The sequence below is a fragment of the Neofelis nebulosa genome, chromosome 5 (assembly GCF_028018385.1).
Source record: "Neofelis nebulosa isolate mNeoNeb1 chromosome 5, mNeoNeb1.pri, whole genome shotgun sequence".
NCBI classification, from domain to species: domain Eukaryota; kingdom Metazoa; phylum Chordata; class Mammalia; order Carnivora; family Felidae; genus Neofelis; species Neofelis nebulosa.
Window position 1 is genome coordinate 82135225 of NC_080786.1, and position 142708 is coordinate 82277932.

The window sequence follows — 142708 nt, forward strand, 5'->3', positions numbered from 1 at the left end:
TCCAGGGAGAGGAGGAAGAACCAGCCAAGGAGAAGGGTGCTAATGAGGAAGAACATAATAGAGTCAGAAGGAATTAATGCCCCAGTAACTAAATGAGGCAAAGAAAGAGTAATCAGCTGTGACAAATACTTTCAAGTAATTTGAGAACTGCAAAGTGGCCATTGGATTTAGCAATGGGGAAGTAATTAGTAACCTTGACGAGAGCAGTTTGAGTGGACTAGTAATAATTAAAACCTCACCAAAGTAGGATCAGGAGAGAAGAGATGGAAAAGAATTAGTGAAGGTTAAATCCTCTGAGAAGTTTTGTTGTAAAAGGTAGCAAAGAAATGGGATAGTAACTGGAGGAGGAGCTAGGGCCAAGAAAAGGTTTACTTGAGATGGGAGATAATTTGATCTAGTTCTGTGCTGCTGGCCATAGTCCAGTGGAGAAGGAGAAATTGATGAGACAGGGCAGGAATGGAAAACTGCAGAAGTGATATATTTGAGTGCTCAAGAGAGTTAGTATCTAGTGTCCCAATGGTTTATCCATATTAGTAGGAGGGAAAGCAAAGTATATTGCTACTAATATTTATAGAGGAATAGATGTGGTGTAGTAGAAGCCTGTAGAAAATCTTTTCTAATTGCTTTTTTTCTTCTCAGTGAAATAGAGAGCAATTTCATCAGCTGAAAGTATGGCTGGAAAGGAGGTGGCTATAGAGGTTAAAGGAGAGAGAAGATTTGAAAGAATCCTCTAAAGGAGTAGGAGAAAAGAAAATTTCCTAAATGAATTGTGGGTCAGGAGAAAATGTCTATTTGAGATTAGCAGGTATGTGTTTAAAAGCGATATCATTACATAAAGTACGTGTTTTTCTCCAGTATGATTGCAGGGTCAGTGTATGAGGAGCGCTTAATTTAATCAAATTTAATTTTGAAGATTAGTATGATGTGAGGGGCAGTATTATGCATGAATGGATTCTAAGCAAGGTAAAGATTTGCAGGGGCAGGTGGGGGTGGGTGGGTAGAAGTACAGTGAAAAGATGATAGGATCCAAAAAGTGTAGTTCCTAGAGTGCTGTCAGAGGCTGAATACAAGGAAGACTTAAATCTAGAGCTTGTGGGTATAAAGATGTTGTCATTGTTGGTATTTGATAAAGTCTAATTATTTCCCTCAAAGTGGGTGAGTAGTCAAAGCAGAATGGAAAACAAGACCATTTGGTGAGGAGGTAAAAAAAAAGTTAGGGTAAAATGATTAATTGCCCACATAAGAAGTAAGGACCACAGGCTCAATCTTAGAGTATGTGAAATGCTCTGAAATTTTTAAGAAGGAAAGTGGCATAATCATTGCTTTGAAACAGGTCCTCAGAAAGGAACTTGCAAAGTGAATGAAAGTAGGTGGAGATTGAAGTAAGGAGAAAAAAAAAAATTAGCAGTCTGCTGGTATAATTCAGAGCAAAAACCAAAACCAAAAATGAAACAAAAGAAGCAAAAACTTAGAAGTTGAGTTGTGCTCTATTCTCAATGTAAAGAAATATATGAACTGGATTCATTGTCCCAAGAATTTGGCAACTGGTAGACAGCCATATAAATAAACAAATCTGACCAGCTGTAATAAATGCGATACCAGAGGTATGCACAAACCAGAGAAGGATTAAGTAAGTCTGATGATTCAGCTATGTACAAAGATTAGGAACAAAGGAAAACTTTAAAGATGTAAACTATTAGCTGAAAGATGAGTGGTAAATTTCCAGGTAGACAGCATAGAACAGGATGCGCTAAGTAGAAGGTAGAGTGAGCTTAAAGTCTAAAAGTGTACAGGACATGATGTGTGGGGTATGAAACACTGTTTTGGATTAACTTAAACATGGATGCTAGAAGGGACAGGGTAGGAAATAAGGCTACACTTAGAAGTTAAAGCCAGTTATAAAGTATGTTGAGTGCTAAACTAAGGGACTTGGACTTTTTTCCTGTATATAATGAGAATTCACTGAAAGTTTTATGTGTATATTTGGAAAGGTTTTGTGTATGTATACAGCATATGCATATATGTCTGTTTAAGAGAGTGCATGATGTTTCTTTTTGTGAATAAGCCAGCACTTATTTGGTCACATTTTGATCTCCCACGAAATGAATGACAACATAGAGGGTGATTGTGGATACAATATTGGCCCATTAAAGAGAGTGAAACTAGTTTTTGTTTTTAGCAGTCCAATTAGAAACATTGGTCTCATCAGTGTTTCTAATGGGTAGCATGGAACATCACTGCCTGTTCTGGTTAGCATAATTTAGTTTATGTTCAGTTCTTACTGAATTTATTTCATTTGCATTCAGAGGAATAAACCAAAACTTTAAAACAAAGCCAGAAAGCTTTCCCTCTGTTTATACGCTGATGTAATTTTTGTGACAAAATGTTGTGACAAACCCATGGCTTGCAGTGGGAGCATGAGGTTTACGTGGTTTCATCTCAAACTGGAAGCAGATGTGAGGACTGGTGAGGTGACCAAATGCTGTGTTACAAAACCAAAACAAAACCACTGTTCAGTGTCTTCGCCTCTGCAGAGCACCAAAATGATGTGTTTCAAGGATCAACAAAGGTCTGAATGAAAGTTTTCTTCGTTGGGAATTAGGATTTAAGCCAAGACCTGCAAAGAATTAAATCGTCAAGGGATTTGAGTGAAGCATCTGCACTGTAGATTTCAGAGGAAACTGGTAACTGTTGATCAAACACACACAGCCTGATGACTAGCCACAGTGAGCTTTCTTCACCTTCTACAAATGCCATACTCAGATGCATTTTAATATTCTGCTGCTTTTGTAATCCCTGCAAGACCATTTCCTCTTTTGCCAATTCAGTTTCATTTCTGCCTATCACTAATGAGCCAGCTCATGTTCATTTATGAAATCACATTTGCCAGGAATACCTCACTCTTTCTTTACAGATTATCCAGCGATCATCTAACCCCTTATTTTATAAATATGGAAACTATGTCTCAGAAAGTTGTGATTATATAAAGAGTTGGTGGTCATACCATTTACTAGAGGTTTCTAATTCCTCTAAATTCCTATAGTTTTAATTATAGCACAAATAACATTTATCATAACTAGAGAAAGACACCTACCAGTTTATGAACATTCAGTTTGTAAACAACATAATCCCATATTGAACCTTTGAAAAGCTACCTATTAAAAATGCTAGCATGTGAGAAATGGTCCCTGGATGCCACAGTCTATTCTGTATATTGCTGCTTTCCTCATAGATCCAGAAATATGGGAGGGAACAGCATTACTTTCAGTGTCTTTAAATGGCTCCAATACCTGAAACTAGCACTTTAATTTGGTAGGTTCTTTACTATAGCACCATACATTATTTTTATTCTTGTGTTATTCAAATACCTTGAATTTTTTAACTCCTCCTTATCAATTATTCAATCAGAATAAAGTAGCAAGATGAATTTTATTGTTTCCTTAACATGAATGAAGATTTCAAAATAGGTAATGTCAAGTCACATAGAATCAAGTAGTGACCTAGGATAGAAAATAATCTAGTGGCCTACAATTTCCGTGTGTGTATGTGTGCGTGTGTGTGTATGTGTGCGTGTGTGTGTGTACGCGTTTATCTCATATATCATATAAACCAATTACTAAAATTCAGAAAAGTAAAGTAAAAAAGTCATAGTAGACCACCTGGCATATAGCCAAGGTCAAAAACCCAGCTTTTCCAGTCTAAAACCACTGTTGTCTCCTTTTCACCTGCAAGTGTGAATAGCATTGCCAAAAGTTGAAGTTTCCTAGGCCAAGACTCTACCATCTCTTCAGTACCCTTGCTACAGTGGTGACAAATTTCTTTTACGTTTGTGATTGGTAAAGAGTTCTGAAAAAAAAAGGACAAAATAATGGTTTCCTGTCCTGAAAAATACAAAGGCCTACGGGACATGGTGTGGAATTAAGACACCTAAGCAGCACCCAGATATCCCTCAATGAGTCAGCTTTCTTACTCACATCCCGGAAGCCATGTTGTCTTATATTCAGGATGTTGCTGAGTTCTCAAACACTCTCTAACCCAAACTCATAAATAGCTCCCAAGCGATGGTTTAGTCTCCTGACTTCCCCTAAGGGCAACAGCTTCAATGTGTAATCCTTCAATAAATGAGCAGATTTAAGTAAATACCAATGTTGGCTGTAGTTGGGATATTAAGATTTAAAGTAATAATATCACCAACACTAAGGAAATGTCACATAGGGGGCCTTTGGAAGCAGAGATTATTATTTCAGTAAATTGGCTTCTCATCCTTCTACAGTGATTTTTTTCATTCTCTGAATTTTTTATTTTAATAGGAACCATTATCACCATTTATATTCAGTATTATTCAACAAATATGGAATCAGACCTGGATCAACATCTTATAGTTTAAATAGAAAACTTGTATCAGTCACCTAACATATGCCAGGTACAATGCTAGGTAATAAGAATATAAAAATGAAAAGAAGTTATTTTCTTTGAGGGGATTGCATGATAGCAATTCCAGAATACTTAGCAGACTAGAGCATAGAATTACAACTTGCACTCATTAATCTATAAGCAAAGCAGCAAAAAAAAAAAAAAAAGTAAAACCTTACTTCCATAAGGCAAAATTTAGTTGCAATGATCAGATGCCCCCTGAATAAAGATTTGATATTAGTTTATTTATACAAAATTTTCAAATCATAGGAATAGCAAGTGAAGATACAAATGAAAACATATAAGTTATCATCCTTTCACATCACTAAAGAAATGAGAGGTATAATTTGTTCTTTAAAATATTGGTTCTATACGAAATTACCAATGGACAAATGAGGCATTTGTCCTTTAAACTTGATTCTAGTACAGCTTAAAACCTAGAAAAATAGATGTTTAAAAATATACAAACATTTCTTACCTATCTATGTTAAGGTATATATAGGTATTATGAATGTTTATACAAGAAAGTCTATAAACTTAAAATCTAATACTATAGAAGAAACAGGAAGTATATTCAAAGGCATATTCTGACCCAGAGCAACAATTATTTCCTATGTCCTGTAAACTCTTCAAAAGCATAAAATGTAGATGGAAAATTCTTCAATTTGTTATAAGAAACTAGACCCCAAAACCACCTACATGAACACATACAAACAGTAAACAAAGTCCCATTTATATACTTAGATTCAAAATCTCCTAGATAAGTATTTCATACATAATTTTATCTCTAGATAAAAACAGACAATAAACCAAAAAAGAAAAATATTCTGAAAAAATGAAAAATTTCCCTAAAATACAATAAGAATATCTTCTTTGTCTCATTTGATGTTTCTTTATTTTGTTAGAGTTTGTTACAAATTTATTAGAATTTGATATATTTCAACTTCATTTTTAACTTTTTAAAAGCTTAACTCTCCCTTCAGTGTAGTGTTAAACGGATATTTTGTTAGTTTTTTTTTTTTTTTATAATTTGTTAGTTTGATTTTACCCAATTTGAAACTGTCTATCTTTTAGAGGGAGAATTGCCTCTTTATATTTATTTTGATCCTTGTCTATTGGTCCTATTTGTTCCATCTTTTTTCCTCTAATTACATAGCAATTTTGGGAAGAGCATTGCAGATTTTGTTTTTTCTTTCCTGTATTTTGTGGAAGTTAGAATTTTATTTTCAACATTTGTACTTGTGCTGATTTAAAATTTATATATCCAGGGGCGCCTTTGGTGGCTCAGTCAGTTGAGCATCCGACTTCAGCTCAGGTCATGATCTCACAGCTCATGAGTTCTAGCCCCGTGTCGGGCTCTGTGCCGACAGCTTGGAGCCTGGAGCCTGCTTCAGATTCTGTGTCTCCCTCTCTCTCTACCCCTCCCCACTCACATTCTGTCTGTCTCCCTCTCAAAAATAAACATTAATTTTTTTAATAAAATTTATATATTCTGTTTTAATCTTTCAGTCATTTTAATCAAGTTTAAACTTATGTCCTATGGCCATAATTTACTTTTGGCCAAAGTTACACATTTACTTATTAAATGTATCTACTTGCTGAACAAAAGAAACCTTAGCCCAATTTTACTTTCCTTCCCCCTTCACTCCATCTCAGTTATCTCTCATTGCAGAGAATCTGGAAATTTAATTACAGATTTTTATTTATATCCTGATTTTTACGTTTTTTCATCAGCAATTCTATGAACTGTGGTTTTACTGTGTTCTTCACTAGTGTCTTGTATCCTACATCCTCCCTTTCTTGCATTCATTTTTTGTCATTAAATATCATTTCAGTTAAGTCTTTTAAAATGGTCTGAACTCTTGATTATCTTAAAATGTCTTTGTTTTGTGTTTCCTCTAGGATGCTAGTTGACTGTGAATAATTCCAGTTTCAGAAGCATTTCCTCTGTTAAAGAGAATATTGTATGTCCTCTTATCAAGGATAGTTGCAAGTAGGAAATCCAGTGCCAATCTTCTTCTATAGGTAACCTGTTGCTACTGTCATCACCATTATCACTATTATGTTTTTGCACACACATTGGGACTCCCTGAGCTTTGATGACAATTCCCCATTCTTGCTCTTGTGTTTCTTTATTAGGCTTAGCACTTGCCATCTGTGACATCAATGACATTGTTGTGTTTCTCTTTTTCTCACTAGTAATGATTTTCTCTCCTACATTATCTCTCTTCTCTCCTTTTAAAACTCCATTTGGCCGATGTTGAAATGTCAGAATGTATGCTCCATGTCTCCTAATTTTCTCTCATGCTTTTTGTGTCTTTGGCTTTTAAAGTTTCGTTGTTGTTTTTTTTTTAAGTTTATTTATTTATTTTGAGAAAGAGAATATGAGTGGAGGAGGGGAAGAGAGAGAGAGAGAGAGAGAGAGAGAGAATCCCAAGCAGGCTCCACACTGTCAATGTGGAGCCGGATGTGGCGAACCATGAGATCACTACCTGGGCTGAACTCAAGAGCCAAGTGCTCAGACCCTGCTACCCGGGTGCCCCTGGGTCTTTGGCTTTTAGTATGGATGGCCAATCTTTTGGTCACTGATTTTTTTTTCTTAATCTGTATGCATTCTGAAAATCAGCTTAGTTTTAAGATACTGATTTTTTTTTTAATGTCAATATACAAAGGTTCAGTGAAAATGAAAACTAACATGAATATTCCCACCAAACATTAAGTATTTTCTCATATTTTCTGGCAGTCATGTTTTACAAATAGACTCAAAGTCACTGCTACTCACCCCTTCCTAAGTTCTCTTCCTTCATTTACTGAGGCAACTAATATCGTTAGAAGTATACTCCTCAAGCTACTTTCATAAGCAATACATAGTTTGTGTTTGAAATTACACAACTATCACTCCACAATATATATTGTTTGCATCTTGCTTTTTTACTCAATATGCATTTTATATCTAGCTATTTTATATAGTCCAGTCATTTTAAATGCAATATGATATTCCACAACATAAATATAAATTATTTTATGAATACATTTTTCATGAATGGAGAACTAGGCTTTTCCAACAGATTTTGCTACTCTACAAAATACTTAAAGTATGCTTACAGAAAGTAGGGATATTGTTTTGTATTGCTTCCATTTTAGTAAGTGTACTTGGAAGTGATCACTCTATAAAACTTTTAAATTAAATCTCTAACTTACCAGAATGTACCCAACTTCCTACTGCCTCAAAACTAACCTCTTGTGTGTTTGGGGTTATGATTTTCTCAACTCTTATTTCAATTACATCTGTTTTCCTTCTTTTCATGATTCTTCAACTATTATATTTCTTTTATTGTATGTTTCCTATTTCTGGTGTTGTAATGGGATGTTTTAACCATGTAGAAACATATTGTGTATTTTTGCATATATCTTCACCTATTTTTCAGTCTAATCACTTCTGCCTTTTGCACATCCTGTAATCCCTTTCACTAGGACTTATACAATGACCTCCTAAGGTTTGTTCCCTCTTCTGCTTTTTCATCCTCTTTATCAATTTTCTACAACATTAGAATTACCTTTTAAAATTATAAGTGATCTCATATCACTACCCTGTATCCATAAAGCCCTCGATACTTTTCCATTTTATTTAAGCTAAAATATAAATCCTTACCTTCTTCTACAGGGCCCCTAATGATGCTGGCCCTGTATCCTATTCCTCCAATCTTCCTTCCTTCCAACTTGCCCTCACTTTCCCCATCCCAGCCATTGTAGATTCCTTTTTGTTCTCACATTCTCTGAACACTTGTCTTAGAGTCTTCACATATACCATGCCTTGTGCTTGGAAAGCCTTCCCTCTTTGCTATCATTTGCTAATTTCTTCTCATCATCGTGTCTCATCCAAGTTTTCTATTTGCAGATCTTAGGAAAAAAATTATTTTCCTCTTCTACACAGAGAAAAGGCATGTTGTGTTTCTGAGGACTGGGGCTCCCTTACTTCAGCAGGAAGGCAAATTGTTTTTATGAGGTATTAAGAGCCTCTCCTGATGACAGACAATAAGCTGAAAGCTCTCTTTTGTCCAGTAGGACATAAGTGAGAAGAGTGGACCTGGAAGAGATTTGGAAGAAAACATGTGTGAATAGTACTAGATCCCAAATTTAGACACCTGAGTCCCATCTAAAGAGCAGTTCAGAGATTAGCCAGTGACCTGCAAGCAGCAGGACAATGGGCTGGAAAAGTTAACAAGACCACATTCAATTGCCCAGGTCTTTCGGGTCTTTGGCAATGACTCCAGTATGAGGGCCCAGGAATGCCTCATCAAGGCAAGATAAAATTACAGTTACAATTCTGATTATCAAACTTAGTGTTTAATCTTAAGCACATCACTTTATCCTTATGTACATCATCAATCAAAGTGATAATTTTGAAGATTTTATAATTGTCCAGAACCTCTACAAAGCCCAAATTCTCAACAAAACTTCTTTCTTCAGAAGATGCTGCTTTTGTTAATCACTTACAGCAACAAGAACTGGAAATCCCGTTGGAAAGGGGACCAGTTTGTTTCACCGTATTGTCTAGGTTTGTTTTACCTTATAGATTTGTCCCATATTTGAGAAGCCAGACAAGCACCTGGTAGAGCACTCTTTCCTGTTCCCCCAAAGTCAGGTGACTTTGAAATGATTATACCATCCACAAATTACAGTTTCTGCATAAGCTTTCAAACAATAAAGCTGTAATTTTAGAAATAGCAGAGAAGTTATCCTGTTCTTGTCCTTCAATTAGCTAGAATGTTTCGGGCTGGCAATCTTTTTGGAACAATCCCTCATGCCTAGTTAGTCTTGCTTGTCAATTTATATGGTAGGTCTCTAGGTGCCGGAAGAACATGTCAACCCTGGAAAGTGATTTTATGAGGAAGCTCATTTAACTTTTATGTCTTCACCAGAGCAGTCATTATGTCTACTAGTAAAAGATCTCCAAATTGGCCTACAATGTCAAGCATCACATTTAGGGCACAAGTGTTTTGGTGGCCTGAATGATGAACAAAAGGGGTTAATAACAATCATGTGCATGCAGTTGTCCATTGAGTTGACTGGCTTGTGAGCATGGCATATTCTTGAATGCCAGCTCAACTTGTAAAAATAACTTGGACTCTTAAACACTTAGGTCTGTATAATAATTTATGGACATCAGATTAGAATCCCACAGAGTGCTTTGGAAATGTATTTAGGTAGATTTTATTCCAGGAAAATCTCATCATGTAAGTTTGATAGCTAAAACAGGCAATTGCCTGCTAACTTTGAATCTTGTACATTCAATATAAAATTATGCCCACTGAATTTTCAGGGCAAAAAAAATCAAATTTTATTTTATTTTTTTTTTCTTGCAATTCCACAGTATATTTATACTCTAAGCTCATAGGTCTAAAGAATGAAGAGCAGGAATGGATTCAGATACCATCTGACCCACTCTTTGTTTTTCGTATGAGAAAACTGAGGCCTTAAGAGGAAGTGGCAAATACGGTTATACAGAAATTTACTTCAGAGCTAAGAATAGAGCAAATATCTACCCCCAGTGTGTTTTCAACTGCACCTTAGATAGTACCAAATCTAACTATATGTAAGTGTCTATACATAAATGTATGGATGTCCAAGAATGTAGAGTTTCAACCTCTAGTTCTGGTATATCAAATCATAAATTGAGACAAATTCTTTTTTTTTTCACTCAAATAAGAGTAAGGTAAATAAATAAAGTTTGAAAGAAAAATGTAAACAAGTTCCAACATATATTTAATCATAAATATTCTCACTGGTTAAGAAAAAACAACCAACACGGGGCGCCTGGGTGGCGCAGTCGGTTAAGCGTCCGACTTCAGCCAGGTCACGATCTCGCGGTCCGTGAGTTCGAGCCCCGCGTCAGGCTCTGGGCTGATGGCTCGGAGCCTGGAGCCTGTTTCCGATTCTGTGTCTCCCTCTCTCTCTGCCCCTCCCCCGTTCATGCTCTGTCTCTCTCTGTCCCAAAAATAAATAAAAAACGTTGAAAAAAAAAAAAAAAAAAAAAAAAAAAAAAAAAAAAGAAAAAACAACCAACTCATCATCAACATTGTAATAAAATGAGAGGTCTACAATGATGGATTTCAAGTATAAAAGAAAAATAACTTATAATGGAAGGACTCAAGTAGTGTTCTAGGGATATTTATTCAAATATAAATAGGTGCCTTTTACATGCCCTGTCTATGTAGTTGGAACTAGAAATGATAGAAAAACTTGGAAGAAAATGGCTTCCTCATTGAGTTTCCTAGTTTATTAGATTATACTATTTTGCTTTATGGTTTAAAATGTCGTGCTGAATGATGTATGAGGGAAGGGGGACTTTTTTTGATATTTTATAGTTAAATAAATTGAATTATAGATTCACTCGATTATTTGACCACAAATCATCCACCTTGATTTGGATTCAAACTCACTCAAAGTCAACTCAATTTCTTCTATAGCAAGGACTTTGAGTGGGGAGCAAGACATTGTCATAAAAACCACAAAGGATGATACTTTTTACCTAGTTAGGGTAGAATCCGGTATTTTATTTGCTCTCTTTTGTAATTCACTAAAATAAATTACCAATTTGAAATGGTAAACAATTATTACAGATTTAATCTTTTCCTTTTTTTCGCCTTTACTTTTTGGACTTATGTTCACGCCATCTGTGTGGTTACATTTTAAAAGATAATGAGCCTGAAAAGTCTTTTTAAAACTTGAAACACAAGGTTCTGTGAGAATTTTCAGAAAAAAATGCCTTTTTAAGAAAATATTCCTTCAGAGTAGTGACTCCACAGAGAAAGGGGCTCCACAAAATAATCTCTTAAAGACAGTTAATAGGGACATAACTACCTTTATTGTGATATTTCGTAATGTATATAGTTATCAAATCACTATGTTGTGCACCTAAAACTAACATAATATTGTATGTCAACTGCACTCCAATTTAAAAATGAAGGTCAATTAAAGAGGATACCTTACATTTTTTCCACAGCACAAACAAAAAAGGCAATGAGTTTCTTACATGTCACTATGCTAAATTAGAATGAGGTGTGAATTCTGTAGCTCCATTTTCCACAATAGAGGATATTAAGGAGTAAAATAAAAATATATCCAAAGTTTTTCAAATTCCTTTATTTTATTAATTTTGAATTTTTCTAATTGGAAGCCATCCATATTCAGAATTACATAGCTTTATCTGACATATCAAATTACCTCTTTACAGAGAGAATCATACCTAAATTTTAAAATATTTGGGGGCACCTGGGTAGCTCAGTTGGTTGGCCTTCTAACTCTTGATCTTTGCTCAGGTCATGATCCCAGGGTCCACATCCATGCTGGGTGTGGAAACTTCTTAATATTTTCTCTCTTTCTCTCTCTGTCTCTCTCTGTCTCTGTCTCTCTTTCTTCTGCCCCTCTACCCTGCTCACATGCTCTCTATCTCTCTCAAATTATAAAAAAATTATATATTATTTACATATTAATTTATGAAGATCAGAAGACAAATTTCCTTTGTTCTTTGAATCTTTCCTCCTGCCCATGTAACTCATGTAGAACTTGGAACATTACTGTTACTGACATAAATATTTTGTTTTTGTTTTTAATAAATGAATTAATAAACACATATACTCAAGTTTAATCTTGGAGAAAATTTTTGTTGGAATTATCAGTAGTAGTTTCATTATTGTCTTCTCTAAGTTACTCTTTCAGTTTATCCCATACAATTAACTCTTGACCTAAATTTCTACAAAAAAAATAGAAAAGTCATGGAAACAGGTAGAACCAGGAAAAGACTAACATTGTAAAAAAATCTTCACCAGGGTCAGAGTGGATAACAACACAACAACCAGTGCCCTTTATGGCACATTTTCTTCTGCATCAAATTCTTTGTTAAAATCCTTCCATAGGTTATTTAATCATCAGAGCAACCTTAGTAAGTGAGTACTAGTAAGTATATGCAGAAGGAAATTGAGAGAACTTAAATAACTTGGAAAATGTTACAGAGCTGGCCAGAGGCATAGCTGGTAAGTAGCAAACCTGGGATTTAAACTTAAATAGTATGATTTTATTGCCTTAGGCTAGACTGTATCAGACTATTTTTTTTTTAGGTCAGAGGAACCAATCTATTTAGGTGCGGTGGCACAGGACATGGAGCTCAGGGTAAATGCCATTTACATAAAATGTTGAGTTCTCTTTTCTTGCATCGAGTTGAAAGTTGCAGAATATACCAAACTATATTCCAATGGGATTTAAAGAGAATTAGAAAGCAATAAGCAGTGTCTAGTTAAAACAGTAATTGTGTTCAACTTGACTTGATCATCAATTTATAATTTATGACTTTATAATCTGTTCTGTCTGACATTTTGATTTCCTTTCTGGTTCTCATAGTCTCTTCTCCAAACAGCAACAGACCGACCTTTCACAAAACACAAATCAAATCAAACTATTTCCAGGCTTAAAATCCTCTAGGGCTTTAGCCCCATTTAGACTGTGTCGTCCTCCTTGGTAGGCTCTGCAAGGCCCTCTATAAGCTAGCTCTTGCTCACGCATATGACAGCATCTTCCCCCATTTCCCTCCTTCTGACCTCACCCTCCACCTACTTGAATCACTGCTTCTCCTCAAATATGCCCAGCTCATGCTCTCCCTGAAAAGCTCTTCTCTCATTGTTAGGTGCTTCAATTCATCATTTCATTCCAGTCTCCATATATACCTCCTTAGAGAGGTCTTCCCTAACTAACTTATCTAAAAACCACCCCTAACCTCCTCACTCCATCCCCTTCTTGGTTTTCCCTGCCTGCTTATATTAAATCATAGTTTATTTATCTTTTATCTGCAAATTCCATGGGGACAGAGATTTAAGAGCAGCTGTGTTCACTGCTGAGGGTCTAGTGCCTGACGATGCCTGGCACTTAGTAAGCAGTCATTTAGCTATATATGGGAAAATACATCTTATAATCCTGTATTAGTTTAAAAATTCTATTTGTTGGTCTAGGCCAACACACTTATTCACTTTAAATCACACGGAAGCAATTTGGGAGTATAAAATTGTTCAGAGATAAAAATTAGTTTAAGAAAGCACCTATCGGTGCTTGATTCATCGGGTCAAAATTATCTTCTGATTTTTAGATCTAACTTCTAGCCTATGTTTTTGTTACAGTGTTTAAAGGAGTAAAGATGGATGGGTGGGTAGGTGGATGGATGGATGGTTGGATGGATGAACAGGTAGATTCTATTTCTCAATACTTATGTATCTCAAGGGTCACAAAATAGCTGAACTTCTGATTATTTCAAAGAGCCACAGATGTAGTAACAAGGATGGATGGCTTAGCAACCAAGACAGGGCTCTCTAGCCTTCTCTAGCCCTTGATTTGGAAAATCAAGGAATTGGATCTGATGGTTTCTGAGACCCATTCTAGTTTATTGTTCTACATATTTGATTATTGTTAGTTGAAAAAAAAAATCCTAACTCTGAAATATCAAAAATGAGAATACAATTTTACTAATTCAAGTTTTATAAATTATAACTATAAATGTCAATAACATGCAAGAATCCTTTATGCTTCAATCTCCTCACCTATAAAATGGAATAAATTGCAGAATACACCTTGTAAGGTAGTTGTTAAAATTAAATGAGCTGATATGTGATACACCATTAATGTAGTATATAGCATATTATAAATGCTAAATAATTGTCAGCTGGTAAACGTAAACACAGTTAATGAAATTATAAGAATAAGTTCAAGTGATATATGCTACCAAATCTTCCTAAAACTATTAATCAACCTCCACACACCTATTTTGAACAGAAGAAGGGATGGGGGGATAATTCAAAATGTAAATTTGAACATAGACCTGATTTAATTAATATAAATTCTGAATCCATTCAGTTCAGATAGAAGTATTATTATAATTATTTTACCTTCAATCATGTATGCAAATATATTAGCACTTTTTTTCATGCTAGGAATATGTTATAAGAAATATACAAAAAAAGAACTCAGCAACTATAACAAAAAGAAATGCATATGTCTCCTCTTTAATAAAACTAAGAAGTGATGATTATGCCAAACCACATATTAGAAAGAATACTTGCCAAATATTTTCAGTATCTGAACTGAACCAGAAGAAAAAAACAGAAGAGATACTCATTTTTGGAATTAAGCAATGTACAGATTTCACTGAAAGTTTGTGAGAAGCTCTTAAGTAACATAAGATTCCTTCGTTAGAATAATGAAAACAAAACAAAACAAAACAAAAAACAGTTATCAGTGGGTCTCAGAAGAAAAGAAATTTCCTAGGGGTTACTACTCACTATTTCCACTCAGTAGAGAGTTAGGGAAGGTGAAGCCATACAAGACACAACATAAATGTGCCACCTTCAGCTTAACTCCGCTATATCACTCAGAGCTAACATGACTGAGAAGATGCAAATAACCATTAAATAAACCAGAGAGGGGCACCTGGGTGGCTTAGTTGGTTGGGCTTCTGACTGTGGCTCGGGTCATGATCTCGCGGTTTGTGAGTTCAAGCCCCGTGTGGGGCTCTTTGCTGAATTCTCAGAGCCTGGAGCCTAAGATTCTGTCTCCCTGGCTCTCTGCCCCTCCCCCACTTGCACTCTTTGTGTGTGTGTGTCTCTCTCTCAATAATAAATAAACATTTAAAACTTAAAAAAAATTAAAATTAAAATAAACAAGAGAACTCTAGGGGCACTGGGGTGACTCAGTCAGTTAAGTGGCGGACTTCAGCACAGGTCATGATTTCATGGTCTGTGGGCCCGAGCCCCACATCAGGCTCTGTGCTAAGAACTTGGAGGCTGGAGCCTGCATCAGATTCTGTGTCTCCTTATCTCTCTCTAGGCACCTCTCTCTTTAGCACTCTGTCTCTTTCTCTCAAAAATAAACCTTAAAATTTTTAAAAAAAATAAATAAGAGAACTCTGATCTATGAAGCTTCACTTCATAATGACATTGACTAGCATAGCCTGTGTACCTAGGGAGGACTCCGATTACGCATACCCAGAGTAAAGTACACCACAAATTATATGAAAACATATTTTGAGATTGTGTACTAGCTATCACTGTATATTGTGCCCACCTCCACCCCTTTGCTACACCACTGAGCAAATAAGAAGTCTGGAAGTTACTACTAACACTGAGACATCAAAGTTAAGCAGGAAGTATACAACTTATATTACACTTATATTTTCAACAAAAGATAAAGCAATAATGAAACAAGTGAACAACATGAAATAGAGAACACCCCTGGGAAATGAAATTTTCTAAAATAAATTTCTAAGTTATAATAAAAGAGAATATAAATTATTTGCAAATAAATTTCAAAGAATAATACAAGAAATGGAAAAGAAAGATAGCAGACCATGAAAGGTAAACCGGAAGAGATCAGGAAGACCATTAAAAATCACAACAAAAAGCACTGAAAATCCATTAAGATTTGCAAGGCATATGAGAGATCCCTTTGGAACTGAAGCAATGAGGCAGAGGATAGATGTAAACATGTGACACCAAATGGAAGAGACAGTGACAAAAATACTGAAAGACAACAGCAATGGAAAGCAAATGAAAGAGATCCAATCTAGACGCAACTGATATTCCTGAAGAAGAGAAAAATACATACATGGAATGAAAAAAATGTATGTTAAGAAAGATGCTAGCCAAGTGGGCAATGCAGTAAATGAGCAACTCTGGTTCCATCTACCATATCCACACTGTAGATTAGAGAAAGGGGTGAGAAACTTTACAAATACCAAATGATAAAATAAAGAATGAAAAAGGATAGTGAATGCAGATATAACAAAGTTGTATGAAACATAGAAGATTTTGTAAATAAACGTAAATCTCAAATATAAATGTAAATTTGAGCATAAATCTGACAGTTAATGAAAACATTAAAGCAAAATATTCCTCATAATTTTATTATTTTGTATAAGATAGTAAAGGAATATCATCAATAATGTAATAAATAGGTTTCAGTGGAAATTTGCAAAATTTAAAAACCTCCATGGACAAAACAGAAAGCTACAAAATGGAAACATTGACACAAAAATATAAAACTTGACATATCCAACAATCATTTCAAAAACCTGAAATGGTGTAATTCCTAGGTGGCTCAGTTGGTTAAGCATCTGACTCTTGATTTTGACTCAGGTCACGATCTCATGGTCTGTGAGTTTGAGCCCCACATTGGGCTCCACATTGTCAGTGTGAAGCCTGCTTTGAATGCTTTCTCTCTCCGTCTCTCACTGCTCCTTTCCCCCCTCTCAAAAATAAATAAGCTTTAAAAAATATAAAAACTAAAATGGGAATCAAAGAACTATTCCTCCCTATCCTCCAAGAAACTCCCCAAAAGAAAACAGTTGTATGATTAATTTTCACAAACTTGCTTTAGCATATTGCTATGAAAAAAATAAAATAGAGGGAAAGCTCATGAGACCATATGAACCTAAGCCCCAAACTGTAATAAGGATAGCACAAAAATCATACGCATATTTCAAATATGAATATAGTTGCAAAAATCCTAAATAAAATGTCTGCTAATCAAACACAAAAGTGTCTTGAAAATAATATATTTTGTTCAGTAGATTTAACTCAGAAATTCAGATGATCTATTACAGTAGTGACGTAAAGGAAAAAAATCAAATGATCGATAGATACAGACAAAACATTTGATAAACATTAACAAGTATTTATATTTAGTTATAAAAGTTAAAGTTAGGAATAGACTGAAACTTTCTTAATTTGATCAAAAACTTATGGGAAATCTCACAATTCATGAAAAATCTTTAGACATATTTAAGATCAGAAATAAAATGAAAAGTCCCGGGCCTATGATTGAAAAAAAATCAATAGATGATGTAAGGATCAGAGACAAAGCTGTCATTATGCACAGATGATAGAATTAACTACATCGAAAAGTATAACGAAAAAAATTCGAATTAGAGAGTTCACCTGGGATTCTAAATACAGGAAGAACTTGCAAAATATGAACATTTGTTTATATTGGTAATATCCAACTGGGGTATATATTAGATACCATTTACAATTGGGAGAAAAAAGGTAAGAATTCACTTAACAAAGAATTTACCTCGCATAAGAAATTTATGAAGAAAAACTTTCAGTTACATTAAAGGACATAAAAGACAAAACCTGAGGCAAATACAGAGATTAATTTCATGTTCATGGGTGGAGTTTTTAACATTACAAAGATATCAGTGCTTCCCCAAATTAATCCATAAATTCAACACAAATTTATATCAAAATCCAAAAGAGTTTTTTGTTGTTGTTTTGAGGAACTAAGGAAAAGTACTTTAAAATTTACCTTGAAGAATAAAGTCCACATGTGATTATTCAATTTGGAAAGTGAAGAACAAAGACTCATCCTACCAGATATATTGCAAGACACATTAATAAAAATTATTGTGGCACTAATTCAGGAACAAATTACACCAAAAGAAAAAAAAATAGAAAAAGAAACAGAGAACTTAGTGTTGTAATACTCATGCACATAAGGAATAAAGATGAGTGGAATGGAGGGATTACAAGCATGGACACTGGAACCCCACTGCCTGCACCCAAAATTTGGTTCTGGTACTTAGATACATGTTCTCGGCCTAATTATTCCCTGCTCTATGCCTCAGTTTCTTCTTTTATAAGATAAGAAATAAAAACAATGCATTTATTTATTTATTCATTCATTTAATGAGAACATTTAAGTTCTACTGTCTTAGCAAATTTCAATTATATAATATGATGTTACCAGCCATAGTCACCATGTTGTACATTAGATCCTCAGACCTTATTCATCTTATAGATGAAACTTTACACCCTTTTACCGAACTCCCTAATTCCCCCTTCCCCAAGCCTCTGACAGTGACTTTTCTACTCTCTGTTTCTGTGAGCTTGACTTTTTTTTTTTTAATTTTAGAGTCCACAGATAAGTGATACTGTGCAGCACTTATTTTTCTTTGTCTGGTTTATTTCACTTAGCACAGCGCCCCTAAGGAAACAATGCAAGGTGGTGGATGTGTGTGGTGAGAGGTGGGAGGAATCCTTTCACAGTGTATATGCATGTCAGATCACCACAGTGTACATTTTACACATCTTACAATTTTACATGTCCATTATACCTCAATAAAACTGGAATTTAAAAAAAATATATTTAAACAAAATAAAGTACCTCCTTATAGGGTTGTTGTAAAGATTAGTTGAGTCAAGCACTTAGACACTGGTTGGCATTGGGTAAGTGCTCAGTAAAGATTAGTTATCAACACAAAGCAGAAAGGAAAACGTGCCCTTAGAAGGTGGGGTCATGGAGACTGTTTCACTCTCTGGTAAAAAAAAAAAAAAAAGGCTCCAAGAACTCCAAGAGAGTTTTTAAAAATTAAATATAAAAGATAAAATTATAAGCCAATTAAAAAGATTTTTTTTTCAGTTTTAAAATATAAATCAGGGGTGCCTGGGGAGCTCAGTAGATTGAGTGACTCTTGATTTCAGCTCAGGTCATGATCCCAAGATTGTGGGGTCCAGCCCTGAGCTGGGCTCCATTGCTGAGCATGGAGCCTGTTTAAGATTCTCTCTCTCTCCCTCTGCCCCTTTTCCCTGCTTGTGTGCATGCTCTCTCTCTCTCTAAATGGAAATAAAATAAAATATAGTATAAATTATAAGATAAGCAGTTGATAATGTTAATTACATTAAAATTCAGAATTTGTTTTTATGTAGACATGTGTTTATGATAGACAAAGTTAACGGAAAGGTTAAAGACAGCACAGAAATATTTGCAGCATCTAATACTAATAAATATCTTTAGACTATAAAAAGAACATGTAAAAGTTATTAATATCAAAACCCACCAAAATAAACAATGACCCAAAATAACTCTAAATGGCAGAAGTTATGCTATAAAAGAGAATTCTATGAACACTAAATCATTTTAAATATAACATTAAACCACTTTGAAATTATGGTTATTGAGGAGAATGTAAAGTTATAAATCTTTATACTGTAAAAATACCACACAATAAAAAATTGAAATGAGGGAAGCCAGCAGAGGAGGAAAGAAGACATATGTACACAAATTTCTCATTCTTTCAAGCAGGGAGACAATAGATAATGTGCAAAGCTTATAAATAGGGAAACACTGTTAGGTAAAGAAATGATTGCAATCATAACATAGCTCCTTAAATTACCAGACTATGAAAACAAAAGTGCATAAAACAAACCAAATGTAGACCAAAAGTAAAGGAATTCAAAAGAAACACTGAAGGGGCGCCTGGGTGGCTCAGTCGGTTAAGCGTCTGACTTCGGCTCAGGTCATGATCTCATGGTCTGTGAGTTCGAGCCCCGCATCGGGCTCTGTGCTGACAGCTCAGAGCCTGGAGCCTGCTTCGGATTCTGTGTCTCCCTCTCTCTCTGACCCTCCCCCGTTCATGCTCTGTCTCTCTCTGTCTCAAAAATAAACATTAAAAAAAAAAAAAGAAACACTGAAAATAAAATCAAATATAAAATTAGGAATCAGAAATATGGAACAAGTGCTAAATTTCCGAAGCCTGTCATCCACGTTTCTAATAGGCTCTGTGTTTCTTACCCATGACCAGCATCTTGAGATCTGGTTTGTGTTTGATTTATCTCTGTGTCCAGTTCCTTACACATAGTAGGCACTAAAAAATACAATTATAATGAATGTACATGTTTAGAAGCCTAGCTACAGGTTTTCAGTAGACTTCAAAAATATCATCTGAGGTTGATTAAATCCTATTCTGATGCCAAGATTTTGAGAATGTTCGAAGAACAATTAATCATATATTAACTTTTACTTGGGTTCAGTTTAGAGGCTCAGTAGAAAAAAGTGGCAACCTCAAAGTGACTAACTGGAAGGGAGTTTCAAAAATGGATTCTTGGCAAAGCTATGGGACTGATATAGGGAAACTATAAAAGCTAGCTCAGTACCCTCGGTGTAGTAACAGGGGAGCACTGCTGCCACCCTGACTCCTGCAGGAGTCAAGTAAGAGAGCCATTTTGAGTAGAGAGAGGATGGTCACCTGCCAGAAGCTAAGGCAAATAACAACCCCTGAGGAATACTGACCAGGGAAATGAAACCCTGACTTGACTTCCCTCTCACAGAATCTCCTGGAAGTGCCTTCTATTGGTGAAAAACAATTAAACGCTAGAAGACAAGGAGCCAGCTAGTGTAGCTTCCAAGATCATTCCCCTCAGGCAAAGTGCAGGTAGAGAAGGTAAGCAGAGGCTCTGGAGGGGCAAACAGAAGATAATCCAGCACAGAGACTCTATTTCCCAAAACTGTAAGAATACTGTTCATGTCAATTCTTTTCCATGGTAAGTAGATACATATTTTTTGTATTAATAAATGCCATGTGGTTGATTCTGAGCTTCTATTCAACCCATAATTACAATCTCTGTCTTCTGTGTATCTAATATCTGTTCAAATAAACTGGAAAATCTACATCTTGTTCACTCAAAGTTCTCAGCCACGGTCTTACTTTGTTTTCCCTGGGTTAGAAAATTGGGTCTATGATCTAGTTTCTGGTCAATAAAAAACAAGTCATGAGTGACAGATAGTTTTCTCTTCAGCCACAATTTTTTGACTGGGCAATTTTCAGTGCAGCAAAGATGGATTTATTTCTCTGCAAAGCAGATCCAAAGAAGCACCTAAAGAGTGTCTTCTTTGTTGGATTTTAGGATAGCCAATCCTTTGGTGCCAAATCTTACATGATCCTCTTTACCACATCATTAATAAAGACAGATGTTTTGAATTGAGGATCACACAAAAGCCAAAAGTGCTCTTGACCTTAAAAGACAGGACCAAACTTCCACTGTACTATAATGTTTTTTTTCATCCATAGACATTTATTTTAAGATGCATTCTTTTTGTTAGAAGATTCCTGTCAAATGAACTGAAATACTTTCATGGTCCTTTGTAGCTGGTTAAATTTGAGCTCTGAAGAAATTTTTTTAAACTTTTTTAAATCTTTATTTATTTTTGAGAGAGAGAGAGAGCAAGCACAGAAGGGATACAGAGAGAAGGAGACACAGAATCCAAAGCAGGCTCCAGTCTCTGAGCTGTTAGCACACAGCCCAACACGGGGCTCGAACTCACAAGCCACCGGATCATGACCTAAGACGAAGTCCAATGTCCAACTGACTGAGCCACCCAGGCAACCCCTGAAGAAACATTTTTAACTGCTCTCAAGACAGTCAGAGAATGTAAGAAAGAAAATATTCTCACCAACAAATTGATCTTTAGGTCTCATGTTAAAAAGCATGCCATGAGGGGAGCCTGGGTGGCTCAGTTGGTTAAGCATCCAACTTTGGCTCAGGTCATGATCTCACAGCTTGTGAGTTCAAGCCCCATGTCAGGCTCTGTGCTGACATCTCAGAGCCTGGAGCCTGCTTCTGCTTCTGTGTCTCCCTCTCTGCCCCTAACCTACTCACATTCTGTCTCTGTCTCTCTCAAAAATAAATAAACATTAAAAAAATTTAAAAAGCATGCCATGATATTGTTTCTTAGCTCCTTTCATTTTTACAAGAATCCATGTTAAAACATGTGCCAAATTATGGTTCTTCACAAAAGAGTTTAGAGATTATAATGTGTTTTCATATTCTCATCAGTTTATTTTTCCACCTTCTTGGTCATGATTTTAAACATTCTAGTCAATTCTTAAATTCCTTACCTATCCCTCTTATTCTCAACCTCCATGGTTTTTCTCCTGGGATGCAGATCTGAAGAGACAAGAGATACCTGAATAGCTTCACTTGAAAAATACAACTTCTTACTGCTTAAAATATGCTTTTTTTTCTGGGATTCCCTATTTCATTAAATAACCTATCTATTACCAAGTTTTCAATACAGAAATCTAGTAGTCTATGAAATTATTATTCTTCATTACATACCCCAACTCCTTAGCCAATCACCACAGATTGGGTTCCCTCGGAAGCAAACTCTGAGGCAGAAATCCGTGTTTCACAAGTCTAGTAGGAACTTCTCTTGGGATCAACAGCTGTGGAAGGGAAGAGATGGAAACAGGATTGGATAGAGGGAAAAGTTGCAATGTAGTCTCAATGGAAGCCTCAACTGATATACTATGGTTATGTTTGAATGAACATTTATATCCCCAGACTTATTAGTCATTGGATGAGGGCCACCCTAGGAAGGGGTGCAGCCTTGGACAAGAGAGCTTAATTGTCTGGAGCAGGGGTGTTTTTAGCAGTGGCACTCCCTAAAAAGTGAATTCAAAAGGCACAGTCTCGGCTGCACCAATACATCACCTGATCCTATCATTCTATTTCTTAAATAGCTCTCAGGTCAATTCATGACTTTGTTTCCCAGTGCCACTACTGTCATCCACCACTAACATGTCTCTCCTGTATAACAGCTTTATAAGGGTTTCACTCTATCCACTATATTTCTCTTCTCATTTATTTTTTCAGCTAGCTGTGCAATTTTTATAAAAAACTTATGGGCCCTTCTCTCTCCTCTGCTTAAAAACTTTCAATAGACTTATTGTCTTTATAATAAAACATCAATTTCTTATTAGCCCAATAAGGCAATTGTGATCTTTCCTCTGCATGTCTCTTCTTTAACATCTAGAAGTCACTCATCACTCCTCTGGCAATGCCTGACTATACTAAGCTTCTCAAATGTACCTATCCGATTTTCCATATGTTGCTTCTGCTGCTGAGAATGCACATCACCCACCTCTGCCTTTATGGCTGATCTAGCTTACTCTTATTTTCTAGAGAGGCATTTCTCAAGAAGTTTGATCCTTCTACTTCTCCCTTAACACCTTTCATCTCCCCAGTCATAAAACTTTCCAAATATAAAAATGCTTTACAATTTTCTATCATTATTTTAACGTGTACTCATCACCTGCTAAATAGTCTCATGAGAACAGAACTTGTGCTTATCCTAAAACCAACATGGCCCAGTATCTGGCACTTAGTAAGAGTTAAAAAATATTTGTTGATTGAATATATGTTGCTCATCAAAATGATTGTTCAGGTTGATCCCGAGGAATACTTCAAAATTTCTGAAACTTTGAGAAGTATAATTTAATAACAATTGCCATTCAAATTTGATAGAATTAGATGGAATTTTCTTTTTAATTTTTCTTCTTTTTCTTCATGAAAACTAAACCAATTTATAGTGATGATTTATAATAGCAATGCATCCTCAGGCAGACTTCATCTGTTTGGATATTACCTACTAGTTAAGGTTTTGATAAAGTCAAATGAACTCATCTATAAAGCATTTAGTACAGTACTGGACACATAATAGGCATTCAATAAATGCTAACTATTATTTTACACTCAGTGTATACAATGAACTCTTTTACCTAGTATTCTGTTATATGTCGTTGCCTATGTATTGACTGGTATGTCACAAAAAACTCACAATCACACAGTCCTTTAAAGTTTACCAAGCACTTTCATATCTATGATCTTATTTAATTTTCACAACCCTGTAAGTCATGTAGAACATGGACTATTAACCTGGCTGTGACTCAGTTCTTATTTCACCAAAATAAAGAAAAATGGGGTGCCTGGGTGGCTCAGTCAGTTAGGCATCCAACTTCGGCTCCGGTCATTGTCTCGTGGTTTGTGAGTTCGAGCCCCGCGTCGGGCTCTGTGCTGACAGCTCAGAGCCTGGAGCCTGCTTCGGATTCTGTGTCTCCTTCTCTCTCTGCTCCTCCCCTGCTTGTGCTCTGTCTCTATCAAAAATAAATAACTATTAAAAAAATTAAATAAAATAAAGAAAAATAAGGAAAAATGGGAGCATCTGGGTGGCTCAGTCGGTTAAGTGTCTGACTCTTGATTCAGCTCAGCTCATCATCTCACAGTTCATGAAATCAAGCCCTGCATGGGGCTCTGTGCTAACAGTACAAAACCTGCTTGGGATTCTCTCTCTCCCTCTCTGCCCAACCCTCAATCATATGTGTATGCTCGTTCTCTCTCTCTCTCTCTTTCTCTCAAAATGAATAAATACACACACACACACACACACACACACGAAAAATGATTGGCCCAGGCAGACAGATAGTAGGTCAGATAATGGTAATTAAAAGTTAAAATAATGGCAAAGTCTCTTTATGTGTATATAACATTACACTGTATACGTAAGATAAATTTTTATTTGTAAGTTTCTTTTTACATAATATAGGTTTGTTTAATTACTGCAGATGCCCTATACCAATGCTTACATCCACTACTTCAGACCTCTAAATGACAGCTATAATTAGACCTTTATAGTTAGTTCCTGAGGTGTCTTCTCCATCTCCCACAGGTTCAGTAATATGGCTTTTGAATTTCTAAGTCTTTAGATTTTTTCCTTGAAAAAGAAGTGAGTTTTCTGTATATTATGTGTATGATTGATACAATAACTGGGACATTCGGTTAACCCAAGCACATGAGAATAAACTGTGTTAAGAAGATTTACATTTATGTTCTCTTAACATTCTTTAGCTATTGAAATAGACTCTCTAAAGAATCTTGGGTGGTTTTTTTTTGTCGTTGTTATTAATACATGATACATTAATACATGTTATTAATACATGATAAATTGTGCAGAAATAAATGTTTAATGGAGCTTATATGAACAGCCTTACTCTTAGAGAGCATTCGACTTTTATGCAATCAGTCTCAAATGTTAGAACAATAACAGTTAAAAAGGAAAAAAAGGGGCGCCTGTGTTGCTCAGTAGGTTAAACATCTGACTTTGACTCAGGTCATGATCTGGCGGTTCCTGAGTTCCAGCCCCATGTCCGGCTCTGTGCTGACAGCTCAGAGCCTGGAGCCTGCTTGGGGTTCTGTGTTACCTTCTCTCTCTGCCCCTCCCCTGCTCATGCTCATGCTCTGTCTCTCTCTCTCTCTCTCTCTCTCTCTCTCTCTCAGATCAATAAACATTAAAAAAAAAAAGTATTTTTAAAAAAGGAAAAAAAAAAAACTAAAACCAGACACACCAAAACCAAAACATAATTCTTAAAATACTTTGAAATAAGAAGTTTCTGTTGGATATTTGGGTTGGGGAGAGAAGGAAGCAAAGGAAAAGAATGAAATTGTACACACCTCAATGGAACTTTGAGAGGTTTCTCCCCTGAGGCCTAGCAGCAGTTGTTAAATCATCATCTCCCTCTATCTCCCTTCCCTTCAGGTAACTTTATCCCTGTTTTTTTTGTAGGATAATTTAGTCATTTATTCATTGTCTTCCTTAAGCAAGAAAATATATCTGCCTTCCAATATACTCACCTTAAATAGGAATAGTAGATATTCAAAATCCTGTTAAATATGTTTAAAAAGCTTTCTGACAATTTGAAATTTCTGCAATTATTGATTGATATAAATGCAGGTGAAAAATGTGTGTAATTTCCAGAGCACCATCTCTCCGCGAGTACTGTAGAAACTGCATTGAAATGCTTATGAGTGTGTATGGGAACACTTATTCATTCAAAAAAAATATTTATGTGCCCGCTGCCTGCATTATTCTAGTTTGGTAGAATGCAGAAGTAAGCAAGAGATACACAGTCGCACATTTGGTGGAGGTTTCTTTCTAGTGAGCAGAGAGAAAATACATAAGCCAAAAAAATAAATTTAAATGGCAATGTTAATACAGAAAAATTCCAGAAGAAAATAAAACTGGATAATAAGTATGACCAAGTGCCACAGAAGCCTCATTGAGCAAGGTCCATTTGAACCAGAAACCTAAAAAACAAGGATTCAGCTTGCAAAGATCTGAAGAAAGAGTTTTCCAGACATCTGGAATAATGAATGCAAAAGCCCTGAGGTAGGATTAGTTAGGTTAGGCCATTGTTGTTGAAACAAAGGCATCAAGGGGAGAAACAGAAGATAGGTAGATAACAGACAATTTACCAAAGGTTAAGCAGGTAGAATTCAGTTCTATGTGAGGTGTGAAGTCACTAACGGATTTTGACCAAGAATTTAAAATGAAGAAAGGTGGTATGGACTAGTTAGGAGCATGGCTTTTTGGAGCCAGACTGCATGATTTTGAATCTCAGCACTGAAAATTGCTAGCTCTGTGACCTTAGACAACTCAACTTTTCTAGCCTCAATTTCCCATAAAATAAAGTTAATCTAACAGTATCCATTATACTTTATAAGATTGCAGAGTATTAGTATCTATCTTATTATTTTCTAAAGACCACACTGGAGCAGTAGGAAGAAAGAATTGCATGAAAGGAAATCGAAATGTTGAACTCATTTGGAGGTTGTGTTAGTTTCTATTGCTAGCATAATAAACTACCACAAACTTAGTGGCTTGAAACAACACAAATTATCATATTTTGGTTCTATAGGTCAGAAGTCAGACATGGTCTCGCTAAGCTAAAAGTAAAGATGCTTGGCAAAACTTCATTCCCTTCTAGAGTCTAAAGGGGAAAATTCTCTTCCTTGTCTTTTCTAATTTCTAGAGGCCACCTTCATTCCATGGCTCATAGCCCGCTCTGCCTTCAAAGGCATCAACAAAGTTCATGCCTTCTCACATTGTATCTCTAACTACAGCTGGGAAAGATGCTCTACTTTCAAGGACTCATGTACTTAATTTGCACTCTCAAGATAATCCAGATCAATCTCATCAAGGTCTATACTCTTAATCATATTTACAAGGTTCCTTTTGCTGTATAAGGTAACATATTTAGACGTTTCACAGAGTTAGGGCAAAGGCATCTTTGATTATTATCTAACACTGTAACACAGGTAGGTTTTAGGAAGATATTTTAGTAATATTTAATATAGTAATAGTTTAGTAATTCAGTAATACTTGGTAATTTTGAATTTAGTGATATTTAAACAATTATTTAAAGTAATATTTAAACAAGCCCTGCTTTGGGTGAGCCCAGCTTCTCTTTCTCTCTCTCTCTCTCTCTGTGTCTCTCCCCCCGCCCCCGCCCATGGGATTATGTCTCTCTCTCCACCCTCACTCACTTGTACCCTCTCTCAAAAAAAAATAAATAAATAAAATAAAATAATAGGTTATGTTTAAACAAGTCCTTTGCTAAATTTATGTCTAAAAACATACTGTTGGGGGCACCTGGGTGGTTCAGTCACTTAAGTAATCTGACTCTTGATTTTAGCTCAGGTTATCTCACGGTTTGTGAGATTGAGCTCCACATTGGGCCCTGACAGCGTGAAGCCTGCTTGGGATTCTCTCTCTAACTCTCTCTCTGCCCTTCTCCAGCTCATGCTTGCTCGCTTACTCTCAGAATAAATAAAATAAATTTAAAAAGAGTAAAATAAAATAAAAATAAAAATACACTGTTGACTTCAAATTATAGGTGTTCCTCATTATCCAAAGACATTTAAATCTTCTCAAAAGGGGAAACATATCTTAGTAAACATCAAATATCAATTTTCAATGAAAATTAATTTGAGTTTACTTTATTTCAGAGTTAACAGTTTAGCTATATTACAATTACATAGTAATTCTTAGAATTAAAAAATTAAGAATCTTTTTTTTAAATAATTTTTCAGCAAAATAGTGTGGTAGCATGATAGGACATTTTTAAATTGACCTTTCAAAGAAAAATAGTAAAGAAAGACATTTTGGCAATTAAGAGCCCATTTCTGATTAAGTAAACTTAGTTACTTTAGACCAACTCTTCTACTAAAGATAGCTAGTGAAGCTGGGATAAATAGGTAATAGAGACTAGATAAGGAGATAGATACATACATACATACATACATACATTTATAGGAGAGTCTTTGAAGAGCTACTAAGTCAGTGAAGAATTGCCTATTCAGTGTGGCTATGAAAAAAAAAAACAGAAAATGAAGCTCTGGAAGGTGAGCCTAGCATTTTAGACACTGCCCCTGCAGGAATCTACTAGTACTGTTAAATGCTTCTAAGAGGAAGATAATTTGAGTCATATTTTTGACAACCTTATAGGAGTGGCTGGCTAAAAATTAGACTTGAGTACCAGCTAAGGTGGGAGATCTCTGATAAACCTCTATATATTTTTGGTTTAAATTTAAAAGAGATACATACTGGAGAAAATATGTATTAAATGTAAACTGGGACTTTCAGAGACTACAGTCCCACTTCAAATCATATCAAAAATTTACAAAATATCTAATCAAAAATAATCAGGAACACGTGGTGACAAGAATATATGAATTAAAATCAGCAGAAACAAAATATAATAGAAACCTATTAAATGAGGCTCTAGATATTGGAGCTGCCAGACCAAGTTTCAAAGTAACTGTGTTCACTATATTCAAATAAATAAGACAAAAAATCTAGAGGGTAGAAATTCTGCAACTGAAAGATTCCAAAACTGAAGTTGTTAATTTAATGATAGGATTTAACAGCTGAGATGTAGTTGAAGAGAGAATCAGTGACATTGAAGATGGGTCAGAATAAAACATCTTAATGAATCATGGAAGTAAATGAATGAAGAAAGCAAAAAAAAATGAGTAAGACACATAAAAATTCAGTGACATACACTAATATGTTTATAATTGGAGCCTCAGAAGAGAAAGAAGCAGCAGCAATATGTGAATAGATAATGGATATAATTTATCCCTTGATAAAACATATGAAATTTAAGAAGGTTTATGAGATCCAAGCCAATTATGACCAAACTACATTTTACTCATAGCCCTGAAAATTTGAAACAATAATAGTATGTAAAAGAAACTAAGAACACACAAAACATTTTTAAAGAAGTAATAATTAGACTGAGAGCTGAATCTTTAATACAAATAATAAAAAAATAAACTGTGCAATATTATCTTTATAATGTTAAAACATACTACATACAAAGCTAGAATGCTAGACCCAGAAAAAAAAATGAGAAACATCTTCAAGAATTCATTTGAAATAAAATTACCTTCATACAAATAAAAAATAAAGAGAATTTTTCCCAAAAAAGAGGAATTGCAAGGAGCATTTCTCAAGCAGAAAGAAAGAATCTCAAATGCAAGATTAGAGGTGCAGAAAGGAATGAAGAGCAATAAAAATGGTCAATATCAAGGTAAATCTAAATAAACATTGACTATGTCTATAATGATTACTATATCAAATCACAATGTCTTAGGATATATGTGTATGTAGATGTATATCAAAAGAAAGAGAATTAAAATATACAATTTCATATAGCTGAAATGCAGTAATAAAAATTTTAAATGTTTTAAATAACTTAGATTTTCTTAAGGTAAAAGCACTAATTAATATTAGACTAAGTCAAAGATATTGTATTCCTAAAGCATTCACAAAAAAAGAACAATAAAAAAAAAGAAAATACATTTCACCAACAAAAGAAAAAGTGGAACCAAATAATTACATTATATATACCCCAAAGAAGCAGAAGGTAGGAATAACAAAAGAAGGAAGAGGGATAAATAGAAAGCAAATAGAAAGAGGACAGATTTTAATACAACTATACCAATAGTTATAGTTCTTATAACTAGACTAAGAGCTCTAACTAAAGGAAAGATAAAAGACAAAAAAATAATACACAGCCTACAAGAAACTAAAATATGAGAGTGCAACAAGGTTGAAGTTAAAAATTTGGGGAAAAGATATAGAATACAAACAAAAGAAATGTTTTAAGTTCTATCAGTATCACACAAAGTAAACTTTGGTACAAAAAAAATCATTATTGGGAATAAAAAACCCATCAACTGGCAAAAGAAACATATCTTATGACAGAGGAATTTCTCTTAGTATTACATATATTTTTAAAAGGCATACATATATGCACCAAAAGACACATATAAAAATGTTCATAGCAGTGTTTCATAATAGCCAAGGACTTAGAAAAAACCAAGAGCAGAAGAATGGATATTTAACTGACAGCATATTTATATACTGAATATTATGTGGCAATGAAAATGAAAAGCTACATTAGCTAAAGCTAATGACATATTTGAATATCATTAATCCTTATTGATCAAAAGGACTGAGTCAAGGATAATATATACCGTAATTTTCCATTTATATGAAATTCAAAAACTAAATGGTAATAGAAGCAAAACTAAAGGATAGTAATAGAAATTGATATTATTAAGCTCATTCACAGGGAAGAAATATCAGTAGGAGGAGAATGAGTGGGGCATTATTTCATTTCTTGAACTGAGTGATGATTACAGAAGTGTTCTCTTTGTGGCAATTGAACTCTGCAGATGTTTTCTCTATATTCTTCTCCATATCTGTGTCATACATTACATATTTACATCATTACCTATAATAAAGTATATTATATATGTATGTACGTATATACATATATATGCTTATATATGTATATATACACAAATATGTTTATATATTGCATATATAGATACAAATATATGTATATAATATATATTTGTATATGTATATGTATACATATATATACATATATAATGTATATATAATCAGAAATTGGAGTATGAGAAAACATAACTTTATTCTCTCTAAATGAAGTCAACTTTTTATCAAGCCCCTATGACAACTGATAATGGACAGCACTTGACCTTGACAAATAAAGGTATCTCAGTCTCTTCTTTTTTTTAAATAGTCTATTTAGGGTAGTTGGACTTGACATAACACCAGCTGTCCTCTCTTCTTTGCCCAGATCCCTCCTCTGATGCAGTGGTCAGCATCTCCTCTAACACTGAGCAATTATTTAAAGGATGTAATATTTAACAAGTGCTAAAATAGTAGACTTCATAATACACTACATGACTTAGTTGGGCCTTTATATCAACTATCCTCATGTACCAGTTTTATCCCCCAAATTACTATTATGTACTTCAAAAGCAGGCTTCATATCTAAGTTTCCTTTTTGTTGTTGTTTTTGCTTCCTCTGCCTAAAAAAATAGACTCCAAGACTAAATATTCATTAAATGTTTGTGTTATACTAACCATTATCACATACTTTTAAGGTAAAGTATTAATATCTCCATGCTCTGCTAGAGGAAAGTAAAGTTTAAAGAGACAAATTAAACTACCCATGGGTTCACAGGTAGAAAATGACAGTGTTCATAATGAACATCTGATTCTATAGCTAAACGTTCTGTTTACCAAGTCTGTACCCTTTCTAAGTGAAAAGTCATTTTAGATTAACTTGAAGCTCCATTCAACTCTTTACATTTTTTTCTATAACACTATGGCTTTAAAATAATAATAATAGATTTCACAGGTTATGTTTTTAGTATGTGATATTTTTACTATGGATCAGTGTGATGAGATTATTTTCTAAAGCAGGAGTTGGCAAAGGACAGTCTGAAGGTCAAATCCAGCCTGATGCCTGTTTTCATAAAGAAGTTTTACTAGAACACAATCACTCCCCTTAATTTTTGTATTATTTGGCTGCTTTAGCATGACAACAGCAGAGCTGAGTATTTGCAACAGACACCATATGACCTGCAAAGCTGAAAAACTTTACTGTCTGGCTCTTCATAAAAAAAAAATTGCTAACTCTAGTATGAGGATTCCATTATTTTCCAATCATGTATATTGTGGACTCTGAGTTTCCTGGACACCAAAATAAAAAGGAAAACAACAGATTGTCATTATGCCATGAAAGAGAAAAGTAGCAATGATCTTTTTAGAACTTTGCTAAATTTGCTATTTGTATATTTACATTACTTTCAGTAGTAAAATAGAAAATGGTATATATCAGTCAAGGTCCAGGGTCTAATCAGGAGACAAATATCACATCAGTCATTTACACAGGGAAAAATGGATAGGAGCGATTTTCAACTATTGGAAGGGAGTTATGAAAGAACCATATTGCAGACGGAGGATGTGGCAGGACTGAGCTCCTTGCAAGTGGTTTATCCTAGGGAAGTATGATCTGAGGATGCCACTGAAGCTCCCTCACTGAGTAATAATAATGGAGAAGTGGTGGGGACCCAACAGAGAAGAGTCCTCCTGACTCCATCACCTTGTATTTCACTCCTGTGCCCTTTGTTGATGAGGGATTACATTCTCCACCTGGCAAGATCCCCAAGATCCAGCAGGGCAAAAAAAAGGTGGATGTGAAGCTGAGAAGTAGGAAGTAGGTAACTGGTGCCTATTGGAATATGAGTTTACAGAATGTATGTAAACAGATGCATCTTTTTAAAACTGATTCAATTAACATTTGTCATAACATTATATTAACCTCACAGGCGCTTGGGCAGCTCCATCATTGAGTGCATACGATTCTTGACTTTGGCTCAGGTCACAATCACAGTGTCGTGGGAATATTGTTTTAATTATAGATCACTTTTCTCTAGAGAAAAATAGCCTGAAGAAATTAAAAGTGGGGTCTAGTTGGTGTTAAAATAACAATACAAAATGATGCTATTTTTATCCAGTGTTAGGAGTACTTCCAGGTGCCTTCAAACTCTACCAGCTTATCTCTCTGTGTTCCAAAAAGGTAGCATACATTTGTTCACAAATTATTCCTCTCTGTGTTATCTGCCATTTTTCTCCTCTACTTCTCTAGACCACTGGAAAGAAAATGGCTGCTGAATATGCTGAAATCACCATTAAGCCACAGAGACACTACCAAAGTAGCCAGTGCTCCAGTGCCCAGGCCAAAATTGCTGGTGCCTATGCAGAAGACAGCATGATGCCTCTGTTGTTGTCAGAGTTGCCAATATATGTGAAAGCATTTCATCTTCCCCCACTTTTCTTCTGGTCCATTGCTGGACGGTATTGCCCACTTAGACTAACATGTGCACCCCCACCATGACTTGCACATACCACATATCTTTAGCAGAAAGTTAGAGACTCACATTTTTTCTCCTCTCATTAGGACTCAAGAACATACCCACAAGAGAAGGACTAAAGAAAACTCCCTCATTCCAGTGATATATGAACATTTTTTATGTGAATACATTTTTTTTATGCATCTTAACTCACACTGCTACAGAGTTCTTTCCCATAAAGCTCTTTGGTCTTTCATGCCAAGGCATTCCAGATATATCCCTACTGTTGAACTTCCAGACATGTCCCAAACATATCTAAATCCTATAGTTACAGTTTATCCTGAAATCTGTAAGTCTCTAAGGCATAAAAATGAAGTTTGTTTTTTCACCCAAAAAAATAGAGATTTAACATTACATCATGTGAATTCTGCAGATATCCTTATAAAAACTAATCTTATGTGTTTCTCTCTCCCTCTAGTTGGTGAATTTCTCAAAAACAGAATTTTTTTTCTGAGTTTCTAAGCATTTTCACACTTAACACAATACTTAGTACAAATAGGCATTCAATTAACATTTGTGGTTCAAGTTTGCATGAAAATGAAGTGAGTTAACAGATCAAGTGAAAATCCAGCGTTGTCTCCATACTGTTATAGTTAATTGTTTTGGCTCAGTTTACATGAAATAATCAAGATTAGTTTGCTGATTCTCACTTGCTTTTCATATGTCAACATGTTAAAAAAATAGAAAAGATCACCATTATTAATGTATGTGACAATATTTCCGTAAACAATTATGTTTACAAGGTTTTTCCACTTTTACACCAAGATTTGGTAGTTGATGGAACAAGGAGGGCCAGTAATCGCTGTTGCTAATGGTAACATATCCTGAAGACAAACACGAGGGAAATCCTGGGGAGTAGTGTGGAGAAAACTGTAGAGTTACAGGGAGGATATCAAAGTAAAAATAGAATAATTTAGAAATCACCATCTTTCTTTGAATGGATATCCTGGCAGTCAAAATCCCCAAACAGAAGCTAATTGAGCCAAGACTTCCTTTGAAACCACTTCTATTTCATGGAAACTAATTTTTAAAATGCTCAGTGGTTTAGGAACATGAAGAGTCAGTTTACAAATCATCATCCACTTCATGAAAAGAAAAAGAAAAAGAAATCATCAAGAACCCAGATTTAAAAACCATATAACAGAGTTAAACATGAAGTCATGTGACAAATTAGAGGGACACCCGAGTAATTTCAACACAGTCAAATCATCAGCCTTCAGTCCTCATAGTGATTATGCTCTCAGCTTACATACATCTCTGCATTGCTGTGGCATCCTAATAACATCTGTTAAAAATCCTGACATGTTGGTAATGTGAGGAGAGAACATCCTTCAGTGTACCTATGCCAGTAAGCAAATGTCTGTTCTAGTTGCTGAGGTTTTTAGTCTTTCTGACTATATATAGCTCATACTTCTCTAATCTCTGTACTTTGGAGTCAAGTATATTTAAGAGCTCAATGAAAATAAGCAAGTTGTGATTATTAACTAGTTCATACGTTGGTTTAAAAATCCATGTCTATGATAAAATGCTCTGTTAATAGGCATGCACCGAATGTGTGTTAAATCTGGACTTTCTGTATTAAATACATTTTCTTTTTTATTTTTTTAATGTTTATTTATTTTTGAGAGAGAGACAGAGCATGAGTGGGGGAGGGGCAGAGAGAGGGAGACGCAGAATCCGAACCAGGCTCCAGGCTCTGAGCTGTCAGCACAGAGCCCGACACGGGGCTCAAACTCACAAACCGTGAGATCATGACCTGAGCCAAAGCCGGATGCTTAACCAACTGAGCCACCCAGGCACCCCTGAATACATTTTAAATATGAAGCAATGATCTTGTTATTAGTATTAATATTTTTAATTTTCCATTTCTAAGATTAAGATTATACCCCCCCAGTCATTATATATTCTGCTCCCAATTTAATACTTTTCCTAGAACATGCACTTTAATCCACAAATGGTTTTGCATGTAGTGTTTCCTCATCATTTAGTATTCTCACACATCCTTCAAATCTTAAATATCTCCTACTTTATGAAACTTTCCTCTGAACCCCCAGGCAGAGGCGATGAGGTTATTTCCTTCCTGTATGTTCTCACTGTACAGGATACAGTGGCCACTGACTTATTTTTCAACCTCCTGTCTCAGAATGAGGTTCTCAAGCATAGGAATGGCATGTCTCGCCTCTTTATGCCTCTATTGTTTTGCCCAGTTCTGGAGCATAACTGAGAAAAATTGTAATTTGTTAAATGAACCAATCTGCCTTCCGGATCTTCTGTCCTCTAATACCTATCCCGGTACATATACATTTTATCATGCTTCAGTCACAGAGAACTAGTTAAAAATCATATATATATATATATATATACACATATATATATGTATACCGTTTAAAAACTATATATATATATACACATATATACATATATACATATATATGTGTGTGTGTATCCACACACACACACACACACATATATATATATATATACACACACATATATTACAATGGCTTTGCTCAAAGAGCTGTATCAGTCTGCATGGTCCATCTCTTAGCTGACACAGAAGACTTTCACAGGTACACAATATAGTGACCTGTTCTGTTGTGTTTTAAGGGGCTCCTGAGAACTTCCTCAATTGACAGAACTTCTACCATCAGAGTATCTTCATTTCCATCACTGCCCATTCCTATTTTAACTTGCAAACACTTGTAAAAAAGATCTACCACTAATTTCTCTACATGTTAGCATGCTGCTACTCTCCAACGTGAAAATTATCTGAGAATGAGAGAATAATCTCCTCAAGGTTCAACACAATCTCTACTCTTGGATATGTGATTTGGAGCCTGCCACTTCAGTTTGTTTAAGTTCTCAACTGAACAATTGTAATAATGATAGTAACCACCCCAACATATTGCTCTTTTATAAAATTCAACTGAATGTGAAACTATGATGATAGTCAACATTTATTGAATATATACTAAGCATTTGCTTTACATACATTATTAACTTTAATCATCCCTACAACATTACAGAATAGGTATTAGTATCCCTTTCTGCAGAAAATTTGCCCAAAGGGGTGTGTGTGTGAATGAAGAACATACCTAGTGTAGTAATCTGGTCAGAGTTATTTGAAATGTAAAAAGTGAAAGCTAGAACAAGAAGACTAGAAATAAGAAAGCTAGAAATAAGACTACTCAGTTAGTATGGATTTTCATCAAGTTTAATAAGGTTGTTAAGACATAAACCATCAATCAGCTCTCCAAAAGGAACTGGTATTTTTAACAAAAAATGAAAAATCTAAGAATATTTTAGCAAATAACCAAAAAGAGCTCATGAGATGGAACCTCCAAAGAGGCCATATGATCCTGATAAAGACAAAACAAAATGGCAGCTCAGTTAAGGGAAAACTTACCACTATCCAACACATTTAGGAATCAACCTAGACGCTGGACTGGAGACAAAGGTGATTACACGCTGTTGCTACTGTCAAGGACCTTACAATCCAATGTGAGGGTCAGAGATGCAGTCAAGTTTTAAGTTAAAGGAAAGGTACTTGCATTATGAAATGGCACAGAAAGAAAAACTAAGCCAACTGGAGAGAATAGGAAAGGACTTACAGAATAAAGAGCATTTTGTGGTCTTTGGAAACTAAGTAAAGGATATTTAATATCAAGTTATCATGTACTCTTTAGAAATATCACCTTGAGGGTCTAGTCTATTCGGAAAATACTGAGAAGCTCTATTCTAGGTAATGTGTATCCAAAAGACATGTATCCCCAAAAATGGAATCTAAATTGTAAGCAAACTTAAGGTATTATCGTGTGACCAATACACATTAATTATCAGAATTTAAACAGTAAGATAAAATACTGGTTTATAATTTATCTAAAAAGTATGTCCCAGACAGCACTGAAAACTGTAAAGATACAAATTTAGCTCATGTTGTGCATTTGTTCCTGAAATTCAGCCAAATTGAGGATGCAAAACAACCATACTTAGTTCCCCTTTTAATAAGATCTATGCAATAGGAAATGAAACTAGCGTCTTTGAAAATAAGTTAATTATGGAATTAAATGAAAATCCATAATTCTAAATAACTAAATTCTATAATTCTAATGTAATGTTTAGTGAATAAATTACATTTTTTTCACACCAATTCTATGGATATTTCTCTTTCTTTTTTTTTTTTTTTTTTCAACGTTTTTTATTTATTTTTGGGACAGAGAGAGACAGAGCATGAACGGGGGAGGGGCAGAGAGAGAGAGGGAGACACAGAATCGGAAACAGGCTCCAGGCTCCGAGCCATCAGCCCAGAGCCTGACGCGGGGCTCGAACTCACGGACCGCGAGATCGTGACCTGGCTGAAGCCAGACGCTTAACCGACTGCGCCACCCAGGCGCCCCTGGATATTTCTCTTTCTAATCACCACCGCCCTACTTTCTCCACATACTTGATTCTGAGTAAAGGGAAATAATATTTTCTATCCCTCGTCAGATGGAGTTTGAATGAAAGGCAATTCCAGTCAGGACATGTTCCATAGCACTGAAATAGAACTCAGAAGTAGGGACCTCTTACTTTAATAACCTGAAAATAGAGAACATACCCCAGAAGCTATGCATTAAAGATTAAAATCCAACAGCAGTTACAAAATCAAATAGTCAAACTAAGTAATGAGGTGACCATTGGGAGTCAGTAATAAAACCAATTGGTCTGAGAAACCAGAAAAACGAAACATAAAATGTCATGGAGTGGCAAAAAGGAAGTGATCTAGAAATGTTCCTAAAATGGAGTAAGGATGACTCCAATAAGCCAAACACAGGAGTATCTTGTAGGTCAGGAGTATCTGATAGAGCCTGAAACAAAAGGAAAGAGTAGCCATCCCTTTATACAAGAAGGTATGAACAGTACATACCAGAAATGAAGCCACATCGTTTTAATTTTAGCTTCCATATAGTAGCTGCAGGCTGTCTGGTCTGTCCACAGGATCCCTAGATACAAACCTCTTCTAGTAGCAGAGTCAAACCTACCTGAAGAGAAACATTTGGAAAATCAAGTTTTCTCTCTGCCCTGGTAATAGTGTGTTCATAAGAAAGAGAAAATGGGCTTTCAAGAAAGTGAAAGCTAATTTTTAAAGATGGTCTAAATCAGTGAGGTGATAATAGAATTGTACTGCTTTTTGTCTTTAACTCATTTGTAATGCTCTTGAATTTAAGTACAAAATTTTATACTATGCACCCAGAATCTATATTTTTAAATCAATTTTTAAAAATACTGAGTTAAATGAATCAATCTTTGCTTGTGTTTATAAGTGGATAGAGCTTTAATTTTAAGACATTAGATCTAGAAAAACATTTCCAACAGAAGCTTACTTCAGAGTAGTTTAGTCAATAGCCTTGCATTCTAAATCCTCAGTTCTATAGGGAGCTTTCTACCTAGGATCTGAAATTCTTTGGACTAAGGTAACAATGCTGGCCTAGAATCTATAGCCCTACATCTGATTTTTCCTTCCTTAATCACCTAGCCCTTGGGGCACCTGCGTGGCTCAGTCAGTTAAGTGTCCGACTTTGGCCTAGGTCATGATCTTACGGTTCATGGGTTCTAGCCCCACGTTGGGCTCTGGGCTAACAGCTCAAAGGAGTCTGCTTCAGATTCTGTGTCTCCCTCTCTCTCTGCCCCTCCCCTGCTCATGGTCTGTCTCTCTGTCTCTCAAAATTAATAAACGTTAAAAAAAAAAGTCACCTAGCCCTGCTTCTAAAAAGAGGTTGTTTAAAATATACATGTGGTTAGCATAACCTCTTTCATATACTTTTTCTTACTTTTCCCAAATACTCTGTTTACCTTAGCAGGTTTCTGGGGAACAAAGAAAAGCAAGAATGAAAATATAGGTGTATAATTCTAGATAACTAGTTCTAATTAAAATGGTGAATAGCTGGGTATTATATATATGTGATGAAGCATTCAATTCTACTCCTGAAACCAATATTACACTATATGTTAACTAACTTGAATTTAAATAAAAATTTTAAAAAAAGAAAAAGAAGAGAGTGAATGGAAATTGCTTATATTCCGGAAGCATGTAGAATGTATTTAGAAATGTGGACTCTGAACACATCAGGTGTAAATCCCCCCTCTACCACCTCCTGTCTGGGAGACCTCTGATAAGTCATGTAAGCCCTTCCTATCAAAGTTGGTTCTTTTTAAACTTATGGCGAATAATAGTACCTGTGCCAGCATTACTGTGCAGATTAAACAAGAGGGCTGGCGCTGAGGAAGCACTGAATAAATAAATGTTGGTGGTTATTGTTAGTGTTAGATCCCGCATCTTGGTAATATGGAAGTAAATGGGCTAGTCTTTATTCCGATTTCCTTTACCTTCACTAAAATATCACCCTTGCTCATAGGGATGGAGGCTCATGAAGTTGCTTAGATCAGATCATCATAAATAATAAACTTTTTTTTCCTCGATGAGACTAAGTTCAAGAACTCATAATTATTTAATAACATTTTTGCCAAAGAAGCCGTGAACAAAACAATTAAGGGATACACTTTATTGGGAGTTTTGTCGCTTAATGAACTCAGAATCTTTGAAAAGTGTTTTAAAACTTAATACATGAAGAAGTAGCTGCTCTATCCTTTATGATTTTTAATGAAGCAATTAAGTATTCTAATACAGTGCTATTTGAACTTTAATGTTTCTCATTTTCAGTGATTTTTTAGTTCATTCTGTCTCTTTTATACAATAAGGAAATCTTTTTCCAATAATTTAATGCATGTTTTGTTGTTATTTCATGCTAGACTTCACGCATGAGTGAAAAATTAACACAAATGGCAGCACCCCACTGCTGCTCAGCGACGACGACCGGCTGAAAGGAGAGTGTTGTGGGGCAGACCAGGGGGAGGTAGCTGTGCTCACATTCACAGACTTTTCATTCGTCAACTCTACCCAAAGTTAAACCCCACCTTCACATTCAACTTCCTATTACCATACCCACATTCATAATCAAATTCATGGCTGAAGGATACATTCTAATGAGAGGTGTCAAGCATTGCTTCAGTTTGGCAGGTCAGTGAATTCTAGGAAATTGGCAGACAAGGGAGTTAGAGTTTGTTTCAGGTAATGAGCAGATCAGTATAAATGCTGACACAAAGAATCAAGGTGAAGTGGAAGGAACAGCATTCTTTTATATTCTAAGAAATATAGAGGAACAAGGCTAAGCGTGTGTGATTCCTGTTCGAGAAAATACTTCATGGTGATCATCCTACGTAAGATAATTTGAAGCCTGGACTTTGATTTGTAGGTTGATACCAACATCCTTGGAGGCTGAAAGATATGAATCTTGGATGTAAAAAAAATTACTTTTGTCCATTTATGGTTTCAATTGTGGACCTTAAAGTCCTCTTCTAATCTTGGCCTGTGGATGGTTAAGATACCTCTTTATTCAAAAAACATGTGTTCACATACTTAATGTTAGGGTGAGATCTGTCAGCCGCTCTTCAGGCACCCTGGCAACTAAAATAATATGACAGAAGGTAAATCTCTCAAATCGTATTTAAACTATGCTTCCATAAAACTTTTTTTATACCATTTGTATAGTACCAATCACATTGAAATGCCATTATTTCTAAAATTAACCTCTTCTTTGCAAGACCTTAAGTTACTTTAGGACACAGGTTATCTTTTACAAACTCTTTTTCCTGCCCTGTGACTTTGTCAAGACCTGATATACAAAAGATGCTCAGGAAATATTTATGGAAATGAAACTGACAACAATGTAGTTACTGTAGACACATTCTCAAATAAGCAGTTGCCTGACTCAGTAAATCAGAGACTGGAAGACTGGAAAAAGGACTTAAGGATCATTTTAACAAGCTCCTCATTTCACAGATCAAGAACCAGAAACGCAAAAATGTGACAGTTGTTCAAACCAGCCCAGGATGGCAGAGATCCAGTTATCACTTCCAGATCCCAATTACACCAGTTCATGGAGGAACCAATGGTTCCAGGGGGTCGTTGTTCTCTTAAGCATCTTACTTCTAATCTGCAAAGGGAAAAACTGTGGGATACTTAAATTAAATCAGGCCTGCCAGCCAAAAGTCCAGTTTTGCAGAAGGCTGTGGGGCATGAAGATTATGCATGAAAAAAAGGAAACTCGCTTTCCTCTGCTAAATATCTACTCACCTCTACCACACAAAGTCATAAAAACATTGAAAATGCTAGTGTACTGTGCTTGTGTGTTTAAGAGAAAGAAAGAAAGAAAGAAAGAAAGAAAGAAAGAAAGAAAGAAGAAAGAAAACACTTGATCTTAGCCAAAAGGCTGAGAAGCAATTGAGAGAAAGAAAGAAGAGCAAGAAAGAGCAAGCTCTGAATAAAAAAAATTATCAAAGAAATTATATTAATTATATGAAAATATAAAAATATAATAACATTTAGACAAAATATTGACTTGCTAAAAAAAGTAGAAAGGAAAACATCTTTACTACTGACCAACTAATTTTTATGATGAACACATTGATGTACTATGTACATTCTCTCTATCAATAAATACTAATGGCTAAGCATCAGGCCTCTGAACAAAAATAAATCTGTTGACTAATTTCTGTATACCTCAGTTCTCCTATTTTCAAAATGAATATAATAAAAGAATTTACCTCATAGGTTTATTGTGATGATTAAATAAACTGGTATATGTAAAACACCTTAAAGCAGTTACATGGTTCATAGTGTGTGCTCAATAAATGCTAAATATATATTTATTACATATTTTATACCCATATATTGATATCAATATACACATATCACATATACACATATCAAGATATGTGTATAAAATATTTTTTTATTTTTAACTCCCAGTCATTGAGTTATAAATCCCTCAATATGCCTCAATATTTCAGGTTAGGAGTAACCTGAAACTTGAAAGGAAATTTAGAGTTTAACAAAAACTACCAAATCACTGGTAAGTCATTCCTTCCTTCCTTGATTTGACTCCATTCCTTCCTTCCCTGATTTGACTTCAGAGTAAAATAAGCTTAAACGTTGTTTCTGCTTGAGAAAACAATGAATTAAAAGGTTTATAATTCTAGAATGCTCTGCCTGTAGTTGAGTAAATCACTATTTGTAATATACAGAGCTAATAATCGATGAAATGAGTGAAATCTGACCAGGACTTACATTCATACCTACACCTGTATACCCCCCTTGGAAATGAAAATATTTATAGTTTCATGAGCAAAAATAGTGTAACAAGAACTAATTCTGAAACAAGAAAGTGTAATGATCATATCATATATTACACATGTTTTATTCAGCCAGTAGAGTTGTTTAAGGAACAGGATATAAACTATGTGACAGATATGAGTATAATCAGATGAAAATTTACTTTGATTTGCTCAATATATCTGGCAATCACACTAGGGTATGGTTTTATACTTTAAAACTTTCGTATGTATGAACTTTGATCAATATATAAAAGATAATCTAAACAAGCCTTTCTTTTATCTACTTGAACATATTTTCATTTTTGTTAATAGAATCACAAAGCTTAGAAGGACCTTACAAGTTTCCTAATCTCACCCCGCTCTTGATGTGATAATCCTTTCTTCTTCAGAACACCTGATATTTCCATTTTTTCCCAAGTAGCTTTTGATATGGAAGCTAACTGTTCTTTGGGAGGAATAGTTTTATCGTCAAAAAGTATTAAATAAAAATGTTACTGAAAACAATCCTTTTGTTCCTGTTGAATTCAAATCTATCTTTTTTTTTTTTTTGTAATTTATTACCCAGGATAATGATAGGATTCCTTATAGATTTCCTTTTCTTCAAATCCAATATATCCTTAGTTCTGATGGGCCTTAGGTTAACTCCTATCCAGACCCCACCCTATGCTGGCCCCCCATTTGGGACACTCTAGTCTGTCTGTATCTCTCTTGAAGAATGATGCAATCTTACTAATATAGAAGAGGACTATTACCTCCATCCTTTGGATATCATATCTGTGTTTAAAAGTTTTGTTAGCATGTTTAGACATCTCTATCATTGTGTTTGTACTGGGCATGTTTACTTAAGGTAAAGCTTTGCTTTACTAGATGCTTAGAGAATTGAATCAGCTTGTTAGTGGCATTTCCTACTTATTTGAGAGGTTATGTCCCATGGCATATTAAAAAAAATTTATTTATTTTGATATGCCTGAGGATCCTTCCCAGTGTGAGTTCATGGAGGCAAGTTTAAGGGAGGCATAATTCATGGAGATATTACTTCTCCACTGTGATGGAAGCTGATTGCCTAAACAGATGCATATCAGGAAAGGCAAGGATACCCAGAGCTGTCAAGTTTACCTCTCAGTGTCTCTGGTGTAGTACAGTGGAAAACAGTCTTGAGTAGGGTTTAGAGAAAAGGTTTTGGAATAGTCTTTCCTGCACACAAATCCCAGCTCTCTCATTTACACCTGTATGACTTTGAACATAGTCCAAACCTAGTTTCCCCATGATTTAATTGTGGATAGTACTTACTGTGTAAGATTGTTTTTAGGATGACATGGAGAGACAGTACAGTGTAGTTGCTAAAAAACATAAACTTTAACATCTGAAAAATTTGACTGAAATGTTGGCTTTACTATTTGCCAGTTTATTGACTGGCTAAGTTTTTATTTCTTCTTCTGTAAGATGAGGATAATCACAGTCTCCCTCCACTGCATAGAAGTGAGAATTTAATAACAATGCTGTCACATGGTAAGTTTTCAATCAATTATGTTTATTTTTATAATGACTGCAAAAGCATAATACAATACCTGCTTCAAAGAAAGTAATCAATAAATGGTTATTCTTATTATTCAGTGCCCACCCCTGTAATTTCCTATAATTTTGACTTTAGACAAGTAATTCCTGACTCAGCATGGGAGAGAACACATTTGACATGATATTGTTGGAAAACTTCCAAGTATCAGATGATTCTTTAGGGAAAGAGGCGCTTATAAAAATCGTGCAAATAAGCTAAAATAGGTGGGTTGAATTCTTTTTTTTTTTAATTTTTTTTTCAACGTTTATTTATTTTTGGGACAGAGAGAGACAGAGCATGAACGGGGGAGGGACAGAGAGAGAGGGAGACACAGAATCTGAAACAGGCTCCAGGCTCTGAGCCATCAGCCCAGAGCCTGACGCGGGGCTCGAACTCACGGACCGTGAGATCGTGACCGGGCTGAAGTCGGACGCTTAACCGACTGTGCCACCCAGGCGCCCCTGTGGGTTGAATTCTTTACAGCATAACATGGAGACCATCTTGGAATTACTTGCATTTCAATTTTGTCTTCCCCATTCAAATATAGGCTCCTTGAGAACAGGGTCAAGACTTCCACAGACCCAGCAAAATTCCTTGCATATTAAAGGAACAGGTAAATATAATTCTTTAATCTTATATACCTAAGTTTATATATCTATATAATTCTTTAAAGTTTTTTCATCTGTATAATGGTGTTAATAATAATTGCCCCGTTATCTAAGAGTATTGTTGCATCCACAGGAGAGCAGTTACTATAGCAGTGACGTAAATTATATAAAGACTTGTCAGTTTTGAAGTGCTATATGTTGACAGGTCATTAAATCATTCCATGTTCAGACACCATGTGTGCATGTGCGTGAGAGAGACAGAGAAAGAGAATTAAGAATATATAAGGCAGTTAGCCTTCTAGTGTGGCTTCTGGCATCCCAGCATTTCCATGTCCTTAAATTGGTAAAGTCAATGATTTGAACTGTTGGAATTTAGCAGACAGAATCCTGTAGTTAATGTAACTGGTCGGGTGATCTTAATGGGGAAAGAGTGTAATGGGCAGAGGTATCAAATGGCAAAGGTATTCCATCAGGCTCAGCAAACAGTGTGGCTGTAAAAACAGTTTCTGAAATACAGCCAACAAGACTCTAGCCCCATAAAATAAAGGCAGAAGCCAATGGGCTTTGCCTCAAAGGGGGATCTGTAAAGCTCTAGTCTGTTGTAAAACACTCCATCATAGCAAGTACATACATGCAGTGTGCCCTAGACATGGAATATATCAAAAATCTGTGCAATCCAGAGTGACATGAGGAGTTTCCTAGAGTCCAGAGGCAGCATTTAGTCCTCTGACCTGGAAGATTGGATGAAACAGAAATGTAGCTTTCTGGAGTTCACTTGAGGATGAATACAAATGAAAATAGGAGGGGGCTTGTAAATGCAGTTCTCACACCTCTGAATTTCACTCGAGGGATGATTTATATCAATGAAAAATGCAGTAGAAGATAAGAACCTAGCTAAAAGAACATGATTTGTGTCTCTCAAATAAATGTTTTCTTGCTTACAAAGTTGGGATGATAATAAAAACAATCTTGTCAAAAAATAAATAGAAATGGATTATCAAAATATTCTTATACGACATAAAAACGTAAGGAGGAAGACTTGTGTTTCCATTTAGCTTATAGGAGGCTGGATGAAAATGTCACTTTTACAAAATCATGCAAAACCATAACTTTTTAGAATGCATCAGGAAACAGGTCAGTAGACAATCAGAGGTAGAAATTTCAAATGGTTGCAGCCCCCCTGAGGGGAGAAAGGGCACACAAAAGGTTTGACCTTAGGTAGAGTACCTAAAGAAGGCCATCATGAAAGTGGTTACAAAAGAAAACAGTTGATATTTAAATAATATTTTTAAGCCAATTTGTAAGCTATATTAGAATTTATATTTCCTGGAAGCTCAAGACATAAGTGAAATCCTTATTTGCTAGGCCTATGACATACTAAAATTTAACACACACAAACAATAGCAGACACTGAACTCAGCATGGGAAATAGTAAATGAATTTGAAGCTAGATCAATAGAAAATATTCTTTCTGAAATACAGAGAAGGAAAAGAGTTTAGGGGTACTTTAGTGGCTCAGTAGGTTAAATGTCCAACTCTTGATTTTGTCTCAGGTCATGATTTCATCGTTCGTGAGATTGAGCGTCACATTGGGCTCTGTGCTGACAGTGTGGAGCCTGCTTAGGATTGTCTCTCTCCCTCTCTCTGCCCCTCCCCCACTTGCATATGTACATGCGCTCTTGTGCGCGCGCTTTCTTGCTTTCAAAATAAATAAATGAACATTAGAAAAAAAGTTAAAATCAGACCTTCTAGGAGATAGGGGATCGTGTCAAATGATCTAATAACCATGTAATTAGAATAACAGGGAAAAAAAACGAGAAGGGTACAAAAGAAATATTTGAAGAGATAATAGCCAATTTCCCCATAAATTAACAAAAGAAAACAACCAAGAAACTCAGGGACCTTCAGGATAAATATAAATAAAAATATAATTAAACACATCATAGACAAGCAGGTAATAGCAGACTTTGCATCAGACCCTATCTAATCCAAAAAAGATAAAATGTGACCTTTGAAATACAGAAAGAAAAATTGTCACCTCAGAATTCCATTGTACACAATAATAACATTTAAAAATAAAGGTGAATTAGGGGCACCTGGGTGGCTCACTCTGTTGGGTGTCTGACTTCAGCTCAGGTCATGATCTCACGATTTGCGGGTTCATGCCCCACATCAGGCTCTGTGCTGACAGCTCAGAGCCTGGAGCCTGCTTCAGATTCTGTGTCTCCCTCTCTCTCTGCCCTGCTTGTGCTCTGTCTCTCTCCGTCTCTCAAAAATAAATAAATGTTGGGGCGCCTGGGTGGCTCAGTCGGTTAAGCGTCCAACTTCGGCTCAGGTCACGATCTCGCGGTCTGTGAGTTGCAGCCCAGCCCTGCATCAGGCTCTGTGCTGACAGCTCAGAGCCTGGAGCCTGTTTCGGATTCTGTGTCTCCCTCTCTCTCTGACCCTCCCCCATTCATGCTGTCTCTCCCTGTCTCAAAAATAAATAAACATTTAAAAAAATATAAAAATAAATAAATAAATGTTAAAAATTTAAAAAAAAAGATGAATTAAACATTTTCTTGAACAAAACACTATAAGAAATGTTAAAGGAAATTCTTCAAGCAAAAGGAAAATACTACTACATGGAACTGTAACTCTAAATGCACACACAGACAGAGCAGCATCAGCTATGGTAAATGTAGTAAATATGAGGTTTTAAATATTTTTAAAATCATTAAAAATAATAACTGTGTAAAGCAAAAATGGAAAAAAAACTGGGTTTATAACAGGTAAAATTTTTAAATGTGTAACAGTAATACTATAAAGGAAGAAATGGATAAAGTAGAAGGAACTGTTGAAAGATTATTAGATTATGTATGAAGTAGAAAAATATTTGGAGAAAGACTGTGACAACATAGTGCTGAATATTGTAAACCTGTAGCAACAACACAAAAAATAAAAAGTAGGTAGAAATAATCATCTAAAATAAAGCAGAATGAGAGAAAATGGGGAACAGAGAACAGATGAGACCAAAAAAAAAAAAAAAAACAATTTTTAAGACTGTAGTTTTAAATACATCAATTATTGCATTAAATGCAATGGTCAAAACAAACCAATTGAAATTTAGAGATTGTCAGTGTCAGATGGCTTAGATTGACTGAACATAAAAGAATGTGGGGGAAAAGATACACCATGCCATCAAAAATCAAAAGAAAGCTATAGTGAATTTTTTAATATCAAAGTAAACTTCAAAACAAAGATTTTTACTAGGAATAAAAAGATAAATTACCTAATGATAAAGAGATATAAAAAGCCCTAACATAAGGCAAAAGCTGATAGAACTGAAAACAGAAATAAAGAAATTTTGGAAACATCAATAATCCTTCAATAAATGGGAGAACAAGCAGACAAAAATCATTAAAAATGTAGATTTGAACATTATCAGCCAACTTAGCTGAGATTTATAGAATATTCCACCCACTAATAATAGAATACACATCCTTTATATGTTTTTAAACTTAAAAAAAAATGTTTCTTTATTTTGAGAGAGAGAGAGAGAGCAAATCCCAAGCAAGCTGAACAGTGTCAGTGCAGAGCCTGATGTGGGGCTTGATCTCATGAACCATGAGATCATGACCTGAGCCGAAATCAAGAGTCAGATGTTTAACGAATGAGGCACATATGCACCCCCACATTCTTTGCAAAGTACACATGAAACCTCACCAACTATATTATTGGCCATTAGACAAATCTTGACAAATTTATAGGCATTAAAATAATATAAAGTATGGTTCCTTAATACAAAACAAACTAGCAATCAATAACCAAAACAATATGGGAAAAGTCACGAAATATTTGGAAATTAAATGACATATTCTAACTAACCAGTAGTCAAAACTTTGAAAGAAAATTAGAAAATATTCCAAATTAAATAAAACATGAAAACAGAACATATAAAAATGTATAGGATATAACTAAAGCAGTGCTTAGAAGGAAAATATATTACACTATATAACTATATTAGAAAAAAAAAGAAGTATCTATAATCAATAATCTAAGCATCCATATTAAGAACATTGAAACAGATGAGCACATTAAACACAAATCGGGAAAAAGGAAGAAAACAATATGAAGTAGCAATCATTAAAATAAAATGACCAACGCACCTGGGTGGCTCAGTCCCTTGAGCATCCAACTTCTGCTCAGGTCATGATCTCGGCTTAGCTCAAGCCCTGTGTTGAGCTCTGTGCTGACAGCTCAGTGCCTGGAGTCTGCTTCAGATTCTGTGTCTCCCTCTCTCTATGTCCCTCCCCCGCTCTCACTCTGTCTCTCTGTCTCTCAAAAATAAGTAAACATTAAAAAAATTTTAAAAACAATGAAAATAAATAAATAATAAAATTACCAAATGCTGATTCTTTCAATGGATAAATAAAATGTATAGAATTCTAGAATGACTAATTTTTAAAAAAGTCTGAAGAAAAAGAGCACCAGAATTAAATAACTTTAATACTTTAATGACATGGACATTTTATATGAAAGATGAAAGCTATGAGAGTGCACTCAGGAAAATTAGCTAGAATGATCAGCCCTAGACGTATTAAAGAATTTGAAGTTGTAACTAAAAACCTTCCCACAAAGGCAACTCATGGCACAGATGACCCCACTTGGGGATTTCGATGAAACATTCCAGGAGTAAATAATACAAATTCCGCACAAACTCTTCTAGAAAATAGATGTGGGTTGTTATTGACTGAATATCTGTGTCCCTGCAAAATTCGTGTATTGAATGAAATCCTAACCCTCCAATGTGATGTTATTCAGAGGTGGAGTCTTTGGGAGGTGATTAGGTCATGACAGTGGAGCTTTCGCGAATGGGAATATTGCCCTTATCAAACAGGTTCCAGAAAGATCTCTCACTCTCCCTGCCATATGAGGACACGTTAGGAAGACCATAATTTATGACCCAGAAATTAGGTACCCACCAGACAACAAATCTGCAGACTCCTTAATCTTGGACTTCCCAGAACATGAGAACTACGTGTTTGTTGGTGAAGCCAGCTAGTCTATGGTATTTGAATTATAGCAGTCTGAACGGACTAAGACAAGCATGTAGTTCTTCTCGATCATTTTATGAGACCAATATAACCATGTTACCGAAATCGGAAATATAAATTTTAAAGGTATAAAAGTCCTATATCCCTCATTAATAAAGATACTTAAAAAGTTACATCACTTCAAATCCAGCAATATAGAAAAGGATATATGTCATGATCAAGCGGAATTTATGTCAGGAGGGCAAGGTTATAAGTCACTAGGGAGTGAGAGATTGAAGGTGTGTAAATTGGCGAAGAGTGTCAAGAGGTACGGTCTTCTAGCCATAAAATAAATGTTATGGCTATGTAATGTATAGTTAATAGTACCATACTGCATATTTATAAGTTGCCAAGAGAATAAAACTTGAAAGTTCTCATCACAAGAAAAAAAATTATGATTTTTATGGAGATCAATGGTAATTACTGTGGTGATCATTTCATAGTGTACATGAATATCGAATCATTACACTGCATACTTGAAACTAATACGATGTTATATGTCAGTTATACCTCAACAAGAAAATTAGATGGAAATACATTTAACAAAGTATATACAAGATTTATATGCCTTTTACAACAAAAACAATTGTTAAGAAAAATCAATATCTAAATAAAAGGGAAGTATACTATGTTTACAGATCAAAAAATTTCATAGTTAAGATGTCACATTTCCTCAAATTTACCTTATAAATTCAATGAAATCCTAATAAAATCCCAGCCAGCTCTTTTGTACACATTGACAAGCTGATCCTAAACTTTTTTATGGCAATGTAAAAGATCTAGAATAGCCAAAAGGATTTTGAAAAACTTCTGAAAGTAAACAAAAGAGAAAAATTTTTTTTCAAACTTGACTGAGAGAATGATTTCTCAGGGCACAAAAAAAAAATGATCCATTAAAAAAAAAATGGCTGATTGGACTTAATCAAATTAAAAATACTCTGTGAAAGAACATGTTATGCGAATGAAAAGAGAAGTCACAAAGTGGAAAAAAATTGCAAAACACAAATCTTATAAAATTCTTGTGTCCAGAACTATGAGGACTCTCACAACCACATATTAAGCAAAAAATATGAACAGACACTTTACCAAAAATATACGAATGGGAAATAAATACAAGAAAAGATTTTCTACATCATTAGTCAACAGGAAAATACAAATTAAAATACCATGACAGGGGTGCCAGGGTGGCTCAGTAGGGTAAGTATCTGACTCTTGATTTCAGCTCAGGGCATGATCTCACAATTCATGAGTTCGAGCCCTGCCTTGAGCTCTGTGCTGACAGCATGGAGTCTGCTTGAGATTTGCTGTCTCCCTTTCTCTCTGCCTCTCTCTCAAAAATAAATAAACATTTAAAAAAATTACAGTGAGATTCCAGTATACATTTATTAGAATGGCTAAATTTTTGAAAACAGCAATGAATGTCAAAAGCTAGAAAGGATGCTGAGCAACTGGAACTCTCATACATATCTGGTAAGAATGCAAAATGGCAGAACCACTTTGGAAGTCAGTTTAGCTATTTCCTAATAAGTTAAACATAAACATACCACATGATTTAGGAATCTCATATATATGTATTTGTGCAAGAAAACTGAAAACATAAATATCAACTCAAGAGTCCTATGTTAATGTTTATGACAGCTTTATTCATAATTATCCCGGACTGGAAACTACCCAAATTTTCACCAACTGGTGAATGGATAAAAAAAATTGTGGTACATCCATCCAATAGAATGCTCTCGTTAAAAAGAAACAAAGTGCTGATACATTTAGCAACATGGATAAATCACAGAAGCTTTATTCTAAGCGAAAGAAGCCAGACACCAAAGACTACATACTGTATAATTTCCTACAGCCTCTGGAAAAGGCAAAATTATAGGGACAGAAGTCAAATCGGTGGTTACTAGGACCTGGGGGTTGGGGAGGGGGTTGACTCTAAAGAGGCATGAGGAAAATTTGGTGTGCAGGGGCTACATATAGACAAAGTCTATATCTTGATTTTAGCGGAGGTTACATAACGTTTACATTTGTCAGAACTCCTAAAATTGTACATTTTAAAAGGTCGGATTTTGTGTGTATAAATAACACCCCAATAAACTTGAAAAAAAATGTTAAGAAGTATCAGATTTTAATGCAAGTAAATCATGGCATTTGCTGTCATGATAATCTTTACCAAGCATCTCATTTGTATGTCTTTTAACACAGTTTTGAGGTTAAACAGTGTGCTGGGTCTTTTATCTATGCCTCAATCTCTTTTCCAATTGGGTTTGACCAAAGGTAAACACAACAGGAGATTATATTGAGGAAGCAGACTGAAATCTTGGTGTTTATTTAATAAATTCCGTCCCCTTTAGGTGACTCTTGACTGGCTGTATCCCTTGATGAAAGGTCACACTTCTTCTGCCAGGCAACTTTCTCTACCCAGATCTGTCTGTCCGTACCTTTAACCCTTCAAGATTAGGGTTATCTGCCTATTATTGGTTTAGTCCAATAATAGGACTGCAATGTCCTTTCTGGTTCCTTTGCACTCTGCTCGCATTAAATTCTCCTCAAATTACTCAGTTTCAATGTACCGTCTCTTTACAGTCAGAATCCTGACAGAGCAAGTCTCAACTCCTGATTCCATCACTTTTAAGCTGTGAGCACTTGTGCTATCCATTTCACATATTTGAGCTTTAGTTTTTTCATCTGTTAAATATGAATAATAATACCTCTTCAGCAAGGTTGTCCTGCAGATTAAGTAATGATATACTAGCTGAAAAGTTTTCATGAATATCTTCTCCCTTTCTCATCTTAATCTCTCCCTTCTATCACTGGATGTATATTCTCTTTCAATTTCTTCATATACTCTGGTTTCTACTCTGTCTTTCAAGGTAACAGAATTTCTCTGTCATGTATAAATGCATAAGTAATTTATATAAGGGTAGATAATATGCAGAATCCTGTGTAAATGGCTTAAATGTACCATGGTTATGTTCCTGGAATAAACTGTTGCTATTTCTACTGCTGCAGAACAGTTAAGTCAAACTTTCGAATTAGGTCAACAAAATCCACAAATAGGGTGGAATCCTTGGGCTGTTTAAGCAGGGACAGATCTGGAATGAATCAGCCACAGATATCACTTGTCAGCATGCTGAGGGAGGCATTTCAAATAAGGGTAGAAGGTACATCAAGAATATTGGCTTCTGGTAGCATTAAGATGCATCCATTAAATCTATATTGAGAGTTTTCCATCATGTGGATTCAAGCTAACATAATCGTTTTATGGCCGTAATGTCTAAACAAGGGTCCACAATTAGGCTGTATTTTTATCTTGACTTGTGAACTATCACTGCCAACTACTCAAATTTCAGGCTTGTTGAGACATATGTTATCCCTGGAAACCCTTCATAAAAAATAAAGCATTTTACTGTCCCACGAATTCACTGTGCTCCGGTCCGTTCCCACCTACATCCAAATCAACCATGTTATAGTTCCTACACTAGTGAGTAGTATTTTAAATGCTTTTTAAAGAAAAACCAAAAAGAACGAATTTATTTCTATTTGTGCAAAAACATGATCTGATTTGGGTTATTTTTTTCTAGCTTTTTAAATAGTGAGACAGGATGAAGTTGTGGGGAAAGAACTGGATAAGGAATAAGAAGATAGGTATTTGAAATCTGGCCCTGTTACTGCTTCCTAGCTGTGTGACCTCATAACATCACTTAATTTATCTAGCCTCAGTTTCTTTACCTGTCAAATGGGGATCTATCTAGTGCTGAACCAAATGAGCTAATAATGACCTAACACATAACTTATTACCTCTAGGATTTAATAACTTATTTTTTTTTTTACAATCTGCATGTATAATGTTGTAAATGTGATTAGTAGGAAATGGAAAGGAAGAAAACATTCAGACAGAGGCAGGAATGTCTTGGTGAAAAATAAATTAAAATCCTGGAGGACAGAGAAAGATAAGAATGATTACAACGTCTGCATTTATAGCCCACATGTCACAGTTAAGTATTTATAGTTTTGTTGGTAACAACCTTCCCAGTATAGCAATGTTAATTATGAAGTAGCTGTCAGTTTCACTGACACAGAGCTGTGCACCTGACTGAGCCTGAAACTACTCACCATTTCCATAGATGATCGTTTAATGTAAGGGTCCAAAAAATATACCAATAAATCAGTTTGAGTTTCTGATTATAATCTCCCTAAATCTTACATTGAAATACCCTAGTGACTTTCTTTTGAAAAAATCTTACTGCATTTTATTTCCCAGATTTGATGTGTAATTATCCGAGCTAGACTAAAACCTCAGGAAGAAGTGATGGGTCTAAGGCTGAACACAATACTAAATGTATACTTAAATTTTCCAGAGCCCAAGCTCCTGTTGCTACTTAAATACCATGATCAAAGCAATAGATAAAATAAATGTGGAGAATAGGAGAGAGAAAGAGAAAAACTCAGAGAAAAAGAGTAAGAGAGAGGGTGAGGGGAGGAGAGATTGAAGAGAAGCTTGGGAAAATGTTCAGTGGAAAACCTAGAAATGATGTAAGAGAAAGCAAAGGCAGGGATTGGAGTAAGGGGTGTATAACTGAGACTATAAAAACTCAGAGAGAAAACTCACCATCAGGGCTGAGTTTGGAAGAAACTGCACAGACAGGATTCTAAAGTTAGAATCTCCTGATTTTTCACAAGGTAAGTTATATATAAAAGCTATGAGAAAAATTTAGGGTTTTTTTTTCTTTTAACTACTTTTTTTATTTTCACATACTTTTAAGATGTTTTGATTATATCCTGATCTTGAATGTTTTATGGTAATATTTATCTCTCTAAAATGAGTAGAAACTCTAAGAAGATATTTTTATTATACAAAATTAGGGTGGAGCTAATTGTATGTTCAGACATTTCATATTTATTGATTAATTTTTGCTTTTGTTTTCCACTTTGAAACAAAGAGAAAGACAACTCAAGATAATGATTTTCTGTAAGTGTTAGTAGTCTTAATTTTGCTTTCATCAACAATGTCCAATATTATAAAATTTAAAATGGTTGACTTTTAAAAACCTAAGTAGAAAGAAAAGGTTTTCCCTTATCTTTATTTCTATCAAAATTGGAGTCTAAGAAATATCCCTAAATTAATCAAGTTCCAGAGTTAATATTCTATATTCTTCAAACCTAAAATATCCTCTTTCTCTTCTTATAAAATTCAAACATACAAGTATGATATGAGTACCAGTTTAGAATAGACTTAAATCGTATCTATTCTTTTGTATTTGAAGTGTTCTTGCTATTAAGTGATCAAATTGAGAGTTAATCTGAAACATATATTTGAATTACATGTAAGAAATTTAAAATTTTGCTTCAGGGTGTGGTAATAGTGTATACTCAATAAATTCAGTTCTAATGAGGAATATTGCTCCTTCAAATTACACCTCTAGAGTCTATAGGTTAAGGAATGGGATAATTATTTGTTTCTAAGTTACCTTTTTAGAAATTAAATAATTTTAACAATAATTTATGATTTTAATGCCCATAGAAGCTATCAAATTGATATGTCTTCCCAAAAGCATCAGGTACAGTTTGTGTCTTCTCTTTATTTTGATACTGGTCTTCGGCCCTCTTACAGAATTTTTCTAAGGAAACTCTCGTTGTAAGTGAATTGCACTGTGATGTCACTCAATATGGCATTTCAAGTTGACATTTGTTTCTCTCCTTTTTTTCTCAGAGTTTTGAACTGATTCTTATATAATGAATCATGGGCAGTAGAGCAGCAGATCTGTTTATAGACCAGATTTGGGGGCCTCGAGATTATAATTTTAACTTCTTGTTCAAATACTTTCAATGATTTGAACCTTTGCTTAATAATATTAGATTAATTGAACTTGTCCCAAAGAAAAAGAACTCAAAGTAAGCAGCCCCAAAATATTGCCCCAACTCTGTCACTGTATAGTTTGTAACTTCAGACAAGCCTGAAGCACAGAGTAGGACTCAATTATATTCTGTTATTATGGAAAGAGACAAAAGGGCTGCAAGTGCCAGGGAGACTGAGTGGGAGAATGATCGAGGGAAGCTCCCACATCAGCCAGTTTTTCCTATATTCAGGAATGAGACTTGGGGTTAATCTTTACATATCACCTCATTTAACCTTCTTGCCGATATTTCATCTACTGAGATCGCTACCTACAGGACACCTTTTGCTTAGTTACTATGGTGCCATCAGAGGAATAGGAGCTTTGGGGTCAGGAGACCAGACTTCTAATCCCAGTCCTGACTTCAGCATCTTTAACTCAGCCTTCCTGGGGCTTCATTCTTTCCTCAGTAAAACTGGAGTTTGGGAGGTTATAAAGATCGGGAGGTTATAAAAGATCCCAAGTTCCCTCCTAGCCCTGGATACCTCTCTATACAGGTCAACTCCCCTGTGTCTGAGATCTCTCTGATTAGAGCCTCTTGCAACTGAGCCCTCTCTCTTCTTTCTCCACATTGTTCTCAGGGTACCCTTGTGGAGCAGTGGTTAGCATTACCTGCCAGTAATTGCCTGGTGCCTTGGTTGGCTTGAACTGGTTATTGTCCAGCCTTTCCCTTACCAATGTTCCATGACATCAGGCCTCCGCATGAGGCTGCTCCCACAGGAACAGCTCCTCTGTCATGCCTTACCCTGATCCCTCCTCTTCTTTGTCCATCTTAAATCTCTCCTTCATCTCCTCTCCCTTGGCCAAGTTCATTGTCTCTGAGCCTCACTCTCTCCATCTCTTGAGAGCTTTAAATCCAACAGTTTCCAATGAGCATCCCCTCCCTTTCTAAAATTCTGTGTTCCTAATGACACATAAGGCTGTAACCATGTGAAAAATGCACTTTTAAAATGTCATCCAGGCCACCACTGGCAACTTGGGCACTGACCCACCAAGTCAGAGCTGTGGTTCCCGTGGGACAATTTTGGTGGTTGCATTTCCCTGCAAGCTCTGACTTGTCTGTCCACGCCAGGGCTGGTAGAGGCTTCTCCTCTTCCTCTACCTCCTTTGCAGTCCATTTCTTCTCAGTTGTTCCCATGCTTGTGGAAGGTCTAGTTCCAGTAACAAGATCCTTCATTCCCATCATGCCCGCAGTGCTTCTGCTTTTATGACATAGTCTGACTATGCTATACAGTCAGTATCACCAAAACCCTGTGAAAAATCATGATCCTAACAAGATAACTACTGATTTTAAAAGTCAATAAAGCTATCTTATGAACTGTAAAACAAAAAGATGTATCATATAAAATTATATTAAAATTAAATTTAAAATTCACTTTTGTTAATATAATTAGAACTTGAATAATTATTTTTTGAGTATAATTTGGATTAATTCCCTTTCTTTTCTTCCCATTATGATATTCTGTTGTATGCTAATATTTTCATGGAAATATTTCATAGAAATATTGTTGCTGAAACTAATGGTAATGCATAATATGCTGTAACATCAAATGTTAGAGTGCTTGCCACGTCTAACTCTCTTCAGTAAAATTCCTTCCCTCACTCAATATTACCTTATTATAATTTATCTTCTACCACTTTGCCATAATTCTAGATTTCAGGTAACTTTGTTCCTTAAAATGAACAAGGGTAAAAAAGCATTTTTCATAACATAAAAAAGTACTAGGGCATATTTTGTGAAGTTGACAGATTTAGAAGGCAATACAGGATAATGACAGCTATTATTTGCAAAATTAACTTGCGCTAGTCACTTTTATTATTTGTAATCCTTATAATAAACCTACAAAGTAAATCTTTGCCCCACCTTCCTGATGAAAATACGGAAACAGAGAGGCTAAGAAGCCAGCCCAGTCAGGAGTCACAACCACGTTGGTGTAACTTAAGGGCCAACCTCTTTCTACGGTCGACTTCATTGTATTAGAAAGTATACACACAGTCCCAGGCGTTAGGGCACCAGGATTCTAAAGTAACTCTGCTTGTCTCAGTACATCTATTTAAGAAAGCAAAATTATAATATTTTTCCTGTATCTAACGTGACTGATGTGATAATGAAAGGAAGTAAATTAATTTCAAAATAATAAAGTACAATGCAAATGTTTAAAAAATGGTTATTTGCAACCATTGCACTTGAAAGAAACAGAAGCATTAAGAGTCTAGTGTTGCAGGAGGAAGTCCCTGGGCAGGGCAAGTGGTTGAGGGGGTCTCCAGGTTGACAAGTATGTGAGCGACTGGAGGACAGGGAGAGTGTCTTACATTTATATCTCCAGTGCTTGACATGTAGTGTTTACCTAATAAATGCATCCTGTTGCATATTATGAAATGTATATTTTGGGCCTTTCATGTACATTTTAGACCGTATTTTTTCATTGATTATATTGGCTAGTTTAATGTAATTAAAATGTAAATTAATATTTTTATTAAATATATGTAAGTACAAAATGGGCTAAAGGTAAAAGTGGTGGTAATAGCCTACAATATCCTGAGGCTTATATGTGTCATCTATAACTGCATTTATCCAACTTTATCTTTTGAAAGCCTTTTTACACCAGGTAAAAATTCCCCATGTATTAGATGAACAAGCAGCATGTTTATGTGCAACTCTGCCAGCTTTTTCCTATCCATAGTTTTAAAGATTCTTGTTTTTCTCATTATAAAGCATTGGAATTAAACAACAAATTCCCTTAGCAGAATTGTCTACAGTCATACCCTAAAGTGTTTTTCTATTTCTGGGTGACATCATTTTATATCAAGAAATTTGCATTAATTCAGGGATCCAAGCACAAATTAAGATTTGATAAGGAAAAATCTTAAACTCTGCTAGAATAATTATTAGAGAATATTGATTCATGTTGGTTTCATTAGAATGAGAATCTGAGATGTGAAACATTAATGGACTAACTGGGACTCTGGCATAAACTTCTTCATATTTACTGTGGTTGTACAACTTAGGCAAATTTCTACCCTTCTCTAAGCTTCAGTTTCCTGTCAATAAAGCCAGGATGTTAATATCTGCTCTGCATTCCTATTTACCTACCACATAAGACTGTTTCATTCATTTCATTCAGCACACCATGTTGACTCTACATACTTTGTTACAGATACATGCCCCTGCTGTTAAATAATGCAATCTTCCTTTAAAGTATCTTTGTAGGTTTCCATAAATTTTTGCAACAGACTAGTAGTATGATTGGCGATTCCAAATAAGCAAAAAGAGAGAGATTTAACAACAAAGTTTGAGATTTTCTAAAGTAGTAGTGTCTAAAAAAGAATGAAAATGGTGCCAAATAGAATAAAACCAATTAACACATGTATAGTAGGAAGTTATCATTCTTCCCGATTCATAGCATTCAGGAAAAGTCCTTTTAAAATTCAGGTGTCTGCCACATTAAGAATACCTCATCTGTAAGCATTTTACTTTATAAGCAACTTGGGAGATGGGAAAATGTTTTATACTTTTACAAATAGGCTATACTTGAAGGAGCATGAAACTGAGAGTCTGAAAATGTAAGTTGTTTTTCTGGATCTTCTTCTAACCGGCTCTGTGATTTTAGAAAATGTACTTCTGCCGACTGAAGAACAATGAGGAATGAGAAAAAACGTGTTTCTGGTATTTTAATTAAAACAAAAAAAAAGGGGGGGGGAATGTTAAAGCAGCCTCAATTTGCACCTTTCTTGCAGGATAATACTCAAAACATAGACCAAAATACTCATCACACGATTTACCGAAAATTACAACTTTCGCAAAGAGAATCTGAAGTAAAGCAACATGACTATGTTTCTTAGATGTATTTTTGTGACAACGATATAGATGATATATGTATTAGCTGACAGAAGCTATGATTTGTAATTCAGTTGCTTTTGGGGTGAAAATCCTCAGTGATTTTTAAGTCTCTTATTTATGAGGATCTGAAAGCAATTCTCTACTTCTAAAGTTCTGAGTGCCCAGTCACACTCAGCATTCTTGTTTGTGGGGCCAAATTCATCAGAGGCAGTGGAATTGAAGCTCCAATAAGGAAGAGACTTGCAACTCACCTGATCTGAGTCTCTGCCTTGCAACAGGCAAGTGTCTCAAGCACATGATTATTTCACCCTTCAAAGAAAACCACTAGCAAACTTCTTTAACTGTTCAAATATTGTCACTCACTGAAATATCAAGATTGTGTGCATGATGTCCAAGTGAAATATATCCTCTTGATCATTTAAAATAAGTGTGCAGGGGCGCCTGGGTGGCTCAGTCAGTTAAGCGGCTGACTTCAGCTCAGGTCATGATCTTGCAGTTTGTGGGTTCAAGCGCTGCATTGGGCTCTGTGCTGACAGCTCAGACCCTGGAGCCTTCTTCGGATTCTGTGTCTTCCCTCTCTCTCTGCCCCTCCCCCCACTTGTGCTCTGTCTCTCAGAAATAAAGATTAATTTTTTTTTCTTAAATAAAATAAAATAAGTGTTGTTGATTGCCTTTATGAAACGTCCCAAATTTTCAGTTCCTTGTCTGGTTGCTGAGTATAAACTTTATGTCCCCTGGAAGGATTTTGGCTTCAGCAAAATTATAATCCCTTTGATACCGTTTAGTTAATCTTTTCACATTATTTTGCAGTTCACGAAATGTTTTCATGTGCAGTTTAGAGTTCCCATTGAAAAGTTTTTAGCTATCATAAAATAAGAATAAAAATGATATGGTGTTTTTTTTCATAAATAATTACATATCTTTATACATTTTTAGTAAATAACATTAAATGTAATATTAAATACACTTATTGCTCTTATTTGGAAGCCCTAAACCAAATCCATAATAATTTATGCTATTTGTAAATTAATTTAAAAATTTTTAGTTAACTAAAATTAAAATTCTGTGAATTCATACAGTGAATTTTATTAGACAATTGTGACAATTTAGACATGTTATTCAAGGTCACCAGACCAAGAAATAGCACAGTAAGGATGCTTCTCCTATCCTTCAAATCTAATTCTGGGTTGTTTCTTCGCCATCACAGAAATATTTTTCTGATGTTGTTGAATACCTATTTATTGACTGAAAGTTATATTTTTTAAAATATTGAGCATACTGGCTTAAACATGATGAAAAAAAGAAAAAAAAACCCAAGTAAACACTTGAAAATACATAGATGTACCATATTTCATCCATTCTGATGCACTTTTAACATCTCTGCAATTAGAGTGAGTCTTACACTTGATAGCATGTCATAATTTAATTGGTAGCAATTTTCTTTCAAAATACATGTATAAAATGGGATCTCTTACCATAAATGACATCTTAAAATGAAAGATTTGGAAACCCTGTCTTTTCAGCTGGAAATACTTTAAATTCAATAGGAGTATGTTTATGTCAAAAGCTACGTGCAATCTAGTGCATAAACTGGCTGACTTGAGCGACAGCAGAAAGGTTTTTCTAGCTAAACATGCACCACCTATTATCATTACCTACAATGTCTGCACTTGTACCAGAAAAGAGCCAGATTCACCAGCATACTTTTAAAAAGCGAGAAGCAACATTAGAGGCCATTTAGACCAAACCCGTTTCACTCGGCCTAGAACGGAAAGGGTTTGTGCAAGCTATCTGGTCAAGCCAAGTCAGGGTCTGAGTCTCACAAGTCTCTTCATTACAGTGCGCCACACAGACTGTGTTAAGCATTGTCCCTGTTAGGCCCTCTTTTAAAATAAAAAATGATAGTCACTCTGTTATCTATTATTCCTGAAGCTTTTCTTTGTTATCAAAAGGGCTCAGTAGGTTAAGCATCGCACTCTTAATCTCAGTGCAGGTCTTGTCAGGGTCATGAGTCAGGGCAGGTCTTGATCTCAGCGTCATGAGTTCAAGACCTGTTGTTGGGCTCTGTGCTGGGCATGGAGCTGACTTAAAAAAGAAAAAAAGGATGTGGGTGACTATAACATGTGGAGTAGGGTATAGAGTACACTTGATCTTACTCTGTTTAGGTTCACTTAGGGCCAAGCTGACTCACCAATTACCTGGAAGACCACCATTATTTTCCAAGAAGACTGTGGGTGATGCTGTGGGCAGGCACATGTGGCCATTTCATGGTGTGAGAACTAGGGACCCTTTTCAACAAGCCCTATTAAATCTTACTTAAATGCTGTGTTAGGCCAGAGTGGGAAGACAGGGTAAAACAGATAGTTTGTAAGTCCTTTATCCCTTATCTCTAAGCCCTTTATTTTTAATGTTTGTTGAAGATAGCGGTGGGGTAAAGTCTATTTTTAATATTTCCAATCAAGTAAATTAGGGTAAATAAAAATTTCCAAAGTTATCAAGGCTCACCCCCAAACTCAGTACTCTTGAGACTTTCTAATACATCTACTATCCATAAGTCAGACATTAATGACCAAGTGTCAGGTTGAAGAGAAATGTTCTTAATCACCTGAGTAGTCTGCTTGTTGTTGTTTTCAACACCAGCCCAGTTTAAAAGCTTTACCACAAAGCGCATTCCATCAGATATTGGCTCACGTAGTTTCTTCTTTCAGCTTAACCCTCTCATCCTAACACCTCCCCTCACTCTCATTTGCTTTCATTTTTTAGATCTATGCTTCTCAATCTTTCTTTGCCCCAGCCCACTTGAGAGATTTTTTTATCATAAAAATTATTCATTATAGCATCAGCTCTCAGTAATGCGAACATCTGTCTTCATTTTAACAGAATTCTCATTTAATTCTAGCTTAAATACAATTACATAATTTCTTTGCTACTGCATTTTCAGAGTTTTTATTATGTCAGTATGCACTCCCAATGTTCCTGTAGGGAATATACAATATGTGTTGCTTCCCAAATTTACATGTAACAGAACTTCACACCTGGCTCTCTCCACTGCCACTCCAGATACTGTTTCAAGGATCCCTTTGGGATATATAAGAAATTCTTATGTGTTGGAAAGTCTTTGAAACATAGATTAAGATGTTACACGATGTAAATGCTTGTTTATTCAGCAGTATTATTTAAAATGTGAGAATGCTGGACCCCTGGGTGGCTCAGTCAGTGAAGCATCTGACTCTTGATTTCAGCTCAGGTCATGATCTCATGGTAGTGAGACTGACCAGCATCAGGCTCTGCCCTAAGCATGAAGTCTACTTAAGATTCTCGTTCTCTTGGGGCATCTGGGTGGTTCTGCCGGTTAAGTGTCCAGCTCTTGATTTCGGCTCAGGTCATGATCTCACAGTTTGTGGGCTCTGCACTGACAGCATGGAGCCTGCTAGGGTTTCTCTCTCTCTCTCTCTCTCTGCTCCTCCTCTACTCTCTCTCTCTCTCTCTCTCAAAATAAAGAAACTTAAAAAAATTCATGTTAAAAATTCTCTCTCAAAAAAAAAATAGTTAAAATGTGAAAATGCACAAACATAGCAGACCAATTGGCTAAAAATGAATGAAGTACACACCTAATTTTGTAAGGCAGATTCCATGCTCACTCTTTTGAAGCTCCTCCTTAGCCAGAGGAATATCATTCAAAAATTACTCAATAAAAATTACTGAAAAATTTGCAAACATCTCCACTCTGGTGTATTCATGCAATGAACATCCTTGAGTGCTCTTTCTGTGATTTGGAGTGTATATGGGGCCAACTAGATGTTTAAATCATAGGCTATATTTATCCACTATCAACAAAATAGGGAAATGGAACTGAACCTACTCTTTTTCTTCCCTCCCTATAATTTCCTCTATTTCTAATTTTGTGGCAATCAAGTTTCAACTAGTTAATCAAATGTCTTCTGTTTGGCAGGTGCCAGGGTGTTTATTTTCATTAGTGTCCCAACTGCCATATTTAGGAACTTGGCCTTTTGGTTAACTGGCTACAAGCATGGCTTTGAACCATTAAATGTGTGTATTTAAACTCAGCATTTATTTTTACATCTCCCTATCCAAATAATCAGGATGTGGTTATCTGTAAGATGATACAGTATGACTTTTTTCCTATATACACCCAAGCACAAAAATATATGCCTCAGACATAGTCATCAATATTGTAAATGTCCATCATCCTGTGCCATTTATAATATTGCAGAGATGAAGAGAAACCTGGTTAGTAAAACATACATAAAAATAGTTAAAGGAAATCCACATGGAAAGGCTTATAAAATTGGGCAATTTCCCACTTTGTAAACTGTTTTTAACATGATAAAAAATGAGAAAGTAAAACATCACAATTGTAGTTTATCTTTGATTAAGAGAGATATTTTTAAAAAATAAAGATATGCCAGAAATGTGAGATCATTTTTAGAATACAATTAAGGTTTTGATATGTCTTCCTCTATGTTGAGGAAGGTTAAAGAGACAACAGCATAATTACAAGTAAAAAAATATGATTTGGTGGCAAATTTTCTAAAGAATAAGGGATGCATTTTTTGTTGGTATTTTTACCAGATAACTGTTACATTCTTTGTTATTTTTCTACTGTCTCAATTTAGAGACATAGACATGATTTATTGTTTTTTGATACTTATAAAAATACTCTGCTCAGATATCAATTTGTCAGAAAGAGAACACAGAATTTACTGCCCCCTTTCAGAAAGGATGGAATATAGAGAAGTAACTAGAGATTGACATTATAAGAGTCCAAAGTATTTATTGGTAACCTCCAGAAGAACTAGTTTAGACTACATAACATGAAAATTAAAATCATATTTGATAAAAGTTATCAACAACACTAAAATACTTTTATGCCCATATTAAATGTTAATAGACATGGTTGATACACATGCTACTCTGTCTATATAAAACATTTATTTGTCTTTATTCTAGCAGATAATCTTCATTGCTAAAATCCACACTGAGGTTTCACAGTAACAGTACTATAAGGAAGTACTCTAAAAAATCTCCAGTCACTCTAAAGTGAATGTAGTTACTAAAGAAATACTTAGTATTACCTCATAAGTGTTCTTTCTTACAAATTATAAATACTATATGGGACAAAGAAATTATACATGAATCAGTTCAATCCTCTCAAAGCTCTTTCGAAATGAGAATTACTCCTTGCTTCACAAATATGAAAACTAAAGTGCAAATAGATTAAATGATGCACATCCAAGGTCACTAATACTAAAGCCACAAGAAGACTCAAATCCAGTTCTTCAGATCCATCTAACCATCCTTTCTTTTTTGCTCCCAACAGCTTTCCAAATGATGTTTTTAGGGAAATAAGAGTTTTCTGAGAGTTCTCATTAAGGGATGAATAGGATGGGGGTAGGGGGAATCTTTCCTGATGCCATGTACTAAGTGGTGAAATCATGCCCATTCTATTGTAGCCCACAGCCTGTGATCTTACCTAAATCAGACAATGCTTTCCCTTTACCAGCGGTCAAATTGGCAGCCAGCAGACCTGATATAGACCACAGATTAGCTTTAATTGCCTGTATAGGGTTTTTAATATAAAAAATTATAAATGCATGAATGACACATCTTTGTGCTTACTATACAGAATTAACAAATGTACTTTGTAGACATACTTGCTTTAAAAAAATATGTAGATTAAAACTAAGTCCCTATGTTTCTTCCATAATCCTATTTACTTCCCTCTCTCCACAGAGGCAATCATAGTTATGAATCAAGTTCCATTGGTTTATACTTTAATTATATATATAGATTCCAAAATACACAAAATTGCTTTGTGCATCCCCAATTTAGGTAAATGGTAGCATGCCATATATATTGTTCTACAACTTCCCATATCCCCCCAAAAGGGCTTCTTTGCAATCCTTGCATATATATACATGTAAGATTTAAGTCATTTGTTTTAACAGTAGACACACATGTATTTAAGTCATTTGTTTTAAGTTCACAGTATGAATATACCTCAACTTATACACCCATTTCCTCTTGAGTAGAGTCCTTGGGTTGATTCTGGTTTTCTACCTCTATAAACAGTGAGGCTATGAACTTTCAGACACAGGTCTTCATATAAACATGAAAGAGTTCCTTTGGACTATATACTAAGAAGTGAAATAAATGGGTTGTAGGTAGTACATGATCATTTTTAACTTTTCTAGATATATTTCAATTTTCTCCAAATGATTGGATTCATTTCCAACCGCACTAGCATCACTTATGTTTCTCTGTTTCCAAGCACCATTCTAATATGTGCAATGTTCACTTTGAATTTTTGCCAACTTGCTGCATGCCAAAAGGTATACCATTTCTCTCCCATTTTTTTTGCATTAAAGAAGTTGCATGTATTTTTGGATGGTGTACTTTTGGATGTTTATTTTCCATTAGGCTATTTCCTTTTCTACAAAATGTCCATTCATAACTTTGGCCCATTTTTACTTAATTGTTAATTAAGTTTATTGTTTGTTTTAAAATTTTATTTATCAGATTTGAATGGATAAAGAAGATGTGGTATATGTATACACTGAAATATTACTTGGCAATCAAAAAGAATCTTGCCATTTGCAACAACGTGGATGGGACTAGAATGCATTATGCTAAGTGAAATAAATTAGAGAAAGATAAATGTATGATTTCACTCATATGTGGAATTTAAGATAACAAAACAGATGAAGATAGGGGAAGGAAAAAAAAGAAGAAAGCAAACCATAAGAGAATCTTAAATACAGAGAACACACTGAGGGTTGCTGGAGGGGTGTTGGGTGGGGGGATGGGCTAGATGGGTGATGGACATTAAGGAGGGCAATTGGGATGAGAACTGGGTGTTATATGTAAGTGATGAATCACTAGAGTCTACTGAAACCATTTTCACACTATATGTTAACTAACTTGAATTAATTTTTTTAAATAAGATTATAAAAAAATCAGTTTTTAAATATTTCAAATGCCAGTTTTAATTTTTATATTATGTTGAAAATATACTCCACTTAGTACTTTGTCATTTTTTTTTGGTTTATTGTATCTTACAATACAGAGTTTTTCAATTTTAATAGAGTGAAATATGACAAGCATTTCTTTCCTATAAGATGTGCACCTTTTGAATATTACTTAAGAAATCCTTACACAGCACAAGGACATAAATATATTCGCCTATTAGATATGTGGTGTTTTTGAAATTATGAATTTAAATGCTTTCAGACACAGCACATTCTCTCGGGTGCACCACAGACCTCACTAGATCTTATTTTCTAAAACCTGACCAATTTCACACATTTCCCCTTAGGTATGCAAGGTTGTAATCCTTGGATTAGATAGTCAAAGAATAAGATTACAAAAAACTAGATTTCTCAGACTTTAGTTAGTCTGAATTATGATTATAGCTATATAATCCCAGTCTAGGTTTTCATGGAAATGATGCCTTGATAGAATTCATTCCAGGAGACTGATAGCTTCTTTTAAGTATGATTCAAGTTTTGCAGAGATGCACTCCAGCACAGAGAAGCTGAATAATTCGGTTTATCACCTGCATCTAACAAGCTTTACAGGAGATTTTGTTTTCTATCGTTATATGCTAAACTGATAAATATTGACCATGATGTATGTGACCCTCAGATGCTGGACGGGAGACTGGCAAATGCACATTTTATTCTGGCTGTGACGTTGATGCTATGGAGTTCAGGAAAAGTACGCTCAGTGGATGTAGCAACAGAGGTAATGGAAACTAGCTTAAGGGACCATATATTTTTTATGATTATAAGCCATTTCTACTAATGTTAGAAGCAGATACTGCTGACGAATAGATGCCTTAATAACACAAAACTGATGAAAAAGATATTTTTTCTACTGTCTTGACCTCACTGTAAATTCAGAGATATCCAACTGAATGTCAAAAAAAATAAATAAATAACCTGGAAGTAATAAGTATTAGTATTCTTTGAACAGAAAAAGCATAAAAGAAAATTCATAATCATTTCAGTCATAGTTTTAACTAAATCAATTACATCAAGATGAAGAGCTTTTGTGTGAAATTTGAAGGTGTTACGTGTGAAAATTTGAGTAGCTTTGGCCAAACTTTGTATTACGGTACAAATGTTTTCTTGTTGCCATGACTAAAGCACAAATAAAAAGAAATGTGAGGACATCTCGACACAGAGAAACATTAATTTGGCTTATTTGATCTTATTAGAAAATAGTCCCTGTACTTCTTAAATAACAAATGAGAGCCTGAAATGCATTTTACCAAAAAACAAGTTTTATATAAGTTCTATGATTTTTTTTCCTGAGGATTAAGAACATCTTAAAATTTTTAATGTTTATTTTCGAGAGAGATAGAGAGACAGAGCATGAGCCGGGGAGGGTAGAGAGACAGGGAGACACAGAATCTGAAGCAGGCTCCAGGTTTTGAGCTGTCAGCACAGAGCCTGACATGGGGCTCAAACTCACGAACAATGAGATTATGACCTGAGCTGAAGTCAGAGATGCTTGCTTAACTGGCTGAGCCATCCAGGCACCCCATGAATATCTTTAAAAAGGAAGAAAACTCTGTTTTGTATGGGTGTCAGTTGAAAGAATGATAACATTTTTTTTGGAGGATGCTTTGAGAGATAATAAAAGATTTCCTATCTTTGTCCTTTGAAAGTTTTGTCTCCTGCTCTTTAGAATTTCTTTCTCATAATAGCATCCTTCCCTTCCCCAGTGTCTATGTTGTCAAGCTTTTGTAGGGAAGTGGTAGATGTTGAGATTTTAAGAGGAGTTTAGAACACATGGTGGAGTTTGCAATGCAAATAACAAGAGGTATGAGATATTTCTTATTTTATTTCTACAAGATGGGAGTGTGTTTGGAATAATTAACTTCATGGCAGTATTCAGGATAGAATAGAAAAGGGAGAGTTAGAAGATAGAGAAGCAGGTTATAAGATGATTAACAATATACACTAAGCAGTGAAGAGGAGCTGATATAAATCACTACTGATGAGAATACGACAGAGCAAGAGAGGGGTGCCTGGGTGGCTCAGTCCGTTAAGCGTCCAACTGTTGATTTAGGCTCACGTCATGACCTCACTGTCACTGCCATGACGTCACTGAGCCATTGTTGGGCTCTGCACTGGGCATGGAGGCTGCTTAAGATTCTCTCTCTCTGGGAGGGAGGAGGGAAGGAAGGTAGAAAGGAAAAGAAGGAGGGAGGGAGGGAGAGAGGGAGGGAGAGGTTTTTCAGGAAGAACTGTCCAGACTTAGTATAGATTTGGTTGGTTTAAGAAAGAAGAGGCTCAATAGATTGAGTGTCAGACTATATGTATTTCACAAGAAAGTTGCTGGGGCCAATGATGAAAAGGCTGGAAAATGCTACTCTTTCATTTTACTGGGGAAAATGAAGAATATAGAGAATGGAGGAAACAATCTAAGAAGAAAGGCAGAAAGTGAAGAAAAAGAATCTTGCCAAGACCAAGAGTCTGGCACAAGGAGGAATGTGATTAACAGGGGGGCAGGGAGGAGGTCCCTGGAGCTGATTTCTTCCCACAAGGGAATATTCTCACTTTCTTAGAAAAGAAGTGATATCCCCTGGACTCCACAATGACTAGAGACTATTAATAAGAACATTTTTTTTAATGCTGTGATTGGGCTTAGGAAAGGAAAAGACAGGCTTCATAAATGACACCCACACTTCTATGACTTGGATGAAGTGTCAAGTGCCAATATGTGAAACAAACAGATAAGAAATTTCACATGAGAGGATAAAGTCATTGGGATATTTCTGACTCACTGTAGATGCTCATTAACAATGTGGTATTATTGCTTGTGAGAATGCAAAATGGTACAGCCACTTTGGAAGATTTAGTGGCTTCTTACAAAACTAAACATACTCTTATCATATGATCCAGCAATTGTGCTCCTTGGTATTTACCTAAGGAGATAAAAACTTACGTCCACACAAAAACTTGCACGCAGATATTTATAGCAACTTATTCATAATTGCCAAAAGTTGGAAACAAACAAGATATTCTTCAGGAAGTGAATGGATAAATAAACTAAGATGCATCCAGACAATGGAATACTGTTCAGTGCTAAAAAAATAAAATAAAATGAGCTATTAAAAAAAAAAAAACACCAATGTGGTAATAAATCACATGGAAAGCGATAGTAAGCTTCCTGAGAGCAGAGACTGGATTTTGTTCATTTTTGTGTCCCCCAGGTCTGATGCAGAAGCTGGTACATAGCGGATGCTTAATAGCTTGAATCAATAAGGTATGAATGAAAGGTAAAAAGAAAACAATGTGAGGTTTGTTTTTTTTTTTTTTTCAAATTTCATTCCATAAACATACAGAAATCTACTGAGTACAAACTATGAGCAAAACACTGACCTAAGCATTGAAGAGAGCAAATAAAAAACTAGTTTAGACACAGTTATTGCCCTCAGGTTATTCACAAGTTAATAAGCAATACAAATATATTGTAATCAATCTAACACAGGGAAAATGTCATGCGTACAATGATGAAAGAAGTATAGATAAAGCGCTATGGGAATGATAAGGACGCAGTTGTTACTGGGAAAGAGTCTAAAAGAATGCTCAGTTAATATACTAAATTTTAGAGACAGACCTATAAATTTTTATTTATTTCCTGTGTGAGTGTGTGTTGTTGTTGTTTTAATTGCTTTTGGACATACCTCATCTCTATGCATTTTTGTTCCCAAACGTCTTTCTCTCGGGAGCATAAATCCACAAGAAATCAAGTTTCATGGCAAGCATGTCAGCTAAAGGTAGCAAAAGCTAAAAGCAGATGGTTATACATATTTGAGGTTTCTTTTTCTGAATGAGTGGAATCACCCCCTCCTGCCCTACAGGCTTTTGATTCTGGAGTCATAGATGTGCAGTCACCACCCACAGTCAGGGAAGAGAAATCAGCCACTAACCTGGCAGCAAAACTCTTGCTTCTTGATGAACTTGTGTCTCTGGAGAATGATGTAATTGAAACAAAGAAGAAAAGGAGCTTCTCTGGTTTTGGGTCTCCCCTGGACAGACTCTCGGCTGGCTCTGTCGATCATAAAGGTAAACAGAGGTAAGTGAACTCTTGAAGAAGGAACATTTTTATTTTTTAATCCTGCCACTCTAACTCCAGAAACAGAATTCCACATAAGAAAAGATGATGAAAACCTTGGAGGTAAACATATTTGTAAACATTAAATGTTTACATTCAGTGTTTTAGCTAAACATTAGCTAAACATTAAATGTTTTAGCTAACTTGTTAGTTTAATAGCATAATTTGGGAAATAACTGTTGAGGAAGTAAAATGACTGCTACAGTATGTATGAATGTTTTTGTCATACTTTCCTAAGGAAGATTTCATTGCATGCACATGTAAAATAGTTATTATAAGACATTACAGGTTTAGGAGGTGAGGGGGGATCTCTGCTACCAGGGGCATCATTTAACACAAAAGTGTTTTGGTGAAATGTTCCCATTGCTTAAAAGATTAAAGAAAACTCCTCAGCAAACCCTGAAAAGAATTTCATCATCTGGCACCCCACTTTTTGATGCACTCATTTCCATGTCCTTTGCTCCTGTCTTACGTGCTTACTTGGAGTTTTAGGATTTGTCGCATTTGTCCACGATTCCATGACTTTGCTGTGCTCCATGACTCAGCAGACAGGATGCAATTTGCTGGACTTACATTCTGAGAGTCTCAGAACTACATGAAGAAATAAAATCACCACTTGGGGGCTGTAATTTATCCTACTGTACTTAGAAAATAATCCCTCACCTAGGTTTTGAAATCCAGACCCTATTTTAAATAAACAAATATATGGGGCGCCTGGGTGGTCAGTCGGTTAAGCGTCCGACTTCGGCTCAGGTAACGATCTCGCGGTCCACGAGTTCGAGCCCGCGTCAGGCTCTGGGCTGATGGCTCAGAGCCTGGAGCTTGCTTCCGACTCTGTGTCTCCCTCTCTCTCTACCCCTCCCCCATTCATGCTGTGTCTCTCTCTGTCTCAAAAATAAATAAACGTTAAAAAAAATTAAATAAACAAATATAAATTAATTCAACTTATGTCCTAAGCATTGTGTTGGGTTCTGGTGGAAAAGAGGAGGGAAGTATAGTCTTTTCCCTCAGAGAAATCATATACTAATAAGAAATATGAAAATACTTATAATGAATTACAGTGCAAAACAAGAAGAGATATGTTTAGAGACAAATGTATGAAGAAGGCCATGGAAATCCAAGGAATAAGTGAAATTTTAGAGGAGAAAATTTTGTGCCTCTTAAGAAATGTTATTTTTTTGATTTCTGGATCTTGCAACATAGTCTAGTAAATAATTGAAAAATCAGTATATAGATGTTATATGTAAATATTTAAATATAAATTTATAATAGCATAAACACCATATATACTAAACACATATTGCATCAATACCATAAATACATATAATCCATTTTGAGGCTTCATCCTAACAATATCTTTAGGACGTATTATAAGAGGAGACTATATTGGGAGATATAATCTATCTAACACAGCTCAGCTTGCAAGAAATAAAGGGAGATTGGCAAGTATTTAATACCCATTTGAACAGATTTTCACATATAAAGGCTACAAATAAACTATTATAAACATTTAAAAAATTAGGGAATATCGTTTCCATGAGCACTTCTTGGAAGGATACTAAGTGAGTTTCTTTGGACATCTGGAATGACTTGAGAGATATCATCATAAGAATTGGTGGGACCATAACTGTATAATTTGAGAAATGAGGGTTGCAAGGAAAAGAGTGCCATGTGCTATGATTATAGTATGACAGTATAGATTCATCAAATATCTAACAATTCAGGAACAGTAGTGAGAGCATATACAATTCAGAATGAATTTTGATTATTTCATGGCTATTAATTGAGAATCAAAGTAATCACTACAAATAGTTACTTGGAAACATGGAGAAAAAGGGGAAAAAAAAGATTTCAAACTAAGTTTAATGAATATTTTACTGAAGAATAAAAGAAAACAACTGAAGAGAGCAAGGACCAAGATTTTCATATTAAAAAATAAGAAAGAAATTAAAACTTTCTTATAAAAAAAAGAAAGCATAAAAAATGAGTATTGAAAAACTTTATATAAAATATTGGCATATATAAATACAACATTTACAATATGATAGATTCAAAAAATACTGATTATGTCAATAAATGTCAATAGATGTAACTTTTCTATTAAAATGTGAATGTTTTGGGGGTGCCTGAGCGGCTCAGTCAGTTAAGTGTCCAACTCTTGATTTTGGCTCAGGTCATGATCTCACAGTTCATGAGATCCAGCCCCACCTGGTAGTCTGTGCTTGCAGTGTGGAGCTTGCTTGAGATTCTCTCTCTCCCTCTCTCTATGCCCCTCCCATACTCCCACTTGCTAGCATGCACACACTCTCTCTCTCAAAATAAATAAATAAGCATTAAAAATAATTAAGCAAATAAGTAAAATGCAAGTATTTTCAGATTGGCTGATAAAGGGAAATCCAACCCTTTTCTGTATTTAAGATACACAACTAAAAATAAAGATATTTAGAAAGGTTGGCAATAAAAGAATGGAGAAGTTATACCAGGAAAAATTACATTAAAATAAGCTAAAATAAAAGTAAAAACAAATAAAGAAATAGATAAAAATTTAAAAAGAGCGTACCAATGTTTATCAAAGATAAACCACAGGGAATGCCAGGAAATAGAAAGAAACATATTAAGAATAGGAGACTTTAATTCATTTCTTAAAATCCAAGGCTGATTATATATTTAAAATTTATAGAATACATATACAATATAATCCATAAAATGGAATTTGTAGATCTATTTGGAACTCTGAACTTCAATAGAAAATATAGCATCTTCTGAAGTGCATATGGAGTATTCAAAAAATTTACCGTATCTGAGGTGACAAACAAACCCTCTAGGAATTCTAAAAAACAGTATATTAAAAAAAATTCACTGACTGAAACACAGTGTGACTAGAACTTAATAACAAAACTAGAAAACAAGAAGTCATTTTTACCTAAAAGTATAAACCATGTCATTAAATAACTATTGGGCCAAAGAGGAATACAAAATAAAATTATACGCTTTGTTCAAGATAATAATAATGAAAATGTAATATTAGGGGCACATAAAGCAAATATCAGATAAAAATCATCATTATACCAATAAAAATTAAAAGTAGAAGTAAAGCAAAATGACACACAAAAACATCTAGAAAGAACAGCAAAGTAAGTCAAGAAAAGCCATGAAAAAAAAAAGGAGGTCAGAATAACGACAAAAGCTGAAATCAATGTTTGTAACCAAACCATAGTGTATAAAAAATAAATGTAAAACTGTGTTTCTTGAGAAAAATACAAGCCACTAGTTAATCTAAGCTAATTAAGAAAAAAGTAGAAAGTAAATTCACAAAATTAGAAGTGACAAGATGGAAACACCAAAACAGAGAATCTTTAAAAAGAGAACTACTTTGCTCAACTGAATACAAATAAACTGAAGACCTGTAAAATGGATAAAATTTTGGAAAAATATGATTTACAAACATTGACCCCAAAAGAGACAAATAATTCAATTACCATGGAGGGTTTTTTTTCATTTTAAAAGAGCTTGCCAAGAGAAAGTAGATCTAGATATTTTCATATGAGAATTTTATCAAATCCTAAGGTATCAGATAATCCCAAGGTTATCTTACCTTTTCAGATCATAATAAAGTAAACTTTCTAAATTCATTTCCTGATACAAATATAATATTGATCCTCAAATAATAAACATTACATTCTTAAAAGGAAATTTTAGATTCATGTCATCTATAAATATCAGTACAAAAACCAGAGATATGAAGTTAATAAGTAGAATCCAAAACTTTAAAAATATAATACATCTAAACCAATTGGGCTTATTCCGGGAAAGTGTCACTCAATATTAGGAATTCTTTTAATGTAATCCATCATATAAATAGAGCAATGGAGAAAAAGTATATGATTATATCCTTAGATGGCAGAAAAGGCACTTGACAAAATCTAGCATTTATTATATTTTTTAAAGTACAACAAAATGAGAACTGACAGATATTTCTTTAACATGGTGTGTGCATATGTGTGTGTGTATATGTGAGTATTTATGTACACCTCAGCCCAAAGCCTCTATCTTACCTAATGGTGACATATATGGGAAGTTTTACTAAAGCGAGGAATAGGAAAACCACACCCATCATTTCTACTATAATTTAGAAATGCCTTTAGACAAGAGAAAACATTTAGACACATAAGAATTGGAAAGAAAAAAGTAAAATTATTTTTATTTACAAATGAGAAGCTGGAAAACAAAGATAATGGAAAAACTACCACAACAAAACCCTTTTGATTAAAATGCAAAGTGCATAAATACAGAAAGCTAATAGTACTTCTATATTACCGGCAGAGGTCAGATAGAAGATAGACCTCATTTATAATTGCATTAAAATAGGAATGTATCTAGGCATACAGTTAGCAAAGAAAGCTCCTTCCTCAGCCATAAAAAAAGAATGAAATCTTGCCATTCGCAATGATGTGGATGGAACTAGAGAGTATTATGCTGAGCAAAATAAGTCAGAGAAAGATAAATACCATTTGATATCACCCATATGTGGAATTTAAGAAACAAAACAAACGAATGTAGGGGGAAAAAGAGACAGGGAGAGAAACCAAGAAACAGACTCTTGGCTGTAGAGAACAAATTGGTGGTTACCAGGGAGGGGGAAAGCAGTGGGGGGGATGGGTGAAATAGGTGATGGAGATGAAGGAGTATACTTGTTTTGATAAGAACCCGGTGTTGTATGGAAGTGCTGAATCACTATATTGTACGCTTGAGACTAATAATCCCCTATATTTCCACTAACTGGAATTTAAATAAAAATTTTAAAAATGTTCATATACGATCATATATGAGGAAACCTCTGAGAATAATGTTGAAATGCAAACAGTGGATTGAACAAATGGAGGCTCGCACTGTGTTCCTGGCATCAAAAGACTCAAAAGCAGAAAAGATGACAGCTCTTCTTAAGTTAAATTGCAAACTTAACCTAACTGCAATAAAAAATACCATCAGGGTTCTTTTTGGATCTAAAGAAATTGATTACAAAATTAATTAGAAAAAAATTAGAAACTAGCATAGACAGAAAAATCCCAAAGAAAGAGGAAAGAAGAGCCCTACTAAATATTTTAATATTTTCCTTTCTTTACGGTAGTATAATAATAGCCCATGGATAGACCAAAGATAAAACCACCACCAAAACAACAAAAACAGAACAGAAATTCAAGAAATAGACACTAACTTTATTTAAAAAGCAGCCTCACATATTACTGAGTGAAAGGATAGATTCTGAATAAATGACTTGGAGATATGGAAAAAAGAGATAAAACTGATCCCTTCTCAAACCATACATTATGATAAATTCTAAATGAATCAGAAATTTAAGTGAGAAAACAGATGAATCCATATAAGTACTGGAAGCAAACATTGGTGAGTTCTGTTCAGAGATAAAGCGTTCCAAATTCTGATGGAAAATCCAGAAAATCTCAGGAAAAAAATAAGGAAAAACTAGATACATTTGATGTTTACATTTTTTTAAGTTTCCATGGCTACAGGTATCATAAAGCAAAGTAAAAAGAAAAATAATAAATTAGAGAAATGCTTATAAGTTACATCAAAGTGTTAACAACTTTATTATATATAAAGAACTTTGAAAAATTTAGAGGAAAAAGAACAATGCTCAAGAATGAGGTAAAAATAGTTCATGAAAAAACAGATGTAAATGATGCAAATCACATGAAAAGATGCCACCCATTATCATAAGAAAAAGGCATATTAAAACTTTACTGGTATACTCTTCTTGTGCATATTAAATTGGCAAAAATCCACTGAAGAGACAGAATAGTTTTGCTTCTAGATCCTCCTAGTAGGTAGATTTTCAGGAAATATGAAAGACAGAGGAATCACTTCAGACACACAACAGGGATGAAAACAGCAAAAGTCAGATTATAGGAAACTGCAAGACAATCCAGTTTCTCTGGTAAATAAATTACATGGTTTTGAAGAAAAAAAAAAGAGACAGAGGTGAAAGAGGATCCTAAAGATTAAAGCAGAATAAAACATTTATTAACCAGTCTCAATTTGGGGGAGTACTGATTCAAATAAATGATTTGTTTAAAAAATAATTTATGTGAGAAACAATTGTGAATGTGAGCAGGCACTACTTGATGATTTTAAGTAATTATTGCAAAGTTTTCAATATGAAAATGGTACTGCAGTAACATTAAAAGTGAGAGAGATTCTCATTTAAAAATTTGATTGAAAGTATTTATCTTAGAATCACTAAATTCTACTCCTGAAACCAATATCACACTATAAAAAAAAGTACTTATTTTGGATTTGCTTCAAAATAGTACAGGAATGAGAACCGAACAGATGAAACGAGATTTGCCTAATTGCTGATTGTTGATTTAGACTGAGAGATACTTGGGAACTTACTATACTATTCTATTTGGCCAATGTCTAAAATATCCCATGATAAATTGAAGGAAAAAAGACTACACAGTGCAAGAAATAGCAGATTATATCTGGCAAAAGAATAAATAAATTCATCGTATGAGAAGACTAAGGAAATGACTTCAGAATGTCAAAAGAGATAGATAACAGAATGAGAAATTGTAACCTATAAATTAACCTAATGGGAGTGTAGGGGGACAAAATAGAACAGAAACAATCACTATTTAAGGAGACGGTGGGTGTTTTTCAAGAATTATCCAGAAATGCTAAAAAAAAAAAAGATTTTTCATATTTAGCAATAATAACAAACTTTGACTGAAATAACTAGTACTGCTGTTGAAAGATTAATTGGATTAAGAACAATTATTCTGTTAAGAGAGACTCATGTACGATATGGTTTACAGGCTTGAACATTCAGAGCATGTTCTTGGGAGGGCTCAATAGCATGGTGTGGGTTCAATATCAGATAGAGATAAGGAAGAGGATAAGAAATGAAATTGGGAAAGAGATTTGGGGCTACTCAGGGATGCTGTGTTCAAAATGTAATGCAAAACCCATATAAACTTATAAGGTATCTCTGAAGCTAGATTGTGAAGGTCTTATCCACTGAAAGCCAGAAAGGATTTTAGCAACTGATGATCTTATGTGGTCAAAAATCATAATTATCTATTTTCTTTTTTTCTACCTTTCTCTTCACTTCTAACTACTTCCAGATGTTGGAAATGGGTTACATTTCCACGGTTACATTTGCACGAGAGTTTCCCCATGAACGTGAAAAGTTGAGGATCTCCCTTAATCTAGACATTTTACCTTGTTTCTTATCTGGAATTAAAATTGGAGACAAGACTTTTCTCTACTCTATGGCATAGCAACAAAGGTGACCTTCAATGTCAGGAGTGTTTTATGTAGAATTTATTTAGGGGGCGCCTGGGTGGCTCAGTGGGTTAAGTGTCCGCCTGACTTCCACTCAAGTCATGATCTCCTAGTTCACGAGTTCAAGTTCCACATCGGGCTCTGTACTGACAGCTTGGATCCTGGAGCCTGCTTCAGATTCTGTGTCTCCCTCTCTCTCTACCCCACCCCCGCTCATGCTCTCTTTCTCTCTCTCAAAAATAAACATTAGAAAATTTACAAAAATTATTTAGAATGACCTATACACATTAACAATTTTCCTATAGATGTAATTTATTTATGCATTTTATAATTTTTTTCAATAGTTGATGTCTTAGTCTTTCAAATGAAATTCAAAAGGCACATCTTGTGAGGTTTTTTCAGGATTTATTTTTTTAGTAGGAATTCCTGCTCTTAGTCTCAAAGTAAATATTAAATTTGTCTTGTATATTAGAACGGTGGAAAATAATGGGAAATAAGTAATAGCTCACGCATAAAATATTTATCTACACCTTCTTAAATTTTAAAAGAAAAATAATTTTAGATTTTTTCAAAGTGTAATGATAACTGAAGATTAAAGATTAAAATTTTCAATCATCTGGGGTGCCTGGGTGGTTCAGTCAGTTAAGTGTCTAACTTTGGCTCAGGTCGTGATCTCACGCTTGGTTCATGAGTTCAAGGCCCATGTGGGGCTCTCTGCTGTCAGCACAGCACTACTTGAAATGATTGTTTCCCCCTCTTTTGCTCCTCCTCTGCTCATGCTCTCACTCTCAAAAATAAATAAGCATTTAAAAAGTAAAATAAAATAAATTTTTCAATCATCCATTACAAAAATCATTGTTATCATTGAAATATGTATAATAAAGTGACAGGGAAAAATGAATATTTTCACATATGTAGTATAAAAAGACACAGTTCAGAGTTTTGCAACTATTTTATAAAAAGAAAATCCATAAAAATTATAGTAATTTTGCTTGGGAGGCCACATATAAGGTTAATTGCTGGTCTTTTGTTGTGTTTGATACAATAGCTTTGGTCCATTAATCCAAGTAGCTTTAACCGCTTCCTTATTTATTTTTGAAGCTTTCACAAAATTGTGAATTAGCATATTATTTTAACACACTTTCTTGTTGCTTATAAACCCCTGTGGTTTTCATGTGTATGCTATCAAGATTCTTTCCTCTCAAGCATGCATTCTCTACCTTCTATGTTCACCCAGAGAAGGACATAGGTATGAGATCTATTTTCATACAGTAGCCCCAAGATTTCATTCATTACTTAATCCAGAGATTCATAAACTTTTTTGGATGATGGGCCACTTTGGTAGTTTGGTGAAACCTATGAACTCCTTCTCAGAATATTGTTTTTAAGTGGATAGTATTTGTAAGAGTTCAAAGGTTACCATACATAGAATTACCAGAAAAATGTAAAAGTAATTAGTAATATAACAACATATAGGCTTATTTGTTAACATATAAAATAAGTTGCTTTAGAGACAAGTCTAAAAAACAACAATCATTTCAAGTAGTGCTGAACATAAAAGCAATTTCAAAGTTTCTACAATGGCTGAAGTATGATCTGAACGTATCTGTGATTTCTATTTGTGACAAAGGTCTAGGTATTGTGATTTGTTCCCTGCATTCTTATTCATATTTTAACAAGAGGGTAATGAAACTGAAGATGTAACATTTTCCAACATCTATGGATCCCTGAATTATATTGGTGTATGACTCCATATTTAAAAACTGACTTTCAGGCATATGACATGTATTACTTTATTCTCAATTATTGTAAAATATTTATAAAAGAAAAGTTTTAAATTCTGCTTATGAAAAACTTCATAAGAGATGGAAATGGAAGGATAAATGAATGATTGGGGGGAAACAAAAACAATCAGGAAAAGTCAAACAGAACAATGTCTATGTCAGATCATATTAAAATGAAGCAAAGAAACTATTGGTTCTATTTTGTATGATGCTTAACTTTTTTTCCACCTCAACTTGACACCAGCTTCATTTTCAGATGGATGTGCAAATTACTTTAATTCTCAGGGCAAAGTTAATTATGCTTTGAAGACCAAAGTATTTTCCTAATTCAGTTCATTTGTTTAAAGCCTGAAGTTAATGAATGGTTTTCTCATTTATGCAAGTAAAACAAAGCAGCTATGATTATATCCCTGGCAAAATAGCATCTACTGTCTGACCCTTTAATAGAAGATATACTAAAATTGGCCTGGAATTTCTCTAAATTCCTCACTCCTTCACACAATGCTGAGAATACCTTGTGGGGAAAAAAAACAATACTAATACTCTGCATTTACTTATTATAAACATTTTTACAACTGTTATTGCTTGAATTCTCTCATTAATATTTTGAGGTCAGCAAAGCAAATAATGTTATTGGGTCAGTCAGGGTTTCTGGAGGAAACAGGCAGCATATGTAAAGTAGGAAAATTGAAGAAGGGTTTGCTCACAAGACTTTTTACAAAAGACTGAGTATAGGGGAATCATAATGGATTTATACACTGGTCTGAAGACCATACAGAAGGGTTGAAAGAATCAGTGACCTTCAGTCAGAGGGAAGTGAACTTGCAAGGCAGGGGAAATTATCCTGACCTCACTTTCAGTCTCTTTACAACACTACCCATTGCCTACCCCAAACCAAACCCAGAGAGCAAAGGAATTTTTATGTGATCCAAAGAGGTTAACCTCCCAGACTGGATGCCAAATGAGACAAGGCAGAGATTGACTCTGGCAAACAGACAGAAGATACCCAGCGTAATTATACACATTGTACAGATCCAGGTCAATAAACTTTGCTCCAGTACACTGCTATTATAACCACTTAATTCAAAGAGAAGGACTCCATGGGACAAACTCAGAAAAAACACTTTAATTCCCACCCACATGCACCCACCACCCATTCAGTAGGAGTTGTTTCGTACCACTTGGATAAAAACAAAGGCAGTGCTACAACTCTACTGGTCCCAATGAAATAATAAAAACCCCCCTGGTTACTTTTATTAGAAAAACAACCATATTTCAGTCATTTAAATAACTATTCTTATGTCTTAGCCTGAATTATAAATATGATTGAAGTTTCTCCTGTCCCCAGCTTAGGCCCCATTCATGCTGTAAAGCTGCAGTGGGAAGGGGGTTGCTCGTCATCAGTTTATCCTCACCCCTTCCCCTACTACAGTGGACTGGCTTCTATCTCCCCAGTCTTAGGGATGGCAATGCAGAGAGATAAAGAAAAATCTGATGTGACTGATACTATCATGACCTGGCTTTATTACTCTCTGGCCTCGGTAAATGCTCAAAGTTGATTTTTGTTAGGTCATCACTTGACTCCCTCTGGGAACATTGATATAGACACCCTTGCTTCCTGCAATGTCTCTCCCCAGGCAGGTCAGTTTGCCCCTCATCCTCATCGTCCTTTTTCAGCCTCTTCATTTAACACCACCACCAGCCTCCTACTGAGGTCGCCTGACAGATCACCTCTGGCAGCAAGCCCCTCAGGGAAGATGCCTCTTATAATTAACCTTGGCCAACTCTACCCACTACTTTCTCTGCGTCTCCACCACAGAAAACCCATGCCCTTGATTCCGGTCACTGAAACTGAAGCTGTCCTTATAGAAACATCTCTTCATTTCTGCCTAGAGCAAACTGTCACAGATTCTTGCTCTTTAGATTTCATTGACATCGTTCTCTCAGGCCTGCCCTCTTCCACGGGCTTATGTCAAGCTAAGTTGCTTTCTTGAAGCCTTCCCTCTATAAGAGGAGGGAAAAAAACACTGTTCTCCAATAACTCACTCCACAGAAATTCTCCTTCCTCACCTGTTCTATCTCAGTCCTTTTATTGGATTCAAGTTGGGAAAATCAGTTTGTAGGAAACTCCTTTACAAATACTGCATGAGTCTAGCATTTCACTTTGGAATGCAAGAGGAAATACTTGCCACCTACTTCTGTTTTTCCCTCAGCTTTTTGAGGCCACTGCTGAAACTGAGATAGAAAAAATAATTTAACATTCTGGTATATGTTGGGTTTTTTTCCAACCCCTATAATACCCTAAGAAGATATTATTATCCCCATTTTCTTTGCATATTTTCAGGGAGACAAAATGATTTTCCTGAGATTACCAGCTGGAACACTAGATTGTTTAACACCAAGTCTAATGAATTTCTAGGTAAGCAGCAGCTTCTGATGAAGAAATTGAATTTCTGCATGAAAAAGGCACATTTACAAGGCCCAGAACAGCAAGGTTCACTTACAATGTACACATTAAATAAATAGTTTTAGAAAAATTTTGCCAATGATATATGAGTTTCTATCCTGAGCCAGACATAAAATCAGACTATGGTAGAGAATAGCAACTGTGGTTTCATTTTGTCAGATACGGTTGCCCTTCTTGATGATAGTCCCAAAGATTAAAGATAAAAATCCTAACACTTCATTTTCCTTCCTAATTAATTACAAAACAGTACTACAGACCTAGGCCAACCTAGATCTCATAATTTTTGCTATTTCTTTCCAGCTCTTATTTGGTGATGCCCAAAGAAGGTAATTCAAGATGGGCTCCATTTCAGAGTGAGAAACACAGGAAAATGATGCAGAGTATGGTGCCCTATTTGCATGCTTCCTTCCTCTTAATTGAAAAGCCTGGCTACACAATAGGAAATGCTCTTATCAAAATGATCTGGGGCCATTTTCCTCATAACTGTTATATCACTGCAGCTCAACACCACAGATTGAGACAGTCCCTTTGGCCTTTGCTCCCTAGTCTAACTCATATATTTAAAATATTTTCTCCAAAGTGCCAATAATTGATTCTATGTATAGATTTTGATATGTATATCACCCACTCCCCTCAAGAAAGAGAATCCTAGAACACATTTTTGTGTAAACCTATTTGCTGGGTTGAAGTTCCAAAAGCTTCATTAGACCCTCAAAGAGGTTCGTTAGCCAAGCAAATGAAGGTCCTCTCTGCCTTGGCCTAGTACTTTACAGCAGTTTCCAAATCAAGCATGCCTGTGTTACTTTACAGTGACTTCAGTCTTATTTATTCCAGTGCTCATGGTGTGTTTCCGAACACCTCTTCATACACCCATTCCCTGGGATAATACTTCGAAGTGACATTATGTGTAGTCAGCGCCATCATCATAAATTTAACGGAATCCATTTAAAATTGAGTTACCACTTTGAAATAGAATTCCAAAAGTCATACATCAACTTTCTACTAAGCAAAGTAGCACCTTCTTCCATCCTCCTAAACATATCCCATTTCTTAAGCCTCAGATTTCCATGTAGAGGACTCTAGTTAAGGAAACACTGGCTTCTTGTCCACCCCCCCCCCACTTGATCCACAGCTTCCAGAAGAGAAAGTAGCCATTTACTTAATAGGCCATTTTTTGAGGAGGAGTTGAGAATGTTCAGTTAATCCTCTTTCTTCCTGTTTTAACTAGATAAGCATGACTAGTTATATAAATCTGTCGGATCCAAGGAGGAAATAAATATAAAGAAGCCCTTTCACAAGCAGGTATAAAGGCACATCCTATATTCAGCTTGATCACTGGTACAAATGACATTTTGAAATCCATGCATTGATCATATCTTTTTTCTCTATTATTTCTGAATGTGGACTCCGGATGTTATGTATTAGCCCCTAAAAGCTACATCATCATTCACTGGTTGTGGTCCTTCATCTTAATATTCTGGAATCTGAATTTAAAAGACCAATTGCCTGTTTTAAACATGACCCTGTGGACGTTGATGATTTCCCTTTTCATTCTTTACTAGGCTTTGCCGAGTCCTTCATTTCAGTCTATCCTCCCACATCAGGCCTTCCAAGTTTGTATAGTTATATATGTCCCCCTATAATCATTTCTATTTATGTATGTACATATGTAATTTCTAACCCCAATGTAGGGCTCAGACTCATGACCTTGAGATCAAGAGTGGCATGCTTTTCTGACTGAGTCAGCCAGGCACCCCCTCCTATAGTAATTTATTAATCCTATACCTTAATTTTAAATTGTGATAGCCAAGATTGCAGAATTCAGGGGCCACCATTTGTTTATTGTTTCCACGTGCTCTGTAAATTGTCCTGGAACCCCTAAATTGGATGTGATCTCTTGTAGAATGTCAGAGCACTTTAAATCTCACTGTAAGATTTCTGTTGCTATACAGACAAGTTGCCCAAAACATAGCAGCTTAAGACATTCATAAACATTTATGTTCTTGCATAGTTTCTGTGCATCAGAAATCTAGAAAAATTTGCCTGAATGCATCTGGTTCAAGGTCTCTCCAAAGGTTACAGTGAAGAAGTTGGCCAGGGTTGCAGTCATCTGGAGGCTATACCACGGCTGGATTATCCATTTCCAAAAGGACCCACTCAAGATGGCTGGTGGCAGGAAGTCTTAGTTCCTCACTGGTGGTTGGCAGGAGGCTTTAGTTCATTGCCACATAAACCTTTCTATAGGGCTGAGTGTCCTTAGGAAATGGCAGATGACTTCCCTAGTGTGAAAGCCAACAAAGCAGGGCAGAAGCTATAATATTTTTATGATGTAGCTTTAGATGTCACACATTAATCACAATATGCTGTTGGTTACAGAAGTCAACCCTTCTCAGTATGGAAGGAGATGACATTATGGTAGTATTATTGGGGTTCATGTTGGAGCTTGGCTACTATATTCATCTGAACTTTATAATGTAGTAATTTCATTCTATGTTTTACTAATCTAAATTACTGAACTATTTAAAAGAACATCCCCTGTTAGCCACTACTATATCCTTCCTTTTTGCATATTACTCAAAGTTGCTGGAGTGGCATGTACTTCTTTATAGGGCCTAGCATTTTGTTTTGCTTTTAAGATGTACCAGTTAATCAGGGGCACCTGGGTGGCTCAGTCAGTTAAGCATCCAACTTCAGGTCAAGTCATGATCTCAAAGTTAGTGAGTTTGAGCTCTGTGTTGGGCTCTGTGGTGACAACTCACATCCTGGAGCTTGCTTCAGCTTCTTTGCCTCCCTCTCCTTCTCTCTCCCTCTCTCCCAGTCTCTCTTTCTTTCTGCCCCTTCCCCTCTCACATTCTGTCTCTGCCTCTCTCTCTCTCTCTCTCACTCTCTCACAAATAAACATATAAAAAATAAATAAATAAATAAAAAGATATATCAGCAAATCAGACTGTTGTTTTTAGGGATCATTCTCCACACTCTGATTCTTGTTTCTTTTCTTGAGACTCAAAATCATAAGCAGGATCAGTAAATGCTGTCAACAATTGGGGGGAAATGTTTAAGTTCACATGAAACAACTATTAAAGTCAATGAAGTTCCAGTTCACAAAATAAGCCTTAAAATTTTAAAGCCTTGGTTATCAAATGGAACACACTTTCCTACCATGATGTAATTAAATAACAATAGGATAACCAAAAATGAAGGTGCAAACCTGTTGCTATGAGAATAGCCTTATCTGATCACCAATTTCATGAGAATAGCATTATCTGATCACCAATACAGATATGGAGAGAACAAGAAAAAATTATAGTACAACCTCATTAATGACTGTAGATACAAATTTCTACCAAAAAATTCAGCAAAACAATCCCAGTAATGTATTAAAAAGACAATACAGCATTGTCATGTTGGGTTCATCATAAAAATACAATGTAAGATTGATTTGCTTTGGAAAGACAATTAACACAGTTAATAGGGGTGCCTTGGTGGCTCAGTTAGTTCAGTGACTGCCTCTTGATTTCAGCTCAGGTCATGATCCTGGAGCCATGGGATCAAGCCCCATGTTGGGTTCCACACTGAACATGGAGCCTGCTTAAGATTCATTCTCTTTCTCTTTCTCTTTCTCTCTCTCTCTCTCTCTCTCAAAACAAACAAACAAACAAACAAACAAACAAAAAATAGTTAACAGATTGAAGAGGGAAAGCCACATCACCCAATAGATGCATGAAAACGCTTAATGAAAGTAAACATCTATTCATGATCAAAATCTGATAATAGAACTGATAATAGAAATAGAAGGAAACTTTTTAACCAAGTAAGGGACGCCTGTTGAAAAACCTATAGCACATATTTTTATATGGTGTCACAACAACAATTCCAATAAACTATGAAACGTCTTTATAGAGGAAATTAAAAAATTATTGAGAAGGCATGAAAGATAACCTTAGTAAAAGATTTTAGATAGTAAGATTCAATATCATAAAAATTTTAATTCTCTCCAAACTTATTTATACCTTAGATGCAATAAAATTCTAGGTAAAACTGCAAAAGAAATTTGCATGAAACTTAAGCTGAATCTAACACTTATAAATAATTGGTCATGAATAAAAAAAAATGACCTTTGTCTCCTTCCATAAATAAAAAATAATTTCAAAAACATTAAAAACATAAATGTGAAAGAACTACAAAAATATTGTAGGATGAAATAGGAGAATACCTTCATAACATTAGAGTGGAGTCATTAATAAAAAGTAAAAATCTTGATAAATTTAAAAACAACATTAAAGATTTTCATAAAAGACACAATAAAGACTAACCACAATTGAGAAAGGATATTTGCATCTGACAAAATCTAATATTCTGAGTAGTTGTAACCCTCCTACAAATCAGTATTTAAAAGAAAAACTAACCAATAGGAAACAGGCAACAGACTTAACAGACACTTCCAAGAGAAGAAATCCAAATAGCCAATAAACAAATGAAAAGGCAAGAAACTTATTCAAAGGAAGCAAATTAAAACCACAATGAGATATAATTACAAATACATCAGAATGGCAAAACTGAAAGTCTGACAATGCAAGGGTTGGCCTAGATTTGAAACAATAGGAACTGTCATACATGGCTCTTAGGTATGTAAATTGCTATAACAACTTTGGAACAGTCTGGTACTATGTAATATAATTAAGTACAGGCACAGCTGACAATTCTACTTCTAAAAATATACTTAGAGAAATCTTTAAGTGTACATTAAAGTCATCTATAAGAAAATTTTCAGCTGACTAGTACATAATGACAAAAAAGAACATAACTCAATTTTCTGTCTATGATAGAATATCTAAATAAACTGTTTTAGGGGCGCCTGGGTGGCGCAGTCGGTTAAGCGTCCGACTTCAGCCAGGTCACGATCTCGCGGTCCTTGAGTTCGAGCCCCGCGTCAGGCTCTGGGCTGATGGCTCGGAGCCTGGAGCCTGTTTCCGATTCTGTGTCTCCCTCTCTCTCTGCCCCTCCCCCGTTCATGCTTTGTCTCTCTCTGTCCCAAAAATAAATAAAAAACGTTGAAAAAAAAAATTTAAAAAAATAAAAATAAAAAAAAAAATAAAAAAAAAATAAACTGTTTTATATATTAATTAGTATAATAAAATATTATACAATAGTGAAAATAAACTGCATGTATCAACATGGACAAATATTAAAACACAAAATATTTGCTGAAAGAAGAATTCATATGTTATTTCTTTAAATAAAATTTTAGAACCATCCTCACTAAACAAGAGAGTTTTGAATAATACATACAGATTATAAGGAAAAGCAAGATAATTATTAGACCAAAATTCAGTCTATAGATTACCTCTGGGACTGAACCATGAAAGATATTCAGTGTGGAAGCAGGAACACTGGGGAATTCAAGGGCCGGTTATATTGTTTCTTAATTTGGTGCCAACAGGAATGTTCATTTTATTTTTCTTTAAACTGAACATAGATAAATTTATAGACTATTTTGTATGTGTGAAGTGATTCGCAATAAAAAGTTTAAATACAAGTTTTCTAACTGCTGTTTTAGAGTGTAAAAAATTTTTCAGAAAGTGAATTATCAAAGAATGTAAATGTTTAAAAAATCCTATTTTATACAGGAAGTATATTTCAATGTGAAGTTTAGGTTGTATTTAAAATGACCAATCCATTCTCTTTGTATTAGTTTGGCAGGTATTTTGTATCCTTAAACTGTTTCAGAATCTGTTAGAATGGAAAAAGGTAGATTAGATAAACCATGTCATACCATTATTTTGTCACAAGAGGGACTAGGTAGTCAGAAAGTACAGTTTCCCCTTTGGTCTTAAGAACACTTATTTCACTATCTTACTATTTGTGTTTTACACACTGTTTGTTCCTGTAAGTGTATGTGTCATAGAGTGTAGTACTTGGACATATTTTTCCTATCAGCAAAAATGTTAAGATAAATACTAGCTTGCCATTTTACTTCTAAATGGATGGAGACTGTGTAGAAATTACTTAACTTACTGAGCTATGATCATGTTGTTGGTTTATCTGCTTTATGGGAATAATTGTTTTCATTTGTATTATTGCTAAAAACTGTAACTACTGCATGGTTTTTCATATATATTTCTTTTATTTATTTTTCTTATTTGATTTCAAGGTACATGTGAGCATTTGAAACGTATCCCAAATTTTAGAAAATGAATCACAGTAATACAGATCTATGGCTAGAACAAAAACATTCTTATACTCTTGGCCAGGGGTTTTCAAACTCTGCTCTAAGCAGCCTTACGTGGTTCTGGAAGCTCTTTCAGGGGCCACCATATATGGAGAAGGGGCACTTCTTTACTGAGAGTGTTCTTCACCTAACATTCTAGGCATTGATCTCTTTTATAAAGCTTTTATTTGTAGAAATGGTAAACTACAAATTGTTTGAAAACCAGTGGGCAGGACTTATGGGAAAGAATAGTAGAATCACTTAAAATGTGTAAAATGATTTCAGGTGTGTTACCTCATTAGCTTTTTTCAAGTAAAATGTGAGCTTTAACAGCTAATGCATGTCATATTCACCACTCTATCCCCAGTGCAGAGAACAAATACATATGGTTGTGCATAAATCAATAAAATATTATTTAACAAATAAGTATGTTAAATAAATAACCAGGCTGGGAAGATAGACAGAGCAAGAAGTATCTAAATTTTATCAAAAAGGAAAGACAAGCTCAGAATGACAACAGTCTTACAAATGCTCACACCATCAATAAGTAGAAGAATCAAATAGAATCTGAGTCTTTCATGTCGTGGTTGCTAATCAAATCTTGAGAAAAGGATGGAAGGAAAGCATAGGGAATGAGGAAAGAAGGAAGGAAAAAAAATATTTTGCTTTCCACCATTCTACAGCTGCCTCCTATTTGCTTGAGCAGAAAAAGATCAACTGTGGTAAAGAAAGAAAAAAAATCCTCTTTACATTTATTGGACCTTTATTTTTGAAAAAAAATGCATTGGTACTATGAACCAATAAATGTTCTGTTCTAATTTATAATGATGCGTAGATTGTCATGTTTTCTTTTTAAAAAGCAGAAGCAGGGGCGCCTGGGTGGCTCAGTCAGTTAAGCTTCCAGACCTTGATTTCCACTCAGGTCATGATCTCACTCTTCGTAAGATAGAGCCCCACAATGGACTCCTCTCCCTGCTCATGTGCGACTCTCTCTCTCTCTCTTTCAAAGTAAATAAATTTTTAAAAATAAATTAAAAAATTAAAAAGCAGAAGTGTTACTTTTCCTGCCACCATCCATCCCACAGGTGCTCTGGGAGGTCAGTTCACATGTGTGGCACTACTCTTTTTCCCAGCTGTCGTTTCCTTCCCCTTCTCAACCAGTCCTTTAAACACCTGGAAGGGGTTGGTTTCTCACTTCCTCTTCTTATTTGTCTGGGACTTCTGACCACTCTCCTTGACCCTGAGATGGCTTCTCTCTTACCCTTTTCCTGGAGTTATGGTGGGGTAGTCAGTAAAAGAACTGAAGGGTTCAAAGAGTAAAAATTGCATCAGTCTAATTGTTTTATATATATATAAACAAATTGCCCTTAGACATAACTCTAAATCAGACAAACATATTCCTATTTTATTGCTATGGTAATGACTTACCTTAAACTTCTGGACTTAAAACAACACAAATTTATTATCTTATAATTCTATAGGTCAGAAGTCCTATACAACAGTCCCCATATGTCATTCTATACCACTTTTCTCTGTCTCCTTTTCAGTTAAGTGTAGCCATATGATTGATTGCTAGCCACTGTGTAGCCTCTCAATCTCTCCCTGATAGCTGCTCTGTGCTCTCTTTTGCCCAATCTGCCAGCTGGATACAGAAGTCAAGAGGTCAACAGTCCACACTCCTTGGAGACGATAGTGGAGAATTCATTTCCTGCTTATTCAGGTTGTTGGCAGAATTCAGTTCATTTTGGTTGTAGGACTGAGGTTCTCATTTTCTTCTGAGAACTTCTAAAGGTCACAGCATTCCTTGATTCTTGATCCTTTCCTTCATCATCAATGCCAGGAGTGGTGGGTTAAGTCCTTCTCAGTTTGCAGCCCTCTGACCCACTCTTCTTCAATCATCTTCCACTTTTAAGGAGGCTAGACCACATTGGGCCTACCCAGAAAATCCAGAATAATTCTCTCATCTCAAGGTCCTTATTAATCATATCTGCAAAGTCTCTGTTGCTATGTAAGGTGACATAGATTCTGTGGGTTATGGTGTGAACATCTTTGAGGAGGTCTTGTTCTTACTACCACAAGGAAAATAATTGCTTAAAATAAAAGTCTATAAATTTACTTATATGAATAAAACAAAATAGAAAAGAGACATTTTCTTTTTTCAACAGTAATTATTTATAATTACATCAGAATACCTAAAGTACAACTGATATACATAATTTCCCTATGATGCTTTATCATTAATTTTAGGCTAATTTGACAGATAACATGTTTCCTCATTGATTATCAAGTCAAAAAATACGTAGCCAATGTAGTGTCAAGAAATCCAGAAGTACAAATGATAGACACCTCTTAAGAAGGTATGTTTAAAAATATTTTTTAATGTTTATTATTTTTGAGAGAGAGAATGAGTGGGGAGGAGGCAGAGGGAGGGAGACACAGAATCTGAAGCAGGCTCCAGGCTCTGAGCTGCCAGCATAGATCCTGACGTGGGGTTGGAACTCACGAACTGTGAGATCATAACGTGATCTGAAGTCGAACACTAAACCAACTGAGCCACCCAGGAGTCCCTTAAGAAGGTATGTTTTTTAGAAATCTGAAGAAGAGAGGCAGAGGTATGTCTAGGTTAAGGATAAGCACTAAATATGTTTTTTTCAGCTTTCTCCCCACTGAGCAAACTGTTGTTTAGCAGACAGCCTTATAAAGATCATACAAACAATGCTACCTGCGTTGACTAGCAAAACTAAGGGCCAACTTGGAAATGAAGATGAATGTTAATCAACAGAAAAGAAGGCTGAATTAGGTAAAAACAAAACAAAACAAAACCCATAACATGGCCTCATTCTTACAATATCATTTGAGAATAGGGCCATATCAGGTTCAATGTCCATTTTTATCATCTTTGTCTACACAGTACAAAGCATAGTACCTGGCTTCTACAAAGCATTAGGTAAATATTAATTACCACCAAGTTTATTGTTTTAATTACAATCAAGCAGTGTTTATACAATGTTCTATATGTAAGACACAGCAATAAAAATCCCCTGTGTTTCCATTATTCTCTATACTTTTCAGAGTTTTTAAATAAATTATTTACTTAATAGTGATATGAGGAATGCTGATAAGGTAAAAATTTGGCATCAATAAAAATGAGAGATTTTTTTTTCTGCTTATTTTTATTAAATCATTACCCATCTGTGAGTACTTAGTTATAGGTTTTCGAAAGCAAAGGCTGTGTCTGATTTATCAATCCCAAGACAGCCACAAAAATAACCTTATATATAGTAGTTACATGATCAATGATAATAGGAAAAAATAATAGATATTGAAATTTTCATTAATTTTTGGTGTTTAAATTGTGTAGTATATACTGACAATATAATGCAAATAATTAGAATAGAAGCTGTTCAAAATGTTCTGAACAAATCTTTTTAACTCTTTAAGCTGTTGAAAATTGGTTAAATTGTCTCTATCTTCATTAGGAAAACTTCTCACAGCTCCATGGCCAGTGAAAGTCATGTACTGAGCATTCTGAGACCTCCCCATTAGGATTTTGATTTGATAGAACTAAAGCATGGCAATAACAAATCAAATTAAGATGTTTCTTCTTTCTAAAGAGAGAATTGATAGAACGTACAAGCTAGAAGCTCTCTTGTAGGATTTTTAAACTTTATTTTAAATTTTTTATCTATTTATTTATTTATATTAATATGTATTTTTGGAGAGACAAAGTGTGAGTGGGGAAGGGACAGAGAGAGGGAGAGGGAGACACAGAATCTGAAACAGGTTCCAGGCTCTGAGCTGTCAGCACAGAGCCCGATACAGGGCTCAAACTTGGGAACGGCAAGATCGTGCCCTAGGCTGAAGTCGGACACTTAAGCAACTGAGCCACCCAGGTGCCCCTAAACTTTATTGTAATAATGAAGCTTTTTTTTTTTTCAAACAGTATTTGGCACAGAGACTATGTAACAGACATAGACCATTGTGTACCAAGTGTCTCTGGGTAAAATCTGAGGGAAGACAAGAGAGATGCACTTCACATTCAATGTTGGCATCAGCACTTTTTCCTCTCCCACTACCATTTTTCCCTTGAAGAACCATTTTGAGGCAGAGATTGGGGAAAACCACTGACAAGACTTCAATCTTCTTCTATTATCAAATGAATATTCCAAGATTTGAAGAGAGGAAGGGACTTACCCAAGCTAAACACCTAGCAAATTGATATGCTAATAAGACCCAACTCTCAACTGCACTGTTTGGTTTGGATAAGTCATTTAATTTCTCTAAGCTTCTGATTCCTCAGATGTGACATGGAGGTAGTTATACCCACTTTAACAGATGTTGAAAGGATAAGAGATAGTGTCTGGCATATAGTGGGCACTGATGAAAGGTAACTATTATATGTATGCCCACTCCCAAAGACAGTGCCCAGATCTGCAAGAAATAAAGGAGCAAAAGTCATTAATTAATAACTTGGACTTCAGCTTAGAAATGTTCTACGTGGTTTATTACAGGAAAGTAGTAGATCATCCAAAAAGGCGATTTGGTATCCCTGTGGATCGGATTGGTGGAAACCGTCTCTCAAATTCCAGAGGCTAATTGATTCCAACTGTGAGTACCATTTGACAAAGTAACAATATATGCAGGCTTCTGATTAATGTTTTGCCATGGGCTAATTGATTCAGTTGATTTATAAATTGCCCTTTTGATTTCCTAGGTTATAAAATAACTTTTTCAACATTTCTGTACTCAATAATATATTGATGCTAAATAACTTAAATGACATTAAAGAAGTAAAAGAATGTCCGAGATATATTTCACCATAAAAAAGATTCAGTTATTCTCCCAGATTCTTATATAACTATTGAGCATTAATATGTGAACAATGGTTAAAATTCTAATTGATGTAATAAATCACCTTCACATGCACATAACTGTGTGCTAATCCCTCTATTATGAAGAAGACACATTTCAGTGACACACACCATTTTGTTGCCGATAACTACATTCCCAGAATTATGATAACATGGAACATAGGAGAGCGAATGATGTAGCAGAAAGAGTATAGGCACGGAATCAGAACACCTAATCAAAATCCTGGTTCTGTCACTCATTCATTATCTTGTTTCCATGAAAATACCTTATTTCTCTATGTCTTGTACACTTAGATAATAACACGGTGATTGTATTGTGATACATAGTGTGGTATTGTGAATATTAAATCAGATGCATATAGTAGTCTAGAATGTATTGGACACATAGTACATGCAAGTGATAACATCTTAGATTATAGTTCTGAAAATTTACTCTGCACTAGACCCTATACTTAGTGCTGTCCACACATAGCTTCATTTAATCATCATGTTCCATAAAGTAGGTCCTATTACTCTCTCCAGTGCCTTGAGAAACAATACAGTATAAGGGGTAAAACTGCCAGCTCGAGAGGTCAGTTTTGTAGTCAAATCCTAATTCATCTATCTGTTAGCTGTGGGATCTTGTTGAAATTCTGAAATCCCCCTCCGTAAAATGAGGATAATAATAAGTTCTATCACATTACATAGTGCAGAGGACTAAATCTGATATACAATATACATTTAGAATAGTGTCTGACATGTAGTAGTCAATAATAATAATAACAATTATTATTATTATTTTATTATACAAATAAGTAAAAAGCTTAGATATATTAATTAATTCACAGTGCCGTATAGCTAGTAAGCGATGTAAGTAGAATTCAAATCCAGAAAACTTAAATTCTAAGCTTATATTTTACTAAGTATATTTAGCCATACATATTATATGTTTTAAACAGTAAGTGTTAAACATAAAATCTAGGCAATATGTTTTTTCCCAGGAAAGGCTACAGAGAATGCATCCTCTCTCCCAAGCAGGTAAGACAACCTGGAACTGTTTTGACAATTTCAAGCTACAGAAGAGAAAACTCTGCTTTTTATTTCTCTCAAGATGATGCTTAAACCAAATCTGCAAAGTCCCCAAGAGCATCACATTAGCCCTGAACCTCTCAACTTGAATCATGCCTGTTTTTTCTCTTTGTCAAATGCCCTAAACCACAATGAGAAGTAAATATTTTACTTCAACTTTCTTATTCTCAGAATGACTTAGTTAAAAGAATCTTTTTTTGTCCACAGAGCTCTTGATCAATGAAGTTATGAAGTTACTGAATGTCCACAAATACTGGGGGGGGGGGGGATGCTTAATGAATACTGTGACGAACAGTGCGTTTTGAGCAGTAGCATCTTCAAAACATAGATCAGACTTTCTTTACATCTAGAGATATACCAAGTATGGTCACTCTTTAAGATTGTTAAAAATCACCACCTTATATCTGAGAAAGATCTAACTAATTGCTATTACAAACCAAGTAACTCCTTGAAGTCAGGATCACAATCCTCCAGTTTCTTGATGTATTGATAACATTTTGACACTGAGATTAAAACTTTGATCAGTTTCCACCTCTTCTCTATCACCTTGGACATCCCATTTGGTATCTCTGAATTAAGCCAAAACAGGTTATGATAAGAAAAAAATCATTCAGGAAACTCATTTCCATATCATTTCATATGAAGTTTTAGACCATATAAACTCCAGAGAGCTACTAAACTATCAAAAGGTAGTTGAATTAATATAATGTCTCTCGAATCACTATGGGTGAAATCCAAATTAATATATTATGTCCTTCATTTAATAGGCTTTGTTGAGTATCATGAAAACCACTGTCCTTGTTATTAAAGTTTCACGATGGTATATCACAGAAGAATAGGTTTAGAATAAAACTTAACATCATATATTTTCTTTTTCTCTTTTGTCAATCATTGCAAGTGCACCTGCTCAACCATTAGGTTTCTATTTATTATTTCCTGCCACGATCACTAGGATTTCTCAGATGCTTTTTTACTTCCTCATGTGAAGTTTTATGTTTTATGGTTTATGAATAATAAAAAAACATAAAAATAGATTTCTAATTTCCATTTAACTTTTCAAAACAATTTTTGGTATACTATTTCTTATTGGTACAATATTTTTTTGGATTAAGTACTAAGAGATTTAAGAATATAAGGTCTATTTTAATCCAATCCTTTTGTTTTGTTTTGTTTTTAACAAATGAGGACATTGGGTCTGTGAGAGGAAATTGATTTGCTCAAAATTGTACAGGCTCTCAGAGCAAGGCCCAGGACTCAGGTCTCTAGACTTCTAGACCAAAGTTCTCCTCATCACCTATAAGGTCCTCAGGGTATAATTGTCATTGTTGGATGCAATTTCTCTGGTTATACATTTCTAAAACAAACAGAAGCAGTATGTCTGACTGTGAAAATCTTTGTTCCGCTTCTGTAGGAGTTAATGTAGGCTCTTTTAGACCAGGTTTATTTGTGGGTTTTCACCTTCTGGGTTTCACTGTAAGTGTTCACACTAAAAGTGAAACTGGTTCTAATTGTGGAAGTTTTGCTTATTATTTTGAGTTTAGGTCTAGATACAGCTGCTTTATGTTACCTAGTTTGCAGAACAAATTCTAACCTCTTCTCTGCTATATTTTGGAAAGGAAGATAATCTGGTATTTGCACAATGTCTTCCTCAAGTCATTAACATATTGGACCAAAATTTTGAGTTTTGAGTTTTTTATAGCCTTCTGCTCTAAACAACTTAAATTCAGAGAGGTGTTTTTTCTAAATGCAGTTAGCAAGTTCTAGGCCACTGAAATCAGGATGCCTTCCTGATCAAATTTGGTAGAAATAAGACTATTGTTTATGCTACCCCTTGCTGCCATATGCACTAAGACTTTTAAGAATGTAAGGCACATGTTGCTTTATTATACTGACAATTTTTTTATTTTAAAACAATTTTGACACACTATCATTCAAATATACTGACAGAACTCTCAAAGAGCAGAAATGCCGTGTTTAAATTCCAGTATTATGATTGTTCCCCTTTGAGCAAAATATACAACAATTATCAATATGTTATCATAGCAATAAACAGGAAGTAGTAGTCAGATTTTCTTTATCTTTCTTATATATGTCATGGCAACATCCTTGAACCAAGATTGAAAATGGAAAAGAAATAGAATAGAGCAGGTACCCAAAGAAAGGAACTGTGGCTTGAGAATAAGCACCTAGTTTATACGTTGAAGATATTCTTCTTAATGCATTTTGATCTGTAATTATAATTTTGTGTTATTGTCTTTGCAATAAAAATATGTCCTAGAAATAAAAGGTATAATGAAACATCATGTAGTTTTAGTTCTTCTCAAGCGAAGTTGATGGTATTCCCCTTATCTATGGAGTTCTCGTAGCTTTAACAATTTCAACTTTTGTTTTTGCAGACACAACTTCCCTGGGTGAAATCACAGAAACATGGAAGATGCTTCAGTGAAGTTCTTTACACTCCTTAATGATTAAACTTTTAAGGAACTGATCTTCTGCAAATCCTTTCCACAGTTTGAACTTCAGTCCATCACATCACAGTATTGTTGCAGCTTTAATTAAATTATGCAGACCACTTCAATGTATGGATATTTTTTAAATATACATTTTAGCTAACGGGAATGGTTACCTAGCCCCAAACTTTACTTTTCTAAGAAACAATGAAAAAACACAATACAGTGAAATACTTTCTATATCCCCACTTACATTTATCCAGTTGAAGAATAATAACTGAAGACTGATTTGTTTCTGTAAAACTTAGGTAGGATCTATTTGTTCATTATTGAGGAACATGGAAAGACAATATTGTATACGTTCTGTTAAATATTTTTTCTTCTCTTTTATCCTTTTCCTGGGAGCCTCTTTGGAAATGATAATGAGATTAGGCTTCTCTTAATGTATTCAAATTACAGTCAGGTTCAACCAAATAAAGCACAGCCTCAGTTCCAGAAATAAAAGAAGATGTGTAAGCAAGGAAAAAAAACAAAAAAACAAAAAAACAGTAATTAAGCCCATCAATTTTATTATTCCAAAGAACTGAAAAAAAAATACCTGCAGGTCAGGGCATATTGACAGAATTAGGAAGTGAAGGATATTAATCATTTATCAGGTTTGGACATCTCATGGTGCCTAACCACTTTCTCTAAATTACAACTGGTAGGAGGCGCCTGGGTGGCTCAGTCGGTTAAGCGTCAGACTTTGGCTCAGGTCATGATCTTGCGGTCTGGGAGGTCATGATCTCGTGGTCTGTGAGTTCCAGCCCCACACTGGGCTCTGTGCTGATAGCTCAGAGCCTGGAGCCTGCTGTGGATTCTGTGTCTCCCTCTCTCTCTTCCCTACCCCACTCATGCTCTCTCGGTTTCTCAAAAATAAATAAACATTAAAAAACTGTTTAGTTACAACTGGTAGTTAATTAAGAGTAGCAGTGGCTGATTATGAGGAGAACAACCACACAGGAGTAACAGAGGAAAGTATGGAAGAAGACTAGGAATCATCAAAAAGTAAACCACTGGACCAGTCTGGGGCTTATTAAGTACACATAATTTTAACACAGTACAATAAACAATCTTTTTGATGCTACTGACTTGCCTAAGAAACTGTTTGACTGGTTTCATATACTGTGTTTAAAAAGGCATTGAAAAGTATAATGTGTTTAAGAATGATTTTAATGATTCAAATTATTTTTAATTGATCTATCGAAGTATAAAGTTTGATACTCTGGAACGCTCAGTTCTCAACAATAACTACAATATTACTACAACTTAGGTACATAAGCCAGTGGTACATTGGGTATGCTTTTAAAACACAAAGACAACTTATTTCTTGAACCAGAGAGTAGCAGAAGTTTGTAAAACCTCTGAAAAACTTCTTTAAACCCTAGCAATCACTGTCAGATGGACATGATATATGGGAGGAGAAAAGTTTGATGAATAGGGCAGAGTTTTATTTTAGAACATAAAGGAAGAATGTTATGAGAAGGTGTATTCATATTACAAGAGGTGAGAAATGGATAGCTGTTAATTTTAACTAAAATTGAATAAACATATGATCCAAAGAATACAATCAAAGACACACAGAAATGAACATATGCACTTAGAACATGGATGGCTTTGTATTCTTAGTTTAGGGAAAATTTCTTCAACTGCTGAAAGTCTTCAAATTTTAGAAAAATAGAGTAAATGAATGATTTTGTTAATTGTGATAGATGGGCTATAGCAAGGAGAAATGAATTTTGAGAGAGCTAACCGATTCTGTTTTCAGAAGCTTGCATTAGAAAGTTAGCAGTGGTACATGGAAAATATCCTGTAGGACTTTCTATTTGAAATAATTATTGAAGAAGAAGTTAAAATGTTTCTTGCCAGCTTTCTTCAACCTTCTGTTCAATTTTAGGAATGTGTTCTATTCCTTGGAGGTTCTTTCTTCCCTTTTTCTCCCATTTGGTTATCTGTAAGCTTCTAATCCACTTGGATGCTGCTGCTTCATGCATTGACAAAAGGTATTAAAGCCTACTTTAGCCTAAAATTTTCTCATGGTGAAGGTTTAAAGTCGAAATAAACAAATTGATTTCCTATCACCTATATTTTTTAATGCAAAGCTATGCTTATGGCATTCCATTTAATTAAAGTCAGAGGTCACAATGTATGAATTTATACTCTATTCTGATGTGTAATAATGCATTTATCTCATAATATAATATATATACAAGACTTTAATGAACAAAAAGAGAAAAATGTTTTCTCCACTTACAACTATTTTATTTCATGTTATTTCCACCACTACTTTATACAAAGTAGAAAATAAATCAACAGTACACCAGTTCGAAATAGGGCATTCTTTTAACATAGCAGGAAATTAAAACATGATTTCTGTTCAGAATATGATGAGTCATCTCATTCATTTGTGAAGCTTCATAGAGCAAACCGTGAATATGGATTTCTGTGTTCTGTCATCAATTACATAAACAATTTTTTATGAGGGATGTTTTATGATGCCACATCATCTTAAAATTTACTCACACTACAGAAAGTCTAACAAATTCCACCTTTAATCTACAGCTAGCTTTAGGGATTAAATTTCTTAAAGCAAACTATTAAAATATAACTTAATGGATTCTCCTAAAAGGAAGAAGTAGCAAAAAAACCTTTCTGTGTGACCTTACTCCTAAAGATTCAAACTGCCTGCATATTGTTTAACTGTTCCAAAAGTAATAAACATGAGATGATGAAAGCGGGAATTTTTGTCTTTCTTCATAACAATATTATGTTTCTGTTTACTACTGGTGTAAATATGTAGGAATAATCAGGCATGATTGAGCAACTAATATTTATGTACATTTGAGTGGTTCCTAACAAGTATATATATGGCACTTTAGATATGTCACTCAACTTGGGTTTGTTTTATGGTTTTTTCAACTTAAGCAATATTGTTCATACTCTGCAATAATTTTCTCTTTAAGCACCACAAAATTGATATCATGTAGGTAAACTGCATTTCCCCCATATTGTGAAGTAAGGGAATGTGAGCAGGCTGGCCTTGCCATCTAGTCTAGTCCTTAATGTTATTTTAAGTTATGTTGACAATGTTTTGGGGCTAGAACAGGTGACACACAATATTGAAGTTGAATTCCCAGCCTTGAATTGACTAAGTAAATAAGCTTGTTCATATGTAAGCAAGAGCAAGTTTGATATATGGATGTGAAAAGGAAAAAAAAAGAATCAAAAGAAAGCCAATGAGTTCTTTTGTTCTGTTTATTCTTTTGGCACAACGAAGCTAATCTCTTATAGACATTCTGAGTCTCAAATAGTTCATGATGCTGTGGAGGAGACATAGATGAGAATTAAGAAACCAAAAGGCAAATTGTTTTATAAGAAAGTTTTCTATCTCTGAGACATCTAATAGTACTTTCTTCCAGAGTCTAATAAACCATATATTTCTGCTCCCCGTAATGTATTCATTTGGTTGTAGTAGTTTCAGTGACAATTGTCCAAATGAACAGAAAAGAGATAGTAGTTAGCACAATCATAAGAAAGAGAAAGGACAATGATGCATATTTTTTCCATAAGTTGATACAATTAAATTTATTTTAATTTCCAAGATGATTTTTAAAATACTTTTTAAAAAAATTTTTTAATGTTTATTTAATTTTGAGAGAGAGACACAGAGCGTGAGAGGGGAGAGGCAGAGAGAGAGAAAGGCAAAAAACCTGAAGCAGGTTCCAGGCTCTGAGTTATCAGCACAGAGCCCAATGTGGGGCTTGAACTCAGAAACCCTGAAATCATAACCTCAACTGAAGTTGGATGTTTAACTGACTAAGCCACCCAGGCACCCTTAAAATATTTTTTTATCTTAGTGTTTATTTATTTTTGAGATAGCACAAACGGGGTAGGGATAGAGAGAGAGGGAGACAGAGGATCTGAAGCAGGCTCCATGCTGACAGTCCTGACAGCAGTGAGCCCCATACAGAGCTAGAACTCACGAACCGTGAGATCATGACCTGAGCCGAAGTCGGAGGCTCAACCGACTGAGCCAACTGGGTGCCCCACTTTTTAAAATATTTTAATTGATAGCTCAAAATCAGAGTCATCACCAGGCAAAATTATATGTAGAAAATGAATCTACGGAAAGCATACAATAGATACAGCACTGTAAATTTTAGCACTACAAGGCCATTTGATAACCCATGCCATGCAAAAGTGCAACTGATTTGTCATCATTCACAACTTAAACCTTAAGCATACAGTATGCAGAATAAACGTCATCCTTTCTTTATGCTCAAATAGCTAGAATCTTTAAGTAGTGGTGAGTAGATGTGTATCTTTTTCTAATGTTCTTATCTTTTTGTATCCAGAGAAAAACCTTCAGACACAGTATTTCCAAAAGCAGGCTAAAAAAGAAAACAAAACAAATTATTTATTAGGAGGATATTTGATGAAATATTACATTTGAATAAAATAGTTTATGTGTGCCAGTATGAGAGAGTTTTGTGAAAGGAATGTTCAATATGGAGTTCTTAGCCTCATGTGCATCTATAAATTAATTAAAATTAATGGGTGATGGGCCTTAAGGAGGGCATTTGTTGAGATGAGCACTGGCTGTTATATGTTAGTGATAAATCACTAAATTCTACTCCTGAAACCATTATTACACTATGTTAACTAACTTGGACTTAAATAAAATTAGAAAACCAAAACAAAAAACAAAACAGAAAAGAAAAGAAAATTCAGCTTCTTCATCCCACTAGCCACATTTCTAGTGCTCAGTAATGAGTTGTATCTAGTGACTACCATAATGGGCAATGCATTAGAGAACGCTCACATCATCACAGAAAGTTCTATTGGACAGCACTGTTCTACATTATAATGTATATAATACTATAAAGAGAATACAGTAGGTCATCCTATTAGATATACCCCTTTGTTTTATATTTGGGGTAACTGAAATCCCAAAGAGGAAGTAGCATAAGCAAAAAGTATGATAAATATGTTTCTATTTGCTGGGGGGAAATGAAGGAAGAGAGTTTAAGGCTCACTTTGAAAACCATCAAATGTTATTTAAGTAATTTCATTATCACATCGAGTCTTCACATTCTGATCATTAAAATTATGCTTCAGAAAAATCAAACCAATTCTATCAGTATTTTAATCTTCAAATGCACAAATGAGTCCTTTTAAATGTTCTGTAGGCTGTTCCCAATCAATCAGGCTTGTCGTAGCTTCATAGAACACATTATAAATTTCTCTAATTTCCTTCCATCTAAGTGGTTTCTAAAATTATGACCCCAAGAAGATGGATCTTTGATTCTCTATTGATTAATGGGGAGCACAATGAAAAATGTTTTTAAAAAACTCAGTACTGTTAAGATACTCTTTGAAATAAATGCTAAGTATATCTACTCTCCAAGTTTCCCTCCCTCTCTTCTCACTGTGTAAACTGTAATCCTCAAGCTCATTACCACCTACACACACAGTGTTATGATAGCACTGAGTCTACTTTTCATTTCTACAGGAGTCACATCCTCCTTTAAGCGAAACTACATTCAAATCCTATGAAAGAAGTTTATTTTCCATTCCCATCTTCTTTTTATAGTGTGCTTCAGAAAGTTATCATCACTGCCCTTTACAGCCCTTCAGATATCACTGAATATCTCAGTCTTCCAGGAAATAAATCTACACATATCCAAAAATTACATCACATGAGTGGCTCGATGAAGTATGCAATGGAGCATAGTTGGAAAATTTTTGGACCCGAATTAAAGGAAGTGTCATAAAAGATATTCCCCGTAGAGCAGCCAAACTCCTTAGTGTTTATCCATCATTTACCATCTAGGTGAAGAAAAACTCTAGCCGGTATTCTGGTGTTTCTTGATCTCTGTCCGGTTCACTCTTGTAATCCCTGTTTTTAGGAGGATATTATGTGCTAGGCAGCTATATATTTATTTTTCATCTCCCAACCCCAGGTTTCTTCAAATGTGCTGCTTCTATCCTACTTCAGTTTATGCACCCACAAAGCTCAAGTTATTAGGAGTGCAACTAAGTGAATAGATTGGAGTGAAAGCTAAGGAGAGTTTTTTTCTTCTCTTTTTTTTATTTAATAAATTTCACAGTACAGTTTTTAAATTTAAGGTGTATAAAGTGTTACTTTGATAAATTTATATATTGCAAATATGATTGCCATTGAAGTAGTATTTGTCATATTACATCATTATAGTGCAATATTATCGTCCACACTCATTACACTGTGTATTAGATTTATATGATTTATTTCTACACGGTAGAAGTTTATATACTTAAACACCATCAACCTTAACCAATCCCTTTCTCTCTATAATCTCCTAGTTGCCACTATTTTACTTGCTACTTTCTTCCACAGGTTTGACTTTAGATTCTACATATGAGTGATATCATACAACACCTGTCTTTCTTTGACTTATTTGCTTAGCAAAATGTGCTCAATATTCACCCATGTCATTATAAATGGCAGGATATCTTCCTTTCTCATGGCTGAATAATATTCCATTGTGTATATGTACCCCATTTTCTTTTTTATCCACTCATCTGTTGTAATACACCCAGAAGTTGAATTGCTGGATCATGCGGTAAATCTGTTTTTTAATTTTTTGAGGAATTTCCATATTGTTTGCCATAGTGGTTGCACTAATTTACATTCCTACCAACAGTGTATGAGTTCCCTTTCACCACATCCTCACCAGCACTTGCTGTCTCTTGTCATCTTAATGATAGCCATTCTAACAAGTGTAAGGTGATATTTCATTGTGGTTTTGATTTGCATTTTCTTGATAATTAGTGAAGCTGAGCACCTTTTGTGTGCCCATTGGCTATTTTGATGTCCTCTTTGAGAAAAAAAAATATATTTAGTTCTTCTGCCCATGTTTTAAGTCAGATACTCTTGGGGGTTTTGTTATTATTAAGTGTTATCTTTTATGTTTTTTTTGATATTAACCTCTTGTCCAACATATGCTTTGCAAAAATTTTATTCCATTTTGTTAGTTGTTTCTTTTGCTGTGAAGAATTTTTTAAATTTGATGTGGTCCCACTTGTTAATTTTTGCTTTTGTTGCTTGTGCTTTTGGTGTCATGTCCGAAGAGTCATTACCAAGACCAGTATTGATAAGCTACTACCCTATATTTTCTTGTAGGTGTTTTATATTATCTGGTCTAATGTGTAAGTCTTTCATCCATTTCAAGTGAATTTCTGTTTGTGGTGTGACTTAAAGGTCCAATTTCATGTATTCAATTCTGCATGTATTCCTCCAGTTTTCCCAGCATCATTTGTTGAAGAGACTATCCTTTCCCTGCCGGGTGTTCTTGGCCCTGTGTTGAATATTAGTTGACTCTATATGCCTGCATTTAATCCTGGGTTTTCTGTTTTATTGGTCTATATGTCTATTTTTGTGCCAGTACTGTACTGTTTTTCTACTATGGTTTTGAAATCTAGTTTAAAATAAGGTGTTGTTCTTTTACCCTCAAGATATCTTTGGCTATTTGGGGTCTTTTGTGGTACCATATAAATTTTAATATTATTTCTTTTATTTATGTGAAACATAAATTTGTGTGGTTTCTTTGAAATAGTGTTTTCTGTGTAATAGTATTTTGACATTGCACTGAATCTGTAGATAGCTATGCAGAATACAGCCGTTTAACAATACTTATAAACACAAGTTTATAATGTTTATGTTCCAATCCACAAACAAATTTTTTCCATCTGTTTGCGTCTTCTTTTTGATTTCTTTCAGAAAAGACTTATAGTTTTCATTGTGCAGATTTTTCAGTTCCTTGGTTAAATTTATTCCTAAGTAAATGAGTAAAAGACCTGAGTAAACATTTCTCCAAAGACATACAAGTGGCCAACAGACACATGAAAGGATGCTAAATATCACAAATCATCAGATAAATGCAAATCAAACCACAATGAGCTATCACACCATACCTGTAAGAATGGCTATTAAATAAATAAATAAATAAATAAATAAATAAATAAAGCAAGCAAGCAAGAAAGCAAGCAAGCAAGAATGGGCAAAGGTGTGAAGAAAAGGGAACCCGCATGCATTTTGGGTGGGAAGGCAAAATGGTGCAGCCACTATGGAAAACAGTACAGAGGTTCCTCAAAAATTAAATACAAAACTACCAAATAATCAGCAGTTCTACTTCTGGATATTTAGCTGCAGAAAATGAAAGCTGTAATTTGAAAAGATACATGTGTCCCTATGTTCATTGCAACATTATCTACAATAGCCAAGATATAGAAACAACCTAAGTGTCCATCATTAGATGAATGGATAAAGAAGATTGATTACACACACACACACACACACACACACACACACACACGTACACACACAACGGAATATCCATTTAAAAATTAAATTTTGCCATTTGTGACAACATGGGTGGACCCAGTGGGTATTATGCTAAATAAAATAAGACGAAGACTATATGTAGTCTTTCACTTATATGTAGAATCTAAAAAATAAATGAACAAACAAAACAGAAACAGACTCTTAGATACAGAGAATAATCTGGCAGTTGCCAGAGGAGAGGGTGTAAAATAGGGGAAGGGGATTAAAAGGTACAGGCTTTCAGATATAAAATAAATCAGACATGGGAATTCAATGTACAGCATAGGGAATATAGTTAATAATATTGAAAAACTTTATATGGTAACAGATGGTGGCTAGATTTATCCTGGTGATCACTTTCTATTGTGTCACTATGCTGTATACCTGAAACTAACATAATATTTTACATCTAATACAATTCAATAAAAAAATTATTCCTAAGTATTTTATTATTTTTTATGCTATTGTGATGGGATAGTTTTTTCTTCTTATGCTTCATCATTAGTATAAAGGAATGCCACTGATTTCTGTAAGCTGATTTTTTAATCTGCCACCTACTGAAATCACCAACTAATTTCAACAGTTTTTTACTAACTCTTTGAGAGTCTGTATATATAAGATTATATCATCAGCAAAAAGTGAGTTTTACATCTTCCTTCCTTATTTGGATGCCTTTTATTTCTTTGTCTTTCCTAATTGCATAGCTAGGAATTCTAGCACTATATTTAATAGAAGTGATGTTCCCAACCTCAGGGAAATCTCTTTCAATTTTTCTCCACTGAATATGATATTACCTGTGGGCTTGTTATACATGGCCTTTATTGGGTTGAAGTATGTTCCTTCTATACCCAATCTGTTAAGGATTTTTATAAATGGAAAGATGTTGTATTTTATCATATTTTATCATAAATTCTGAATGAAGTTAGCAGGTATCTATCAACTATAAAATAAATTATTAAAGCAAACTATAATATTTCCCAGTAAGCATAAGTTACTATTGCATTAGCTGGATCTCTAGGTCCATTTTACTTTCATGTAATGTTATTCATACTTTTGCAATAGAACCACACTTTAAGTATAATGTGGGTTGTTTTCGTCACCTAACCTGGGCATCTAATTCATATGTTTTACTTTGTTCCTACTATATACAAATATGTTTTAATATCTACTTGCATAAATACAACTAAAAAGTTTCTTTGACACTCCCCCAAAATGTTCTAGCTAATACCCCAATTTTTCTACCCTTTAAAACAAAATTTTTCAAAAGTGATGTATATTGTCAGTGTTTCCTGACAAATGCTAAAAATATTGTTTTATCATTTTCTCCTTCAACAAAAGTCCACCAAACAATTCTTGGCCAAGCCATTAATAATCTTTCTATTGCTGTTCAGAAGGAAAGTTGGAGTTACCCAACTTCAAATATAGTTTCACTACCTCTTCCTGGAAGGAGTGGGACATTCTTTGTCACTTCCTTCCTTGGTAGCTGCTCCTACCCAGCCTCCTTTGCTGATTCTCTCATCTGCCCCATCTCTAACCTTGGAATCACTTAGGCTTCAGGCCTGGCTGTCTTCTCTTTAATATCTAGAGTCATTCCTTAGATGGTTTCATCACAATGCCAAGCAATATTGATATGTTTATAACTGTCAAATGAATAACTCCAATATGAGCTGTTTCCCTAAACCTCAAATTTATATATTCAATGGTCTACTCAGATCACTACAGGAAGTCACCCCTTATCTGTGTGGGATGTGTTCCAAGACCATCAGTGGATGCTTGAAACTGCAGATAGTTCTGAATGCTATAAATACATGTTTTTCCTATACATACATACTGATGATAAAGTTTAGTTTATAAATTAGGCACAGAAAGAAATTAACAACAATAAATAATAAACTAGAACAATTATAACCATATACTACAATACAAGTTATGTGAATGTGGCTTCTTCACAATGTCTTATTATACTATAATCACCCTTCTTATGATGACGATATAAGATGATAAAATGCCTATATGAGGACATGAAATGAGGTGAATGACGTAGGCCCTGTGATGTAGCATGAAGGTACTATTGACTTTCTCATGGTATGTCAGAAGGAAGATCATTTGCTTCTGGACTATGGTTGACCACAAGTAACTGAAACCCAAAAATGTACATAAGAAGGCCTGCTATACTGGGATGATATTGCTATGCATAGCATAAGCCCAAAACATCTGTGGTAGGGATGTGACTGTCCAAATATTCCTTGTGCTTTTTTTACATTTCCAAGGTGCTTCCCCGACCCCAGTAAGTTAGGTTAAGATCATGAGTCTAATTTTGGCAGATAAGAATGTGTTTACCTCCATTTCTTTCCTGTCCCACTACAGGGACACATAGTGTGGATACAGAGTAAAGGAAAGTGACCAACATACACAAGGCTTCGTGTAAATAAAAAATAAATATTAAAGCAAGTTACATCACTGAGATAGTAAGGTTACTTTGCTAGTGTAGTTTGCCTAATTCATCCCCAAATGCAATGTGACAGCAAATACAAAGGGAATAAAGAGTTCAGAAACACAAGCTCTCAAAATGTTCAAAGGGTTAACTTCCTCTAGATCCAAAACACTATAAAATGAGATTTAAAATTACTCCAAGTGACAGAGGCTCCATAAATAACAATTTGAATAAAGAAGTCAGAGTGAGTGCTTAGTCTTTAAGGCATGTTCCAGATACTTGCTTTTTTTTATTTTAATGTTTATTTATTTTTGAGAGAGAGAAAGACAGACCAGGAGTGGGCGAAGGCAGAGAGAAAGGGAGACACAGAAGCTGAAGCAGCCTCTAGGCTCTGAGCTGTCAGCACAGAGCCTGCACGAGGCTTGAACCCACGAACCATGAGATCATGACCTGAGCCAAAGTCAGATGCTTAACTGATTGAGCCACCCAGGTGCCCATGTTCCACATACTTTCAAGACAACTGCTACTAAATTGGGGCTGAGAAGGCAGAATAATTAAAATTGTTTCTTCAAAAGCATTTGCATGTAGCAAGCAGATGAGAAGCTTTCTAAATTTTTGAAAGGACATCATAAATCCTAAAATAAAAATATCTTTGATATTTTAAGACAAAATAAACCTCAGACCTCCAACTTTGCAAGAGTGGGATAAGACCTAAGAAAACTGTACCATCCCAGAGAAGAGAATATTCCCCAAGGAACACATAAGATGTATCCAAGGATGAAAATGAAAAAGCAAAAATCTCAGACAGTGTAGCCACCAGAAATGTTACAATAGGCAAATGACTCCTCCTAGATACTAAAGGCTCCAGTCAAGACACCTTTTTCCATCCCCAGGGTAGGAGACCTTTATAATATTTGCCCAGTGGGGTTTCAGAATTCCTGGAGGGTAGCATTCTGTGTATCTCTTGTTTGTTTCCTTTATGGATTGATTTCTGATTGTGGTTATCCTGTCCCTGTTCCTCTGCCAATTATTGGAATTGTCCTTTTAGCCAACAGGTCTGTGAATGAAGAGGAAGAAGCCACACTGTATTTAATGAAGACTAGTAAGTATCTCCTGGAAAGCCTGTTCTTTGTTCTGGGTTCAGTCAGTAAAAGAGATCTGGGATTGTCTCTAATGGGAATGGGATAAGTATAGTCTATGTGGTTAAGGAGAGATGAAAGGACTGACTGTAGTAGAGGCAGTGGTCCCCAGGTATTATATGTACTTCCTAAAATTTATCAGCCTATCTTGACAGTATTTTGGTGGCAGCCCACATGACTAATTCTAGCCAGTGGACTTCAGAAGTAACACTTCTCACTGAACCAAGTTCTGAACTGAGGCAGTTTAGACCTGGGATGTGTCCTCTATTCCTTTCCTATGTCTTGGCAATATTAGAGGCAGTCAAGCTATAACAACCTTTCAAATGACATAGTCAGAAAATCAAAGAGGGTTATACTACATATATTGGACTTTATTATATGATAGTCCTCTGAGATTTGGATTAAAACTGGTAACACATCATAGCCTAAGCTACGCTAATTATGAGAAGGCCCAACAAATCTCTATTTCAACCCTCTACACTACCAAACTTTCTCCTCTTCCAGCTATCTCTGGTTCAATAAGTAGAATTTGCCCTCTTTTTCCTAGTTGCTTGGAACAAAATCTTTGGAGTCACTCTTGACACCTTCCGTCATTTTTTAATACAACCTATGTGTAATCCTACAAGAAATTTTGTTGGCTTCTTTGTTGAAAATATAGCCAAAGAATAAGATCCCTCCTTATCAATTCACTATTGCCAAACCGAATCCAAGCTGCTACCACTAAATTATTTTTGTTAAAGTTTTCTCTGCTTCTACCTTTGCCCATCTTTTGCAGTGTGTTCTCCACAAAGCATCAAGAGTGGTTGTACTAAAAATTATCTCGTATCACTCTTGAGCTCAAACTTTCCAGTGATGTCCCACATGATACCTAGTAAAAGCCAACGTCCTTAAAACTCCGGAAGGTTCTACTACCATCTCCTTCAGGTTCACTGGCTGAGTCACTTAGCAGTGGGGTTATTTTCAGCATATAATTTAATCCCTCTGAGATGTAATTTCCTCATCTATAAAATAGGCATAGTAATAGCTACCTGATGTTTATGAAGAGAATAAAATAATAATTATAGCATTGATCAAAACCATAAAAAACAAGTTTACATAGTACTTACTATTTGCTAGGCATTATTCTAAATTCCTTTCATATATTACTCATCAAGTCCTCCCAACAATCTCATAAAGATACTTAGGATTATAATTTGCATTTGGGGGCAAAGAAAATAAGGCACAGGAAGTTAGATAATTGCACAAGTTCAAGCAGGTAGAAAATGTCAATATTAACTTGAACCCAGGCAGTGTAGCTCTAGTGCTTATGTATTAACCACAATATTTTGAGATATGAAAATATAAAATATAATATGCTAAGTGTTTAAATAATGCCAGTGTCTCCTTTTCCCCCTTAGTAGCAATTGTGACATAGGTTTATGTACAAGTTAAAGACAAATCTGGGAAGAAAGACAAGTGTAAATAAAACAAGTTTTAGGAAGGCTCACATCACTCTATGAATGGAAAAACATACATACAAGTTTTTCAAATATAAGAACTAATTCAGCAAGAAACAAGAATTTCCCAAGAAATATTATAAATAGTAAGAGGGATCCAAAAGACAAATCCTCCTAAAATTAAATGTTATGAATCAAGCCTTGAACCAAACGTTAGAGCAATGACTTTAATAAAGATGTTCTAAAATTCTGGATTAACTTGAAACTTGATTGTTCCCTTTTGTGATTCTCCTATCTCTAGTGTTTAAGCAAAACAGCAAAGGTAAGTCACAATTTTAAACAATAAGGGCCTATTTTACTTAAACCTAGAACATATGACCTTGCGACACACTGCTATAAACACCACAGAACTCAGATACATTCATATGGGAACGTTTTCACTGGAATCTTTTTTAAAAATATGAGCCTCGGAGGTGCCTGGGCGGCTCAGTAGGAGAAGTGTCTGACTTCGGCTTAGGTCATGATCTCATCATCTGTGAGTTTGAGCTCCATATCAGGCTCTGCACTGCTAGTGCTGAGAATCCAGATTTTATCTCAAAATCATTTCAGCTTTAGTTTTGGTTTGGTTTTCTTTTCTTTCTTGTTTTTTTTTTTTTCCCCAAGTGGAATTTGACTATTTGGGATTCTCATTCTCCTCTCTCTCTTCCCCTCCCCCACTCTTGCTTTCCCTCTCTCAAAATAAATAAACTTAAAAAATAAAATAAAATAAAATAAAATAGGGGCACCTGGGTGTTTCAGTTAGTTGAGAACCCAACTTCAGCTCAGGTCATGATCTACAGTTCATGGGTTCAAGTTCTGTGTAGGACTCTGTCCTGACAGCTCAGAACCTGGAGCCTGCTTTAGAGTCTGTGTCTCCCTCTCTCTCGGCCCCTTCCCCCATTCCTGTTCTGTCTCTGTCTCTCTCTCTCTCTCTCTCTCCCTCTCTCAAAAATAAATAAACATTAAATTTGTTTAAAAATAAATAAAATAAAAAATAAAGATATGAGCCTTGATCTTGAGCACCACCATAGGATTAAGAAATATCAAGTTACTCTCTTTCTTCTTAGTAATAATTGCAAAACTAATCTTTCAGATGTCAATTTTAAAAATTTGAAATGAAAATTTACCTCGCTTATTGGGATGGGAAGAAGATAGACCACCTATAGCATAGGATATCTCCGAATCTTTTGCCTCTGCGAGCTGCTCTTTTAGATTTTCCAGCTATTAAAAATCAAACATAAAAATTATTCATCTTTAATTAGAATGATGCTATTTTCTGTTGAAGAAGAGAAAGTGTTTGAATAAAACAGGGAAAAGAGTAGGAAAAACAGAAGAAAGGGAGAAAGGAGAAACAAGGAATTGAAAAGGAGAAAAAGTAATGAAGAACGTAAACAAAAAGAAACAGGAAGAGTACAAGGAAACTAGTATTTAGAGACTGACTGAGAAAGGTACATGACTCAACAGGACATGAGGAAAAAACAGGTTTATGGTTAAGGAAGTCCACTCTGGGTGTTAATTAATGGGGAGCCTGGAAACACAGCCTGTGTTCCTGGACTCGATTCCATGTCACCTATAATGAGCAGTGCTTTTCAAGGAGCTCCACAGAGTTATGTAAATGTTTGGATTTCCTGAAATATTTCTCCTTTCCAGCAGGAAGGGAGAAGTATTTTGAGGCCTTAGGGTTTTTACCCAGAATTCAACCCATGTTCATTTTTAGCAAGCTTTCTGATTGTCTACACCCTGAAGATCTAACTCTACCAAAGTAGAGTTCAGCCTGGCTACTGAGAGTGTCCATGTCTGACCCGCCTAGAATGATGGGACAAAATTCTCTCTCCCAAAGAGCCACATGGTTTGCATAATAATGGATTTGCATGCATGTTTGTGAAAAAGTTTTGAAATCATTGAATCTGGTGATTTTCACATTTTCTTTACAGCATGTCAAGGAGTTGGGGAAAAGGCTGCTAAGGGTCTCCCTCTGAGGAGGCTGAGAGCGGGTTCAAAGAGGTGACCCTTCAGGCGCCCAACCAGGTGCTTTAAACAGAACAGCTCCACCTTCGTACGCAACCGAATGAATTGGATATGAGACCGTATCCAATTTATTTGGGAAAAAATATTTCCACTTTTAAAAATAATAATACATTTTGAAAATCACCAATCTAGGTATAGCCTCCTATTTTACAGTGAGGAGATTTAGATCCAGAGAATTTTAATTTGTTTCTGGTCTCATAACAATTGGAGAGCTGGGACGAGAATCCAGATTTTATCTCAAGATCATTTCAGCTTTAGTTTTGTTTTGGTTTTCTTTTCTTTCTTGTTTTTTTTTTTTTTCCCAAGTGGAATTTGACTTTTTTTCTAATGAATTACTTTACTTTTTCTCTAGCAGGAATAAAAAAATTTTACGGTATCATACTGTAAAATTCAAACTGTGCCCAAAGATAAATGCCTTCTAATATTATTAAAAATGAAATGTAAGTATTTCACACTCTCACCTGGTTAAGTTCTTCCAATTTGCCAGTCAGTTCTGTATCTGCAAGACACATTCGTTACATGAAAACTTTCATGGCAAATAATAGATTCATCCCGATTCACACATTTGGGATCTTATGTGGAAGGCAAAGGTCTTTTCCATAAGATTTGAGACCACCCACCATCCCTAATATAAGACCCAAATATTTTCTCAATGCCTGACATATTGAATTTCAACCAGTTATGTCATGAGAAAATACCTGATTTTTTGTAATAAGCACAAAGCTTTCTAAAACAGACCATAGTTCTAACAAGGACTATTATTTAGAAGTAAATTATTCTACTAACATGAGGAAATTTTATGAAACAATAGTAAGTGAAAAAAAGTGGGACACAAACATCTATACAATTCATTCATGAAAGAAATTCCCAGAATATTGATATTGGCTCTCTCTGGGTTTTACAGTTTGAGTATGAATTTTTCTTTTTTATAATTTCATACATTTTCTTCAATGAGAATATCTTATTTCTAATTTTAAAACCCTGTATTTTTAAAGTATTCATTAAGATGTTGTTATAGTCAGCACATTGTCCCATGACTACATTTTTTTTTTTTTTAGAGGATCAGATGTTTTTGGAGAGTGTAACACATTGACATATTCTCACATTTTCTCTTAGGCTAGACTTGCTAAGTTTCTGACAGTGTCATTTCTTGGAGAAAACTCTAATGCATAATTGTAAATTAGATTCTGCTGATCTTCAAAGAAAAAAATGTCAGGTCGGTGTGCCTAAATTTCCCAGTGGTCTCTACTCCAATTGTTTCCCACATGGAGAGAATTTCATTGCAAATGTGCTAACTTAACTGCCATTAAAATGCAGTTAATTTGTGAAATTTCTAATGAAAACCTGGGAACAGATTTGAAGCATTTAGTAAAAGAAAATATTAACTGTATGAGTGAGGAGTTGCAGAGATGAGAATATGACTAAAGATAACTATTTTGTAAATAGATGGTTACTGATCCCATTAGGACCCTCTAATTGAAGAAAATAGGATTTTAATATTTTTTAATAATGCCATTGCTTTATCATGAATATGAAATAATAAGATACACTTAAGCTGTCAGTGCAGCATGAAAAGGAGTAGTTATTACTTTACTACAAATTAAACTTGAGAAAGAACAAGTCAGAAGACAGAATAAATTCCTAACTTACCAATGCTAGATGGTCTTTGGAAATCAAAATTTTTATTCAGTAGAGCCAGCAATAGTTCTTCGTGGTTTGCATCTTCTTTATCTGGAAACAATTCATTTCCTGTAATAATCATCCCAATGTAATGAAGCCTCCATTTTCGATCTGTGTCACCGAAAGCACTTTTAATTAAATACATTTTATAGCTAACTATCAATGCATATACTCACCAAAAAAAGCGCTGTGGACAAAGGTGTGTAACCCAAAAAGAGGGGCTGTTTCAAAAATCATTGAATGTATAGGAGCAAAGAGAGATTATGAGAGAGGGAGAGAGAAGAGGAGAGACAGTATGTCTGAAAGGTGACACCCTAAAATTTACCTGCTAAATTTGGGTAGTAGGTAAATTTGGGTAGTAGAATCGCAGGTAAATTTCTTATTTTTTATCTGTGTTGTTGAAATTTTCTACTCTAGTGTTTAATATGAAAAATATAAAAGTTATTTTTTTAAGTTTATTTATTTATTTTGAGAGAAAGAGGAAGAAAGAGAGGGCAGGGGAGGGGCAGAGAGAGACAGAAAGAGAATCCCAAGCAGGCTCCATGCTGTCAGTGCAGAGCCTGATGGGGGCTTGAACTCACAAACTGTGAGATCATGACCTGAGCCGAGATCACGAGTTGCATCCTTAACCAACTGAGCCACCCAGGTGCCCCAAAAATTTTTTAAAGAAAAAAATAAACAATATTTGATTTTAAGATTCTATGTGCTATGCACATTTAAATATGAGCCATTTTGTGTTCTGGAGATTGCCTTTAAACCATTCAAGGAAATCTTATGGAAAAGGTGATATGAAGTCTCCTTTCTCCATGTTGACATCTTTCCATCTTTGCCAATTTACCTCCCAGCCCATTCATTGATCAGATGCTCAACTCTTTCAACACCTTAAAGCAAAATATCACCCAATTTTTGCAAATATTTTTATTCTGGAGTAGAAATCAGGATAATAACCTTTACTCAAGCTATAAGACATGAAGACTCAACAAGATATCTATCAACAAGTAATGCAATTGAAGTAACAACTAGTATATTATGAACAAAATGAACTTTTGTGATGTGGCCTGAAAAGCCAAACTTTTATCCAGAACTTCTGTGGGATCATGCTCCCCACTTGCTAGCTCCTCATTCTAGCTGACAGCTTGAACAGAAGCTAGGTTCATTGAGTCTGAAGTTTAGAAGTGAGAATATTGTGGTTTTAGCTACAGAAATGGCCCGTAATTTATATTATTCTGTTTAATCATCTTTTTTGTGTCTACAAAATGTTAATTGATTAACTCAAAAAATTAAGAGGTTAATAAAACGAATGAGAGAGACTTGATGAGGAAGCAAATGGATGATGTGGGAGAGGTGACAGCATCATTTCTACATTGACCAAACATAGTTTATGGATGCTCAGCTCTTCAATTTCCTTTACTTCATAAACATAGAAATTATCTGTAACATTTTTTTCTACTGATTAATTAAAACATTAATACAGTATCAATGGAAATTTGCTTAACATCAATTATATGAAGACCCTCAGAGATAGTTTAGTTTAAGATGTGACCATGCAATAACGTCATTGTTATTACAGTTGTTCATCAAAATGTTAAATTACAATCTACAGTCTTTAAAATATTTTTCTTAGAAAAAGAAATAGGGTACATATTATAGCCAGATGACAATGACTACTTATTTTAGAACTGTGATAAGAGAAACCAATTCATTGCCTTAAACTTAGAGAATGTATAAGACCAGAAGGAGGTAACAAGGAAAGTGTAGAGCTGAAGCTTTTAGGAACTTAATTACTAATCCACTTCTGCATATTTAAGTGGGACATTTTTCACAAAAGAAATTGAATCAATTTGCCTCTCTTTACTACTTTTGTTTCCAGTGGTTACACTTGCATAACTCTCCTCAGAAATTCTTGTCAGTACCTTTAAAGACAACCATGGTTTACAGGAATCCCTGAAGAAAAAGTTTTTTCAAGAAATTTTTTAAAAATATGTTTTATATTCCTAAAGTTAAGATATGGTCTTAGAAATATAATTGAAAATAAGTCTTTTTTCTTTTTTTAATTTTTAGTTTTAAAACAGATACAGCTTTAAAAGAAAACAATTACACATACTTTTAATATGCTTTTGTCTTTGAACTAAAAGTTAGTATGACAAGGGAAATGCTTGAATAAAAAATACCTGAGTGTAGGTGAACCCTTAGCACAAAGGATGACAAAGTTATCCAGACATGACAGAGTGAAGGCTTTTGCAAATACACATATAATACTGGTTCATTGCTACTTAAGATACTGAATTTTTTTTAATTTTTTAAATATTTATTCATTTTTGAGAGACAGAGAGAGAGCACGAGCAGGGGAACGGCAAAGAGAGAGGGAGACACAGAATCCAAAAATGGCTCCAGGCTCAGAGCTGTCAGCACAGAGCCCAATGCGGGGCTGGAACTCATGAACCATGAGATCAAGACCTGACCCAAAGTTGGGTGCTTCAATGACTGAGCCACCCAGGCACCCTTTAAAGATACTGAATCTTAAAGGTTTCATTGTCTCCTCACTTTTCACTCAAATTTGAAGCTTGTCACTACATATAGACAAGAAATTTTACCAGAAAGAAATCTGGAAATCCCCAAAATGATAAAATACAAAACAATTAATAAATTTTCCAGTATTCTTGGTCTTGATATTCACTCTTCATCATTTTGTGGTAGGCAGTTTGCCCCGTGTCAGGTTTATCCATTGAACCATGCATTTCTATAGCTCCAACCAAATGACAGCTGGCAGATTGTGTCATTTGTCTTGGACATTGTCTAACACAGAAAGACCGCGATGGTAACCCCCAAAAATGCTTATTTGAACAATGTGTTCAAGGACATAAGTCAAACCTTTGGCTGCTTTGAAATACGTGTATATGGAGAGAGACTCACTCTAATCATAGACAATTTAGATCAGAAAATAACCCTACTAGTAACGTAATCTTCTCTGTTTATATACAATAAAATAAATCCAAGGGAGTACCAGAGAGAAAAACCTTTCCAATATGCTGCCAGTGATATATGCATATCACTGTGTGGTATTCTGAGGTCAGAGGTGTTACTTAACTTTAACCTAGCAAAATACTTTAGAGTTTGATTTTTCTGTATTCCACATCCACATGAAATCAGAAGTTACATTTACCACCAACATCCTAGTTTTGCAAAGTCCTCAGTGAATGGTCTCATTTTTCCTCATTTACACTGTGTTAAGAACATTGAAAATACCATCATTTCACAGGAAGAACAAAGGAGGCCTATTATGTGCAATGATTTTGATTGGCCAAAGACTAAATGTGAGCTATGGATAAAATCCAGACTCTTTTGATTCCCAATCTTATATCTAGGTCTCTAAGACAACTTATTTTTCATGGGAAAATCCCAATAAATAAATAACAAGGATTTATACAATTTTATTTTCACTACCAAAAGAACTGCTCTCTCATTGACTTTTAAAACCACATTGGAAGCAACATAGTCTAGTAAAATTGAATTTGATCCCAAAGGGAGAAACTTGATCCCTCTTCTCAACCAAGTATCATGTAAATAAAATGTATTCTATTCTGTTTTGGTTCCCCTATGTAAGACAAAGTTAAAGGCTCTTTCCTTCCCAGCAAGGAGTTCAGTTAGAGGATAGATAACCTCAAAATTTCAAGCTGGAAGGAAAATTAGGGAGCACTATTTTAAATTACTATTTTCCAAACATAAAGAAATATATAAAAGTTTCAATGAGGTTGTTTGCCTAATAAATCAACATTAAATTTAGCCCTACTGATTCTCAGATGAAGAGCTATTTCCAGTACAAAATGCATTGAAAATTTTAAAGAAAGATCAATACAATTTACAATATTACAAGAGCAAAAATTTATTTTCTCCAACTTCCTCATGGTACAAATTTTAGATGTCATAGATTAAATTATTTCATTTAATGTAAGTACTCTATGTTAGAAATCTGATAAATACAGTCAATGCATAATGTGGATTTAGCATCTTCTTCCTGAAAATACTATGTAGATTTCCCCATGCATTATTATTTCCAAATCTCTGCAAACACAAATTTCCATCCTAATGTGTTTTTATCTAAGTCATTCTCCTTTCATTAGTAACTTACTTATAATCTCATAGGTTAAAAATATTATTTTGCTTTCCCCAGATACACTTTAAAATATGCACATATTAAAAAATAAAATAAAATATACACATATTAGGTAATTGATTGTATTACTACTTACACATTCACTATCTTTGGTCATAGAACAGAAGTGAGAAAAAAGGTACCCCGTGATTAGATAAAAAATTAGGTGTAGTCAAAATAAATTTAGTACAATGTTGGTTAAAATTAATTTACTTGAGAAGAATAGCATCACGGATTACATGTAATTTAAAACAGCAACTTCTGAAAAGATGTTTGATGATTAATAATACTAATGCCTTAACATATTATTTTGATAATGGCAGAGAAATCAAGGCAATGCAAACAGAAAGATAAGGATTATTTACCCATCTGTAGGATTTTAGATTCATGTGTACATACCTTGGGTAAGATATGGCCGTCCATGCACCAATTCGAAAAATATCATTACAGATAACAAAGTTAGGAGTCCAAAGCAAAGAGTGGTTGAAAGGATCTTGTTCATGTTAAAAAATCTTCTTTGTGCTAGCAGAGAAACTGACTATCCAGGTCAAGATGAATACTTCAGTGGCTCTGGAATGCTGCAGAGATCACTTTTAAAAGGTGGCAAGTGTGCTTCAACTACAGATGATCTGGACAAAGAAAAAAAAACTTATAAAATGTAATACATTCTGTCAACATGATTCACTACTTGGAGAAGTGACAGGTTTGCTACTCAGTCAATGACAGGAAGAACCCAATCGCTATATCTCATACCTGCCCATTTCACTAAAAGCAGGCATTCCTATGCATGCCCACGCACTTCAGACACAGGCACAAGCATAGAGCGAAAATTGGCAATTGAACCTGTTGTTTCAATTTTCATAACAATCAAATGGGAACAATGTCTTTCATTTGACCAAATTAGAGCCCCCCCACCCCTCCTTCCCCCCCCCCACCCCAGGTCTCCCTGATAGCCCATGTTATTTGCAACCATCACTTCATTTTTAACCAACCAAATAGATTTGAGTTGGGAAGAGCTCAAATTGGAAATGAATCATAATGGGAACATTAATGTCTTACTGCACTAAAGAAGGATGGTTTCATTTTGCTGCAACCAGCACTTCTAAAGATTAAAGCTAAATCTAATTAATTCAAAGTTGGCAAATGTCCCGTCAATTACACTCTTTAATACTTGCTTTAATTGTAATGGTTTTCTTTTTAGGTCGAAGTCTTTCAGTACATCCACAATTCCAGTTTTATGGCTCCAAAGATGTGCTAATGACCTCTGGCCTTGACACTTACTTCTTCTGTCAGGAGAACTCTAGATGCATTAGCTCTAAAACTGACTCCGTTCCCTGTGCACAAATGGCAGCATGAGATGATGTGAAAGAAGAGCAATGGCCCATCTTTTCACTAACCCATTGCCTTAATAAATTCCCTAAATAAAGTCTCAACTACTTAGTTTGATATTCAGCCTTGTTTTTCTTTCACAGGCTCATTTCCACCAAATGTCTGGGCACCAGTCACAGTAAGTTTTCAATCCCTGAACACACCTCGCACTTCCTCACTTCAGAGTTTGCTGACAAATTTCTATCTACCTGGACTCCTTCATTCCACTGCCATTTTACCTGTTCATTCCTTAAGTATCCGATCAAATGCCACCAGCTCTATTCAGTCTTTTGGGTCTGTCTCTCTCTTTTGCTTTCAGACATAGATTTTGTTTTGTTTGTTTTGTTTTGTTTTGTTTTTACCTACTTTGGACTTTCATAAGACTGTTTAGATATCTATCATCACTCCAAATCCATTCTTCATTTCATTACAGTTACGTGTTTTGTGTCTGCCTCCACTATTAAATTGTGACTACTTTGAGAGCAGTTATGGTCATAGATGTTTCTGTCCTGATTTGCAAATATTGGAGTGATTCAAAGGAAAAATAAGTGAAAACATATTTCATTTGTGAGTAAACAGCAACTGAAATATATGGAAATTTAAAGGCAAAATTGGATAATGCTCTTAAACTTTATATCTAGGTATAAAGCTAACTGACAGAATACAATACTTGCAGCTCCTTAAGTTTCTGTTCTCTCTTTAGCCTAAAAATTCAAGAACAATGTCTTTGAAACTTGATCCTTAAAGTTTTTCATACCATAGTGTTTCAAAACCTATCATTCAAATATACCTTGATGCCATTTACCATTATTTATTTACTAGGCTATTTGGATTAGCTTTTTAAGCTCTAATTTAAAAAAAAAGTACATCAGTATAGAAAACGTAAAATCAGTATTACTTAATGGACAAAAAAATATACAACTATGATGAAAAATAGTATAATTGCAAGAAATTATTACAGAAAAGAATAAAGAGGCACCTGCGAGGCTCAGTCAGTTAAGCATCCGACTCTTGGTTTCAGTTCAGGTCATGATCTCATGGTTCGTGGGTTCAAGCCCATCAAGCTCTGTGCTGACAGTGTGGAGCCTGCTTGGGATTCTCTGTTTCCTTCTCTCCCTGCCTCTCTCTCTCTCTCTCTCTCTCTCTCCAAAAATAAATATTTTTTTAAAAAAAGAAAAGAGTAAAAAAATATACAATATACTGATAATAAACCTGATCATTCTTATATAGTATATTGATAATAAATTTCATAATCCAAAATGAAGACCCAACAATAAATAACAAATGAAATGGCAAGTTAAATATGAGTCAATATTAAAGACATGTTCAGTTCATGGTTCCTTAATTTAAAAAAATGTTTTTAAATGTAAATAAAATTTTTGGATTTTTAAAAATTTTGATGTTAAACAGCAGGTCAAGGAACCCCAATTCCTATGGGGTTTGCCTACTTAAAAGAGGCAAACTAACTGCCTTCTCTGATAAGGTTGGGTACTGATGACTCATTTCTAAACAAAATGTTATGTATTACTTTTGTTCTACAAACATTTGTTTAGGGAAATCCGAGGCAATCTCCTGAATCTTCTGTCATATTTTAGCTGATGTTGGCAAAGTGATGAAAAATAAGTGCCTTATCCATGACCCTTCCATCTACTTTGGGGAAAAAGCTCACAAAGACCAAAATATTTTACTAAATTCTTTTTGTGATTATATATATATATATGTATGTGTGTGTATATATATATATATATATATATATATATATATATAGTGTATAATCTAATTAATTGTTCAAATAAAAACAAATTTTCACTAGTGATTGTATTAAACAAATAAATGAAGTTAGATTATTTGTTTCTGGAGCTGTTAGCATATACACAATAATAATACATAACAAGGTTATTGTTGCCACTTACTGAGTAATCACCCCATGACAGGCCCTATTCTAAACGTTTCACATATAGTATCTTATTTAATTCCTACATCAGTCCCTCAAAAATTATAAAGTTGTTTTGATTTTTCACCTTTTACAACAAAGGAAAAGTTATGGAGCCAAAAGGAAACCTAAATCCACTGCAGAGCCCCACTCTTAACCCACATTGTCTCTTGTCCTCAATTAGGAAAACAGAAATGTAAAATGATCGGTTGTTCCAATAAGAGAGATCCCAATTTTAAGGGACACTTACAACATTTTGCTTCAAATTTTCAAGAGCAATTTTATTTTGATCAATTAGTCTGTATTTCAGTTATAGCTTCTAAATAACATTTCAATTCTGTCAATGAAGACATTGTCGAATTATATTATAATTTATAGATAACTCTAAGAATCATTTACATCTTAACTATTTCTCATAATGAGTGACAGGAAAAGCACAGATAATCAAGGTCCATATGGTGACTCAAACACATTTGAATAATTACTTTCTGACTCTATTAAACAATTGGGCTTTTTTTCCAGTAAGTAAAAAAATTTAAGCAATTTTATTTGGACTTCCCTCTGACCCTGTGATTTCTTAGTAGAATTTTTTTAATGTTTTCTTTTTTTTTTAACTTTTATTTATTTTTGAGAAACAGAGAGAGACAGAGCTCAAGCAAGGGAGGGGCAGAGAGTGAGGGAGACACAGAATCTGAAGAAGGCTCCAGGCTCCGAGCTGTCAGCACAGAGACTGACACAGAACTCGAACCCATGAACTGTAGATCATGACCTGAGCCAAAGTCATATGCTTAACCAACTATGCCACCCAGGAGCCCCTCTTAGTAGAATTTTTAACACGAAGTTAAATGAGTGGAAAAAAAGCAGCAGACAAAAAGGAGAAGGCAAAAGTAGAGGCTCTGGCATTCTGGCAAGAGTGTGCATGGATTTTTTTTTTTTCATTTAAAAGAGTTCAGAAAGTCTTTATTTTTTCAGAATAAAGTAGAAATGTTTATTCAAATACCTTGGCAACTTTTAAAATTGGGTTGTCTTTTTATTACAATATTATTAACTTATTACCATTATTAATTTATTATTCTTATTATAATAAATTATTTAGGATTATATATTAAGAGTTCTTTATGTTGTGGATGTCAGTCCTTTATCCAATATATGATTTGCAAATATATTTCCTCTTTCTGTGGATTGTTTTTTCACTTTCTTGATAATGTCCTTTGAAGCACAGTTTTTATTTGGATGAAGCCCAGTTTGTTTATTTTTTCTGTGTGTGTGTGTGTGTGTGTGTGTGTATTTTTAGTATATTTAAGAAAATGTGGCCTAATCCAAAGTCATGAAGACTCATGCCCATGTTTTCTTTTAGAGTTTTATGGTTTTAGCTCTAAAATGTAGGCCTTTGACCCCATTTTGCTTTAAATTTTGTATATGGTATGAGGTAGGGGTTCAACTTTATTCTTTTATATATATAGATACCTAGTTGTCCCAGCACCATTTGTTGATATGTGGTTTTATTTATCGTCTCTCAATTCTATTCTATTGATCGGTTTTTCTAACCTTAAATCACCACCATACTATCTTTTTTTTTGGTAAGATTTTATTTTTAAATAATCTCTACACCCAACGTGGGGCTCAAACTTACAACCCTGAGATCAAGAGTTGTATGCTTTAACCAACTGAGTCAGCCAGGTGCCCCCACATATTAGCTTGTTTAATGTAGCTTTGTAGTAAGTTTCGAAATGAAGAAGTGTGAGATTTCCAACTGTGTCCTTTTTCTGGATCTCTTTCATTTTCACATAAATTTTAGAATTAGCTTGCCAATTTCTATAAAAAGGGCAACTGGGATTTTGATAAGAATTACATTGAATTGGTGGATCGATTTGAGAAATTTCACCATTTTTAAAATATTAAGTCTTCCATATGGTCTCTCTGACTGTTGAGGTCTTTCATGTCTTTCAAAGCTGTCTTGTAGTTTTCAGGGAACACGTCTTACACTAATTTTGTTCAATTTACTCCTAAATGTTTTCTCTTCTTGATGCTATAATAAATGGAATTGTTTTCTTAATTTAACTTTCACATTGTTCATTGCCAGGGTATGAAAATACAATTGATTTTTGTATGTTGATCTTGTTTTTTGAAACCTTCCTGACTTCATTTATTAGCTTTAACCTTTTGTTTGTTTTTGTTTTTGTTTTTTTTAAGATTCCTTAGCATTTTCCATATAGAAGATCATGTCATCCATAAATATAGTTTTATTCTCTCCTGTCCACTCTAGGTTGCTTTTATTTCTTTTTTGTGTCAATCGTTCTGGCTATAGCCTCCAGAGCAATGTTTAGTAGAAATGGTGAGAGTAGACCTACTTACCTTGTTCCTGATCTGAGGGAGGATGGATTTCAAACTTTTACCTTAAGTACAATATTATTTCTAGATGTTTTTTGCAGATGCCCTTTACAAGATTAAGGAAATTCCTTCAATTCATAGCTTGTTGAATATTTTTATTATAAAAGGGTATTGGATTTTGTCAATTTTTTTCCTCATTTATTGAGATGATCATGTGATTTTGTCCTTTATGCATGATGTATTGCACTGATTGACTTATAAGTTAAATAAACCTTGTATTTCTGGGATAAATCCCATTTCATGTATGATCCTTAGTAAATGTTACTAGATTCAGTTTGCTAGTATCTTATTGAAAGCTTTTGCATCTGTATTTATAAGGGATATTGTTCTATAATTTTCTTGTTATTTCATTGTCTAGCTTTGGTATCAGGATAATACTGGCATCATAGAATGAACTGATTCTCTCCTCTTTTATTTTTTGAAGAGTTTGTAAGGATTGGTATTTATTCTCCTTTAAATGTTTTGTAGAATTTAACAGTGAAATCATTTGGTTTTTGCCTTTTATTTGTGGGAAGTTATTGAAGTACTAATTCAATCTTATTTGTATAGGTCTATTCTACTTGATTTTATTTTGGTAGTTTGTGTCTTCCTAGGAATTTGTCCATTTCATGTAGATAATCTAATTTTTGGCATATAATTGTTCATAGTATTCCTTTATACACCTTTTAATTTTTTTTTAATGTTTATTATTTATTTTTGAGACAGATAGAGAGACAGAGTACAAGCAGGAGAGGGGCAGAGAGAGAGGGAGACACAGAATCTAAAGCAGGTTCCAGGCTCCGAGCTGCCAGCACAGAGCCCAACGTGGGGCTCAAACCCATGAGCCATGAGATCATGACCTGAGCCAAAGTCAGACGCCCAACTGACTGAACCCCTCAGGCGCCCCATATACACCATTTTATTTCCATAGGTTTGCAGTAATATCCCCAAGCTGTTAAATGTGATTATTTATCTTTTAATATAGAAATAAAACATTGAGATTTTGTCGCTTCTTTATTAAGAAGAACTATGAGATATAGAGACATCTCTGGCAGAATCCAGGGGAAAGTAATAGTAATAAAACATAGACACCTAACATTGAACACCAGCAAGAAGTAACATCCAGAAAGGGCTTTAAACCAATAGACAAGCAAGGCAGCAGAAATTTCCAGAATAGATACACTGTAATATGGGAGCTTAATGTTTTTAAGTAGCACTTTTGATAACTGTTGAAAAGCGTGGAAGGTGTCTGAGTAGAAGTAAATAGGGGACTAGATTCTGGTCAGACTGAGGACTTAAAATCAAGGGTCAAATATATGGTTCTTTCCTTGTAGCACTTGATGCAAAACAAAACATCATTCAAAAATGTAAGTGAGGTAAATCACTGGGCAAGAAATCATATAAAACACAGTCTACGGAAATAGAAAGAGAAAAAACTGGATTAAAAAATCCAGTGTAAGAAAAAAGATTCTCTAAGCCTATAAATGAAAGCAATAGGAAACCAGACTCTTAGAATTGAGACCAGAGGAAGCAACTGTCAAGAAAAGGGTTTGGGCCTCAGTTTAAAAGGTAGACTCCTTGGCCATCAGGGGTCCTGGGCTATGACAAATGTCTCTAACCTCACCTTCTTCCTTCAGCTACCATGGAGATGGTAGTTGTAAAGATGGTTTATCAGTTGTAAAGTGGTCCATTGGCCACTATCATTTAAACAAACCTTTCTCTCTCTTATCTTAACAACAAATAAACTTTACTATACTATTCACAACTTCCAACTACTTCCCTAGTAATCCCTAGTGTCTCTCTCCATCAAGGCCAAACTTCTGGAAATAATTTCCTTCCTCTGGTTCTTTCCCACATATTTACTTCAGCCTGTTTCAATCTTGCTTCTACCTTCCTGTTCCCAGCTCCACGAAATCGCCCTTTCCAAGAACATCATTGCTGCCAAACCCAAGAGCCGTTTCTGGATCTCCTCTCCCTGTGTATCTTTTTCAGAATCTTCTTGGTTGACCACAGCCTTCTCATTGAAAAACTCCCTGGTTTTCTCCTACTTTGCTAGTCATTCCTTTTCAGTTTCTTTTAACATTTCCTCCTCCTGTGACTTTCTAAAGATGAACTTTGTCAGGGTTTTGTTCTAGATTCTCTTTCCTTATCATGCTTCAATCTCTTCTATGAAATGCATAACTTTAATCACTACCTACATGCCCGTGACTCCAAAATGTATACCTCTCTCCTTACCTCTCTTTTGAGTACCATACCTGGATTTTTTACAAGGTTCTCAACCATGTCCAAAAGCAAACCCCTCATTTTCACTCCAATGTTTCATGTCTCTTCTAATGTTCACTAACTAAGCAGCATGGCGTTTACCCAGTTATTCATTCAAGAACCCCATTGCTCTCCCTTCCTCCCCATCTTTTTCAGCAAATTGCAAAGTTCTGTCATTAAACCACTTAAGTATTTTTCATATCTTTCCATATCTGTCTTTGTTGGCACCTCCCTAGACTAGGAAACTATCATCTCATTCCTACACTACTAAAATACCATTAATACTAAGTCTCCTTGTACCACTCTTGCTCCCCTTTAATCCATTTCCCACAAAGCTTTTAATCTTTGGAAATGCAAATACCAGTCTGTAATATTCATACTAAAAACCTTTCAACCCTTTTTTGTTACACTTAGGATAAAAATTGAATGTCATGACATAGTCTATAAAGTCCTGCATTATCTGCCTTTACTTACACCTTCAATTTGTCCAGACTCATCTTTCCCTTACCATAGTTCAGCCACTATGATCTTTTAGTTCTTCAGAAATGTCAAGCTACTTTTGCTACAAGGACTTTGTACCTTCAGGGAGGCACACTTCCTTCTCCCCACTTACATACACACACACACACACACACACACACACACACACACACTCACTCCATTTTAAGCCTCAGTTAAAATTGTCACTTCCTCAGAAAAATCTCTCTGATTTTTCCCCACTAGTTAGTTCTGCCTGTCATAGCCTTTCACTGTATATTTCTTGACTAGCCCATGTTTCAACTCTAAAGAAATTACTATGTATGTTTTTGTGCAGTCTGTCCTTATTGCCATGTTCATAACCATATCCTCAGCAACCACAAAAGGTCTGGGTACATAAAAATCCTCAGCAAAATATCTAATGATTAAACAAATGAATAAGTAAGTAGAATAAGAGTCCGTTTGTAGTTCTGTTTGTGCTTGGGTGCCTCCCATTAGTTTGACTACTTCAAATCAACCTACTAAAGGAAAGAAGGCTCCTGACTATTCTAGACACAGAATATTTCAAGGAAGATGGAAGGACAAAATGTTTCCAAAACAAGGCAGGGCTGAGATTTCCAAAATCAGAGTCTCAGTGCTCAGAGGAAAAGAGGGCAAAAGAGGGCAAAGACTGTCATACTTCTGTTGTTGTTGTTTTTCTCCCAAATAGAGGAAGTGGGTGGCATTGAGCAAGTGAGGTGAAGGGGAACCAAACATGACTTTGATTTAATAGGCAAGTTAACTCATATGTGAACACCTCAATGTTTGTATAGGTCATGCAATGAAGTAATGATGCTTGCTATGCTTGAGAAAGAAAGTCAATATCTATGAGAAAGAACAGTGTTGAAGCCAAGAGATGTCAGAAAAGGAAACTGTCAGGCATCCTGCAGATTCATTTAAGATCTGAATCAAGGCTCTTCCAGAGGAGGATGGGAGAAAAGAACATTTTTCTAGGAGAATCTCTTCAAATGTAACTTCTGTGCCTTTTCTCCTTGTGTGTGACTCTTGGATTTGAACTGCAGATTGAAGGTTTGTCCCTTAGTAGCATCTAACTCATAACGGTATACATCTGTGTTTGGTCACGTTCCTGACTTTACTCTTGTTAGGAACTAATCTTGGGTTTCCTGTTCGCTCCTCGCTGTCCCTGATTTCAGCTTTCTCCTTTCTCATACTCTGAGAGCTGGTTAGAGCTTGCCTCACTATGTAGTGGAGATAGGAGAATACTTTCAAGAGACCATTCTTTTGTTCACACAATTCCCATTGTCTAGAAGATACTTATCCTTCATTATTCTACTTGGGAAACTCATTAAAAAAGAAAAAGTCTGAGGCCCAAGATTATATTTTCCAATTAAGAATTCCTCCATCTTCTTAGGGCAGAATTAATTGCTTCTTCTTCTGTATACTGAAAGCATAATATAACTTGCATTATGTCACTTATTGCATTCTGTTTGTTACTAAGTAGGTCTGTGTGTCTAGAGTCTCTCTCTAAATCTGAGTTGCTTGAGCATCGGGATAATAATTACTTTATTGCTCCTTGTAACATATACCTTCTAGCTTGTGGTAGGGGTTAAATGAAAAAAATAGATGGAAATATTTAGCATGGGTCCTGGAACACAGTTTGCGATTGCAAATGCAAATGCATTGCAAATGCTGATTAAAGGGAATGGTAATTCCACCATTGATTATCCTAATTTAAATAGTCTCTACCAAGAAAATTAATTTTAAGAAAACATTATCATAATAATGCACATAAGGAAATATTTACATTGACATCTAGCCAGGCAAAATGTTCTTTGGTCACCTAGTTAAAAAAAAAAAGTTGACACCTTCTGCCTCTCAATGTAACATTGGTACTTCCAAGCTCTGGGCTTCAGGCTCTCATGTAAAATGTTGAGGTTAATTACATCCGTGATCTCTTCTCCTTGAATATTCTGTGGCAATATTCTGCTGAACACTTTCTCATAACCTATAGTTTTCTATTTATAGCATGTATAACCATCATTATGTTTTTAAGAAAAAAAGGTAATTCAAGATGATTTTTGTATATTTGCACACCCAACATAGTATCTAGCATGATAATAGATCTCACAAAAAATCCATTGATGAATTATGAAAAAGTCACTGCTTTAACTCAGAATGACTACTCTTTTTCCTCAGTAAATCTATTTTTTGTGTGCATTCGAGTGTATCACTTCCTTTTCTTTCATTTATAGTAGTGACTTCCTGCTTACCCACAATATATAACCTTTCTCTCCTGGATTGAGCCATCTCCTCTTTTTTTAGGTGAATTCCAGCAAGTCATTTTGGGTGGCCAAACATATTTATGAATTTACATAAGCCTTAGTCAAACCAGCAGGAGAATTTGTCTCATTCTAGCTGATGGCCTGAACATTTGAATGGAAAACAACAAAGTAATTCAAACATCCTTGGCTTTGCATAATCCATTTTGCTCAGTCCTAGATGATTCACAATGCTACCTTACCCTCCACAAATTTCCTTTCATTTCTCACCACAATATATTTCAAGATTTCACTCTGAGAAACCTTCAATGTTATTAATACATTAAATAATGAATGAAGATAGATATTGAACAATTCAGTTTTATTAACTAAATTCTTGGTGATATTAATACATTTACAGAACTTCAGTCCATAGAGCAGTGCTTTAGGGAGAAGATGCTATTATCATAATGAGATTTCTTCCTCTGACACAAACCATTAGGTGGAGTCAATATTTATGAAGCTTTTATCCTGACTTGTGTAATTTGTAACTCCTGCCTGGGTATGACTTTTCAGCTCAGTTGTTCTTAAGTCCATTAACTAGTATAACAGGATGAACTCAGATTTATTGCCACTACTAGGAGCTTTGCGAAGAGGTGTGGGTTGAGAGGAAAAAAGAGTCCTTGGAAATCAGAGGACACAGAAACAATCAATTTTGTTGGCTGCTGAGATTCAGCTCCATAGATAGTTTTAGTATAAGATACCTCCATCAGGCACAACTTACATTCCTTGAACAGATATCCATTCCCTGGAATTTAAGAGGGAAGAATTTAAGACAAGATTTGGATAGTAGTATCTAGGAACACATTCCTTAAAAATAAACAAGCAAACAAACAAACCTCACAGTTAATAACCAAGTACCTGTTTATCCCAAATATTATTACTGTCAGTGAGCTAAGTGATATGAGGGATACAGTCATTCAAGAAGCTGTGTTCCATAATGGAAAGGGCCCATCAATAAGATTCATAATACCTAAATTCAATCTATGATGCACTACTCATGAATGTCATGACAATTGGCGAGTCCCAATTTCATTTTTCTTTTTCCACATCCAGCATTCTTTTTAGTACTTCAGGCTGATGATACCTCTCAGTACTTCAGTGAGCAGTTGCCTATGGAGTATTATGTACATGACCTAGACCCACACTCCAGCCATTATAGTTCTAATTTTCACTGTAGCAAGACATAGACTAGGATGCACACACTTGTTTAGATGCAGGTTGGTACCAGATCCTTCACTGGAAAAGGATGTATTGAAGAAGAAAGACATGACTGATGACTTTAAAAGGAAATCTAGGGGTGCCTGGGTGGCTTAGTTGGTTAAACATCCAACTTCAGCTCACGTCATGATCTCACGGCTCATGGGTTTGAGCCCCATGTTGGGCTCTGTGCTGACAGTTCAGAACCTGGAGCCTGCTTTGGATTCTGTGTCTCCCTCTCTCTCTGCCTCTCTCCCATTATTATTCTCTAGTTGCCCACAGTGGTAACTTGTTTGATACCATACTGTTTTGGTTTTCTTTCTTTCCCAGCCTCACTGGGTATGGTATCCTCACCAGATACCTTCTGATAAATCTGCCCCAATAAACTACTTGCATTTGAAACCTTGTCTCAAGGTATACCTCAGCAGAAATAAAGTTAAGAAAACCACTGACACAATGTGAATATAATATTTCACACTTCATTTTACCCTCACTATAGAAATTTGCCAAACATAAGGTATGTTTATCTCATTTATCTTTTCCCTCACTTACCTTGTAAGAAAAAGAACTACAATGCTTTCCAAACATAAAGAGTACAAGTTAACTTCAGAGATGAAATTAACCTACTCACTGATTTCACTGTTTGTAAATTAGACGTAATGATGATGGAACCCTAGCACATTTTACATTTTGCAAACCATCTATTTGTCATGTATTTTGTTAGTTTATATCTATTCTTGTTTTACCCCCCAAAAACTTAAGTCAGAAATATCAACAACAACCAGTTTTCATATTAGCTTCAGAAATTGCCCAAAGCATCATAGAGATATTGATAATAATACAGAAGGTGTGCCTGGGGGTTCTTCAGCTGCTTGAGCACTGGTCTCCACTGGTAAGGAGGGGAAATTTTCATGCTTGAGGTTGCTGCAGATTTCCTATTAACTAATTCCCTAAAGAAGCTCTGGTTCACCTCTGGAAGACCTTTCTTCCTCAGCACATGAGGGATGGGCTGCTGACAGGAAGCAGAGTGCACCCCACATAATTAAACGAAGGAGAGATTCCTAGGAATTACGTGACTAGAAAGAATCAGCTATCTCTGCTCCTCAGTTTAATTAGCTAATGAATGCCTGGACAGGCACTAAGTCACTTTACTGATGCAGAATTCTGTTCCTACCACTCTGTGTGAATACAGAATTAAATTCTTGGACCCTGAGCTTCCTTTGAATCCTTCGCTTGACTTTGAAGGTGCTCCATGGACTGCTGGCCTCAACCTACTTCTACAGTCCCCTCACTGACTACAGTTCCATATGTCCTCCATGCTTTTTTTTTTTTTTAAGTTTATTTCTTTATTTGGAAAGAGAGTGAGTGAGCATGAGCAGGGGAGGGGCAGAGAGAGAGGGAGAGAGAGAATCACAACCAGGCTCCATGCTTAGCACAGAGCTCGATTCGGGCTTGATCTCATGAACTGTGAGATCATGACCTGAGCTGAGATCAAAGGTCAAACGCTCAAAAGACAAAGCCACCCAGGTACCACATGCCATCCATATTTCTAATACACTGTGTTTTAGCTCAAGTTTTCAAAAAGAAACCCTGAGACAAAATTACATGCTGATGCTTTACTGGAGGTTACTAAAGGGTGGCAGAATATGCCACTTCATGATATTCCATTTTGACATAAGGATTATTTAGAGCTAAAAGACACTTGAAAAACAACAGGTGCAAGAGGGATGCTGTGACTCCTCCTCCTACCTGAAAGCAGGAGATAAAACCCTGAATGGAAGATATCCTTTGGATATCAGGAGAAAACAAACATTCTTATCACTGAGATAAATCTATAAAAACAAACCTTGTTAAACTAACACTTATCTTTCTAATCACTTCTCTACCCAATTAACTACCCTAAGCCCAAGCCCATCTGTGTTGTCATAGTTTCACAATTTACCACTCTTTGCCCAACTCAGTGTAGATAAGCACTCAAATCTAACTGCTTCTTTGAGTCTTCATTTACTTATGAGGGCTGTCTCTCATGCAAAACTTATGTCAAATACATTTTTTGCTTTTCTCCTATTAATCTGTCTATGCTGATTACATCTCAGTCACAGTCAAAAACCCTAAGAGGGTTAGAGGTACCATTTTGCTTCCCCTACAGCACAAAGAATCACAAGATGAAAAAGAAAAGCAAGGCATGGAAAGAAGGAAACCAAACACAGGGTGATGTGTTTCTGTGCTTGCTACAGTTTCACCTGAAAACATGTGTTTAATTGCTGAGACCTGCTGGATAAATCTAGACTGACATTGGGGAGTCACTGCACCTTAAAACAGTCCATAGTGAATTGGAAGGGCAAGGAGATTCTCTGTTGCCTCCATCTCATCTCTTGCATCTTTGGTCTACCCCATAGAGGGCTAACACCCCTGCACTCACTCGCAGTTTCTATTATTTCCCTCTCTGCCCCAAGGCATCCAGTCGGGATGCTAGAACCTCCTCAACTTCATTGCACCAATAAGACATTGCACTGGTCTATCCTTGCCTATCAGTACATTATGTAGGTTCTTCTTTTGTTTTTGTTGTGGTTGGATGAACAGAAAGATTTGGGGCCTCATCACCATGGTAATATCAAGAGCTATTGCTAAAATGTCTATGGCTTAGAAGGAAAGCAAGTGCTAGGCCAGGGATAGAAGCAGAGCTGAGCCACGTGGGTGTGTTCCAAGTGGCAGGGCAGCTGGCAATACAATACGGACCTAACTGTGGAACCCCCTCTTGTACAGGGCTACACTAAAAATGTGAAGCCTCTAAGTTACTTAATTAAAGGGTCTCAGTAGTATTACCAGTTGCTGTAAATGTTGGCTCTAAAATTTGGGGGGACCAACATGTACAATATTGTTTTCTCTCATGTAGAAGTTGCAAAGGGCAACATCAGATTTATTACTTTAAACCAGAGTTTCTCAATCTTGGTATTACTAAGATTTGGGGTTAGAGAATTCCCTAATTGTGAGGGGGTTTTCCTGTGCTTGGTAGGATGTTTAGTTGCTTCCTTTGCCTCTACCCACATCTGTTGTCACCCTGGCTTCAGCCCTGGTTTATGGCCCATTTAATGCAACCCTCTCTCACCGATTTTTGAATACCAAAAAATGTCTCCAGACATTGCCAAATGTCTTTTGAAGGCAAAATCATTCCCAGTTAATACTTATTGCTTTTAGGCATGAATTAGTATGCCCCAGATCACCAGACCCTAAGAATATTACCCCTAAATTTTTGTGGGTTTTCTTTCCATTCTCTGACATATATGTCTTACCAGAGTATTGAGCACACTCATCACCTCTTGCTTATCAAACCAATCAGAATGATGCCATCTATAGAATTGACCACCGGGAAATTTTGCAGAATGTGAGAATGATCACCATGGTCAGGATACCTGAGAATTGAGGTACAGCCGAGGGCGATATTGCAAAAAAAAGTAGGACAGTAAACATAGCCATGAAAAGGCAAGCTGTATTTGATCCTCTCTGGTAAATGGATCACTAATTTTTAATAACACACCAAATGTCAGAAGCTGGTTAATGTGCTTCAATAAAGATAATGCATCTGCTATTGAGAGTCAGTTCTCAGTGGGCATCCCACATTTTTGCATATTGTGTGAGCAGAGGCACTGATTTTCTTCATTCTAGACTACCTTTCAAGGTATGTTTCATACCAAATAGCTTTGGAGGAGGAGGACAGAAAAAGCATCTCCTTTCAGAGCAAATGGTAGGTCCTAGTATAAGAAAAATAATATTTTCCATCAAGGCAAATAAAGGATAGTCTCACTTCCCACTATAAAAGATTCAAGATTACTAGGGTGCCTGGGTGGCTCAGTCGGTTAGGCGTCCAACTTCGGCTCAGGTCATGATCTCAGAGTTTGTGAGTTCGAGCCCCACACTGGGCTCTGTGCTGGAAGCTTAGAGCCTGGAGCCTGCTTCAAATTCTATGTCTCCCTCTCTCTCTGCTCCTCCCCTGCTCATGCTGTCCTTCAAAAATAAGTAAAAACATTATAAAAAATTTTTTTTAAAAAATAAAAGATTCAAGATCAGAAAGCTTGAGAGTCCTCTCTTGTAACACACCCCACTGAGTGTGAAAAAACCACCCGGCCCTCTGTGCACCACCCTATGTGAGTTAGGGCCTAAGGAAATGATGTTAAGTGCTGACGTTCTGCCTACTGCTATTTCTGTGAGTAATAAACTTCATTAGTCTCCAACTCAGGAATCTCATGTTTTCTGCGGCAGGCTAACTTATTAGCTTGCTAGTGGAGTAAAATCTCAGACTTTTTCCCAGTTCTTGACATCCAGAAAAAAGTAGTGTTTGGAGTTATAATTTGGTTAAGGTTACAGTAGTCTCCATCATCCACTATGATCCAAGTGGGTTTTACAGAGGTCAGAGATAAATTGATGAGGAACATTCTGGTAACTAACTTTGTGGCTTAAGTCTTTGATGGTGGCTCCAATCCCTTCAATTACTTTTGAATGTTCTATTGCTTATTATTTTCCATTTTGAGGTAGGGGGAGGGCAGTTGCAAACGCTTCCAGTTGGCACCTCCAGTTGGCTCTTATTCCAAAGGTCAGAGAATCAATGTAAGAGTTCTGTCACCTGTTAAGTGTATCCATCCTTAGTATACATTTGTTGACTCTGGAAATAACCATAGGGTTAGCCTATAGACCCAGTTGGTCAGCTGAGAGACAGACTTGTATCAGAACTGTACTTAAAATTAAATATGTTTAAGTAAAGTTAAAAAAACAAAAAGCTGCACTTAACACCTGTCCTCTATAAGACATTAGGGGTCTTATATGGCATTTCAGGCTTCCTACCAGTCAGTTCAAATTGCATATATGTCTTTTAAAAATCACCCAGGACAAAGTGCCTGGGTGGCTCAGTCAGGGAAGCATCTGACTCTTGATTTCCATTCAGGTCATGATCTCATGGTTTGTGAGATCGAGCTCTGCATTGGACTCTGTGCTGACAGTGTGGAGCTTGCTTGGAATTCTCTCTCTCCCTCTCTCTCTGCTTCTCTCTCTCTCTCTAAAAATAAATAAATAAATAAACATTAAAAAAAATCACCCATGACAAGTTGTCTTGTCAAATAGCTGCAAGTCCCTATGGAGAAGATTGGAGGACATTTACCATGTATGGTTACAGGGTTCCAGACTCTCTTTCACTCGATAGACCTAGCTCTGTGAGTAGACTTAGATATGGAAACTGAAAGAAGGACTGTAATTCTCCAATGTGGCACTGGATGTCAGACATCCCCCACCCACTTTATATCTCTCCATTATGTATACAAAACAACTGTCCATCTTTGTTAACCCTAGGAAAACCATAAACTATTAGTCATCACCATCCTTCTTTGATGGTCAAGCTCCTCTTACCACCACTCAAGAATTTCTGCATATTTACTTTGCATTTGGCCATTCCAGAATCCCATTCTCTTCATGTGTATTTAATTAGACTAATTTCATAGCATCCTCTCCTACTGACAAAGGAAGTTACCACTGAGCTTTTCAAAGATGCCAATACCTTTCTCAATTGTGCATTTAATATTACCTTAGCAAAGGTAGCATTCTTTGGGCTTTACATGGTAATTCTCAAGTGTTGTCATTGCAACATCTCCACTTCCCTGAGCTTTCTGAGAAATTCCTCAGTAATAAAGCATGGACATTTTGGCATCTTGACTTCATTTAACCTAGGCATTATCATTGGCAGGCTTCAAGAAACCACACCAGCAAACTCTCATGCTTTTACTTCCCTACTCAGGTTGTACTAAAGGCTGATTCTGGGTTTCATTCCTGGAGACCATGAGGAATGGTAAGGCATGAATTCTGAGGACACCAGTGGTCATATTACCCAGTCACTTTTTTGCATAGTTTATTACATGGTCTTTAGGTAATGCTGTTTTCCTCTGGAAACAGAGGACTGTTTCTGCTAGCCCTGAGAGATCAGAGAATTTAGGAGGTTCAGAGTCCCAAATATCCTAATTTCTGGCCTCAGGGATCCCCATTGTCTTAAGAGACCTATCAAGTCTGCATTTACTTCTTTTTTGCAGCTCTTGCAACTTTATAATTAGAAATGCCTCTGTACCAATGAAGTGTAATAGCCACTTGACCTCTTAATGCCTTTTCTTATAACTACACTTCATTCCACTTAACCAAAGGTGAAAGCTTGAATAATTGTAATTCCATTGTAGGCCAGAAAGTTTTGCCACTCCACTTAACAATAGCAAGGGAATAAGTTGCTTTGGTTCCAGAACATGAGTTATCTAACCCCAAAATCTCATCTTGAGGATTGGCTTTTCTTTTATTGTTTGTTTGTTTGTTTGTTTATTTAGAAAGAGAGAGGGAGAGAGAGAATCCCAAGCAGGTTCAATGCTGTCATCATAGAGCCTGATGCCGGGCCTGATCTCAGGAACGGTGAGATCATGACCTGAACTGAAATCAAGTCTGATGCTCAACTGACTGAGCCACTGAGGTATCCCAGAGGATTGGCTTTTGAAGGCCAGTTTTTGTATCCATTATGTTTGCCTGGGGCCATTAGGAAACAGAACTTTTGACAAAACTTACTATACAACACTTTTTCAGGAAGTGTGAGGGCATCAAGAGTAAAGAGAAAAGGAAAATGAAGCAGAAATAAGATAAAACAAATACAAGGTGTTTTCTTTGCATGTCACATTTTAACAGAAAGTGAAGGGTCATAGGTTACCTGTGTATTTAACATTAAAAACTGTCAGTATTCTAAAATGCTTATAAAATTTCATACAGAACTAATGTATGAGTTCCAGATCCTTCAGTTGTTGAGAAGACTGAACTATTTTTATAGAAAAATCAATTAAATGCATATACAGTATATATGTTTCTTCCTGTAGTCTCTATTCCATTGAATTATTTCCTTATGCCAATACTACACTGTCTTGATTACTGCAGGTTTATACTAAGAGTTTGAAAGTGTGAGTCCACAAATGTTGCTCAGTTTCAAAACTGTTTTCACTAGTGTAACCATTTTCATTTCTATATGAGATTTAGAAACACAGCCTGTCAATTTCTACGAAAAAAATGTTGGGATTTCAGATAGAATTTCATGACATCTGTACATCAATTTTGAGAAAAATGGCCTCTTAATATATTAATTCTTTTAATCCATGAACACGGAACCATTCTCTACTATAGATCATCCTCCATTTCTATCAGCAATGGTTTCTGCTATTCAGACTGGAAGTCTCACATATAGTTGTTAAACTCATTTCTAAGAATTTTATATATCTTGATGCTATAGTAAATGGATTTTAAAAATTTGTATTCTCCAATAGTTGCTAATATATAGAAATGCAATAGATTTTTATGTATTGACCTTATACTCTGTACCTTTGCTAATTTTATAATTTCAAATAGTTGCTTTGAATATCTTAGGGTTTTCTATTTAGACAATAATATAACATATAAAATTACTTCTTTTCCAGCCTAAGTACACTTAGGCTTCTTATTGCCTTGTGGAATTTTCCTTCTTATTGCCTTGTGGAATATTGCACAGTAAGATGTTGAATAAAAGTAAAGAGAGCTCATATCCTATCATTGTTCCCAATCTTGGAAGGAAACAGTACAATATTTCACCAATCTGCGTGTTTTTTGTGATACATTTTATGATATTGAGAAATATTCCTTCAACTTCTGGTCTTCTGAGAGTTTTTTTTTTTTTTATTATAAATCAATGCTGCATTTTGTCAAAACTCTTTTTGATATCTATTGAGATGATTAAGATGTTGAATCCATTGACTGATTGTTGAATTCTAAATTGATTTTGCATTCACAGTCCTAGGAATAACTTCAATTGGTGTTCATGTGTTATTCCTTTTGTATATTTCTGATTTTGATTTACTAATATCTTGTGTAGAATTTTTGCATCCATTTTCATAAGGGATGTTGGTCTATACTGTTCTTTTCATATCTCTGTCAGGTTTTGTATTTGGGGCTGCACTGTACACATAAATAAATTGGGTCATGTTCTTTCTTAATTTATCTGTGTCTTTCACATGTCAACTTTACAGCGATTTAATTTCATTTATCTACCCATTTGTACTTTTGTTGTCATGAATTTTACTTCTGCATACTTTCTAAACTCTAACTTACAATTTTATTTTTTGTTTTAAACAAATTATCTTTTAGGAAAATAAAGTGAAAAGATAAAAAGCTAGATATTTGAAAATTTATCCTTATATTTAGACTTTTCTGTCTTTAAGTCTGAAATTCCATTTGCTATCCTTTCCTTCAGCCTCTTGAACTTCCTTTCGTATTTCTCATAATTTAGGTTTGGTGGTTACAAATTTTCTGAGTGTTCATTTATTAGAAAATAACTTTGTTTTATTTTTATTTTTGCAGGACTATTTTGTTACATATTGAATACTGATTTGATTGATTATTCTCTCAAGTATTTCCTTCTCATTTTCCCTCTGCTGCATCTCTAAGTCCATGTATTATAAACAGAATGATATACCCAAAGTACCTGAGGATCTTCTTCTAAAAATCTATTTTTTGGGGAACCTGGGTGGCTCAGTCAGTTGAGCGTCTGACTTTGGCTTATCATGATCTCACAGTTCACGGTTCATGAGTTCAAGCCCCTTGTTGGGCTCTGTGCTGACAGCTCAGAGCCTAGAGCCTGCTTCGGATTCTGTGTCTCCCTCTCTCTCTGCCCCCTCTCCATCTTGTACTCTGTCTCTGTCTCTGTCTCTCTCTCTCTCTCAAAAATAAATATTTAAAAACATTTTTTAAAAATAAAAATCCATTTTCCGGGGGCAATTAAGCATCATTAAAATTAAGCTCAATTAAGCATCTGACTCTTGATATCAGCTCAGGTCATGGTCTCATGAACTGTGAGATGGAGCCCCGAATGGGTCTCTGCACTGACAGCATGGAGCTAGCTTGGAATTTTCTTTGTCCCTCTCTCTCTCTGCCCCTCCCCAGTTCGTGCTCTCTCTGGCTCTCAAAATAAATCCATAAACTTAAAATTAATCTATTTTCTGGGTTTTTTTTCAGATTAAATCATTTCTATTGATCGGTCCTCAAGTTCAGAGTCTTTATTCTACCATCTTCATTCTATTAGTTAAGCCTATCCAGTGTTTTCTTTTTCACTTCAGATAGTATATATTTTACTTTTAGAATTTTGACTTATTTTCAGGTCTTACCTGCTAAATTTCTACATTTTTTCACTGATTTTTGTACAGTTTCTACTATCTCCTGAGATTCCTCAGCTATTCATTCCTTATGACCATACATTTTGCTTTAAATCCTTGAAAGCACTTATAATAATTGATACTAAGAGCTTCATTGTATCCTGGCCTATTCCAATATCTGGGCCATCTTGGTGTCTGTGACCACTGATGGCTTTTGTTCTTAATTATTCACCACATTTTCCTACTCTTTTTCAGGTCTAGTAATTTAAAAAATGTTTATTTTTTTAATGTTTATTTTTGAGAGACAGAGTGCAAGCAGGGAAGGAACAGAGAGAGAGGGAGACACAGAATCTGAAGCAGTCTCCAGGCTATGAGCTGTCAGCACAAAGCCTGACGTGGAGCTCGAACTCACTAACAGTGGGATCATGACCTGAGCCGAAGTCAGATGTTTAACTGACTGAGACACCCAGGTGCCCCTCAGGTCTAGTCATTTTTGGTAGATAATTTTTTTCTGGACACTTTTAAAGACACATTTTACATTTATTTATTTTTGAGAAACAGAGTGAGACAAAGCGTGAGCGGGAGAGGGGCAGAGAGAGAAGGAGACACAGAATCCGAAGCAGTCTCCAGGCTCTGACCTGTCAGCACAGAGCCCAACATGGGGCTCGAACCCACAAACCGTGAGATCGTGACCTGAGCCAAAGTGGAATGCTCAACTGACTGAGCCACCAAGGTACCCCTAAAGACATATTTTAAATCTAATTTGGTTAGATTGTTTTTTTTTTTTTTCTATCAATTGTTAACTTTTGCCCTGGCAGACAGTTATTTACTAGAAACTCTGTTTCCTTCTGTCAAGGGTTGGTTTCAGACTTTGTTAGATAAGCTAAAGAGTAGCCTCTCCAAGTAGGCTATCCTTTTAACTTATGGCCTCTTCAGTATCTTATCCGAACAGTAGAGGTGTTAATGAGGTCTCAAACTAAGTGGGTCTTTAATCAGACATTTCCAGGATCTAGTGACCTCTTGACTTGCCATTCCATTCTCTGTTCTATGAATGCTGCTCTCTGTTAGGTCTCATAGAGTTTCATCTTGCATATGTGCGGGCTTTGGCCAAGCGCTTGGGAACTCCTATGTGAAGCGACCTCTTCAGTACCCTCCCCCACATGTTTTAACTATGTCAGCAGCCCTGTGCTCAATTCCGTGCCTCCCCAGAGAGACTCTGCTTGGATTATACCTCCTTTATAAATGTTAGAAAATTGTACCAAAATACAGAGTTGGCTAGAGACTGGGAGCCTCACTTCATGTGTCTATCTTTCCTTAGGGATCATACTACCTACTGCCCAGTATTTGACAAGTTGCCACATAGGTTTTCTTTAGCTGTATAGTTGTTTATGGAAGGAGATGTGTTTAGAACTGTTCATTCTATCCTAACCAGAAATGCAAGCCTAAATAGGTTTTTAAATTTTGAGTTATGAAATACATATTTCTTATATAAAGAAAAAAAGGGGGGAAATAAGAATACAGTCACCAATGTACCATACCCAGATCCAAGGTCAAATTTTTCCATATTTGTCTCAGATATATGGCCTTTTCTCAAAGTATTGAATCTTCACAGATATAGTTGAAGCACACTCTTTTGGCTATCTTTGAATACATAATATACCACACTATAGCTTATTAGCTTTAACCAAGAACATTCATTTTTTTTAATATCCTTTTTTTTAATGTTTATTTTGAGGGAGAGAGGCAGAGAATGAGTGGGGGATGGGCAGAGACAGAGAGAGCTGAGCTGTCAGCACAGAGCCCGACGCAGGGCTCAAACTCCTGAACTGTGAGATCATGACCTGAGCCGAAGTCAGATACTTAACTGACTGAGCCACCCAGCTGCCCCACATTTGTTTAATATTCTAAAAACTGGGCAAGATCAGTGAGGACGTGGTCCACATGCCTTTAACTCAAATGTCTCAACTGGGTTTTGAAGAAGATGCTTGGCTATCATCTTGGTGTTGGCTGTCAGTTGGGAGCTCCACTTGAGATGTTGGCTGAGAGTCTCTGTTCCCTTTCACATAGTAACTAGTGAGCTTCTCACAACATGGAGATATTAAGACAGTCAGATTTCTTACAAGTCTGCTGGCCTCTTTCAGAGAATAAAAGCAGAAGTTGCCTAGTCTATTTAGTGCCAGGGCTTACAAGTCTCAGAATGTTACTTCTGTTGCATTTTATTGATCAATGTCATGACAAGTCCAGCCCAGATTCAATAGGAGGAGAATTAGACTCCACACTCTGATGGTGGATTACAATGTCATTTTGCAGGAAGGTGTATGTGGTAGGAAAGGATGTTGTGGTCAGTCTTGCAGATATAACATATGGCACATTTTCCTGACATCCCCTAGTTCTTTCCCTCAGGGGTAGTCACTGTAATTGATATGTATTCTTCTCATTCGTATTTTTATACTGTTTGTACAGCTCTCTGAAGCACTGAATGCCTTTCATACATCAAGCATTCTCCACATAGAGCCAAGCAAAATATTGAGGAATTTTCACAAATGTGTATAGGACAGGGATTCCCTAGATTTCTTTACCCAAGAATCTACTAAGGCCATCACATTGTCAACAGCTTGAACTGGACAGATTCATTTTTTTTTTTCCTTCTCGCAATTAGAATTTATGGTCCTGCCCTTCTGGTTACAGGTATCATAGGAAGAATCACATGTAGAAAAAGTTTCCTAAATTTTGGGTCTCCTACAGAAAAACTGACAGTATGGGTCATCCTATTAAGGTAGATTCCAGTTCTTTCCAGGTTGCAGCTCTCCTTTTAATTAAGACTTTTTTCCATAAGTAATCTTTGTTGTTGTTGTTGTTAACCTTTGGTTAAAAAAAAATACCCAGTCAAAAAAAGTTATATTAGTGATTACTTTGTTAACCTTAAAAATAAAATAGCCAGTTATTTTATCAGCAAAATGGGTTTACTCAGGAATGCAGAGAATTACAACTTAGGACACGCAAGCTATGGTAAAGCCATAGGCAAATCCCACATACAAAAGAGGGACGTTGTTTTATGGAGAAGCAAGAAATTGGGAGGGGTTGTTTTAAATGAAAGCCTATTGCAGAAAAGCAAAAGAGTTTAGGGTTATGATGGTTTCTCATTGGCTGAGTTCCAAGGGTAGTTAATTTCTTGTGGGAAATGCAATGCACATCTTTCTCTGTCAGGCCTATAACTGATGATTCTTTCTTGTTGACTATGCTTCTGTTGGGGTCTGTAATTGACAATTCTTCCTATAATTGACATTTGAATAATGGGGCTCCCCTTTTTGTGTTCCCCCTTCTGACTTTCCCACTGCATTTTAGTGAGGTTTCTCTTTATTAATTTTCACAATTTGTAAATGCATTTACACAACTGTACTTGTGTTCATTAAAAAACTAGAAATACACTTTGTAAGAGAGTTATAGTTTATGCAGTTTGTACTTAATTGATGATGTATATGAGTTTGTACTTCAGTATACTAAGCCCAGAGGTTAGGTACCTTTTACCACAGCCCATACTACTGAATTTTGCTTTCTTGCTGTTGGCTCATGCTTCTCCTTATGCTATGCATTCATCAGTACTTGGGGCAATATGCTTAATATCCCTGCATGTGAAAACTGTCAACATCCTACC

The 142708-nt window shown here is 35.3% G+C and overlaps 2 protein-coding genes across 4 annotated transcripts; one reads left to right on the forward strand and one right to left on the reverse strand.

Moving 5' to 3' along the window:
- The first annotated feature begins 644 nt into the window (after positions 1-644).
- On the forward strand, positions 645-96668 carry OSTN (osteocrin). 3 transcript variants are annotated; one of them, XM_058730843.1, is made up of 6 exons: positions 645-805; positions 44462-44527; positions 66998-67096; positions 70227-70441; positions 92753-92849; positions 96577-96668. In XM_058730843.1, exons 3-5 carry the CDS (start codon positions 66998-67000, stop codon positions 92835-92837), a joined length of 399 nt encoding a protein of 132 aa, XP_058586826.1. In that variant the 5' UTR covers positions 645-805; positions 44462-44527; the 3' UTR covers positions 92838-92849; positions 96577-96668. The 3 variants fall into 3 exon arrangements, with proteins under 3 accessions (XP_058586826.1, XP_058586827.1, XP_058586825.1); XM_058730844.1 differs by lacking the exons at positions 645-805; positions 44462-44527 and adding exons at positions 54112-54277; positions 94093-94129; XM_058730842.1 differs by lacking the exons at positions 645-805; positions 44462-44527 and adding an exon at positions 54118-54277.
- Positions 96669-99947: 3279 nt separating this feature from the next.
- Positions 99948-118553, reverse strand: UTS2B (urotensin 2B). Its single transcript, XM_058730845.1, has 5 exons — positions 118340-118553; positions 113758-113856; positions 112569-112606; positions 111207-111300; positions 99948-101060 (listed from the first exon to the last, which is right to left on the reverse strand). The coding sequence occupies exons 1-5, from the start codon at positions 118440-118442 to the stop codon at positions 101035-101037; spliced, it is 360 nt and encodes a 119-aa protein (XP_058586828.1). The 5' UTR covers positions 118443-118553; the 3' UTR covers positions 99948-101034.
- Between the last annotated feature and the right edge of the window lie 24155 nt (positions 118554-142708).

Bases quoted from the DNA above. Each gene is read 5' to 3' on its own strand.
- OSTN (XM_058730843.1), top strand. From the start codon at position 66,998: ATGCTGGACGGGAGACTGGCAAATGCACATTTTATTCTGGCTGTGACG. The intron at 67,097-70,226 runs GTAATGGAAACT...CCTGCCCTACAG, and splicing joins CAGTGGATGTAGCAACAGAG to GCTTTTGATTCTGGAGTCAT. The intron at 70,442-92,752 runs GTAAGTGAACTC...GGTTTATTACAG, and splicing joins GATCATAAAGGTAAACAGAG to GAAAGTAGTAGATCATCCAA.
- UTS2B (XM_058730845.1), bottom strand. From the start codon at position 118,442: ATGAACAAGATCCTTTCAACCACTCTTTGCTTTGGACTCCTAACTTTG. The intron at 113,857-118,339 runs GTATGTACACAT...TGATTATTACAG, and splicing joins ACGGCCATATCTTACCCAAG to GAAATGAATTGTTTCCAGAT. The intron at 101,061-111,206 runs GTAAATTTTCAT...TTTCTTTTTTAG, and splicing joins TTCCCATCCCAATAAGCGAG to CCTGCTTTTGGAAATACTGT.